Here is a 121047-nt window from a genome sequence, read left to right as displayed (position 1 = left end):
GTGTGTGTGTGTGTGTGTGTTTAAAAAAAGAAATGAAGAGGAAAACCTAGAGAGTAAAATATTTAAGTCTATCAACCAAACATAGTATTTGGGCTTTGTTTAGGTACTGACTCAAAACAAAATTTTTTTAGAAAAACTGAAAAAATGTGAATGGATATTTGATGATATTAAGCGATTGAATGTTACCTGATATTTGACAATGGTAGGAAACTGCTGGGATTTAAAAGATGGACACTGGCATTGTAATTATGTTTGCTACTTGTTTAAGGCTCTCTCTTTTTGAAATGCAGACCAGGTTCCAACCAAGGCATAGGACCAGTTCTGTCTATAACAGAAGAGTATTAATGGCTATTCTACCTAATCACTAAATTTGTTTTGAGACAATAGGTATAGAAAGTTAATGCATAATGTATTATACAAATTAAACATGGCAAAATACCATATTATTTATTAGAATATACAGATTAAAAAGTCAAAATTAATGTTAGGGAAAAAACTAGCTTTGAAAGTATCTGTGGGAGTGGATGATGAAATTACCTACGAGTGAACATAGACAAACTGAAAACTTCCCAGTAAGAGATCATCTTAATGTCAATATTGCCAAGTTCTATTGCCCCTGAATATTTTGTAACATATTGGTCACATTTAGCATTATAAGAGAAATATTAATATCATCATTAGAAGTGTTCTGGGTAACTGGAGCATTCCAGACAAAATTTTTAAATACTTAAACATTGATTTTGCCTGGCATGGTGGCATATGCCTGTATGTAATCCCAGTGGCTTGGGAGGCGGAGACAGGAGGATCAAGAGTTCAAAGCAGCCTCAGCAAAGGTGAGACCCTTTCTCTAAATAAAACACAAAATAGAGTTAGGGATGTGGCTCAGTGGTTGAGTGCCCTGAGTTCAATCCCTGGTAGCAAAAAAAAAAAAAAAAGTCTATTTTCAAGTACTGAAATACTTTAAATGTTTAAAATGGTTTGTGCTACTCAAAGTGATCTAGGAGTGATCTCCTAACACAAGAAAAATCCCATTCCCAGTATATTATCACATTTGAGAGACAATAAATGCCACTCCATGTAAGATTTCCTAACTCACACTCTTTCAAGGGAACCGGAGAGAGGGGTTAACTTTGTATGTAGTCAAATTATGATGCCTGTTCATAATACATATCTATAGCACAACCTGCTAAGAAATGCAAAGGTCTCCTAAAATTAGGCAGCACAGAAGTCAATAAACAACCATGGTGTGCAACGGAGACAGCAAAGCATGGTCTGAGACAGATCATTACCTTTGATAAGGTCTCTTTTACTGGAATAATGGCAAAAGATTAATAAAATCTAAGCAGGAACGTTTTCACTCACTCTGAGCTTAATCCCCTTAATTAAAGGGAATTAAAATAAAATGTTCTGTGGGTCTGACCCACAGAGGAGGAAACCATGCCAGAGGACGCTCAGCTCGGAAGAAGCCTTCTGAGGATTAAATTTATTACAAAGGAAGGGCATAGTTTTCAGTCACTTCATGGGGGCATTCCTTTTTACCCTCCTACATGCATCACAAAGTTTTCTAAACTGAAATTTTAAATTATATCTATGTTTACTTGATACAAGCTGTGCAAGTTTTCACAGCTTCTCTATGTTCACTCGTTACGTAATTTCATCATCCACTCCACAAATACTTTTATGCTGATGACCCAGATTTATTTCCCTAACCCTAATGTGCCCCCTCCAAAAGTTCCAGATGCATACAACTTTCATCTTGGCAGCTCCACTTGAGTGTCTAAAGAGGCATCTCCAACTCAATATGGCAATACAGAATTCTTGATTTTCATTCTCTCTGAAATGTATTTCCTGCTTAGTTTCTCCCATTTCCATAAATGGTATTATTCCCCCAAATGTTCAAATCAAAACTTCAGTCATCCTTGATCCAACTTTCTCTCACCTTCTACATCTACTCCATCAGGAAGTACCTGCTAATAACTTTAAAATACATCCCAAAAGCCATCCACTTCTCTCTCTTTCCCATCTCTTCTGGCCACCATTATTTTAGTCATACTATTTTTAAGTCTCTTTATTCTTTTGCTTTCATTTTTTTCTCTCCTTCAGTTCATTTTCCACATACAAATAAAAGTGGTTTTCCGATTATACATTGTCAGGTCATGTAAAAATTTCCCACTGGCTACCCATTTGCTTAGAATGAAATCCTGACTCTCTGACATGGCCATTCCTCTACTTAATCTCACTCACCCTCTCTCTCCTGTGCTCACTCCACTACACCATACTGGTCATCTTTCTTCTCTTCAAAGTGAAAGTTTACTCCTTTTCATTCAGAGCTGTACTTGCACTGGTCTCCTTTAGTGAATGTTCTCCCCCAAATTCACATTTTTTTCATTATTCACAACTCAGTTCAAAATTCAACTTCTCAAAGCAGCTTTTCTCAACTACCCACTATTACTACCTATTTAAATTTTCTTTTACGTTTTCTTGGTTAAAGTGTGTTTGCCCATTATTAACGGAAGGTAGCTACCATGGGAGCAGAACTTGTCTGTTTTGTTCACAACTGTCACCTGAACATTTAGAACAATAGCTAACACATTACAGAGAATATTTGGATAGATGCCAATGGATACTGTAGATGGGCATGCCTTACTTTATCAAGAGTTTCATATACTGACCAAAGTTAACTCCTACTCTCTTATCAAACAATTGTTGCTTGGTAAGGCACTAAATGATGAGCAGATAAGCTTGGTACTATTCTATGACCCTTTTCTTTTTAATGTGCACCATTCTGTTGAAGGATTTTGCCTGGATTCATGAGAAAAATGAATGAAACAAAACTTCTGTCTCTTGTTTAAAAAAAAAAAAAAAAAAAAACTTGGGCCACAGCAAATATATAATGGTGTTCAATTCTTAAGCTAATCTGATTTTTATCTCATTACTGCTTCTAATTAAAAATTACAAAGAGCATTTTAATAATAAACTAGGAGACATTTTTTTTACTAAACATCCCTTTGAAAAGGAAAATTTTCTTAATCAATTCTTAGTTCACCTTTGTCTTGAAATGGTACATTCTCTGTTCTGTGAAATAAATTTAAAATTAGCCATTCTTCTGTTTTCATGAAAGTTATTTATTAAAGCGAATGATAAATTAATTTTTAAAATGATAGAACTCTTCAATTTCTTTCCCCCCCCCCCATGGTGCTGAGGACTGAACTCTGAGTCTCTCACATGTTAGACAAGCACTCTAGCTAGACTCTAAGCTAGATGCCCAACCCTCTAATTCTACTTATATTTGAAATGTTTGTTTATTCATTCATTCATTCATTCACCTATATATGCATACACACACATACACACACACACATACACACACACAGTGCTGGGAATCAAGACTAGGGCCTCACTCATGCTAGGTAAGCACTCTACCACCGAGCTATATGCCCACTCTGAAAAACTTTTTAAGACAGTCAATCCAAAACAATCTATTATAACTTATCATATTAGACATTTAATTTTAATACTGAAAAATATCTTGGAAGTCAACTTGTCTAATTACTGGCTTTACAGATAAATTTAAATTCACTTAATTTTTATTGTTTCATCCTTTTTTTTGCTTTGGTTTAACTAAAAATCCAGGCAATTAAAATAATGACATGCCACAAATTATTTAAGAAGTCTACCAGTGACTATCAGTTTTCCTTCTAAGATTCATAATTCCATGAGTTTATAAAAGAAAATGAACTTTAGTCAGTCATGTAATATTTTTTCAGTGAAGCAATAACAAAATATTAATTGTTTAGGTTGTTTCTTTGAACTTTTCAACTCTTAACTGTATCCACAATCTTAACAATGCTCTCATTCTAGTTTCTTTAGAAACTAAAGACTTCGGCCTTACAATGTCGGGCTGAACTTAACATGGCACAAACTCTACCCAAGGCAAACAATGAATAACGTATGAACTAACGATGGCACCATTTTCATACACATGGTATGTATGTGAAAATGCCACTTCAGTCCACAGATGGCAAAGTGTTACGTACTAGCTGGTCAACTAATTAGAACCAAAATGTGAGCCTTCTTCCATAAACAAAAAGCAATTCAGAAAACAGAAGGCTCTTAAGTTTCAACTGAGAGAAATGTTTCTCCCCTATTAATGAACCCATGGCAAAAAAAAAAAAAAAAAACATTTATTTCCTGATTATATATTTTCTTTACATCACACCAAACCAAGTCTGATCCTTAGTTCCCCAAAATCTGATATCCAGACACAGAATTGAAAAATGAAGTGAATTCAGTTCATACTGAAAGTTTTAAAGTACATCCTCTTAAACAATTTTGGTTCTAAAAATTAAATTAAAAATATCTGCTTCTGAGAAATATTCCATGTTTGTATAAATATACCAAAATAGATTCTACTGTCATGTATAAGTAAAGTGAACAAATAAAAATCTAAAAATAAAAAATAAACCTGCTTCCTAAGGCTATATCTAAAACAGCCTTAACTTCTTCTCAGGATTGTTTTAGAAAAGTATTAGATGCAAAAATGAATTTCTCCTTCTAACATCCAAAGAATTAGTTTGGAAATAATCCCAAAGGTCACTAGTACATCCTCCCATCCTCTCAGACTCTGTCAAACAGCTGCCCAGTTTTTCCATGTGAACACACCCTGACACAGTCTAGCTGCTATGCTTCAGCACTCACATCAAAACAAAGTTCCTCCAAGGAGCTGCTCCAAGCCAAGGAGAGAACACACCAGGGGAGCTAGAAAGGAGCCATTCCTACTCAATGGGGAACTGTGCTAACAGGCAATCTGCCCTCTCTCAGAGCTGCGCTACACTGTGACTGTTCCTATCCAACCTTCCTTCCTTCCCTCTTCCCATTCACAGATGTCAGACCTGAATTATAGTCTTCTCTCCAAAAAATTCTGCACCCCCTTCTCTTAATCTTTCACAGTGTTCTTCCTCAATCTCCATTCAATGTCCAATTCCATCTTGGAAGCTGCTTATCAGAGAACCTATATAACATAACATTGAATTAAAAAAGCGTCACATACAGATGCACCACATTGTGAATTTCAGAACACCAAAGATAAAGGAAAAAAATCTTTTTTAAGTTTTTGTATGAAAAAATATTGAGTTCAACAAAGGAAAGAGAATAAAATTCTCTTCAGGTTTCTCATCAGCAACAATGGACACTAAAATTTAACATACTGGCATTAACTGCTATGAAAAGAACAATATAAAAATGTCTGACCTAGAATTCTATATCCCAAAAAAAAAAAAAACACCAAAAAAATGGGAGTAGAAGATTAAAATTCTAATAGATATTTTACAAATTTTACATTCCATATATCCTTCCTTTAAAAATTTACTTGACAGTGAATTTCAGCAAAATAAAAGACTGAAAAAGAAACAAAAAAACAAAATTAAAACCAGTAAGACAGAGGGTCTAGGATCCAGATGGAACAGTAGAGCAATCCCAAGAAATCTGTAAAAGAGCAGACTCTGTTCATGGGCCTAGAAAGAAAACAGTCTGTTCTGCAGCAGGAGGACAAAGACCTCCAGAACAAAAGTCCTTAAAATAAAAAACTACACACACACACACACACACACACGAGCTCAACAGAAAAGATATGAAAGAGAAGTTTTTAAAAATCAGAATATGATGTCTGTCATATAAAAAGAACAAATACACAATTTTTATAAATCGGTATATAATAAAGACAAATAACATGAGGAGGAAAAAAAGGAAAGAAAGCACACTTGAAGAGTGAAGGGAGTATTTGCCCCAAGGCCAATTCGTCCAAAGATAAAGCAAACTAAAATGTGTCATTATTTTATGCTATTATTGGCAAATGAGTGAAGAAAGAGAGAGGTAAGAAAAAATTACTGATTTGACCTTGAAGATCAAAAGCATTCTCTTCTGAGTAACCCAAAAATTATGTCACTGGAATTCATAAGCAAAAGAGTAAAAACTAAATACATGATTTGGTATGATAGTGAATAATATTTAAATGATTATATTAACACAAGTGCTATTTAATGATTTTCAAGTTTTAGATCAACGATGGAACAATTACAGAAGAAGTGCTATACTTGTATGCACAATTATAGTTATTAGCAAATTTGAAAGTAAAAATGTATAGCTAATATAAAGTAGTACATTGCCCAGGGTAGAGGAAAAAAGGAAAGTAGAATTAAGGGCAGGGATACTAATAGAAGTTTAAATATATTAAGATTTAAAAATACCAATACAAAAATTATTGCCAAAATCCCAATCTTCCATCTCAAGGAATCAAGTCACAAATTGATAAATCAAGTTAGTAAAAGAGGAATTAAGAGATATAAGCATATTTTCTAAAATTGTAAAATCACCTGAATTAAGTAGGGAAATTTTTACACATTCTTAAATTCTTTAAAACCAATTAAACAAGAGACATAAAGCTGAGGATACTATCTTACTATCATAAGATATTTTCTATTATTTGATTTGTTTCAATTTTTTATATTACTTTAGTAAAAATATTTCAAAGCTAAATGTTTATTTATTGAATAAGCCCAAAGTACATTAAGCTACAAGCCTACAGCAAGCCTTCCTGTCTTCTACTACATTCTTATCCCATATTCTCCCTACCTCCCCTATGATTTTGCTTCCTCAATTTGTTCCAGTTCTCTATTGCCTCCTTCTCCTCCTCTTCTCTCCTTTCCTTCTGTCTTAAGCTATGACAGGCCTCTCCTATTCTAGCACAAACAAAAAAATTCAATTGATTTGAATGTTCAAGATGTCTTTCCTATTTCTTTTCTACTTTTCACTCCCCATCTTCAAAAAGTAGTCTTTATTTCCTCTGAAATCTGGCTTTTTTGTTACAGCAGACCACGTAGGCAGCTATAACAAAATGCTATAAACTGGGTAAGCTAATGAACAGCAGAAATTTATGTCTTGCAGTTCTGGAGGCTAATAAGTCCCAAAGGATAAAGGCTCTGACGAATTTGTTTCCAGAGATGGTTAACTTTCTAACTACCGATAGTGCCTTCTTGCCACATCTTTACACGGTAGGAGGGTCAAGCAAGCTCCCTGTGTTGGTCAGCTTTTCATCACTGTGATCAAAATACCTGACAAGAACAACTTAGAGGAAAAGTTTATTTGAGGTTCATGGTTTCAGAAGTTCAGTTCATGGTCAGTCAACTCCACTGCTCTGGGCCCAAGATGACGGAGAACATCATGATGGAAGGGCATGGCAGAGCAAAGCTGCTCAATTTATGGTAGCCAGGAAGCAGAGAGGGCGCAGGGGGCACTCTTAAGAACTTAGAGACAAGGGGGCTGCGGATATAGCTCAGTTGGTAGAGGGCTTGCTTTGCATGCACTAGGCCCTGGGTTCAATTCCTGGCACTACAACCAAAAAAAAAGTTAAAGATAAAATATCCCTAAGGGTACACCCCTAGTGACCTACTTCCTCCAGCCACACTCCACCTATCTATAGTTACTACCCAGCAATCCATTCAAATTATTAATTTGGTTTATGGAGGATACTTCATATCCAATCTATAATACTCCCATGGGTCTTATTTAATAAAGGAGCAAATCCCATTTATGAGGGTTCCACCCTCTGACCTAATCATCTCCCAAAAATCCCTAGTTCTTAATATTCAGACAGTTAGAGACCACCATAACTCATGGCCTGACAGACATTAAAAGACAGTGTAAGTTTATTCCTATGCTCTCCCACCTTAATTCATAGACTGTTAGCTATTAAAAGTTTTTATGTGCTTTACACAGCTCCCTCTAAACAACCCTATCACGGTCAAAGACCAGGTGTGTCATTTGGGCCAAGATGCTCTTGCCATGACTCTTCAAGGACAAACACATGAAGAATAAAAATTGAGGAGCCATCAAAACAGCACATTCCTAAGGTCCTTGTTATTTGCCATGATTTGTGTTCTCTTCTATTTTCCACCTGTGTGTTCTCTTAACAGCTATAGCAACTCATCGCAAGACAGATGTTTACACAGAATGTGGCATTGATACAAAAAACTAATATCTGACTTCAAGACAACTGACTAACCATGCCTTCCTCAGAGTTAAATCACGCTCATAGCAAAAGGAAAACACACCTGTGAAACGTAACTAGAGCTAATTAACATTCCTAAACCTTAGTCTCTCCCCTGGCAGAGGCCCTTTCATCAGAATAAAACTAGCTTTCTCCCTTTATTGGGAAACCAGTCTGACACTCTCCTGCCAGCGCAGCATCTCCCTTCTCTTAGGAGCAGGCCTATTAAAAGCCTTGCCTGTCTGTTCTCTCACCTGACTTGTTTTGTTTCTACCATCAAAGTCAGCATTCCAGTTTGTGGCACCTAATACCTTGGGCGCTAAGATTCCAACATGAATTTTGGAGGGACACATTTAGACCACAGCAAACAAACATTTCACTTAATATTTTACCCAAGCATTTTACCCTTTTCTCCAAGGTGGAGATGGTAATGGAAGAAGAAAAGAAATACCTCCCAAGACCACAGTTCCAAATAACATCTGGGAAATGCTAGCATGAAGTGTTCCAATTACAAATGCATCACTGCTGTGTTCAAGAATATTTAATTTTCTGTCTTTTGCCACTGAAGAAAAAAGTCAAATCAACAACTAAAAACAACTGTTTGTGTTGTGATACTTATTAGTGGGCTTCATTATCTTTCCTTTCAAAATCACATGAACGTACAAGATTAATAATAAGATACAAGCCTGAAACCCGCTAAAGATACTGAGTCCAAAGATCAAAATGACACATTGCCTCAATACAATTATTCTGTAGCAAATCCAACATCCCCACAGAAAATATAGTAAATATCTTACAAATTAAAAAGAATAGAGAAAAAACAAAACCATAGATGAAAACCAGTGTTTCAACTAAGAAGATCAAAATTCTAAAGTTCACCATTAGACAATGTCCTCGTTATCCTTACAATAGGAACAATTTTTACTTTTTAAAGTATTAGAATTATACTGTAGCTTTGCGTCATTCATGTCCATTTGCAAGAAAGAGGGCACATTTTTAAAAAGATAAATCAGAAAGGCCCACAAAGTTATTGGTGCAAGGAAAAAAAACTAATTTATGGAGCCATATTTATGGAAAAACTAGCTGATTTTTATTATCATCAATGCCAAACAAGACTTCAAATCAATTAAAATGTATTTCATTAAGCATAAAGTTACTTTCACATCTGCTACAATCATAGTAAATACATTTCTTGGCATAAAGACACATTGTTTGGAGTTTAAAATATCCCCAACTGCAAGATTACCTATATAAAATTCCCATTATTGTTTATGTAATAGTGGATTAATCAAATTAAAATAGTTATACTATCTAGAATAAAATAAAATGGAAAGAATTTACTCATAAGATTCATATTTAAATCATCTTTATTTACAAAATACTATCCTGAGAATTATAATTCCATTAAGCTTCAATTTGAGCAAAAGTATAATCACTTAAGTAACAGCAGTTACTTAAACTAAAAATAAGAGATAAGTCAAATTACTTTTGAAGAAAGGTCAAAAATATTGTCAGGTTTCTTGTTGTGGTTCTGGATGTTCAGTAGCAGGTTCATTTGAAGGCGGAATCAACCCTGAAGGGAACTCACTTCTACTTTCAGAATGTGGGGGTGGGGGGAAAAATCCAGCTCTTGGGGGAAGATAATGAGGAAAACCCCTCGGTGAATAGACATTTCTCACTGTTCAAAGAGATTGGTAAAAAACATTTTTAACTTTAAGAACCTGTACTGTAGCCCTATTAAACCACTATAGTTTATAACTTCCAGTACCTATTCTTATATTCAAAATTTGACACCAGAATAATTATTTGATCTAACAGATTTTTACATTGAAAAAAGGTACTTTCTTCAACTACATATGATTAATGATAATATCATTCATTTCAGACACAATTTTTATCCTATCAACATTTTTAAAAATTACTTCAAAATATACAAACTTACTTTAAAAAAATTGTTTCACCAAATTTAATATTCAGATTAGTGATTCTGACTTGACACTATATTAAAACATTTCCAGTTACACCAACATCTTAAAATTCCCCAAAATTCATTTTAATTCATCTAAAACTAAAAATAGAAAAGAAATAAAAGAATGACTACATCAGATAACTAATAAGCTTTGTCTATAATTTGGTAATCATAATTTATTCTGCAGAAAACTATAGTTCTGAATGGTAAAGTATGACCATAAAAGCAAAAATTATTTTTTCTTATATAAGACCATGAAATAATTTCAATAAATTCAACAAATAGGCCAACCATGATAAATACACCTTAGGTGTTATGTGGGACTACTTGAGACTACTACTTATGAAAATGACTTTTTAAAATACTTTAGCCACTAATTTTAATTCTGCCATATAAACTGTAATTATTTTAACTATTGCTCAATATTTTCTATCAATTAATATACAGATAACTTTAGTCTTATTATAAGACCTGCAAAAAGTCAATGGTTTTCTGGACTACTAAAATTCAGAAATAATTCCACATCCTTAAGACAAATCAAGCTTAATCACTTTAATCCCTTCAGCCACAAATCAATAGCTTTGCCCTATTAGTCATTTTTCAGTTGTACTTAAAAACTTTTCAAGCCAGGCGTGGTGGCACATGCCTGTAATCTCAGCAGCTTGGGAGCTTGAGGCAGGAAGATCGAAAGTTCAGAGTTAGCCTTAGCAACGAGGAGGCACTAAGTAACTCAGTGAGATCCTATCCCTAAATAAAATATAAAATAGGGCTGGAGATGTGGCTCAGTGGTTAAGTGTCCCCTAGGTTCAATCCCTGGTACCAAAAAAAAAAAAAAAAAACCCAAAACATTGCAAGCCTAGATTAATCCAGATCTCTACCTCTGTTTTGCCTATACATGAAGTTTCATTATGGTTAACTGATGGTTGGATGCCTTTTCAGTTGGAAAAGTAATGGCACACTCACTGAACACTAAAAAAAAAAAAAAATTGTTCCTCCACTGTACTACTTACTACATGAATAGAAAGAAAAATTAACATATGATTTACCATGCAAAGCACATATTGAACTTAAAAAAAGAAAAAAAAAACCTACTTGGGAATGGAGGGGGTGGTGGGCCAGGTGGAAAATAATCTCGAGATGCTCCATACATGTTTCCTGGAGGAGGTGGAGGTGGAGGAAAAGAAGGTCCTCTTCTCATGAACTGACTCCTTGGATCCACTGGAAACAATGGACCTCTGATTGGAGGAAGAGGTGAAAAAATAAAGCGAGAGCCAGTTGCTTGATTTTCAGCAGGGAGAGATGAATCAGGCACATTGGAATTCTGTAACAAATTGACAGGTAGTCACTAAAACAACAACAACAACAACAAAATTTTCAATAGTCTTTCTGAAAATCTTAGGCTTGGAAGAAAGCACAGTGGCACATGTGTAGAAAACAATCTGACAGTCTTAGAAAGCTACAGAGAAAGATTCAGTTTTCCACTTTAACCCAGCAGTTAGATTTTAGCTACTATACATATTTTATTAACTCAACAGAAAACAACTTCAATCAATAAAGTAATATTCTGGTTAAAGATAAAACACAGATATAGTCCAAGAGTATCAAAATATACAATCTTGTATCAAGCAGATACTAAAACACAAGAAAGTACAAAAAGCTTATATTTTCAAAATAACCAAAACCAATATTGTAAATGTAGTAAACAAAATGTACTGTTATGATTTAGATGTGGTGTCCCCCAAAAGCTCACATGTGAGACAAAGCAAGAAGGTTCAGAAGAGAAATGATTGGGTTGTAGCCTTAACCCCATCAGTGAATTAATCCATGATGGGATTAAATGAGTAGTAACTCGGGGCAGGTGGGCCTGAGGAAGTGGTTCGTTGTGGGTGTGGCTATTGGGTATATATTTTGTATCTTGAGAGTGGAGTCTCTCTTTCTGCTTTCTGATCATGATGTGAGCCATTTCCCTCCACCACACCCTCCCACCATGATGTCCTGCCTCACGATGAACCCCGAGGAATGGAGTCAGCCTTCTGTAGATTAAGACATCTGAAACCATGAGCCCTCATACAAACTTTTCCTCCCCTACAGTTGTTCTGGTCTGGTCTTTTAGTCACAGCAGTGAAAAAGCTGACTAAAATATGTACTTTAAGACACTCAGGTAAAAATTCAAGGAGGGGAATATAAACTCATAGTCAACTAGCAAACTAACTTAAATCTTTGGCCTGCAAGTTGTACTTTATCTCCACAGGTTACAATTCAGAAAAGAAGAAACTTTAATGTTACATTGGAACTTCATTTGCTAAAAGAGAGAAGAAGCTTTAGATTCTATTCTAGTAAATCAAGAAATTAGAAAGTTCTTGCATACGTGGATAAAATTCCATTTTCGGTACTTACATCGAGATCATCTTTGGTATCATTTCTACTGGATTCCATTTCTAAAGACATAGGCCCATCTAGAAATAAAAATTAAACCATGAAAAATACATACATGACTTATCACTGCTTGCCTAGATTATTTTCAGATTACAAAGGGCAATGATATTTTCCCATTCCCCTTGTTGGCAGAGAAACCAGTTTGACACCAGCATTCTGTATTCAGGCACCAAGAACAGCTTGAGAGAGCCATGGAAACTTTGGCAAACTCAGAATTCTGTAACAGTCTGTGGCTGTGATTTCTCCAGCTGGTTCCTAAGCAACCCTGCAGCAGCAGCATCATAAGGAGACATCTGGTAAGTAGCACCCTTCTCCTTTTCTCCTTCCCTCCCTCCCTTTCTTCTTTTTCTTCCTTCCTCAAGTGATATAGTTTAGTCATTTAAATTTAGCTCCTGTTTTTAAATGAATGTTCCTGGACTTTATCATCAAAAACAGTTCAGTCTCTAAGGAATAAATGCAAACTTCTCTCTGGCCACAACTACCTATTTTCTCTAAGATTTCTCATTTGGTCATTCTTTCATCTGTCCTTGGATGTCTCTAAGGCTTCTAGTTCTCTCCTCTAGTTTTCCCTCTTCCCTTCTTTCCCTAATTGAGTAGATTTCAAGGTCAATAACTTCATCCTTGCCCTATTAGTCATTTTTCAGCTGTGCTTCAAAACATTTCAAGCCTAGATTAATCCAGATAGCTGCCTTTGCTCCTCTATTTTGCAATACCTGAACACTAGTACTGCCAGGAGTTTAAAAAAAAAAAAAGTCTTGTGGTCTGGCACCACTCCAATATCTCTACCATACTTTAAGCTGCACACTGCCTGGCCTTCCATATCTTCTAAGTCAGCTTTCTCCTTAGCAATTCAAATCTCCATTCTCTTCAAAATTGTACCACACATTCCTTTAACTTTTGTGATAAATATAAAAACATATTGCAGCTATATTCCTATGATCTTTCCTCCTACTATCATGGAAAAGGATCCTTCTAGATAATAAATGACCCTGATCCAGAGCTGTGATCTTCCCCTTTCTGTTGGCTCCTTCCTATCTTTCTGCTAGATTCTTATCTCTCCTATTTAAAACTAAGAAAGAAAAACAGAATCCTTTTGTAGCTCCCTGTCCTCTTCAAATCAAGAATTGTTCTGTACAGATTGTTCAGAATTTCTCCCATTTTGCCTCATTTTACTGCAATCCATTTGCAACAACTACTGATCCACTGAAATTATTTTCCCCAAGATCTGAAAGTCTATGTGCTAAATTAAAAGACATGATTAGTCCTCATTTTATGTTACAGTAGTTCCCCTCTTATCCAACATTTCACTTTTTGTGGTTTTAGTTATTCACTGTAAACCATAGTATGAAAACATTAAATGGAAAATTCCAGAAAAAAAATTCATTTTTAGATTATCTGCCTTTGAGTACATGAATAATACCACATACTCCAAAAGAAGTACCATTCCACTCTGTCCTGTCCAGGATATGAATCATTCCTTTGTTCAGTGAATCCACTCTGTATATACTGCTGATACACATGAATATATACTGCTGAGCATATGTATATACTGCTGGTACATACTAATGACTTCCATATGTTACTCGGATTCACATATTTTCCCCAGGACCTCAAAGTTTTACCTGTCTCCTTGAATATGAGTGCAGTTACACCACAAGTACTGCAAATTTTATTCAAAGTATAACTTATCATCTTTCTTATCAATCTTGCTCCTTGTTCCTTGTCTTAGAATTCTCAATAGCACATCTCTCTATTTGCCCAGGAGCTACAGCCAGGAACCTGAGCATCAGCCTAGGCTTCTTTTCCCTCAATTCTCACATGCCTTCAATCCTAAAGTCTCCTAATTCTATTTTTTTCATGTCTATTCACATCAGTTTATCACCCCCCAACTAAATTACCACCATCACTCATCTAGATTCCTGTCATTACTCCTAGAAAGTTACCCTGCCTCCAATTTTTATAGTTCCCTCCAATCTAATCTCTATAACACCAAAGAAATTTCTCTAAAATGCAGATCTTATTATAGTGTTGCTCTGTTTAAAATTCTTTAATGCATTTCCACTGTCCTAAGACTAAAACACCCAAATTTCTAAACAGATTTTACAAGGCCTTGCAAAATTTACACTGATGACCTCTTTGGCTACTTGTTTAAATATTCCCTTGACTCATACTCCAAGTTTCAGTCATTTACCTCTAAATCTTTAGCTATGCTAGTCTCTCATCTGATGAATTTATCATTATCATTTTGACCTAGCTAACTGTTCCTTTAATTCTCAGCTAACATGTCACTTTCTCTAAGAAATTTTTCTTGACGATCTCACTCTCAAAATACCAACACCACATCTAGGTTAGTGCCCTATTATGTTCCCAGCACACATGCACTGGTAATTATTGCCACTATACAATATAACTGCTGTAATCCTTTATTAGATGTCAGGGTATAAGGAATTCGGAGCTCATGTTCACCACTGACATTTGGCAACTACCATAATGCCTGTTACATAGTAAGCATTCAATAGATTAGTTCTGCCCATGTAATGATGTTTTGGTCAATGATGGACCACATATACAACGGCGAGGTCATAAGAAAAAGCTGCCTAGTGATGCTGTAGCATCTTAGTTGCATTAAGTACACTCTCTGATGTTTGCAAGACACTGAAATCATCTAACGTACATTTCTTAGAATATATCCCTGTTGTTAAGCAACACATGACTATGCTTAAGTGCACTGATGGCTAGTTCCAGTACCCCCTCTTTTCAGTGAAGTACAGTCATCAAGGCCATAGCTCTAAAGTCAGACAGACATGCATTCAAATCTTGCCTCTGATATTTCCAAAAGATCTTGAGCACCTTTTTGAACCTCAGTTTCTTCATCCATAAAATGAGGATAATATAATATCTGCCTTCATGGGGCTTCATGAAGATTAAATGAGAATTCATTTTCACTCAATAAATATTGGCAGAGTCACTATAGTGCTAGTCAATGTTTCAACCGTATCTCTCACCATTCTCCTTCATGTACTGACATAAACTGACAAACTAATATATAAATACATAAAATGACATATACATATAATAGAGCATAAGTTCATATACTGACAAACTAATAAAATATTTAAATAGAATTTTTTATTTATACAAAACACTTCAAAGTATATTCAGTAAACCCTCATAATAACCTTGACAACAGATTAATAACTCAGTTTTATTATTATTATACATATATATGTGTATATGTGTGTGTATCAGAGCATATAATAGAGTTTCCTTTCCTGAGGAAACTTCTTACCAATAAATTTATTTTAATACTCCACTTTTTAAAAATTGTTTTGCTTTCTTAATGTTAAACACTTTTGATTGCTACACTAGATGCATATATTTCCTAACTTCAATGGGTGGTTGTGAGATAGTTTAAGTAAAAGAGTGCCTGACCAACAATAGATTGCTCAGTAAATATTAATTACATCTACTTATGAAATGTTCTAACAAGGTAACTGATTAAACTATCAATAGAACATGTACCCAAATTGTTTTTCTGGTGGACTTTCTCATATCCATTCACATTTCTTTGCCTAAGTCTCCTGTTTATTAAACAGGATATAGGTAAGTAGACTGGAAAATTTTTGAAATTAGCCATGGAATAAAGTTTATCATCAGAGGTATGTAGAGGAAACCCATTACCATAGTGCTCAAACCAAACATCACAATATATCTAGATATCATGTCTGTGTACAATATAAAAAGAAACAAAACTAGGAAGTTTTAGGAAAGAAATTTCAGTCTTAAGAGCTACCAGATATAAATTTAAATTAGTCTTTCATTCAGTTTCCAGTTCCTTAGTATGCCACTATTTCTTAAACACACAAAGTATTTCTTACCCACTTTATCCAAAGAAGGCATATTAAAACTTCTGAGTTCTGCTGGTCCAGAGAGTCTACCAGAATTAGAATAATATCTATCTTGCCTTTGTAGAGGAAGAGGTGGATCAGAATATGGTTGGCCTACAAAACAGATATTTAAAAATCTTCATTAATATAAACATAATCTACTTTAAATAATTTTACTGAACTCAGACATTTCTCCTGCTTCCAAAAATCTCTAACCCATATTATTGGTAGGCATTACTAATTTTAGAAAAACTGCATAATATAAGCAGTAACTTTGCTTTTATATTAAACATAAATGTAATCTACTACCCTGGATTTTGAACGTTTCAATTACTGTGTATAAAAATGTGAGTTAAATCTATTTGAGTCAATTCCTAAAATAAAACATATATATATATATATATATATATACATACATATACTACATCTGTATATATATTTATATATAATATAAAAAACTATTTGAGTATAAAATATTTGAACAATTAATCTTGATAGAATAAGTGAAAACAGAATTTAGTTAAAATTATATTTATACATAAATTCATTTAACTTCTGTTACTACTATTATTATGATAGATTAAAGTGAATAAACCAACATATCAACAAAGACAGGAGATAGCTACTATCACAGGGAGAAAAAAAAAAGAAAAGGTAAGCATACCAATAAATTTGTTTTAAAGCAATACAAGTGACAAATTGACACTACTGCAGAAAAAGCATCATTCAGAAATCATCAGTGATCAAATTTTCACTAAATTCAACATTGTAGAACTCAGCATCCATCCCAAACTAAAGGAAAAGATCTCTGACTCAACAGATGAATAGAAGGTTCACATTACTGAGATTAAAGACATCTGGATAGACACAAATTTGGACAAAGACTTTTACTTAGATTCATCTACAGCCACCATCCTTTGTCCCTAGGGGTCATTTATGATAACAAAATGATCATTCCTGAGTCCTTATGGAACTCAACATTCTTGAAAAAACAGTCTATCTCATCCTTAAAAGGTGATGGCAATCTCTGCCAGGTATTCTTATGTCCAACTCCAAATACATGGAGAAGGTCAAAGAGGGTGAACTGTGTGACTCACTCCCATCTTATTACAGAGATGAACAAACAGCCCCAAACTGCTTTCCATGATGGTCCCAGGCAGTGGTTCAGAATGTGAACCCCGAATAATCATTATTGTATCTAATAATTATTAGATATGTCACTCCTCTTCTGACTCAGTCACATGGGACTTTACTGAAACATTCCCCTCACACAAAGCTAAGGATACCACCTAGCATCAACCAGAGTCAATGGAGAGAATTGAATTTAATGAGCTCCCAAGAGTCACAGGATGTAACTGAAGACAGAAAAATGCAGATAGTCTTGGAGGTTCATTTACACTCCTTTTTAGAAACTTAGCAAAAAGCTATCTCAGTGGAGTAGAATTAGCCCTGTGAAAGTAAAGGCTAGCACCAACCACAGATCTAAACTGAGTTCTTCCTTTCTACTTTAAGTACAGGATTAATTAAATGGCAGAGTTTGGCAAGAGGATGAAACAGGGAAACCTAAATACCTCTCAATTCTTTCTTAATCAGGTCTCAAGATAATGTATCAATATTTTGCTTCTAAAATACTTGTCACAACATGAGCAACCTCAGAAAAATTTTTTAAATTTTGTTACAAATTTACTCTTTTATAAATCATATGCCCATGTTGCCCTCCACTGGCAAAAATAATCTGTTCCTTAAATCTACCAAGGTCTGTATGTGCTAGATACTAGCAATACAGTGTTGTCTCAATACAGTTTGTGCCCTTCTAATCTAACAGTGATAAATATCAGTAAATATAATGAGATTAATGTCATAATTTAGGGGAATACACACACACACACACACACACACACACACACACATATATAAACAAATGAGCTGGCCTAATGTTGATTGGAGAAATCAGAAATGGTGTTAAAGAGGTAGTAGAACTTCCCTAAAAGAAAAGTTAACAATGAACAAGTAAACAAGGGTATATTGGTCAAACACACACATGGGGCGCGCCCGTGCGCGCACACACACACAATAAAGCTAGGTGGAAGGCATACAATGAACGAAAGACTGAAATATAGAAAGTAAGTACATGATGGTTCATCCTTTTCTTTCTGCTTTTATACCTTTGTTTTCCAAGACTTTGTAAGAGAACAGATGATTAAAAAGAAAGAATGGGAAAAGAAAAAAGATCAGAAAGACTAACGAATGAAGAGTGGGAATAAATACACAGGCATGATGAAACAATTTCACAAACCAAGAATTATACTGGAGAAACAACTATCTCATATACATCATTTATAGCTACTCTTGACAAATGGAGCAAACTACTAAAAATGAAAATATGAATGTGCTTTACCTAGCAATTCCATTTCCTGGTCAAATGCACAGAACAAGTGTACAAAAAGTGCTAACGACCACATTGTTATCAACAGTGAAACCCTGGAAACACTCTACAATACTCATCAATAGATACTGGTTAACTATATTGTAGTTTATTTATATATTCTGAAATATTGTACTGAAATTAAAATAATAAACTTTATATATATTAACATGTAAATAATGTTGATAACAAAGTTGACAAAATAATGGTTTTTTACTATATATGGACTGAAAGTTTATACAGAAGCAGTTGTTGCCTTTAAAGAAAGGAAGGTAACATGCCCAGGAAAGAAAAATGGAATAGACTTCAACCCACTTATTTATGTCTTATACATTTATACTTTTTATGCTTTCTTTTTTTATTTTACTTACATATTTAAACACACACATACATACTTGAAGCAAATATTAATATGTAAATCCTAGAAAACGAAAACAGGACTGTGCAAAAATATCTCTTATGAGGCCTTCAGCAAGTTACCTAACCTTTCTGTACTTTTGTTTCTTCATCTGTAAAATGAAAATAATAAAATAACACTTCTAGAGTGTTAGAATGATTAATAAAAAGCACTGAACACAATATATGGCACAAAATAAACACCCAAAAGTAACTATAATGGTAAATTGAATTCATGGTTATGAGTGATATTCAAGAATACCCTGTAATCATACTACATTTCATTCATGTTTAAGTTCCTCCACTTTCCCAAATGGCTATTTATGTCTTTTTCTTTCTCCAAATCCCTGACAATCCTTTCCTTTCCCATTCCCCTAATCTGATGATCTAGCCATGTCAAGAAAACTGAAGCAAGTAGACACCTCCACTTACCCTCCCAGTCTCTACATTTGTATTCACTTGCTCTGTCTTTCTTCCTTTCACAATGGTTAAGTGACTCAGAATCTATTTGTTTCTCTAATTACAGTCTGGATCCCATGCCTCCTGCTTACTACTCAAGGGTTTCACTTTTCTATCAATACCCTCTCCCATATAACATCCATTTCCTCTATCCTGGATTATTCCTATCAGCAGATAAACATGTAGTAATATTATCATCTGTTAAAAAACAAAACACTTTATGTTCCTGCTACCATCTCATGTCTCTCCTTCATTCAAAGTAAAATTTTTCAGAAAGTTGTCTGCATTTGTTCCCAGATCCTCATCTCTCATCAACCCTCTCTCTTCAGGAACACTAACAAATGATTCACTGTTTAGTGGTTTATACAAATATACATAAAGAAGTACCTATCAACAAAATATTAAGCATTAAAATTCATAGAGGATCACTGTGTAAGAAGTTATGTGATTGAGATATAAACTCCCTAAAAAAGTAGTAGCCCTAAAATTTGTGAACAACTTTAAAATAAATTTCCTCTGAGAGAATAAAAGCATAGATTAAGTAAAAATTTTAGGACACCTCATTAGCTTTATGAAGATTTCATAATCTCATCAAGGAGATAAAGAGGAGTCTAAGTTAAGATAAAATTTAAATCCACAAAATGAATCTTAACTGAAAGATGTTCACAAAGCAGAACAATGATCTCTGCATAAAAACCAGAAAAAATCTACGTCCCTACTTGCAGAACTCTCTGAGGTAGTCTGATCTGCTAGCCTGCCTTTGTTTCTTAACATAAGCATGAAAAGCATTCTCATCAATTAAGCTGTATATGTCTCTTATTTGTTTAGCTCTTCAAGAAAAAGACAAAAAAGCAAGTTTTTAAGCATGCTAGTAAGGAGACCAGACTTAACTTATGATTATATCACCAAAGTATAGTTCCTTAGTCTCTTTTCTACCTCTTACATAAAATATATAACCCAAATCAGTAAAAGGGAAGTACTGACAAAAGTAACAGAAACCACATAAACACTTCCTTCTTCTAAACAATTAAAACTAAGACTATGAAAGTTCAAAAAAGTACAGTGAAGGGGAAATGACATAATTCCCTTTAGTTCATGTCTCCACTCTAGGTAGATTTGCAAAGGATTAAGACTCTTATTCTTCTCTATTACTACACCCTCTTAGGAAAGGAAAAATCAGACTAGTTAGAAGAATATAAGGTGAAATCTTAAAAATGTAATACAAAAATTAACTTTTTAAACATAATTATATAATAAGTGAAAATACATTATAAAAGTATGACCCCTCTGGTAGATTCTATTCATAAGTTCAATTCTTCATTTCTCCCTGCTGCCTTGTCCTGAAGAGGGAGAATATATTTCCTGTCCATTTAATTCTAAATTGTAATGTGACTTGCTTTGGTCAACTCAATGTTAGGTGGTATGACTCAGAGGGAGGCTTTTTTTTTTTTTTTCTTTTTTTAAATTAAGAAAATCATTATTATAGTCCATGGGCCTTTAGGTTGTTTGTTGTTGTTGTTTTGTTTATTTATTATATTTATTATGCCATGAATTCATAGGAAATAGGTTCTAACAGCTCAGGCTCCTTTCCATTTGTTCTCACAAAACGTGCATCTCTGGGTGGCATAGGCTGGTGCTTCAGCAAAACCCAGGTACCTTTCTTCTTGGTTTCCTTCTTTTTTTGATCATTTTTCTTCACACATTTTAGGAAGTTGTCTCAACTCTTAGAGTACTTAATATTTAATATGCTCAATATACACATTAATTCTCTTGGCAAGAATCTTGCCCTTAATCTGCTTGTTCACAATGCCAACAGCATGCTGGGTAACATTGTAGACTCTCCCAGTTTTACCCTGTTAACATTTGTGGGGTATTTCTCTTTGAACAGTACCCATTTTCTTAATGTCTATAATATCACCCTTCTTATAGATTAGCATATATGTGGCCAAAGGAACAACTCTATGTTTTCTAAAAGGTCTAGAGAACATATATCAGGTTCCTCTCTTTTCCTTTGTGTTTGTCATTTTGGCCAATTCCTGGAAGATGGTGGTTCTGGTAGAAAGCAGAGAGAAGCTTTAAAATGCTTGATTCTCATTTTCTACTCTATTCTCAGTCAACACAAGGATGAGAGACTCACAAACAGAACTGAATCTCTGAAGCCAATGCCAGGTCACACCAGCCAAAAGTCAAACAACACCTGTTGGCTAAGATCAGAAGAACCAAAAGAACACAGCACAGGCTAAATGAAGATTGTTGTTTTAAGGCATTCTGGGTAGTTTTATGCAATAGCAGGAGATATCTGATAAAATCCCATTTTCATTACTTAAATGTGAAAATACATATGAACGTGTATATGTGATTATATACACGTAAAAAAAAGATTTGGAAGAAAACACATCCCTCTCTGGGTAAGTGGGATTACAAATGCTTTATAATGTTCTTTTGTTTTTCTCTATCTTGTTTTTGTTACTAAGAAAACAAAAAAACCCAAAGATATTAATTAAAAACAAGGTGAATTCTATTTCTTTATAATGACAGACTACCAATTAGACCAATCTTCCTTTTAAGAACCAGCTACAGGGGCTGGGGCTGGGGCTCAGTGGTAGAGCATTCATGCAGCACGTGTGAGGCACTGGGTTTGATCCTCAGCCACCACATATAAATAAATGAATAAAAAAATAAAGGTATGTCAACATCTAAAAATTTTTTTTAAAAAAAGAACTAGCTATACTAGACAAAACATGCTTTTTAAAATCTTTTTTAAATCTTTTAAAAATATCAAGGACTAACAAAGCAAGGAAGTATTATCAGAACGAGATCTGAAAAAATAAGGAAACTCAGGCCAGCCCAGCAATTTGAGGCTACTTTTCAAGGAGGCATCTGCCAATTCCAAAGGAGATTACTGACTTGAAGTTTATGGCCTGCAAGGGCAGAAGCTGGGATGCTGGTAAATTCATTAGATATAATCCCAAAGGATTTATCATAGAAGGATAAATCAGAAATAAAAACTCTGAAGGATCACAATCTCTAATTGTGATCCTGAATTATTAGTACCTCTTGCTTCCAGACTGAAGCAAACAAAAATTCTCTCTGGAAGGATCATTAGTAAAAAGAATGATTAAGTACCAAGATAATGGGGATGTGGGAATGATTAGAGAGAAATAAAAATATATAGCAAAATAGGTTTAGGCTCAAATATCTGTCAGAATAAATAAAAATTAAAATTAAAACTAACAATATGAAGCTTATAAGAAATACCACTTAAATATAAGAAGGCTGAGAGAAAAAGATACACCACACAAACAAAAGGAGACTGGTATAGTCACATATATTAATGTGTCAAAATAGGTTAATAAAACATGTAATAGAAGATATAAAAGATGTGAGGAACAAATAATATATTTTATCAAACACACAAACACATACACACATTTCTGTGGCCAACCTACAAAGAATACATATTGCTTCTAAGTATGTATGGAATATTTACCAAATCATTCATAAAGCAAGTTTCAACAGGTTTCAAAGGACTTAAATCATATATTTATATACTTGAACCAAACTGAAAATAAACTAGATAATAATAACAAAAGATACCTGAAAAATTCCACTTTTGGAAATTAATGAACACAGTCCCTGGGGCAAAGGAAAATAAAATATGTATACATCCATACATATATACATATATACTTGTAATAAAATATGAAAAGATTTGGAAAGAAGAAATTAAACTACAATTATTCAAGACAATATCATTATTTATGTAGAAAATCTAAAGCAGATTAGGTTACTGGATACAAGAACAATACACAAAATCAATTACTTTTATGTACCAAAACAGAAAATAAAAATTTTTAAGATACCATTATAATTGCATAAAAATATTATGTGACTAGAAATAAAACTAACAGAATGTGCCAGATATTCACATAGAAAATTACAAAGCAGTAGGAGAAAATAAGTGTTGAAATTGATTACAGATCATCAAAGTAAATTCTATATTCACCAGTTTCAATTCCAGTGAATTTTTTAAAAATCGGCCCATAGATGCTAAAATTTTTAGGGAATTGAAGGCTAAGAATAGTCAAAACAATCCTGAAGAGGAAGACCAAGGAGGTAAGGCTTATTTACCAAATATCAACACTCATTCAAAGCTTTAGAAATTAAGCCAGGCACAGTGTTACACGGCTGTAATCCCAGGTATAAGGGACAAAGGGAGGAGAATAGAAAGCCCAAGGCTAAACTGAACAATTTACCTCATGTTTGAGGCCACCCTGTCTCAAAATAAAAAATAAAAAGGGCTGATAATGTAGCTCAGGATAAAGCACCACTGGGCTCAATTGAAAGAAAGAAAAAAAAAAGGGAGAGAGGGAAGGAGGGCAGAATGAAATAAAGACATGTAATCTGGTATAGATATGAGGTCAAAAGAACTTAATAGAAAGCCAGAACCTCACTGACACATATGCACTTAACTTATGACAAAGATGACACTAAAGAACAGTGTTTCGAGAAAGGAGTGTTTTTTAATTAGTGATGTTAATCAACTTGACATTATGAAGCAAAATGAAGTTTGAGCCAGACATGATGGCACATGCCTATAATCCCAACAGCTAAGGAGGCTGAAGCATAAGTTTAAGATCACAAGTTTAAGACAGGCTTCAGCAACCATCTCAAAATTTAAAAAATATAAAGGGCTAGGGGCTATCGATGTAGCTCAGTAGTTAAGTGGTCCTGGGTTCAATCCCTGGTACAAAAAAAAAAAAAAAATTAAGTTTGATACTTTTAGATACTGTTCACATAAAATTTATTCCAGGTAGATTAGAGATCTTATGGTGATAGTACAAATATTTGGTATATACCATAGGATAGTACCTTCATAACCTAGAAAGTAAAGAAAGATATCTTTTTTTCTCTTTGTATTCCTGGGATTTGAACCCAGGACTGCTTTCCCACTGAGCTACGCCCCAGCCATTTTTATGTTGGAGTTGAAACAGGATCTCACTAAATTGCCAAGGATGGCTTCAAACTTGCAATCCTTCTGCCTCAGCCTCCCAAGTAACTGCAATTACTGCACTCAGAAGGATAAGTTTCTTAAACAAACAAACAAACAAAAAAAAGCGACTATATAAGAAAGGACTGGTAAACTGAACCATATTAATATCAAAATTCATCAAAAAACCAGTAAGAAAATAAAAGAGCAAACCAGGGTTGTCCAAGACATCTGTCATATATACGAACTGTGAATGAAAAGAGCTCATTTCCAGAAAACAGAAAAGTCAAATGTGCAAATTAAAAAGTCAACATGCAACTCAAAAAGGTACAAAACAGCACTAGAAGTTTAATTCATCGGTAGAGCACTTGCCTACCACATGTGAGGCCCTGGGTTCAATCTCCAGTACCTCAAAAAAAAACAGTACATGACAACAAAGAAAAAAACTCAATGTCCAATAAACTTATTAAAAAGTAATGCAACCTAATTAATAATCAGGGAATTGCACATTTAAATCATAAAACTATTACTAATCGGGAGAAGTTAAAATTCAAAAGTCACTGTTGGCAGGAGTATAAGCTGATGATACACCAATCCTTAGGAACACTATTTTGTATAATGTCCTAAAGCTTAACCAATAAGCATTATCTTGTGATTCAGCAACTGCTATCCTAGATATATATTGAAATAAATACATACACCAAAAAACATACATACGAATAATTCATTCATAATAATTCTAAACTGAAAATAACCTAAATGTCCTTTTTTTTGTACCAGGGATTGAACCCAGGGGTGCTTAATCACTGAGTCACATCCCTGGTCCTAGATTTTTATTTATTTATTTATTTATTTTATTTAGAAACAAGGTCTCGCTAAGTCACTTAAGCCTCACTAAATTGATGAAGATGGTTTTGAACTTGTGATCCTCTTGCCTGAGGCTCCAGAGTTGCTGGGATTAAAAGCATGTGCCACCATGTCTGGCAAATGACAATTAAATATTAATAAATTGGTACATATTCACCTAGAAAATATTATACACCAAGGAAAATAAACAAATTGTAGGCATATGCAATAATATGAATGAATCTCAAAAAAAATAATTTCATATCAAAGAAGTCAGAAACAAAAGAAAATATACCATGTAGTTTCACTGATAGGTTCAAAAACAGACCACAACTATTTACAGTGTTATAAATAAAAATAATGGTTACTTTGGGGAGGGTAATGTTTGGAAGGAAGTAGTTAAAATTGACAAGGATAGCTTCTACAGGACACATAATGTACTGTTTTTCAATTTAGGTGCTGGTTACAAAAATACATTCACTTTCTAATAATTCACTGACCTGTATATTTACATTTCCCTATAGGAAAATTAAGCAATATAATATTTTATGAACAAGACTGAAAAAGTATCTCTAAATTAATCCTGTATTATACTGTAAAACAACATACTATACAACAAAGAATATACAAATCTCTTTAAAAGGTTTCATACACATATTCATTCTAGAGCTGTACTATCCAACAGAGCAACTATTAGTCACTTATCACATGTGGTTTTCAAATTTTATTTTGCATTAATTAAAATTCAATAAAATTAAAAATTCCGTTTCTCAGGTTGCATTAGAAACATTTTAAGTGCTCACTAGCCACAAGTGTCTAGTGATTACTGTATTGGATGGTGCAAATAACTTTCTACTGGGCTGGGAATGCAGCTAGGTAGTAAAGCACTAGCCTTGCATGTGCCAGGCCCTGGGTTCTCCAGCAACACACACACAAAAATGAAAGAACTTTTCATCACTGTTGAAAGGTCTACTGGACAGCCATTCTAGAATAAGAACTATTTTAGTATTATACTCATTTTATTATATTAACTCATTGCTCAATTACATAACCACACCTTATTTTTTTAAATATTTTTCTTTTACTCTCTAACCCAATATCTTGACATAAAATGTTCAGTGGGAATTCTTATAAAAACAAAACTAACTATAGCACATAGATCCCAGCACTGTATTTAGAAGTTAATATTTAAATTCTTCCACATAGGAAAGCTAATTACTCACTGTGTGATGTGTGTATATGTATGTTTTACTGTTTTACTGGGGATCCGACCCAGGATCATTTGTACGCTAGGTAAGCACTCTATAACTGAGCTACACTCCCAAACCTTTTTACTTTTTATTTTGTGACAGGTCTCACTAAGTTGTCCAGAACTGGCCTCAAACTTGTGATCCTCTTGACTCAACCTCCCCCAAATTGAGATTACAGGTGTGTGCCACTATTCCAACACCACTGTATCTTTCTATCCAAAACCATGACAATAATTTTCAAACTAACTTCTAACAACCTGAGCTGTAGTTAGAAGTAGTCATCTATATGTTAGTGACATTACCTAGTTAATAAATGATGGTACCTTGATTTCATTTTAAAAATCAAAGACAAATGAGCCAACACATACAAATTGAAAATTTTTATGAAAATCATTTTTTTTTTTCCCTTTTTGGTACAGGGATTGAACCCAATGGTGCTTGACCACTGAGCCACATCCCCACCCCTTTTTTTATATTTTACTTAGAGACAGGGTCTCACTAAGTTGCTGAGGCTGGCTTTCAACTTGCAATCCTTTTGCCTTAGTGTCCTGAGTGGCTGGGATTACAGGGATTCACTACACCTGAAAATCATTCTTTGAGGTTAACCCTAGCAAAGAAAATATATATAAACAATTTAAACTATTGTCTCACCAGGCCACTTTAATCTTATATAATACTCATTTGCTAAATATGAAAACAACTTCATGTTTTTCTTATGGCCTGAAGCACTGATCAAGTCACACTAGTAAATTTTTATTATAGTTTAGTATTTACAATGGACTGGTTATTTTCAGTAATATTTGTTAAAATTTTAATTAAGTACTAGATGATATGGGAATAGTACTAACTTATTTATATCATTACTAAGAACATTCTTCTGCTTAAAATTTTAAATAACATTTCAAATTAAATTCATAAGACAAAAAGTAAACTAAAAAGTGGTGTGAGTACTAGTTATATAGGCACTCTACTTGTAAAAAAAAAAAAAAAAAATCAAGTCATATACCTAAGAAAACTTATGCTTTCCTATGGCATATTATATCCAATAAGGTTTTTTTTAATTTTAAAATAAAGATTCAGAGAAAGCAGAAGTAACATGTTCTGGATACCCTTTCCCCAGGTTCTTCCAATTCTTATATGTTTAATAACTGTAGTGTAAGAGGAAAATGACCTTGGTACTATGTATGTAGATAGTTTTATGCTACTTAAGTCACATGTAGACTTGTGTAATTACCACCACATTTGATTGACAAAACTATTTGTCTACATGTATGTTTATGTATAGTCATGTGTTTGTATACAAACAGGCACTTACAAAATAAAGTGAATGGCATAATTGCACAGAAGTGACAAAAGAATCTGAATACCTATGTTTATGAACATATATATATATATAATTTTAAATTTAAAAGCTATAAAACTAAATACTGAGAAGAAGGACATGATGAGATGATAAGGAGAATTTTTCACTTTTCTAATTTTACATCTCTGCATTGCTTAGATTTTCTAAAATAAGAATGCATTACTTTTTTTGGTACCAGGGATTGAACCCAGGGGTACTTATCCACTAAGACACATTCCCAGCCCTTTTTTTTTTTTTTTATTTTGAAATAGGGTTTCACTACATTGTTGAGGCTGGCCACAAATTTGCAATCCTCCTGCCTCCGTCTCCTGAGTTGCTAGTATTACAGGGATGTGCCACCACACAGGGCTAGAATGTATTACTTTTTTATAAGTAACAGAAACAATAAAGACATTCCATTTGGGGGCAAAGCAGCTTTCTGTAATGTAAACAATGATCTCCTATTATTCTATTTAGAAATTTTTTATTGTTTTTTTTTTTTCTAAAATGTATCATGGTTCTTGCTAAAACAGAAAACACATAGTCCTCTCCTTATTCCTATTGGCTCTACCACATACTAGCTGCCTTTCAAACATAACAATAACCATTGCTTTTACATACCTGGTGGAGGGATCATCATCCTACGGTCCTGTTCCCATGGAGGTGAGAGGGACCCAGTGTCAGAAGGTGCTCTATGAGGATCAGTTAACCTATCATAGCTTGATTCTCCCCTTTCATTGCTAATCTGATGGTCCAGAGGATTCTCTGGGCCTCTTGAGCCTAATTAAAGAAAAAAAGCATACATATCTGTTTTACCTTAAAAAGTGGCACAAGATCTACTGTCAAATAATATCAAGTTACTTTAAAAGGTGAATACAAATTCTAAATAAGTTTCCATAAGATTCATTTAAACTATAATTCTATCCTACCAACATTATTTCTAAGACAAGAGAAAAATAAATCTTTGTCATGTGGATAAACAAACATTTGCCTATAAAATTCATTTTTAAATATAATCATCATCATTTTATCCTTAAAATCAGTATTTAAATACAAATACTAAGTTTCAAAAATAAGGATGTAGGAAATAAATTTGAAATATCTCTATACTATATTTAAAAAGATTATAAAGTAAGATTTTTGTTGCTTAAACTACTGTTAATAGTCAAAATGAGCAAGATTCTTTTCAGTCATCTTAATGGTGATATGCTTATTTTAATAATTTTGCCACTATTCAAAGTATTTTTTAGAACAACTCTTTTGGAAACATACTATAGTCAGATTAACTTAAGAGTCAGGTGAAAAGCAAAATTTCAATATTGTAACATGACTTTCTACTTTTGCCTAAAAATGGTTTTAACCAGTCTGATTAAAAGCTTTACAACAACCAGATAAATTTGGCCATAAATGGTTTTTAAGTAAATTCTAAAAATCAAATTCCCAGTTATTAAAAAAAAGAACTCACAAGCTCTGATGGTAAGTCTACAACAAGTTCCAGCACTGATGGAATAAATTCTTTAATAAACAAGATAATATTCACTTAGATAAGAAATTCAGCACACTGATATTTTTATAAAAGGGGAAATAATTTTAGAGTTCCCATCCCATGATCACAGAAGAGTACCTTAATTAAAATTCCACATTTGATTAAAATGAAAAAGACATTCAATTAAAAAATGAATACCTTGTTTATCTCTCATTAAGGGGGCAACTAGGTCTTCTCAAAATTATATTTTCAAGAACATAAAAGTTTATTCTTTTCAAGAAACAGCTTTTAAAAGTTTATTTTCAATAGAAATCTAACTAAAATGCTTCTCCCATTTCAGTGATTCTTTTTTTTTTTAATGCTTTTTAGTTGTAGACAGACACAATATCCTTCTTTATTATTTTTATGTGGTGCAAACCCAGTGTCTAGTACAGGTAAGGCAAGCGCTCTACCACTAAGCTACAGTCCTAGCCCTTTAGTGACTCCCTTAAGAGCAAAAATCAAAATTAATTTGACCTTTTCTTACTAATTTGTAAAAAAAAAAAAAAAAAAAAAAAAAACAGTAGAAACATCATGTTTTAACATATAGTGAATTTTTTTTAAAAAAATTTCCATCTACTCTCTTTTATAGGCTCAGAACAACTGACTTTGACAGGAGGGCAAATATCATTTTTCTCATTTTTCTATTAAATTCCCCAAATCTCCCCTCCTAGTTTGTTGATTCTTCTAAATTCGTTCATTGGAAGTCTACAAAAGCAGAAAATGTTTTCAAGAGTTAGCTGAGTTCATTATCTAGAGTTTAAGCACAAAAGTTTAAAACAAATATTCAACAACAAATTCTATTACTATATATAACTACAATGCACTAATAAAAAAATATGAGGGGGGAAGAAAAAATATTCAGACTTTCTCCTTATTGCTTACTACCAGAGAACTACAACTGACCACCAGGTAAAAATTACACACCTGAAAATGTGAGAGGTTAATAAAGGTTTTTTTTGCTTTTTTTTTTTTTTGTTTTTTGGGGGTTTTTTTGGTGTTTTTTTTTTTTTTATTAAAACCAAAAGCTATATACAATTTACTCCAAAAATAAATTATTTTCCTTATACTCAATCTTATTTAAATATATATCTCATCCAAACTTTCAAATGTGAAAAGATAACAGAAGGGAGGATGCTCTCCTTCCTTCCTTGGTGGGTCACAGAAACTTTCATTCCAAAGCCACTCTTTTAAGACCTGCTGATAACTTACCAAGAACTTCTGTAGCTTTTTAAACAAATAGTAAAACACCTTTGCAAATAATGTAAACACATTGTATCCTGAAAGCAATTATATAAGAGAGGAAAGTAAAAACAGGACAGGAAAAATCAAAGGTAAATTTTTTTCTCACTTCAAATATGCAACTGACTACAAGCAATCCTTGACTTAAGTAATTTCAACTTCCAGTAATTTGCATTTGCAATTTAGCCAATTACACCTATTTCTAGGGTATTATTTTCAGACTTCTAGCTGCTACCCATTTGCAGTGTGTGAAGTTAATCAGCATTTTTTAATGAAAAAGAATAAAATCAAATATAAAATATCACAAATCATCAAAATGTAATGGTAAGTACAATCTCATGTAACAGGTTTCAATTATATTTATGTTTGTGCATAGTATGACATGATATAAAATGTATTTTTAATGTAAGTCAAAATTTTTGTAAATGGGATAGGGGAACACTGACTTAGGATACTAAATTATAGCAGACCTGTGAATTTCAAAATTATATCCTTTCTTGGAATGTTCAATGCAGAGCCCCTTGGGGATATATGTATCCTTCCTTTTCCCTAGGAATTTCCAGTTCAACACAAACAAAGGCTCTTTCCGATGTGAACCCAAGCTGCGAGCCCAATCTGTAGGGAACTGGAAGGAACAAAGGAACAGCTCTAAGTGGAGCAAAGAGACTATAAAAATAGGAATAGGCAAAGGGAGACTATCTCACAACCAAAAAGGAGAAAAATGATTTTCTCATATTCTTTGAAGGCAATTCCTAAGGAAGAGTTCCAAATATATTTAGAATAATGGCAGCTTCAACAGGGAAGTACACAGAGTTCCTGAGACTGTTTAGATGAGTAGTATCAATCTGAACTTTGATACACTGGATTTAGTCCAGTGTTTTTATATGTAGTCTCATTATATCAAGTTCCTACCTCAGATTCAGTCTGTTAAAATCACTCATAAAAAGGGTGGGGATGCTTCACTAGTGATGAATGCCATCAGCTTTCATAAAACAAAGATGTGGGACTTAAAACCTAAGACTTGCAATTTTAAAATAAATAAGGCTCTATATATTTGAATTTGGGCAAAAATCAAGGGAAAAACTTTAAAACAACGTGACAAAGTGGAGAAAATATGGTGAGAGAGTAAAAGAGGAATCTCTATGCATACAAGTTTTTAGGGCCTTTTAAAGGCGACACTGATGAGGTTAATGCAGAAAGATCAATGGTTACACTTGGGCACGAGGTAGCCACAGAAATTCTCAAAAACAGGTAAGGGGTGAGGGGGGTGGCAACAAAGTAGATCATCTGGGTTGGTTTCAACAAATGATTTAGGTCTCCTTAAAGGTTTCCTTCAAAACTCTGCTAAAAGAACACTACTGAATTCCTTCACTTTGAGGGAAAAAAGGGTTCTTCCAATTCCTGATTTTCTATAATAAAAATATAATGGTAAAAATATAATGGTAATAAAGTTAAAAAAAAAAAAACCTTAAAAATTCTACATTCTAAAAATGTTTCACCAAAATATAAATTCATGCTAGGTTATACTGTTATTACATTTATGTATTCTTTTAAAAGTTTTATATTATGAAGTATAAAATACAGTTAAAAATATGATTTTAAAAGGTATGCATCAAGTCATTGATCAAAATGTAATCTTGTACAGGTTGAGTACCCTTTATCAGAAATAGCTGAGACCAAAAGTGTTCCTGATTTTGAAGTTTTTAAAATTTTGGAGTACCTACAGGTACTTTAGTGATTGAGCACTTAAAATCTGAAAGTAGAAATGTTCCAAAATCCAAAAATTTTTGAGCATTATGCCTAAAAAGTTCTGGATTTCACAGCACTTTGGATTTCACAACCTGTGCAACATTATTTCTTAAAATATATAAAAATTAGATGTTGTAGCGATCCTTTCCCCAAAAAAAGGAACCACAGTAAGTGCAAGGAATGCCTGTATTTTCCAAATGTTTATTTTACAAGATCATTTTAAAAGTAAGTTGAGATGAAAAAATAAAGGAAGGAAGAAATCTAGAGTAGTAAAAATGTTTAAAGAAGATACCTCTTCCTCCTCCCCCTGGAAGCAAAGGTGAGAGTCTGAGTGGACCCTCCAACAAAGTTGGAGGAGAGAGAAAAGCTCTCGTTTCAGACGAAGGTCGACCCAATGGTGAAGCACCATATGGGGAATGCTCTGGAATAATTAAAACAGCATATTTAAATTCATAGCTTCAGTTAGCTACACTATAAAATTAGAATGCCATTTCAACAATTACCACCAGGTTCTCCTCTTGCCAACTTAAGTTTAATCTATTGCCTTTGGTTTTGCTAAAACAGGACTGAATTAAATATTAAGTTTTATTTTATTTTGTTTTCTTTTTGTGGTGCTGGGGATGGAGCCCAGGGTCTTTTGCATGCTAGATAGAAGAGCTACCACTAAGCTCCATCCCCAATCCTGGATTCTGGTACTTTTAAAGTTCATCCACCAAACAGACATTTTAGTCAATAAAAACATTATCCTATAAGTGATTAACTAATACACTTAAATAACCGTACAGGTTAAGTAAAGGATACTGGTGATACTTTGGAGTTATAGGAGGATTTGGGAGACATTAAGTTTTTTGGTTTGGTTTATTTTTACACTTAGCAATAATCCTGCCTTGGATAACCCTCATTGGGTACAATACTACCACTGTGCAAGGCAGTTGTTTTGATATTAATAGCAGTATGTTTCCAGATATTTCAGCAGCAGGTGAGGGTTACAACATGGTAGTGTTCAGTTTAAATTAGGGCCACACAGGCAATGATAGGTCATGAAATGTTTGAGGAAAGCTCAGATTCTGAAATGTAGAAAAATGTATAAAACACTCTGAAGCATCAGAAATTATTTTTGATTACTGACCAGTAAAAAAAAATCAGTTTATATATACTGTTCATCAAGTAGGTCACTTTCTCACCAATCCATATAATCAAGAGCCCTATCATTTTACAAACAACCACTCTCAAGAAGTAATGGTTATGCTTCCAAAGGTCAAAAATCAACATCAAAAAAGAAACAAATATCACCAAAATAACATTTAAGCAGGGTAAATCTTATAAAGTGCAGCTGTTATAATACTCAAATCAGTTACAAAAAAAAAAAAATCAAAGCATTATTTACCCTCCCTGAGACTTCCATTTTGAGTTTAGACAAAAATTTCTTCTGTAAAGTTCCCCACAACTGTCACTACTTGAAATTTGTAATAATCTGATATTTTTTAAATAGACTTTCACTTTAATGAAAGTTGACTTTCCAAAGTGATTTTTATAATTTTCCAAAGGTTATTAAAACGAGATTCTACCTATAAAGACTGGTTTATTTTCACTCTAACAGGAGCTTATTAAACCAAAATTATTTTGAAAATTTAAATGATTGGAATAGTTTGTGATCACTGAGGATGCTAACTCATGGACAAAAATGGACAAAAATATTAAATACATCTTAAAAGACTGGGGAGTAATTAAAACAATCAAAACTAAGATTAAGTTTTCCCCACCTTTTAAACTGATACTTTTAAATAATTAAAAAACAACCATTTTAATTCTAATTTTTATAATTCAAGAAAATTTCCAAATACAGTTAATACTGTTAACAGTGACTATGCTATTCTACTGAAGTACTTCTTATTCATTCATTCTCCCAAAAAACAGTTAACTAGGACCTTATTAATACCAGCTCTCAGTCTTTCAAGGAGTTCACAGTACTAAATACATGTTATCTTACAAAATTCTACTGAGAAAGGGAGGTAGCAATAATTTTCACTATTACTAGCAAAATAAAACCCAGAAGTGTGGTTTGTGAGAGAACATAAAATAGAATCTGATTCCAAAATCTAAAATATTTCAAAATAATAGTATTAATTTATATTAATATAAATTCTATATGCAACATATATGTAATCTGTATATATTATGTATTTTAAATGAGGGGTTAAAAAAAAAACTACCTCTGCCAAATGCCGTATTTGGAACATCAAGTGCATAAGGATCTTTTTCTAAAAGTTCAAATTTAAACTCTGTTTCAGTTAATCTGTAAATAAAGAACAAACATCTCTAAGTTAAGATGGCCAAGAGAAGTACCCACATTTCAAAATAATGCCACTAACAAATAAAGTTACTCTATCTACATATCTGCATAGAGGAATACATCCTCAAAAATTATTCTGACCAAAACACCTTTCTCAACCTCTCAATACTTATTTTAGGGTAACCAGTTTCTTGTTGTCTAAGAATAGTGATGCTTTGTTGATGTTTAGTATTGTTCTGTTTTTTCCTCGAAACCAGACTGCAATGAGTACTATAAACAGAATCCAAATTTTTTAAAAGGAAAACCCCTCCAAGGTCAACAAGTTCAAGGCTATCATTTTAACTAAGAAAACTGAGGGTGGGACTTTAAATGATTTGAGTTTAAATGTTGAAAGTACAGCATTACTGGATCTGAGTTATGTATGCTTTCTATTGTAATGTGATCCATGATTCCAATATAACATAAAACTGGAAATTCCATTAACTCGTCCTATTTTATCCCTCAACTTCTTAATCTTAAAAATGTAATATTTTAAAGGAATCTTATTCTAGCTTTTGACCATTAGACCTGAAATAAAAAACTTGTTTGGCTTTAATTTCTGAGAGTTGAAAATATAAGAAGACTGAAACTAATGTTCAACAATGTCAATAGTATAGTGTGGCAAGAAAGTAGAACTCTCAGAAGACTGATATCACCCTCAATGAAAAGCATTTTACTCTTTCCTTCTGCTGCACACTCATTCTCCCCTTCATTTTATTATTGTATAACAACGCCACCTAATACAATGAAACCAGGAGACAAGACAACACTTACTTTCTCTACTTAGCTACATAGAAATGCTGATACTATCAACATTACAGTATGTCAGAGATTCACCCTTTTTCCTTCCTTCCCTTTTTACCTCCCTCCACATATATGCTGGTTTACAAAAAAAAAAAAAAAAAAAAAAAAAAAATATATATATATATATATATATATATATGTTATACTTAGAATCTATGAACAGTTTCCTGCAAGTGCCACTTCAATGACCTTACTAAAACAAGCATTTCAAACAATAATAAACAAACAACAACAACAAAAACCAGTCACATTTAGTAAAACTAATAGATATTCCACAATATGGATATGCTGAATCCATTGCAAATTTTCTTGCTTATCATGATAAAAGTATTACTCAATTAATAAAATAACTAACAACAAAAGTAATAACTAATTTTAAGTTTTCATAGTAGTCCCACCAAGATACTTACTTTTGTCTGTTGTGAGCATTTTCTTTCCTTAAATCATTGAGGTTTCTTTCAGCAGTTCGAGCTGCCAACTGAAAGAAATTAATACATTTTAAAAATACATTTAGGGGCTGGGGTTGTGGTTCAGGGGTAGAGCACTTGCCTAGCATGTGTGGGACACTGGGTTTAATCCTCATTACCATATAGAAGTAAATAAATAAAATAAAGGAATTATGTCCATATACAGCTAAAAATTTTAAAAAATTAAAAAATACATTTATACAAACTTCAAATGAAAGAATAGTATAAATATCATAATAATGAAATAGAAATATCACAATCTCTTAAGTATCCATTTCAATAAACTCGAGGTAAAACATTTTAAATTTAGGGAATTACTTAAAAAGAGAATATGTTTCATGTAAGCGGAAGACATGAGCCTAAGGCTGGAGTTTAACTGTATACTTGCTAATAAGTGTAACTACCTATACATGAAATCATAGATTAGCATTATTTGATGATACAAATATCTAAATTACAGGACAAGAACCATGTAAAAACACAAGCTTAGGGCAGTGGCAATGGAGACACAGGGTCCCCAGGCAGAGCAGCACTGTCTATTAAACTCACTTTAACTAGCCAAAAATTAAATGCCGTATATTTACAAAAAGCATAGCTTAAATATAGTTTAGTACCATCAGAAAAGATTCCACATGTACATAAAAGATTCCAACAAGTACCTAATCAAATTTGTTGTAACAAATAACAATGTTACACCAATGACAATTTTAGTTAGTAAAATGAAGAACAAAAATTACTTCTAAATGTTTTCTAGACAATATAATATACCTTTTTTTTTTTTTGGCAATACTGGGGATTAAACCCAGGGGTACACTCTTATCATTAAGCTACATCCTCAGCTTTATTTATTTATTTTAGAGATAGGGTCTTACTAAATTGCCTAATTTTTATAGTATATCTTTAATGTTGATTGCTTCTATACTAAGAGTTTTTGTGTCTTGTAATTAAAATATATTAATTAAGAGCCAGGCATGGTGGTACATGCCTATAATCCAAGTAACTTGGAGGCTAAGGCAGAAGGATAGAAAGTTTGAGGCCCACCTGGGCAACTTAGTGAGACACTTTCTGACAATTAAAAATAAAAATAGCTGGGAATGTACAGCAATGGTAGAGTGCTCTTGGGCACAATCTCTACTACTGAAAAAAATAAATAAAGACAGCAAATGATTACAGACTTTTGAAAAGCTTATAGCTTCAAAGGTTAGGTAAAAGTGTTTCATGAATTATTAGACTACAATCTAAAACCCTATATTTAAATACTGAATAATTATAATATATAAAGCTTTCTTTTAGGTACAGGTATCTTAGAAAAAGAAACAGTCCCTGACTTATGGAGTTTAACTCTTATGATATAAACAAATACAAATGACTACAGTAAATAATAGGCTACATGACAAAGGACATACAAAAACAAAGAACTACTTGAGATCAAAGGAAAACCAGATTAAATTTAACAGAATGAAGCAAAGAAACGCTTACTGGAGAAAGTAACATCTGAAATGATAATCATAAAAAAGTAGGAAAAAAAAAAAACTAAAGGTTCATCAAATGAGAAAAGTTTTTACAAATTATGAACATATACCACTGACGTATTAAGAAAGCAATTTACGAATAGTAAGATATAATAGGATATCTCTTTTAACATATATACATACTTTTATGTTTCAATGAATTAAAAAAGAATGGCTAAAAGAAAGCAATATTGATGATTACTTCCTTGTACCTCTCAATATGGTCTGAACTTTTTAACATAATTTTACCATTGGTGAAATTCATAGAAAGTGTTTTTTTAAAATACTATCTTTATTTTCACTTAATTTAAATAAGTAATATATCATCTGAAAGGAATCTGACAAAAGAGCCTTATGGAAATTTAAAACTTACCCAATTATCATGTGCTTTTTTCTCATGGGAAATAATCTGAAAAAGAAAGTCATTAAAATACTGACACTTTTTTCTTAAGTAAAAACCATTCACATCCTCCACTATGATTTAGTGCACAACTCAAAATACTCTAGCATCTCAGAAGAGTAAGGAAGCAACATTTTTAAAACAAATTTTTACATAAACACGACCTAATCTATCATACTTTAAAAAATGTATATGTATTGATGTATGATAATTATACATAATAGTGGAATTTGTTATGTCATATTTATACATGCTTATAACATAATTTGCCCAATCTCCTTCCCCAGTATCTTTCCTTTTCCTTCCCTCCTTTCTACCCCATTCACTTGCTCTATTCCACTGATCTCCCTTCTATAATTGTCATTATTATTATTAATTAGTGCATTATTATTATATATATCATTATGTATGCATATATATATGCACAGGATTAATTATGGAATATTTGTACATGGACAGAGCATAATTTCATATATCTATCATACTTTTAAAACAAAAACTGAATGCAAAAACAAAGTTTTTGTATGGTAAACATCTACTTTATGTAATAATCAACTGCAAGAGTTTCCAATTAACAGACAACTAGTCTCACTGAATGTGAGAGTCCAATGCTGATATATACTTATTTATGCAACATTCCCAAAGAAGCAGGAAACTTTAAATAAGGTTTTTTATCTTAGAATCTCTGGTTCCCTAGAAATGTTCTACAGCTATACACAATACCTCAAGGGAAGTATACAACTGGCAAAGTAATTATATTTCTACATCAATTCAAACAAATCAGAATTTTTTTTTTCTAAGTGAGATCCATTTTTCTTTTGTCATTGCCAAACATTCCCCAAGTCTTACTCACCAGAAATTAACATAGCTTCTTCATTTCTCCTCCCTGTCAACCCTCATCTATTGAAAGGGTTTTAAGGATGCAATTGCCAATAAAACTGTAGTGTAGACATTCCATTTCCTTCACTTGTTTCAAAACTATCTATTCTGGCAGTATCTAATTCAGGTTTCAATGCTCCCTTGTGAAACTATCAGTAATGTGAAGAGAGAGCCTACAAAGTGGGAGAATATCTTTGCCAACCATACTTCAGATAGAGCGCTAATTTCCAGAATCTATAAAGAACTCAAAAAACTCTACACCAAGAATAAAAATAATCCAATCAACAAATGGGCTAAGGAAATGAACGGACTTCAAAGAACAAGATCTACAAGCAATCAACAGATATATGAAAAAATGTTCAACATCTCTAGTATTAAGAGAAATGCAAATCAAAACTACCCTAAGATTCCATCTCGCCCCAATTAGAATGGCGATTATCAAGAATACAAGCAACAACAGGTGTTGGCGAGGATGTGGGGAGAAAGGTACACTCATACATTGCTGGTGGGGTTGCAAATTAGTGCAGCCACTCTGGAAAGCAGTATGGAGATTCCTCAGAAAGCTTGGAATGGAAACACCATTTGACCCAGCTATCCCACTCCTTGGCCTATACCCAAAGGACTTAAAATCAGCATACTACAGAGATATAGCCACATCAATGTTCATAGCTGCTCAATTCACAATAGCCAGACTGTGGAACCAACCTAGATGTCCTTCAATTGATGAATGAATAAAGAAACTGTGGCATATAGATACAATGGAATATTACTCAACCATAAAGAATGATAAAATTATGGCATTTGCAGGCAAATGGATGAAATTGGAGAATATCATGCTAAGTGAGACAAGCCAATCTCAAAAAAACCACAGGAGGAATGATCTCGCTGATAAGCAGATGATGACATATAATAGGGGGTGGGAGGGGTTAGCGATAGGGTTAGGGTTAGGTTTAGGGTTAGGGTTAAGGAGGGGGGCAAGAATGGAGGAAGGAAGGACTGTATAGAGGGAAAAGAGGGGTAGAAGGGGTGGGGGGGAAGGAAAAAAAATAACAGAATGAATCAAACAACATTACCCTGTGTAAATTTGTGATTATACAAATGGTATGCCTTGGCTCCATGTACAAACAGAGAAACAACATGTATCCCATTTGTTTACAATAAGAAAAATAAATAAATAAAATAAAAAAGAGCTGGGGATATAAAAAAAAAAAAAGAAAGCAATTAGAGAGTTGGTGAAAAAATAAATAAATAAATAAAAGAAACACCAAATTAAAAAAAAAAAATGTTCCCTTGTTTGAAAGTGGTCTTCCCAAAAGCCCACGTTAAAGCTATTCAGAGGAGCACAGACAACAGAGTTAAAGGGTGGTAACAGCCTTCAGAATTTGAAAAGGTAGTATTCATCCATATCAAGTTTAATTTTTTAAGTGGCACATGCCACAAAATAGGCAAGAATGTATAAGACCAACACTTATGCAAAAGGGGAAAAAGAATCCAGAAACACGACAATGCTGCTCTAACCAAAGCTCCAGAGAAAGCCACCCTCAAAGGGGAAGAGTCCATTAACCATTACCAGGTAAGCATGAGGTATAGAAAAAGAACTTTACTTTCCAGCTCCAGATTAATATCTACATCTGGTGTCAAAGTGTCAGAATATAAAGAGGATAGTTCATATATAAAAGAGGGTAGAAGGGCTGGGGAGATAGCTCAGTCAGTAAAGTGCTTGCCTTGCAAGCACAAGGCCATGGGTTCCATTCCCAACACCACAAAAAAAAAAAAAAAAAAAAAAGAGGGTAGAAGGACAATATTCTCAGAAAATTCAGAGACAGGTTGGCTAAAGGGATGGATAAGGACTTAGCAGGATATAGACTAACAGGTGAGGTAAAGTCCAGGGCAGAAGGAATGCACACCATGATTTCCAATCTTAATGGCATTACCAGGAGCAGTAGGTTACTGTGTCAGGGGCAATGTGACATTTCTCAATCCTTAGAATCAATAGAGCAAAAGCAAGCTTCAGGAGGGCATCATCGCAACAGATGAGAGACCTCAGGCACCAGAAAGTTTGGAGCAGTATTTATTGCTTCTTCTACTTTTTTCCTTCTAGTCATTTTAATGTTTGGGCCGCATTACTCCTAAGGTTGCTTTCACGCCTGTGGGTCTAGTCAGTCACTGCTACTTGGTACAAATTATTTCCCAGTATAACCAGTGGAGGGAGATTCTAGCTTTTTCATGCTAAGTCCTTTTCTTACTTTCAATCCTAAAACCATATTGAGGACACACAACAGCCTCCATAAAGTTTTGCTTCCCAAGAGGACAGGGTAACCTATTACATAAGTGACAACAGTTCTAGCTTCTACAACAATATCACAAATACAAAGTGATAAACCAGTTATGGTTTAAAAAAATTAGTTTGGAATTGTTTTATAAGCTAGATGATGGAATGGCTACTAAATCAATGGAGTATCCAAGAACATTCAAACCCCAGGAAGGAAAAGACAACCGAACAGGTTTCTTAATCTTGTATAGGGCAAGAGGGGTATATACTTGGCCTTAAGAGGGAGCTCTCTGAGCAAGAGAAGAGAAAAACAAGACTCCAGTGAAGAATAGTAGGAAAACCTACTAAAAGGGGAAAGAGGGAGAATGAAAGTGAATAAGTAGAGAAGACAGTGAAATTTACACAGGAGAAAGGAGCTGAGAAAGTCACAGCCTTACACAAACAGTTGAAAGCATCTTCACTCAGCCCCACGACTCAGGCCTCCCCACACAGGTCCCTGTGACAAGAGCATTACATTCACTCTCCTAGAAGCACTTTCACTGACAGCTTATTTCCTTGCTTGTTTATGATTTGTCTTTGGGGGCTTTCCTTTCTGGAACTGTGCTGGCACTGGTTCCTCTCTGATTCCTTACAGGAGGTCGACACTACCTGTTCCTCTAAGACACTACTCGAAGACTCAGCTCGGTTTCAGGAAGCTCAATGCCAGGCTGCTGCCGCCTTCTAAGAGACCTTCTGCTCCTGTGCTGCCGCCTCCGCTTTTCTTCTGACATAGAAGACACTTGCATTTTCCAGCCATAAAGTTTCCCAATGTGCAAGAGCCCAGGTGAGCTTTAAGGCCAGATACACTACTGCAGACAGCTTCACAACCCTGGTTAGGACACTGAATACAATGATACTTCTTGATATCTGTCTTCCATTTGTGTAGTACTTCCTGGCTGAAGGTAGGTAGCCCAGGGCGCGTATATTTTAACTTCTGATCATCAGGTACCAGATTCTGAAGCACCTTCCTCTTAGGCCACTCTTTGGCCAGTTCAGCAGAAGCAAGTCCCTGCAAGTGGTACACAGCTACCTTGGCAGAATGCCTCTGAACTCGCCCTCCACTTTTTGACTCCAGGCTCATCTCCTTTAAGCACTCTGGTTGTCCTGACTCTGGAAAGACGGAGACAGGTCCATGCTCTGACCTCAGGTGATACTCAAGTCCAGCCTTTGATCTATATGGTTTTCCACAGTGATGACACTTCAGGATCATCTTTTCCAGCTCTGTAGCCACAATTGCCACATTTCCTAACATGGTATAGATATCCCATAATGCTGGTGAAGGTACTGGAGCAACTCTTACACATGCACCTGAGCTTTCCCAGTATCTTTAGGACTGTTTGAAGCCATTCCCTCTCACTTGGTTCATCTATTTCATCTCCAGCCTTCAAAATGGGCAAACTCTTATGATTTGCCATGATGTAATACTTCATCCCTGCCAGTGAATGAGGTTGTTTCCCACAATGATGTTTTAATTATACAAACACAAACACATTCACAGAGACATACACTGGTACACATACATACATACATACCTGTCCCTGATAAGAATGAATGGTTCTCTCCAATTCTTCTTCAAGATCTTTAGCTCGCTTTCTGTAAGAAGCAAATAATTATTCTACTACAGTATCAATAAATGAGAGCACAAACTCTCCACTAAAAAATATTAAAACACCCAGACTGCTGTATTTCATATAAAATAACTCCAGAGTTCCACGTTAAGAAATAATCACCTTCAAGAGATTCTAAAGTATATTTTTTCCTGATATAATTTTAACCTTAATTAAGCTTTAAGGGTACTACTATTTGGGTTTCTCTAAAGTAAAGGTCACGCAAAGATTTATACAGTTCATTTTTTTTTTTTTTATTTTTAAGAACCATTATCCTGGGAGATTAATTCAGATGTCCGTAATCTTCATAGAACTCTAGTAAATTAACAACCTTTGCATGTTAGAATGCTACTTGTTGTCTTTATAAAACTAACAAGGTAATTCCTTCATTTGGATAAAACCCAAACTTACTCTTCTTAAGGGAAAATGAAGTATCACAACTATTTGGGATACTGTTATACCTTCCCTCATTTTTCCTCTACATTTTCTATTATTTCCTTGGATCCAGTGGAGTGAACCAAGTTAAAAACTAGATGTTTAGTCTTACAAACTTATTCAGTATACTACTTGTGATTTTTTTTTTGAGCACGCTTGCTGAATTCATTAATATTGCATATATTGTTCCCCATTTGAACCAAAGAAGAAAGATCTTGAACTAATGTCTAGCCATAAATTTCTTCAATTAACATAAAACAGGTTTTATCCATATTCAAATGCCAGATTTTAAAATCACATACCCTGAAAAGAAAATATTTCTCCTTTCTTTAATATTTTTTGTATAAATGAATAATAGCAAGAAATCTGAATAAAAAGTAATGAAGTAAAATTATGTCATTTATTTTTGGTCACTTTAGTATTTTTTCTAATACTGAATTTTTAGATACCCTTCCCACCTCAAAGAGTATTTAATACCTATAGGTCTCCAGCTCTTCAGCTGCATGGCTGATCTTTTCATCCACTTTGGAAAGTTTCTCCTCTTTCTCTAACCGGTAGTTTTCCTCTACTGTTAATTTCCTTCAAATAAAATGTTTTATTTCTTTTAATACATGTCATATAATAATCAATTACATATTTTTTATTCTATCAAAACTGGTGCTTCCCATTAAACAATTTCCATAATACCATTACAGCGAACATCATACCCAAGGGAAAAAAGTGCCTGTGTAAATATTTCTGGTGTGAAATTAAATCATATAAACTGAGAACTGTGAAGTATTGTGTCTTATACAGTACTACTAACATAATAGTCTCAGGAGTTTTTACATTAATTTATCACAAACATAAGATTACCCAAGGTAAATATTAAAACTCTTATGACTATGTATCAGGTATTCTGACTTCATAAATAATAAATACATTTGTTAGGTACTAACTAATAAACTGTATTTTAGTAACTTACTAATATGATGGTTAAAATACATAGTAGGTTTATGGACCAAGTCAATAATAATAAGAATAATAATAATAGTAGTAGTAGTAGTAGTAGTAATACTAGTCCTACTTAGGACTCTTAGTTCTTTTAGTAGTAGTATAATAGGTAACTTTTGAGTCATTAATATGAACTAGAAACTTCTTAAGCCTTTGTTAATCATTACCACAGCTCTACAAGGGTACTATTGCTATTTCTATTTTACATAAATGAAAATGAAGCACAGAAACTAAATACAATCATGCATTGCTTAACAGTAGGGATACATACTAAGAAATGCATCATTAGGTAATTTCATCACTATGTTTACATCGGAATGTACTTGTATAAATTAAGTCTAAAAATCAGAAGGTGACAAAAATCTTATGAGACCACTTACCATATATGTGGTTCAACCACAATGTCATTATATGGCATGTCACTTTAACAGGATCAGGGCTCAGAGCTCACAAGTGACTCTTTATACTACATTATCCATATTATTTTACATAGTATCACTAATAACATTGATCTCTTAAGAAATATTTATCAAGTCAGGTGCAGTGGTGCATGCCTGAAATTCCAAAAACTTGGGAGGCTGAGGCAGGAGGATCACAAGTTCAAGGCCAGTCTCAGCAATCTAGCAAGGTCCTAAGCAACTTAGTGAAACTGTCTCAAAATAAGAAATAAAAAAGGGCTGGCGTATAGCTCAGTGATAAGTAACACGCCCCCGGGCTTAATCCACAACTCACACACACAAAAAAAGTAATATTATCTTCTCCCTTGTGAACTTATGGAAATACTACAGGGTACAAGTAAATGTTTGATATTCTACATACTAAATACCTATTGTTTAGAAAGTATTCCCCTAAGTCACTAGGCAAATGACACTGCCATTTACTAAAAAAAGGAACACTTGGGAGCAACTTGTGTAAGAGAAAGGTGTATTTTACATACATCAGAGAAGGAATTAATGGATAGTTCAATCAAGAGTATCCAATCAGATTCCCCAGCCTGGCCTGCCAGTATTAGAGATTTTAAGGCAATAATGTGTTGACTATTTACTATAAGTTAAAGAGGATTTTGTGAACTAGCTTGGGAATTCCAACATCATTTATATTTTCTTCCTTGAACATCAAATAATTTTCTTAAAAATAAACCCATTAAATATAATACAATCATAAATTGAGAAATTTCAATAATTATAGATCTTGAATATATTACATAATACGTTTAAAGCTATTACACTTGTCCTTCAATGGAGTTTGCAAAATAATTTTATTACCTGTGAAGTTTCATTTCATTTTCTTGATATAGTTCAGTCATTACTTTAAGTTTCTGCTGAAGCTTCTGATTCTCACTTTCAAACTGTGTATTTTCTGACTGCAAAGATGCTTGTTCAGTCTGAAGATTTTTAATATGTTCTAAATAAAATTTTGAAATGTTATAATTAAAGGAGTATATATTTTGAGTTGTACAACAACATTTTAGAAAAATAAAATTACGAAAGTAATAAACTAAACTCTCTTAAACTCTTCATCAACAATAGAAAATCTGTAAGGTATTCTGTATATGTGAATTCTTTTTAATACTTTAAGGAGCTATATACATTGTTTTTCAATTTTTTAATTATTATTGTTTATTTATAAGATTCTCAAAACATTCAACATTCTAATTCTAGCAATCAATTTTTTTTTAATTTTTACCATATATATTTATTTAGCCTCATAAGCAAAGATATTCACAGAATGAAGGTGAAAGGATGGGAAAAAACATATTTCTCACATGGATCACATAAACAAGCAGGGCTTTCTATCCTCATATCAGATAAAGTGAACTTTAAGCCAAAGTTGATCAGAAGGGACAAAGAAGGACATTTCATACTTCTTAAGGGAATTATATATCAACAAGACATAACAATCATAAATATTCATGCCCCAAACAATGGAGCATCTACATACATCAAACAAACCCATCTCAATCTCAAGAATTAAATAGACCACAACACAATAATATTGGATAATATTAAAATGCCTCTGTCTCTACTGAATAGATCCTCCAAATAAAAACTAAAGAAAGAAGCTATAGAAGTAAAAAATACAATTGATAATTTAGACTTAGTAGAATATTTCATCCATCAATGACTGAATACACTTTCTTCTCAGCAACACATGGATTCTTCTCTAATATAGACCATGTTATGCAAGCTATCACAAATGTTGGCATACAATTGTAATATTAACAATATTTTTAACGTCTATAGGGTTATTTTAATAACTTTCCACTCTTACTAATTTTTGTGTCCCTGCCTTTTTTTATTACACTTGTTGATTTTTATCAAATTATAGTCATATTATTTCTTCCCTATTTCATATATTTCTGCTCCTACTCTTATTTTTTCCTTCATACTACATAATTTGAAAATAATTTGTTAGTTTCTTTTTGATATAAGTACTTTAGGTTATAAATGTTCATCTGAGAATTGTTTCATGCCAGAGGTTCTGATATTTTAGCTTTTATTATCACTTAGTTCAAAGCACTTTTTTTTTTTTTTCAAAGCACTTTTTAATTACTTTTCTTGTACTTTCTTCCTTGACCTCTGAGATACTTATAAGTGTGACATTTAATTTTGAAATAGTTGCCATGGGGGTACAGTTCTATATATCTTAGTGTGATTGATTCCTAATGTAATAAATCACGCAGGAAACACAGTCTGCATGATTTCAAATTTTAAAAAAGTAATGGAAATACTTTTTATATTGATTATATTTGTTATATAAATGTCAAAATTGATGAAACGGGGGATAGGGCTTGGGGATAGGAATGGTGATAGAATGAATCAGGCATTATTACCCTATGTGCATATATGATTATATGACCTGTTTAACTCTACATCATGTACAATCAGACAAATGAGAAGTTACACTCCATTTATGTATGTCAAAATGCATTCTACTATCATGTATAACTAATTAGAACAAATTTAAGAAATATGAAAAAAAAGAACAACAATAAATGTTGGCGAGGATATGGGGGAAAAAAAGTACACTCATACATTGCTGTAGGGACTGCAAATTGGTGCAATCACTATAGAAAGCAGTATGGCGACTCCTCAGAAAACATGGAATGGAACCATCATTTGACCCAGTTATCTCATTCCTCAGCATATAACCAAGGGACTTAAAAAATCGGTATACTATAGTGATGCAATCACATCAATGTTTATAGAAGCTCAATTCATAAGAGCTAAGCTATGGAATCAATTTAGGTTTCCTTCAACAGATGAATGGATAAAGAAAATGTGGTATATATGCACAACGGAATATTAGTCGGCCATGAAAAAGAATGAAACAGTGGCATTTGCTAGTAAATGGATGGAACTGGAGACTATCACGCAAGTGCAATGAGCCAATTCCAAAAAACCAAATGCCCAATGTTTTCTCTGGAAGGTTGGTTTTGTTTATTATTTCCAAAATCCCACAGTGCTGGGGACTTGAACCCGGGCCTCCAGCATGAGAGGCAGGAACTCTACAAGGTGGGCTATATGGCCTGCACTCCAATGTTTTCTCTGATATGTAGATGATAACATATAACAAGGGGAGGAGAAGGGAAGAATAGAAGTTCACTGGATTAGACAAAGAGGAATGAAGGGAAGGAAGGGAGAAGGGATGGGAAACAAAAGACAGTAGAATGAATCAAACATAACTTTCCTATGTTCATGTATGAATACATGACCAGTGTTAACACCACATCATGTACAATCATAAGAATGGGAAGTTATAGTCCATGTATGTATATAATATATCAAAATACAATTCCACTGTCATGTATAACTAAAAACAAAAACAAAAAAATTTTTTAAGAAATTATATGAAGAGATAGGGTAACTGGTAAGTAAATTCCTTGCTAATGGCACTTTCTATTAAAATACAAAACTATATACCTATTAAAACAGCTTCCCTGAAAGTAGAGTTCCTATCATTTCCATATGTAAATCTTCTATGGCTGGTTTACATGTATCAACACCTTATGTAACATAAAACTAATGTTTTTCAAAGTTCAATAATAATCCAACTACCACAATCACGTGAGGAGGGCTATGGTAATGATTTCAGTATCCAGAGTTTGGGATTTTAGAATAGTATTTTATTATGAATACAGTTCATCTATTACAGAATTTTTTGAAAATACAGATAAGTGAAAAACAGAAAATAAATATGAACCCAAAATCCCATATTCAGGATTAACCACTGCTTACATTTTAATGTCCTTCCAGTCTTTTTTTTTTTTTTTTTTTTTTTCCCTTTTGGTACCAGGAATTAAACCCAAGGGAACTTAACCTCTGAGCCACATCCCCAACCCTTATTTTAGACTGTTATTTAGAGACAGGGTCTTGCTAAATTGCTTAGAGCCTCACTAAGTTGCTGAGGCTGACTTTGAAGTTGCAATCCTCCTGCCTCAGCCTCCCAAGCCATTGGGATTACAGGTATGCACCAACGTGCCCAGTCTTCTGGTTTTTTTTTTTTGTTTTTGTTTTTTTTTAATATGACACATATGGAAATTAAAAAAAATTTTTTTTACAAAATGAGATGCTAACTTAAAATTTTTTTGAACACAACTGAAAGAACTTATATAAACATTATCAGCATACAAATAGAAAGGTTTTCTCTTTTTGTTTTTGCTTTTGACACAGTATCTCTTTGTTTTGTCAGGCTAGCCTTGACTCACGATTCTCCTGCCTCATTCTTCCGAGCAGCTGGAATTACAGGCAAATCCACTGTGCCCAGCTCAATGAAAAGAAAAACTTCATTTCTACAGGTCTAACATCACTCCTATATGTGCTAACGAACTATGTTAAATATATAGTAAAGACATAAACCATATTGCTACTAGTATCAACACTCAATTTTGCAATTAAAAGTTTTAACCAAAGTTTCAATTCCCTATTTATCAACATCTAAAACTATAACAAACATACAAATAATACTGTAACTCATGGTTTTATATGTTTTTAAAAACTTTGATTATTTTTTTTTTTTGTGGTTGTTCCAAATTGTTTTTTTTTTTTTTTTTATTGTAAACAAATGGGATATATGTTGTTTCTCTATCTGTACATGGCGTAAAGGCATACCATTTGTGTAATCATAAATTTACATAGGGTAATGTTGTTTGATTCATTCTGCCATTTTTTCCCTTCCCCCCCTCCCCTCCCACCCTTCCCCTCCATCTATACAGTCCTTCCTTCCTCCATTCCTGCCCCCCTCCCTAAACCCAACTCCAACCCCAACACTAACCCTTCCCACCCCCCATTATGTGTCATCATCCACTTATTAGCGATAAAACTTTCATTATTTTAATTTCACATAAATGTAAAAGAAACTGGGAAGGTTTAACCAACAACAACAGATAACAGGACTAATTTTTCATAAATAGCCAAAAAAAGCAAAAGTAAAAACAATGAAACTGAATATTTTTAAAACTGATTCAATGAATTTATTCTCTATAAGAAAATGTATTTATTTAGAAAAACTGTTAAGGTATATAGGTTACTTACCTGTAAGGTCTTCCTTTGTTTTATCTACTTCAGATAATTGAGTATAAATTTGATTTCTTTCTCCTTCTAAGGTTTTTAAAGAAGCATTTAACTTTAAAGAATAGGAAAAAAGAGGCAATATCAGTTATACAACACACACATACACATGCACACCTCAATATGCCACCCACAACCCTTTTGCAGCTATTTTATCAAGTTGATGAAATTATCACTTAGAATACAGACATTAACAATGCAGCTTCCATATTAGAAAGCTAGCAAAACCATGAATAGTTCAGCCTCAGGACAGGGATACAGAAAAGCAGTGAATGCTTTTCACTGGATTCTTAAAGAGAGGTCACTTTTATTTTATTTACTTTTAAAACAAATTTTGATTAAAGCAACATTCAAACTACACTTCCAAGACTTTACATTCATCATCAAAAATCAGGATAATACTACTAAGGCAGAAAAAAGAAGGAATAAACCAGAAGAAAATGAATCTAGCATTTACTTCTCAAAATAAGATATAGAGCTATAGGGATAAGAAAATAGTAAGACCAGAAGAAAAGAATGCACCAAAGGAAGTATGAGATAAAATATATTCCTTCTTTGAAGAAATAAGTACAGAACTTGAAAACTTTCATTTTAACAAATTCTAAAAATTAACTATGAATTTCAAAAGTTAATCCAAAAACAAAAAAAGCAATTGATAAACTTTTGATCATTTCTTAAATATACTTACATAGGAACAATAAAACAAACTTTTAAAATAGTCACTAAGGACACATGAGTTTAATCTATGTTCTCTCTCTTCTACAATATTCTTTATATTTACATAATAATGCAAACCTTAGCCGCATAAACCAGCTTCTTCAAAGCTCCTTTTGGCTGATTATCTACAGTGAGAAACAAAAGCATGATTATTTGGGAAAACAGCATGATACTACAATAGACATCCAAATGATTATGTTAATTCACGTAACTAGAGCCCTGAAATACCTCTTCTTGCAACAATAAAGAATTTAGTAAAAGGCAGAACTACCTTGGACCTGTTCCCAGGGAGCTTAATAATAAAAACACTGGAAGTACCATATCATTTTAAAATGTTGTCAGCATTAACTCCAAGAGCAGAGTTATAATAAGTATTGAGCATTCACCTTAGTATAGATCAGAGACTCCCCAACTACTCTTGGAATCCTACAACACCCAAAATATGAGAACTATAACCCAAAGGAAAAAAAAAAAAACATTAAATAAGTATGAGTTCTATTAGCAAAATAATTGTTTCTTACATGATAAAGTACAAGTAAAAAAAACATGTATAGAACTTTACTAGAGTCCCCCTTTATCTGTGGTTGTATTTTCTGTGACTTTTGTGGTTATGTAAACAATCAGAAATATTAAATGGAAACTTCCACAAATAAACAATTCACAATTCACAAAGTTTTAAACTGCATGCCATCCTGAGTAATATGAAATCTCATGCTGTCCTTCTGTTTTCCGCCTGAGATGCAAATCATCTCTTTGTGTAGAGTATCCAAGCTGTATTTACTACCTGCTCATTAGTTACTTAGGAGTCATCTTAATTTCTGGATAACCCATTGCAGTATCACAACTGAGGGAAACCACCTTAACATAACTTTTACTATGTGAATTACATGAACTTTCATAATTATTCTATTTTATTATTACTATTATAAGTCTGTTACTATGCCTAATTTATAAATTTAAAATTATGTCAAAGACATGTAGGTATAAGAGAAAACACAGTAAATATAGGTTTTAGTACTAACTTTTCTCAGGCATCGACGAGGGGCTTAGAAAATTATTTTCTGTAGATAAGGGAGGATTATTGTATATATTCACTCATAAATGTAATTTAGGAAATGTAATTTTCTCCCAAAATATTAATAGCATCATGAAAGAAAACTTTTCTTTAATCACATTTTCCTCAACAAATTAATTATGCAGTAGGTCAGAGGAGAGAGAAGAGAAAGAGCATATAAGTTAGAACTACCAGTAACGGATGCCAAGAACTATGGAGCATGCCTATAATCTTAGTGACTTGGGAAGCTGAGGCAGAAGAATCACAAGTCAAAGCCAGCCTTAACAACTTAGCAAGGCCCTAAGAAACTTAGCAAGACCCTGTCTCCAAATAAAACACAAAAAAGGTCTGGGGATGTGGCTCAGTGCTTAAGCATCCGTGGGTTCAATCCCTAATACCAGAAAAAAAAAAAAAAAAGAACTGCAAGTAGAGGGAACCACGTAAAGGGTACATGAAGTCACTGTGTACTATATTCACAACTTTTTATGGATCCATGATTATTTCAAAATAAAAAGTAGTTGGTTTTGTCCAAGGAATTGGTTTGAGAATGCAGTGAGTGGATAGTAAAGGTAAAGATAAAAAAACAATTTGAGAAGGCCAAGACTGAAGTACTATAATCATCTGATGAGAACAAAACAAAAAAAATGTATCATAAATTTTTTTATATAACACTCAGTTTTTAAACTAGTCACCCATCTGTGTGATTAACTTAGAGTACTGAGAAAAACGATGAAACGTTTGATGCAATTATGAAAATTACTGTAATGACAATGTATATAATACATAAAGAGAGCAGAGAGGAAGGAGGCTGAGAGTCTGTTTGTGGGGCTGAAGAAGTATTTACTGAATTAATAAAAGTTAAATCACATGGAATGATGAGAGAAGGACAGAGTGTTTCAGACAAACAGAATATGTCAAAGTACAAGTGTGCAAAGAACAAAGTGCACATGAGGAACAAAAAGGAAATAGAAGAGCTAGTCACCATTTTGGCAAAAGAGGATGAGTCATGACTTAATACCTAAGTGAGCACCAATTTCTGATTCACTCTTCATTTCCAATTCCAAGTTACCATCATCTGTTAGGTCTTCTCCAAGCACAGCAGTCCAATCTTTCATCTTTAGCAAGCGTTCAGTCAGAGACTTGACATTTAGCAATGGAAAAAAATAAAAGAGAGAAGTAATGCCTTATGCTAATAGCTTTACAACTTATGAATGTACATTAGTAGTTTAAAAATCAATACATATAAATAAATAACAGCACATGAACTCTTATTTTCTACCTGTTATTGATATGTAAATAGTATTTAAAATTATAGCATTCACTGACTATTAAACTCTGTAAAATTAAAACCAAATTTAGTTATTCCTAATCAAATACATCATTTGATAATGGCTCATTCTTGCTAAATAAATGACTACAGAGAGTGAATCATCTTATGACATTTTTCACATGCCATAAATAAGAGTGGCCATTAATGCAGGAGTAAATTTTGTGTGTTATCAAATCTGCAAGTTAGACACATAATATACAAAAAGATAATAGATTTCTACTTGATTTATTCAAGTAAACAACCAGTTGAGGAGTTCAAATGAAATATTAAAAAGATACAAAGGAGAATTTAAATGGGAACATTCAAAGTTTTCTAAGAGTACTTTTTAAAATTTTCTTGAACAAAGGAAGATTTTCTAACACTATAGATAATCAGGTGACTATGCCAAGTATTTCTCTGGAAAGGCCCACCTAAAAATCTACTCTGCTCTAAAATTTTCACCCAATAATCTCTTTTATAAGCTCTTTAAGTAGAATAAGTTTAGGGGAAAATATTAGTAGTCATTCCTCGGTATCCACATGGAATTGGTTCCAGGACACACTCACCCACTACAGATACCAAAATCCATGCGCACTTAAGTTCCTTATATAAAATGGCAAAGGATTTACATATAACCTATGCGCATCTGCCTGTATACTTTTTTTTTTTTGCAGGGGTTGGGGGGCAGGGGAAATTAACTAAGAATTAAACCTAGAGGTGTTTTCTTATCACTGAGCTATATCTCCAGCCCTTTTTATTTTTATTTTTGTCTCATTAAATTGTTTAGGGCCTCACTAAATTGCTGAGTCTGATCCTCAACTTGCAGTCCTCCTGCCTCAACCTCCCAAGCCTCTGTGATTACCAGGTGTGCAGCATCACACCCAGCTGTCTGTATACTTTCAGTCATCTCTATATTATTTATAACACATAATACAATGCAAGTGCTATATAAATAGTTGTTATACTGTACAGTTTTGGGAATAATGACAAAAGTCTGCATATGTTCAGTACAGATACCATTTTTTTAATGTTTTTAATCTACGATTGTTTCAATCTACAAATGTGACACCTAAAGATACAGGAGGCCAACTGTATGCCAAACTCGATCTAAAACTCCTAAAGCTAAAATCTTAAAAAAATTCTTAGTAGTAGCGTAAATATCATAAATGTGTACATTTCAATATGACAACATTCATTTTACTATGCAGATTATAAAATGTCAGTTTTACATCTCATTTCTCAATGCTCACACTTGAGGATTTGTTTGTAGTTCGAAAGCACAAAATTTAAAAGAATACGCAGAGAAAAGAGGTTAGCAATAGGGAAGACAGGACATAGGAAAAAGTCAACAAAGTAATATCAATTACTTTATTCCTAATTAGAGTCAAATTTAAATTAAACCTACTTTTTAAAAAGTCTTCATCTCTGTCAAAGTACAAAACACCAGTTAATCTAAGTATTAAAGGTACATAATAAACATATAAAATTTTAACTAATCTGCCCAATTTCTTAAACTCTTTCTAACATCTTCTTACCAATAGAAGCAGATGGAAGCTTAAAAAGGTAAAAACCATTATTCTTTTTCATTATGAAATACCTATTCTAAAACACTGCAGAGACAAAGAAAAAAAAAGGACATACAGAATGTTGATATATATGTTACAAAGATCTTCAAGAAGCATTTTAAAATCTGGTCAACTACATAATAAAAAGTGGCTAAAGACAAAAGTTTTCAAATTTCAGAGTTAGTATAAAAGCCTAGACAACACAGTCACTAAAAATCAACAGAACCATTTACCTTAATGTGATTTTCTTTTTCATTTAGAACTTGTTCTGCATGTACTTTAGAGTCTTCAAATGTTATTTTCTGTTTATTAAGGTCACTCACTTGCTCCTTCCATACTTCAGTTTCTTGTAAAAGCTGAAATTGAAAAAATAACAAAGGAATGCAACTTCGTCTCATCATGCTTATGCGTAGATGCACTTATTTATATATTGGGGTATATCATTTAAAAATATTAAGAAAGAAGTGCTGCTATTTAAAAAAGAAAGAGACATGGTTCCTATTTTCAAAAAACTTTCAAAATAGGAGTAGGGTAAAATAAGAGACACTTAAACATTCAACTGATTTACAAAATAAATCCATATCAAATAAAAGGCTTTCTGACACATACATATCCATTGTATCTGGTCTCCCCTGACCCTTTCCTTGTAGCACTGGGAACTGAACCCAGGGCCTTGCATATACTAGGCAAGTGCTCTACCACTGAGTTACTTGCCCAGCCCTGGTCATTTCTTACTATTCTCTATATGTCATATAACACATCATATCTTACTTGCATTAAAATTTATTTCTTTAAAACCACTGTGCTGTTTTGTACTGAAGATAACTCACCCATACCATAAATCCATAACAGATCCAATTCTGGATAAACAATATTCTACTGTATCTATTTTTATAGTAAAGAGATTTTCTGAATCTGACATAAAAAGTTATGATTACATAATAATTTAGACTTGACTACATAAAGCTTAAAAACTTGAGAAATCAAAATGTAACACAAGAAGATGACTGAACAAATAATTCACAAAAGAAATGGCATATATGTATATATATGAAAGAAAAGTACAAATTTATTTAATGTCTTTAATATTCTAACAGTAAGTATCAGAGTTCTCTGCAAAACCACAGTTTTTGTTCATATATTTCTACCACAAAAAACTAATCCTTTAATGCATGTATAACAGAGTAAGATGATAGTGACCACCAAAAACAAATGAGAATTGAATATAAAAACTTGATTTGGTGACTAAGTGGCATCTAATAATTTACTAGAGTACAGAGATTAGAAAAGGAGTGAGTTAGAACAGTGAGTGATAGAGAACAGGTGGAGTCAAGAACTTTGGTGATTAAAAGGAGATGGATGAAAACAGTCGTAAAGACTAAGACAATCTAGGTGAAATCTTTTTTCAAAGTAGAAAAGGCCACTTTTGACTATAGCATGACAAATCAAACACAAGATTTACTGCTAATTTGTCCTGAAATCTACTAAAATGAAAGAAAACAAATTTTTTTTTAAAAAAAGCATGGACTAACAAAAAAAGAGAGAGTAGAAGATGAAGCCAAAGATAACTGTAGAAGTAGAAAGAGGAAAGAGACAGAAGGGTATTAAAAAATTCAGTAGAAAAGAAAGTGGTGAATCTAAGTCAAAAGTTGGGAAAGTCCAAAAGCAAGCTGATATAATACAACCTAGAAAAGTCCATGATTTGAAGGCACAAATACTAGGGAATAAGCAGGAATGAAAAAAAGAGAACTACCCAAATATCTGTATAAAAACCAGTTAGAAAGCCTCTCATGTTCTCCCAGTACATACAGATAGAACATTCTTACCCTCATTTTTCCATTCATTCTCAATTCTATCTGCTTCACACATAAACACATAGTCAAGAACAGTTATTCTTTTGAAATATGGAGCCTGAAATTCTGGGACACTTGGCCCAGGTGAAAGTGGGAAAAACAAATTAAAAATACAGAAGAAAGCTGACTTATTAAACAGTGAGATACCAGTATTCCTTACCTCACTGACCAACAAGAACTGGCAAAGAGGCTTACACCACCTAAGTGGGAACTGAGGACTCATCCCTGTGGAAATGGTCTTCAGATACCAACAACTAGAAACACCCCAACCAGATCACCTAACAGAAAAGCCCCTAGATGACAAATGTGGTACTTCCAATTAGATTTGGAAGGCATATCAAACACAAAAACAGCCATAAATCTCCAAATATTTGAAAAGAGAATCTTTTTAGATAAGATATAGGCCAAAGCAGAAAATAAAGGAACTCAAAGGTAACAAGGCACCTCAGGAAAGTGAAAAATAGGTCAAAAAAACCTTCAATATCATTAGCAAGATAAGATTTTTAAAACTGCGAAATCAAACCAAAAAAGAATTCTTACAAGTGAAAAAGATTAGAGAAAAAAATGAACAAAAGTTCCATAGAGATAAAAAAAGAAGACATTTACAAGTAATTATTAGAGAAACTATGCCCCAAAATATGGAATAATTTAGTACATTTCCCAGAACTGAATCAAGAGGAGTTTCCATACCAAACCATAATGAAAGTGTCCAACACAATGTACAAAATGACACACACTAAGGCACATGGTCATGTAATTTCAGAGAACTGGAAACAAAGAAAAGATACTAAAATCTTTCAGGGAAGAAAAGATTAGGTAACAAACAAGGTTCCATAATCTATACAGCATTTGTCTTCTCAAAAGCAACAATGGAAAGTAAAGTTAATGGAATAATAATGACAAGATTGGGGGTGGGGTGGGGATTCCAAGCTAGATGGTATCAAAATATCAGTAAGTAAGAGAGAAACACAAGACATTTTCAGGCATGCAAGATCTAAAAACATTACCTCCTATACCACTTTTTCAGGAAGCTAATCAAAATAATTAACTATAAAAGAACAAGTCTTATATGAAAAAGAGAAGATCCAGCACAGAAGAAAAACAGGTGGAATCCTCAGAATGGAAGTGAAATGAAATTTCAGGACAACCAAAACCTAACAGATCTACAGAACAAATTCTTACTAGACCATGAGTATAAAAGGCCCCAGGACAAACTGCTTCTAGAAAAAAAGTCAAATAAACAGGTTAACCAACGTATCTGAAAGTCTGATAAGAAATTCACATCTCTAGAAGACAGTGTACAGATGGATTATGGATAGGTTTATTACAGGAAACAAAACAATTATTAACCACAGGAATATAAAATTTTGGGCAAAACTGTAATATATAATAAGGGTATGCCAGACTGAGTATTTAGAGAATCACAATAATCCCTGAAATTTTTCTCACTGAAAAACTTTACTGGGAAAACAAAAGGGGAGGAAATACATGTCGGTGTGTGGGACTATCTCTTGTATGTGTCAGAAGACAAGAATAAAAGCTAAATCCTCATTTAATCTGCCACCAGAACTCCTTCCATATTTAGGTCCCAAACTGATAACTTCAGTAATCCTGACTGGTATTCTCTGCATCCTGCCCTGCAGTTTGGCTTTAGTGTGGGTGCTAAATGCTATTTTCTGTGATTACCAAAGTGCTAAATACCCCAGTTTACTTTCATTCCTGGAGAAAGAAGGTAACTGAAGTATACATTTTAATATTCTATGAAAAGAGACACCAAAGTAAGGAGACTATCTTGTTCTTATGCTCTCCAAAAAAATCCCACTCTTGCTCCTAGCATGAGTCAGTAGTATGTATGTCCAGAACATTTATGATTAAATATTCTTAAGCTGAAGATTCTTTACAGAGTGTACAAACCTGTTTCTGACTTTCCTGAAGTTGGGACTTTTCATTCAAAGCCTCTTTTATTGCTATCTTAAGTCGTTCTTCATTCATTTGAAATATTCTGAAGGTTGTTTTAGCCTAAGTAAAACGAAAATTTAGTTTCTAACAATTAATTTAACACAACAGTTTATCTTTATACATTTCTCTCTAGAACATGGAATTTGAACAAGGGCAAAAACATGCCAATGCAGCATAGTACAGCAGGAAAAAGGCTGAAGTAGAATCAAGGTCTAGTCCTGGTTCTGCCACTAATTTCCCATATGACATGAACAAATGATTTAACAATCTATAACTATGTACTACGCAGCAAATTTTTTGAACTATTTATTCTGTGTCTCCCCTACTATAATTTAAACCTCCTGGAGGCTTTTGTATCTACAATGTGCTATACATGTTCAACAGAACTCAGTACACACCAATAGCTTAATAAATACAGTGAAAAATGAACTTCTCTGAAGTACCTCATGTAAAAACTTAAATATCTAAGACTCTCCCATATCTCAAATCCTAGTATAGTATCTTAATTCTTAGTAATAAAAACAAAAATAAAATTACAGTGATTTTCAACAGCAACAAGTGTTAGACTAATTCAACTTACTTCAGCTACTTGTGATTTGAGGGATTTTGATTCATCTTCTAGGGACTGTATCCTTTTAGATATATCTGCCATCTGTAAAGACAGTATCAGTCAATAAATATTTACTAAATCCCTTTAGTTTCCAAGATTTCATATATATTAGATATACTGTTAATATACTGTTTTTGTTTTATAAGTGAGGGCTCAAATTTAGAAGTTCCTCAGTTTATTTACCATATGCTAAAAGGGATTTTATGTTAGTTACATAACAAAAGTATCTCAACTCAGCTCCGATATTTCATAACACTTATACAGGCTCAAGATAAGTCACCAACATTACATCATCTTATTAAATAATCTCACACACATCAAGAGTTTCCTTAAGCCATATTTTAAATAGAAAGTCAAAATGTTCTTAAAATATCTTTTAAGTAATAAAAATATCTACCATGTATGTGATGATTCAACTTGAATTATGTATGAGTTACTTCCAGAATGCATATAGAAAATTTCTATTAGAACATGCAAGAACTTTGCAATAACATCTAGAAAGTGAAAAAAGCAGATCTGGAAATTTTTGCTCTTTACTTCTGTATTCTTTGCACTCTTTACAGTACATGTAATATTTCAACCAATATTGTATTAATTTTTAAAACTCAGTAACTTTCTTTTTCTTATATTCTCCTCAAATACAAAAGCCTTACCAAATCATCCTGTTCAGAATGTTTAGATTTCTCTTCTTCTAGTTCTTTTTCTAAAAAGAGTATTTCATCCTCAAGTTTAGATTTGGACCTATCCAGCTTTTCATATGTTGCCTAAAACAGAAAATCAACTTTATAAGACAGACTTGTGAATTTCTGGTTCGGGTAAATCAGACCAGTATAAAGAAACATATGTACATATTACATGTTACTTATATGATATTAAAATAACAACAATTCTAGCAGTGGTCAGCAAACAACTTCTATAAAGGGAGAGTAAATATTTCAGGTTTATAGGGGATGCAGTCTGTCATAATTATTCAACTATGTCACTGTCAGAAGAAACAAAAACAATACTCTAAATGAACAAACACAGCTATGTTTCAATAAAACTTCATTTACAAAAACAGGTAGAAAATCCTAGCAGTTTGCCAACTTCTGCTCTAAAGCATGTTAAAGAAAAATATGAAAAACAGATCCAATTTACTATAAAAACATAATAACATAAAAATAAACTCCAACAGTTAGAGAAATAGATCAGTGGTAGAATACTTGCCTAGTATGAACGAAGCCCTAATCCCCAGAACCACAAACAAAAGAAGTAAAAATTTAAAAATAAACTCCAAAACCAATCACGATTGCTCAATGGTAATATTCCCCATTGAATTATGATATATATTCTGTAACCTCTTTGATTTAAAGTGATTAGCCATTGGATCATTTCAATTGGATTTTGAATGCTATAATAAACATACCTCTGATATTTGTGATCCTTCATCAAACTTGTTCAAAAAAATAACAAACCAAAAGATATTGTTGTTAAAAACCTTGTTTTATATATTTCCCCAAATTTGACAATTTCATTACAGGAAATCTGACTTGAATCAAACTTACTTTATTGGTTTGATTTTTATCTACAGATTCAATCATTAAACATTCTACAGATTGTATCACATTATAGTTTGTACTCAATTATGATGGCTATTCCTGAAAATATACTTATTTTAAAAATTACTAAATTAGAAAAAAATCTCTAAAATTTGTTCCTTTCAGCTAAAAACTCAACAAATTTTACACCTAGATTATATAAATTCATGCCTTGACAACAAATGGTATATTTTATTTTATTCACAATATAACCAAGCTTGAGTAAATGTCTTTGCTACCCATTTTTTGTTCCTTTGTTAACATGCCAAAAGTCTTCTAAAATTCTTTTTATTTCTCAAAATAATAAGTTACTACTGGGACAGAATTTGAAACAGGGTCAACAAATAAAATACAATTTCGGCATTTCTTGGATATCAAAAGATAACAACTGAAGAGCAAGAACTCTGTTTTATTGGGAACTCAATTTATAACTTCCTTTTGCCTCTACAAGGAAATTCTGATGACATATAACTTTCTAATGATAACAGACATCAGTGACTGAGAACTGCCAACTGAACTGAACACGTATGCCATAGGTACAAGGTCTACTGTTTTCTATTTTAATATCAGCAGAAGCAGGCTTCTACTACTATCACTTGTCACTACTGCACTTAATACAACACTTCATCTGTAAACAGTATTAAGGCTTTCCCATCACTTGCCTGAATCTTAGTTTAGCTTAATTCCCATACTTTCGTTCTTTTCAATTAGCTGAATCACACCTGGCTCAGGAAAGTCAACCATTTAAATCTCTTCAAAACTTGTTATTCAGTGAGATCATGTTGATAAGTTTGAAACTGGCCACAGTGGGAGTATTTATAGTATAAAACTCAGCAAATGCTCTTTGGAGAGCGGTTGTTAAACATTCACTAGTAGTCTACTACTTACAATGACCAAATTCTAGATACCTTATGCTATCCTGGATGAAGTAAAGGCAATTTACATAATGCATTATTTCTCGCTAGTCCTAAATTTGTGAAAATGAATCCTATTTCTCCTTTTGGAGCAAACTGAGTCAAAAAAGGAATGGTAACCTTAATGTGTTTCTTACCAATGAAGAATAAAGAACTTCTATACAGTTCTAGATTCTAGTAAAGTGACTATACCTCACTCAAAACAAGTTAAGAATCAAGAGCTCAAAATTTTTAAAATATTGTATGCTACCTACCTCTATTTCTTTATTCTTTAAGCTTTAGCATCGAGAGATGTTCATTCACATTTCTTTGAAATACTTAGTTTTGAGAAGATCTATTATTTTTAAAGTTCAGGTTATTTAGTAAGAACCCTTTACCCCAATGTTTTAAATTTCTTTTTCTTTTTCTTTTTTACCTCCAAACTTTGTGCTTCTGTTGACTCCTTCTCAAAACTGGCATCCTTTAAAGATGACTCTAAGCCTTCATACTGAAACAAGGCAACACATAAGTAAAAACTACAAATATTATTCCAGATTTTATCTAGACAGATGCCTAAGAAGCAGAGAGCATCTATTTCCTCATGTATGTTAAATCCACTTGAATTTACTCAGCTTTTAAGTTCTTCAAATCTGACCACTGTAACAAAGCCAGGGCAGATAACATATCACAATCCATTCACTTGGACACTATATGGCAGAAATTCACCTTTAAGACTAGGAAAGAAGGGTTTAGGATGTAGCTGAGTAGAACACTTGCCTAGCTTGCAAGAGATCCTGGGTTCAATCCCCAGCTCCACAAAAAAAAAAAAAAAAAAAATTTATTTTAAAGACTAGGAAAATTGTCCAAAGTCTGCTTCTCAAAGAACACAGGGTGTAACTCATATGAGCATTCTTTACTTAAAAGGAGATGAAAAGTCTAATGGCAAAGTTGTACTGAAGATTATTCAAAGATTTATTCAAAAAGTACATTTTTGTATAAGATGTCTATTACTCCCTCTAACAAGTATACTTCTTTTTTAAGTCTTTTCAATAAAGAGAAACTTATAGTAACTATCAGAAATTTTCAATTTTAATTCATATCATATGACAAATCAAGTAGGGAATGCAAAATCTTTAGAATATAAGAGAACTGTCATCAATAAATGAAAAGTAAGGAAATAAAATATACAATGTTATAAAATCTGACAAAGTGCACTTATCCACTGTTTTTTAAAAAGTGATTAAACGGAAAGTAGGCTATTTTAAATCAGTCTTTCTGCAAAGAATAACTGGACAAAAATGAAACACAGGATCTGTCTGATGGCCTCAAAGAGCAAAACAATAAATATTTACGAGAAAATACAGAATTCCCAGAAAGACAAATCTAGCATTTGACAATTCTTTTTCCCCAAAAAGTAAAGGCTGTTATGGTGGGAAACTGAGCAAAGATTTCAGTAGAATCAGAAGCTGAGAAGATAAAATGTGGAGTTCAGGACCTGCTGAGTAGGATGAGCCATAGCACTCACGTTTTAGGATAGGACCCTGTCCTTGGATGAATAATAACCTCTCTGAAGATGTCTATGTACTAATCCTCAATATTTCCAAGTACAGTTAAGGATCTTGAGATAGGAGAGTATTCAGTATTATTCTGATGGGTCCAATATATCCAAGGTAAGAGGCAAGGGGGTTTATCACTGGTAGATCATATGCTTAATTTATTAACACGCAGAAGACCCTGGGTTCAATCCCCAGCACCAAAAACAAAGGGGGGAAGGAGAACTAAAATTAAGAGAGAAGATGATGTATAGATAAAAGCAGAGATCAGGGTGATGCAGCTATGAGTCTAAGGAATCACTATAGCCTCTAGAATCTAGAAGAAGGAAGGAACAAATTCTCTCTGGGAGCCTGCATAAGAAAACAGACTCGCTGAACCTTTATTTGACCCACAACACAGGTTTTAACCTCCAACACAGGTTCTAACCTCCAGAATTAGAACAAATTTGCGTTGCTCTACATCACTAAGTTTGTGGTAATTTGTTACAGTAGTATTAGGAAACTAACACTAACCAAAATTGGTCATCTTTTTTTTTTTTTTTTTTTCAATTTGTACCGGGGATTTAACCCAGGGGCCCTTCAAACTACCAAGTCACATCCCAAGCCCTTTCTTAATATTTCTTTTAGAGACAGAGTCTCCCTGAGTTTAGAGCCTTGCTAAGTTGCTGAGGTTAGTGAACCTCTGATCTTTCTGCCTCAGCCTCTCAAGTCGCTTGGGATTACAGGCGTGCACCGCTGCACCCAGCTAAAACTGGCTCTCTTACAAAAGTCTAAACCAGAAACAGACTAACTGAACTGAAATACAACTTCTACATATCTCAATCTGTTATTAAAGTAATCTGATCTCCCAATTAAGAGAAGTCCAGGACCAGACTGCTTTGTGGCAGAATTCAACCAAACTTTCAAAAAAGAATTGAGACTAATACTTCCACTCTTCTCAAACACAGAGCTGGAGGGAATATTTCCTAACACATTTTAAGAGGTATCACTTTGATACCTAAGCAAAATAAAGATACTATAAGAAAAGAAAACTGCATGTCAATATCTCTGATAAACATTAATGCAAATAACAAAACACCAAAATATTACAAAAAATAAATAAGCATTAATGCAAAAATCCTCAATAAAATATTAGCAAATGCAATTGAACAACTCATCAAAAACTTACACACTATTCAGGAAGCTAAGACAGGAGGATCACAAGTTCAAGGATAGCTTGGGCAATTTAGGAGACCCTATCTCAAAATTTTAAAAAAGGGCTGAAGGGCTGGGGTGTTGCTCAGTATAGAGCATGCTATTCCCAGTACTACAAAAAGAAAAAAAATTATGCATCATGATCTTATGGAATTTATCCCCAGCATGAAGGCTAATTTAATATGCAAAAATCAAAGTGATGCATCACCTTAACATATTGAAAGACAATTACATAATCATACCAGTTGACACAGAAAAGCATTTGACAAAGTACAATATCCTTTCTTGAAAAAACTCTTAATTTTAGTTATAGAAGGAAAGTTCCTTAACATAATAAAGGTCATTTATGAAAAAACCCAAAGCTAATATAATTAGAAGAAACTAAAAACTTTTCCTCTAAGATCCTGGGTACAAGGCAAGGACTCATTCTCATCACTTTCAGTCAACATAGAACTAGAAGTCCTATCAAAAACAGTTGAATAAAAAAAAGATATGAACGTAAAAGTTACCTAAATTAGATAGGAAGACATAGAATTGTCTCCATTTACAGATGATGTGATTGTACCTATAGAAAATTCCAGACTCCACCAAAAAACTACAGTTTCTAATAAATGAATTCAGTAAAGGGGCAGACTATAAAGTCAACATACAAAACCTCACACTATACATAAACATCAATTCAAAATGGATCAGACTTAAAAACATAAGATTTAAGTCTTGGCTAGGTTGTGGCTCAGTGGTAGAGCGCTTGCCTAGCACGTGTGAAGCACTGGGTTGGATTCTCAGCACTACGTATAAATAATGAATAAAATAAGGTCCGTCAACATCTAAAAAAAAAAAGTTAAAAAAAAAGAATTAAGTCTATAAAACTTCTAAAAGGAAGTAAGTATGTCTTGTGATCCTATATTAAGCCGTCATTTCCTGTACCTGATACCAAAAGAACAGAAAAAGAAAAGATAAACTGGGTGGGCTTCATCAAATTTTAAAATTTTTGTGCTTCATAGTATACCAACATTAAAAAAATGAGGAAACAACCCACAGGAGAGAAAATATTTGTTAATCATACATCTGATAAGCTTTGCATCCAGAATACATAAAGATAGAACTTAATAGACAACCCAATTAAAAACTGGGCTAAGAAGCAAATAAACTTTTCTCCAGGAAAGATATACAAATGGCCAATTAACCACAGTAAGATGCTTTATTAGCCATCAAGAAAATGCATCATTAGCCATCAGGGAAATGCAAATCAAAACCACGATGAGAAACTACGTTAATACCCAATAGAACTGTTATTTTAAAAAAAAATACAGTAAGTTTTGGGAAGGATATACAGAAGTCAGAAGACTCACAAACTGTTGATGGGAAAGTAAAGTGGTGTAGCCATTGTAAAAAACTGGTAATTCTTTTGTATGTTCACACAAAAACTTGTATATGAATATAATAAGCATTTACTACTTATAACACCAAAAGTGGAAATAACCCAAAATGTTCATCAACTGACAAAAGGATATATAAATTGTGCTATGAAAATTTGACAAAAAATAAGTTAATTCTGATACAGGTTATGAATGAAAAATCTCCTTTGGAATTCAACTTCTAAGTTGAATTGTTGCATCTGTATTTAACATCACTCTAAGAGAAAATCACAGAGAACCATATTTATACAATTGCATTTATGTGAAATGTCCAGAATAGGGCAATCTATAGAAATAGAAAGACATTATCTTATGTCTTTGGGGTGGTACATACTGGGTGAAGGGTGATAGCTAAAGTGTCCATGGCTTCTTTTGGGCATAATAAAAATGTTGGAAAGTTGATCGCTACGATGAATAAACAACTCTGAGAATATACTAAAAGTTATGAATTTATACACTTTAAATCGGTGGATTTTAGGGGCTGAGGAGATAGCTCAGTCAGTAGAGTGCTTGCCTTGCAAACACAAAGCCCTGGGTTCGATCCCCAGCACCAAAAAAAAAAAAAAAAAAAATCGGTGGATTTTATAGTATGTAATTGTAACCCAATAAAGCTGTTGGAAAAAAAAAACATACTTGGGAATAAATATAAGAAAAGATGTTCAAGACGATAAATTAAAAAGGTGTAAAACAGGACTGGGGTTGTGGCTCAGTGGTAGAGTGCTTGCCTCACATGCATAAGGCACTGGGTTCAATCCCCAGCACCACATAAATAATAAAGACACTGTGTCCATCCACAACTTAAAGGAAAAAAAAATTTTTTAAAGGTGTAAAACAATTTTTTTTTGTGGGGTGTGGGGGGACTAGGAGTTGAACTCAGGGGTGCTTAATCACTGAGGTACATCCCCAGTCCTTTTTATTTTTTATTTTGAGGCAGGGTCTTGCTAAATTGTTTAAGGCCTTGCTAAGTTGCTGAGGATGGCCTAGAACTTGCAATTCTCCTAACTCATCCTCTCAAGCTGCTAGAATCACAGGCATATGCCACCATGTCCAGCTGAGAGAATTTTTAAAAGACATAATAAACAGAAAAATATACCACTGGGATAAGAATTCAACATTATAAAAATGTCAGTTCTTTCTAAATTGATCTATATACCCAACAGAATCCCAAACTATTGACAGGTTGTGTGCATGCTTCTATGTGTATGTGCATGCGTGTGTGTGTGTGTGGTGTGTGTGTGTGTGTGTGTGTGTGTGAATGATTTAAAATGTATATGGAAAGACTAAGTATCATGGGAACCAAGACAATTCTGAAGAACAAACTTGGAGGTTTACATTATCTGATAACAAGACTTATAAAACTAGAGTAAACAAAAAAATGGTACTGTATTGGTAAAAAAATGTTTTAAAAGACCAACAGAACACAAGATACTACAGAAACAATCTCACATATATTCAGTCACTTGATTTAAGATGACACTATAGAATAGGGAGGTCTTTTCAATAAAAGTGAATAATTAACTTGATATCCATATAAAAATTTAATACTGACATATTCTTCCAATTATCCCATCATGGATTCAATTCCAAATGGATCGAAAACTGTAATGAACCAAATTGTGTCTCCCACAAATTCCTATGTTGAAACTTGAATCCACATTACTCCAAATATGACTACATCTGGAGACAGAGCCTTTAAAATTGTGATTAAGTTAAAATGAAGCTGTTGGGGAACCCTTCCAAACTCATTCTATGAGGCTAATATCACCCCAATAACAAAACCAGACCAAGACACATCAAAGAAAGAAAACTTCAGACCAACATCCCTGATGAACGTAGATGCAAAAATTCTCAGTAAAATTCTGGCAAATCACATACAAAAACATATTAAAAATACAATTCACCACAATCTAGTAGGGTTCATCCCAGGAATCCAAGATTAGTTCAACACAGGGAAACCAATAAATGTAATCTGTTCACATCAACATACTTAAAAACAAGAATCATATGATCATCAATAGATGCAGAAAAAGCATTTCACAAAATACAGCACTCCTTCATGTTCAAAACACTAGAAAAACTAGGGATAGTAGTAAAATACCTCAACATCATAAAAGCTATATATGCTAAACCCAAGGCCAACGTCATTCTAAATGGAGAATGAAAGCATGTCCTCTAAAAACTGGAACAAGACAAGGATGCCCTCTTTCACCACATCTATTCAACATCATCCTTGAAACTCTATCCAGAGCAATTAGACAGGAGAAAGAAATTAATGGGATTAAAAAAAAAAAAAAAGAAAAGAAATTAAAGGAATACGAATAGGAAAAGAAGAACTCAAACTATCACTATTTACTGATGACATGATTCTATCTTGAGAGGATCAAAAAATTCCACCAGAAAACTTCTAAAACTCATAAATGAATTCAGCAAAGTAGCAGGATATAAAATCAATACCCATAAATCAAACATGATCCTATACATCAGTAATGAATCCACTGAAATAGAAATTAAGAAAACTACCCCATTCACAATAGCCTCAAAAAAAAAAAAAAATACTTGGGAATCAATTTAACAGAAGAGGTGAAAGACCTCTATAATGAAAACTACAGAACATTAAAGAAAGAAACTGAAGACCTTAGAAGATGGAAAGACCTCCCATTCTCGTGAATAGGCAGAATTAATATTGTCAAAATGGCCATACCACCAAAAGCATTATATAGATTTAATACAATTCCAACTAAAATCCCTATGACATTCTTCACAGAACTAGAAAAAGCAATCGTGAAATTCATTTGGAAAAATAAAAAACCCAGAAGAGCCAAAACAATCCTTAACAAGAAAAGTGAAGCAGGAGGCAACACATTACCAGATCTTAAACTATACTACAGAGCTATAGTAACAAAAACAGCATGGTATTGGCACCAAAACAGACATGAAGACCAAGGGTATGAAACAGAAGACACAGAGACAAACCCATATAAATACAGTTATCTCATACTAGACAAAGGTGCCAAAAACATTCACTGGAGAAAAGATTGCCTATTAAACAAATGGTGATGGGAAAATTGGAAATTCACATGTAACAAAATGAAGTTAAACCCCTATCTTTCATCCTGTATGAAACTCAGCTCAAAAGTGGATCAAAGACTTAGGCAATAGAACAGAGCACCTGTGCCTAACAGAAGAAAAAGTAGGCCCAAATCTTCACTGTGTCATCCTAGGAACTGACTTCCTTATAAAGACTCCCAAAGTGCAAGAACTAAAATCAAGAATCAATAAATGGGATGGATTCAAACTGAAAAGCTTCTCAGCAAAGGAAATAATCAATAACATGAAGAGAGAGACTACAGAATGGGAGAAAATCTTTACCATATGCACCTCAGATAGAGCACTAATCTCTAGGATATATGAAGAACTCAAAAACTGAACACCAAAAAAAACGAATAATCCAATCAATAAATGGGCTAAGGAACTGAACAAACTCTTCACAGAAGAAATACAATCAATCAACAAATATATGAAAAAATGTTCAACATCTTTAGCAATTAGAGAAATGCAAATGAAAACTAAGATTTCAGGGCTGGGGATGTAGTTCAGTTGGTAGAGTGCTTGCCTTGGATGCACAAGGCCTTGGGTTCAATCCCCAGCACCACAAAAAAAAAAAAAACAAAACTAAGATTTCATGTCACCCCAATCAGACTACCAATTATTAAGAATACAAAAAACAATAAATGTTGGCAAGAATGTGGGGAAAAAGGTACACTTATAATTGCTGTGAGGAATGCAAATTGGTACAACCATTATGGAAAGTGGTATAGTGATTCCTCAGAAAACTTGGAATGAAACCACCATTTGACTCAGTTATCCCATTTCTTGGTTTATACTCAAAGGTCTTAAAATCAGCAGATTACAGTGATGCATCCACATCAACGTTTATAGCACCTCAATTCCCAATAGCTAAACTATGGAACCAATCTGGGTGCCCTTCAACAGATGAATGAACAAAAAAAATGTGATGTATATACATGTATGTACACACATATACAATGGAATATTACTCAGCCTTAAAGAAGAATGAAATTATGGCAGTTGCAGGTAAATGAACAGAACTGGAGAATATCATGCTAAGCAAAATAAGCCAATCCCAAAAAACCAAAAGCCAAATGTTTTCTCTGATATGTGGATGCTAATTCACAATGGGTAGGGAGGTGGAAGGGAAGAATAAGAGTTACTTTAAATTAGGTAGAGGGGATTAATGGGAGGGGAGGGGGTATGGGGATAAAAAGGTTAGTAGAATGAATCAGACATTATAACCTTGTGTACATACATGTCAACGGGTGGGATTCTACATCACGTATAATCAGAAGAATGAGAAATTATACTCCATTATATATGATATATCCAAATGCATTCTACTGTCATGTATAACTAATTAAAACAAATGAAAAAAATTAACAACAAAATATTTTAATTTAGAGCGCAGATCAAGTGATTATTTAAGCCTTTTGTCCATTTTTCTTTTGGGTTTCTATGTTTTTCATATTGATTTGTACAAAGAGTTTATATATTTTAGATGCTAGTTCCCTAATGGTTTAATTTGTTATAAATGTTTTCTCCCACACTGGATTTTCATTCTGTGATATGTTTTTGTAAATGTAATTTCTTAATTTTAAAGAAGTAAAATTGACCAATCTTTTCTTAAAAAAAAAAAAAAAATGAAGCTGTTGGAATGTGTCCTCATGCAATAAGAATAATACCCTTATAAGAAAAGACCATTTGGATACAGAGATGCCAGAAATGTGTGTGTGCCCATTCCATGTAAAGACATAGCAAGAAGGCAACCATCTGTGAGCCAGAGAGAGGCCACAAATGAAACTAAATGAGTCTGTGCCTTAAATTTTGGACATAATATCTATGGATCTGTGAGAAATAAATTTCTGTATTTAAACCACTAAGTCTGTGATACTTTATGATGGTAGCCCTAGCAAACTAATACAAAGACAAAATAAAAAAGGAAAACAATTAATTTTCTAAAAGATAACACCAAAGAATATCTTTGCACCCAAGAAAAATTTCTTTCATCAGGAAACAAAATGCAGTTATCATAAATAAATAATTGACAAATTGGTTTATACTAATTAAGAACTTCTGCTTTCCCAAGGTAGCATTTGAAATAAAGTAAGCCAGAGTGGAAGAAGATATTTGCAGTACATATATTTAACAAAGGACCTGTATCTAAGATACAGAAAAACTCCTACATAATAAAAAGAATAAAGACAACCATACCTTTAAAAACATGAAAAAGACTTGAAAAGACAACTTCACAAAAGAACACCAAAATAACCAATATATACAAAACAAGGTACTCCGCCTCACTAGGCAGAGAAATACAAACTGAATCTACAATAAGAAAACATCATACACCTAACATGATGGCCAGAATTAAGAAGATGGGTTAAGCACTGAAGTTAAGAAACAAGAGAACTCTCATACTCTGCAAATTAAGCATTACTAATCTTAAATTTACATAGAAGTAGTTACATTGAAAAATAGCAAGTTCCATGAGTGGCACACGCCTGTAATCCCAGTGACTTAGGAGTCTGAGGCAGGTGGATTGCAAGTTCAAAGCCAGCAACTTAGCAAGAACCTGTCTCAAAAGAAAAAGGACTGAGGATGTTGTTCAATAGTAAGGTACCACTGAGTTCAGCCCCCAGTACCAAAAAAGAAAATTAGTTCCATGACTCTAATATGAATGTTATTTTCAAAAATGTCTTACCTCTTTTTGAACAAGGCTAACTTTTTCAAGTAGTTCACATTTTTCTTCAATTAGTTCAGAAAGTCTTAGAGCAAGCTTTTTTTCTCTTCCTTTAAAAAAAAAAAAAAAGAAGAAGAAAGAAAAGGAAAGAAAGGTCAATAATGTTATGAATGAATTATTTATTATAAGTTTTTAAATTATACTCAACAAATGATGAGATCTAAAATAGAAAAAATAGCTTACCCACATAAAGCCGGCTTCTAACCTGAAACAAATTTTTAACAAAAATCACATTAAAACAAACATACATTCAACTAAATCTAATTTATTTAATTTCTACTCCCAACTTAAAAACAACTGCTTTCTTACTACCTTACTATAAACATGAGTTAGCCAAGAGTTCTACCTCCAATGAGGAAAATGATACATATTAAAGTCCCCCTAATGAAAAGTCACATTGTGTATTATCATATTAAAGGCTTTGAAACACCTTCACTATAAAGATACCTGTTTCATTTCACTTAACTCATAATTCCATAAACATATGTGGCCCTAAAACAAACTATTTCAAAAAACCCCTTTAACATGCCCCCTAATGTTAATATCCAAAATAAAATGGTCTAAGAAAAGTTACCATAGGGTTATAGATCTGGATTGACTCTAAAGAAACCACAAACCAAATCTTTTTCTTTTTTCAGCTTTTTCTCTCTCAAATAATGAGAAAGGAGCACTCTTAGGGTTGAGGTAACATAACCAAGTAGAAAAAGCAAAATGGAAATTAGGCCACCTACAGAGCATGTATAGATGTGAAATGAAAACAGCCCATTTAAAAGACAAGGTATAGTGAATGGATACAGATAAAGAAGAAAGTAGGGAATGAAATAACAAATTGAAGAACCTTCTCAAAAGATGACAGAATCAGGACAGGGAATGGAGTTGTAGCTCAGTGGTAGAGCGCTCACCTAGCACATGGGAGGCACTAGGTTTGATCCTCAGCACCACATAAAAAATAAATAAGTAAATAAAAACTAAAGGTATTGCATCCACCTACAACTTTAAAAAAAAGTAGCAGAATCCCATAAAAAAAAGGAAAAATCAAAGTTCAGAGATATGAAGTCAGGCTGGGTGCAATGGCAAACACCTGCAATCCTAGTGGCTCAGGATTCACAACCAGCCTCAAACACTCTGTGAGGCCGTAAGTAACTTAGTGAAACACTGTCTCAAAATAAAAAATAGAAAGGGCTAGCGATGTAGCTCAGTGGTAATTGTCCCTGGGTTAAATTCCCAGTACCAAAAAAAAAAAAAAAAAAAAACTCACATTAAAAAACATCTTGAAAGAAGTGTTCAAATATGGTAAGAATTAAATCTAGAAGACCCAGCAAAAGAAATGTTCTTCAAGACCATTCTTCATCTGTCTTGAAGATGGAGAAGAGGTGAAGGAAAAGTTAAGAACAAATAGAAAAGAGAGAGAAAAAAATACAGCTTATTAATCCAGGAAAATATGTAGATGATATCAACATGATAAAGATTGGAAAGTAAAAGAGGACACAGGGGATGTAAGAATGTGCTAAGGTTCTTAACTTAAAGGCAGAAAGACCTACTTATCAAGTGAAAAGAATTTAAAAGAACATACAAAAAGTAGAACAAATTAATATATTAAGCTGGAAGAAACTCCAAATTCATGAATAATCAATACTCATAATATGTGTACACAGACTATACTTGATAGTGAAAAAAAGAATTGCTAGATTAGATTTTAAAAATAAGGGGGTTGGGGAGATAGCTCAGTTGGTAGAGTGCTTGCATTGCAAGCACAAGTCCCTGGGTTCGATTCCCAGCATCCCAAAAATAAATAAATAAATAAAAACAAAATACACATTAAATAGAGACCATGGAAAGGCTGAAAAATATGAGGATGGGAAAAGACATCAACTATCACTCAAAGTTAGTATGGCTCTCTTAACATTGGATATAAGAAGTCTTAAGACAAAAGTATCATTAGCATGATAGAAGGTCACTAGACACTGACAGGTTTCAATTTACCAAAAAGATACAGCAATTCTAAACATGTATATACCTAATAAAATATTCTCAAAATCTACAAAGCAAGAATGAATAGAAAAACCAGAAAGTGATAAATCCATCGTAACAGTGGAATGCGGTCTACTTCTCTTCATTTTTGGTTGATGTAGGAAACAAAGAAAAACAAAAATATAATTCATGAACAATACAATTAGCCAATTAGCTATCTTTTTTCAAATATTCTTTTAGTTGCAGGGGGATACAATACCTTTATTTTATTTATTTATTTTTATGTGGTACTAAGGATCGAATCCAATGCCTCACATGTGCTAGTGCTCTACCACTGAGCTACAATACCCGTTCCAATTAGCAATCTTAATCTAATGTGTGGAAACAATGATACACATGTATCTACTTTCAACAATAATCAATGGAATAGAGTGCAGTGAAGATTCCCATATATATGAATTCTAATATATGAAATGGAAGGTGAGTGGGGATAAGAAGGACTATTCAATATATGGGGGGTGGGGCATAGTTATTCATAGAGTAAAAATCTTATACTGAATTCCAAACCTGAAAACTTTAAAAATGAGAATTACTGTACATCAGAAAAAAATTAAAAGAAAATGAAAAGATACTTCATACTGGGACATTTGCAATACACATAATAAAGATAGTATCAAGAATATATAATGAGGGCTGGGAATGTGGCTCAGTGGTTGAGTCTGCCTGGCATGCCAGAAGCCCTGGGTTCAATCCCTAGACCACAAATAAATAAACAAAGATATACAAGAGCACTTCCTGCTTTGTGTAGGCACATGTGAGTAAATAACAAAAATTTTTTTTTTTAAAGAAAACATAATGAAATAAGAAAATAACAAACTACTCAATAAAGATCTTAGCAAAAGACATAAAAGATTTCCAAGAAAAACAAATACATAAAGCTAACAAATTTATTGGGAGAGAGTTCATGAGGAAATTCAAATCAAGACCATGGTAAGATCCATTTTATATCTACCCCAGTGATAAAAATCAAGAATGTTGGAGAGAACATGGATCAAATGGATCTATAGGATCTCTTATATAGGACTGGTGGAAGTATAAAGCAGTACAGATAATGTAAAAAAGAATTTGACATTACCTTTTAAAAGTAAAACTTTCATATGCCTTATAATCTAATAATCTCATACTTAGGTATACTTCCAAGAAAACTCTTACAATAAGAAACCTAAATCAATAACAAACACAGCAGTACTGTTTATAATAGAAAAAGGCTGGAAATAACCCAAATGTCCAAGGGGCCGTTAAAAGTACAGATAAAACTATAGTATATTTTTTAAAATTTTTTTTAGTTGTAGATGGACACAATACCTTTATTTTATTTATTTATTTTTATGTGGTGCTGACAATCGAATCCAGCGCCTCACACATGCTAGGCAAGTGCTCTAGCACTGAGCCACAACCCTAGTCCCTATATTATATTTTTATAATGTGATATTCTACAGAAATTAAATAGAAAATAATGATGAATCTTTTTTTTTTTTTTTTGGGGGGGTGGTACTGGGGATTGAACCCAGGGGCATTTTACCCCTGAACTACATCCCCAGCCCTTTATGTTTAGAAACAGGGTCTCACGAAATTGTTAAGACAGGCCTTGAACTTGCAATCCTCCTGCCTCAGCCTCTGGAGTTGCTGGGATTACAGGCGTGCATCATTGCATGCAGCAAAGCATGATGAATCTTATCAACATAAGATTGAAAAAAAAAGCTCAAAAGATGACATATGGCATGATATCAAGTAAAATTATATACTATACTTTTTAAAAAATATAATATGATATCCCCAAAATTTTTAAAGGTGGGTGACATGAGGGAGGATTACCTAAATGTAAGTGACAATGTTTTTTATTCCAAGTCAGGTGATATTTTCACAGATATTAGAGAAGGGAGGAATAAAAAATGAAGACATAAATAAAATTAGGGGTTTAATATTAGTGAGTAATACTTATATGAAGAAATTCTTTAAAATTTTTATACAAAAAAATTCCTCTGAATACAGTTTCTAGTAGTCATTCATATAACATGTGTTACCACCAAACTATAACCTGTTCATTTAAAATAACAAATATGTTTCTCATATTACTAGTTCAGACTCCAGCCAGAATGAACATTCTCTTAGTATACACTGGTTACTTACAGATTGAAAACTTCTCCACAAAAACAAGAGAATAGCTAAAACTCCAATAGCTGCACAAATCACCAACTCCCAAGTAAAGCCATAAGGATTAGAGCCTGGTCTCATATCTTCAGGCAATGCTGCTACAACCTTCAAGACAAAAAAAAAAAAAAAATTAAGTTCATAAACCTGCATTTTCAACAATAAGTATTGATTACAAATACAGATATAAGTACATGTGTTCAACTCTATTAATATCGTTTTCACAAAATGGGCTGCCAGACTAACACCAAACAGAAGGTATCCAAGGACATTTTTCTGGCAACTTTCAACCATTATCACCAAGTGATGAAAAGCATCACAGTGAGATGCAAAGATTTTCAAACTGGAGTTCAACAGAAATGCCTCAGACCTTTCAAGGATGAGAAGCAGCAAAGAAAGAAGCTGAGTGACCTGGATTCAGATGTTCTTTCCCTCATTTCAACCAATTTAGATTTTATCTATTGAAAACACTGGATTCCACATAAGATTTCCCTGGGGGGTGGGGGAGGACGGTGTAGAGGGGATTAAAAAAGGATCCACAGCATTAAAAAAAAAAGTTTGAAAACAACTGAGCTTCAGCTTGAGGTTATGAATGTGAATATCTCTATAGGTCCCTTCTCTTATCTGTAACTGGAATAATGTAGTTTTGAGCACAAATAGGTACTCAAAACTATTATTTCTCCTCCAAAGACCATCCCATGGCATTTCTACATTACTTCTCTCCCCAGCAGGTCTTCAGCACAATATAGCTTAAAGCTGTTGCAGCTGCTTTTCTATATTTCATTTTTCCTTGGGTCAGATCATAACTCACCCTTATCCAGTGGAGTTTTCTGTTTTTTGTTAGTAGACCCCAGATATTATATGATCCCAAGTAAATGAGAAAGACAGGAATTTGGAAAAAAGAAAAACATCCTTTCAAGAACAACCTGAAATATGATAGATTTGATTCTTTCCAGGCTTCCACCCAAAACCTCTATAACTAATCTTCCCTTTTTTGGCCCTTCTAGAAAAACACTCTTTAATAGCTCTTCTCCTCTCCCAAATCATTTTTGAATTTGAATCTTTAAGCACTCCTTCCAACTTGCTATAATCCATATCAAATAAATGTTATTATACTTCAAAAAATATCCCTTTACCCTGATCTCTATTTTTGCCTCTCCCTACATTACCTCAATTACCAGTTCAAGAAAATGTGGCATCACATAATCAATCATAAAAATACTTAGTTCTGCCTCTAGGAAAAAGAGACATTCAATACACAACATTGGGAAGAAAAGAACTTCTCTTCGTGGTTTACCTACTCTCCAAATATCTTATTTTCAGATAACTTATTCAATACGTAGGATAAGCACAACCTCACAAATCTTTCAGCCAAGCACCAGGATACACACTTCTAATCCCAGTCACTCCAGAGGCTAAAACAGGAGATCACAAATTCAAGGCCAACTTGAGCAATTCAGGGAAACCCTGTCTCAAAGTAAATTTTAAAACAGGCTCTGTGGTAGAGTACCCTGGGTTCAATTCCTAGTACTGAAAAACAGAAATCTAATAATCAATATGATTTCTTTACACTATAACATTTTAAAGGGCAATTTCAAAAGCACCTCTCAGGTCAAACATGGAATTTTCTTTAGTACTCTGATGTTTCTTAATTTCAATAGCATTTTATAAGCTATTCTATTCTAAAATAAGATAGTAAATTATAGGCTAAATCTTTAAGCTGTTTTTATCTGGTAGACTTTGGAAAACTTGAGAAACAATCTAAATAGTCATCTCAGATTCATTGCTCTTGTCTTAATCATTGTGGCTTTCTTATAGGGAATTTTTCACACTTAAATTTTAACTACAACACAACATCCTAACTCACAAAAATACAGAAGGAATAATGATATTGATCAAGCATGAAAAAATATAACACATGTGATCTGGTAAACTGTTCATAAATATCAGGTATGATGGGTAACCCTCCATGAGTAACCCTCCATAAAATATGAGTGTTTACCCAAAGAAAACAAAAATATTCCATTCTCAAACATAAATTCTAAGGGAATTCAAGACAAATTATCTTTAAAAAATCAGTTAATCATATTAATAAAATATGCTTAGATTAAATTAAAATTATTTTTATTCTAACTTCAAATAAACAATACATATTAATAAAATGTAATAGAATACCAATGTACTTGAGAATTCTTGATTATGATTACAGTGCAAAGCTCCAAAAAGATACAACTCTCAAAGATATAAAACTCAAAAATAATTCTCCTTTTACATATTAGTCATGCTAAAATAATGAAGTTTTTTCTTCTTGTAATTAATTATAAACCACAGAAGAGTTTCAAAGAGGAACTAGTTAATTCATTATTCACAAGCAAGTCTGGAGAAAAAATTTTAATTTAAAAAATTTAATTTTCTTAGTTTTTTCTTTATTTTACATAAATGTAAAATGGTTATCGTTGTCTTAAAATCTCCCTTTAAAAAGGAATCAAATTGGGGCTGGGGAGATAGCTCAGTCGGTAGAGTGCTTACCTTGTAAGCACAAGGCCCTGGGTTCGATCCCCAGTACCCAAAAAAAAAAAAAAGGAATCAAATTACTTTAGTTCTAATTGGCCTAAAAAAACAACACTAAAACAGTAAGAATTCAGTCTGAACAAGGTAAAATAGTTCTGCAAAATGAATAATTAACTCCTGAGGAGTTATTAATAGTCAGTTATCCATTTATTAATTTTATATTTATTGACCAGTTAAGTTCCAGCACTTTTTTTTTTTTTTTTTTTTGATACCAAGAATTGAACTCAAGTGCACTTGACACTGAGCCATATCCCCAGCTCTATTCTGTATTTTAGAGACAGGGTCTCACTGAGTTGCTTAGGGCCTCACAAGTTGCTGAGGCTAGCTTTGAACTCACAATTCTCCTTCCTCAGTCTCCTGAGCCACTGGGATTACAGGCATGCGCCAACATGCCCGGCATTCCGACACTTTTTTAAAAAAGCATATTTTCCTTTTAATCTTACCGTTTTCATGTCTTAATTACCACGATCATGATAACTTACAAATCTGTGACTCCAACTCTGAGTTTTATGATACTGGTTTATTGAGCAAATCTACTTGGATGTCTTGTAGAGAGGTTACTATGGAGAAGGACAATATGCTATAGTCTATGTTCTATTGAAAAAGGGAAACTTCCTTCAAATGGTTATGGTATTCCTTGACGTAAGGAAGGAGGCAGTCATTTCCAAAATCAACAATCTAGATTAAAAAGGATGTAGGAAGACCTCTAAAAGGAAACTGGTATTTGATCATAAACTAGTAAAATCCTACCTCAATTTCTGTCATCCTCTCTTGGTATCAGACTTTAAGGGAAAGATGAATGCTAAAATGGTACCTAGCACAATGGTTTGTGTGTATATATATATATAAATTACCAGGTCCTAAAGTGCAATAAAGCCCAGGAGCTCTAATGAATAAGTCATATCATGTAAACTGGATTTTCCATATCTTATCCTCTGTGGCTTCTAATTCTTTAGTATACAGACATTAAGTAACAGTTTGTTTACTTAAATGTTTGGGTTTTTTTCAACTATGTTATGAAGAACTAGTGCTAAATAAAAGGCAGAACAGGGTTTCAAATTTGGAAAAATATTTTGGTAACTCCTTTTAAAAGACAACCACATAGGGCAATAATTATATGTTGATAGGCACACAATATATAAGGATACAAATGGTTATGATAATAGCATAAAGGAGGAAAATAGAGCTATAGAGGAGAAACATTTTGAAGTAGGTTGCATTAATCCAAATTGACTCTTATAATTCAGCAAATGAGAAAACTGTAGGCAGTTGGGTTCTCTGTCTCATGAATTCGAGAAATGAAATCCATGGACACAAGAGTTAAGAGCAAAGTAACAGGATTTATTAGAATAACAGAAAGATATAAGGGGAGGGATCTCTTTCCCCACAAGAGAGGAATGTTAATGGGTCTGTTGTCTAGGGGTTTTTTAAAACCATATGTGATGGCCCAGCACAGGTGATTGGTAGGGTGAGGGAAGCCAATCAGAAGTGAATAATTTCGATCCCTTATTTAAATCATTAACAGGACAGGTCTCACCTAGTGGTTTTTGACATGTCTATTAGAAAAAGGAAGCATTTCAGGTAGGGGTCTGCTTATGGTTAGCCACTACTAGGGATAACGAAGGAAGGACTGTTGTGGTTGCAGCTGTGAGGAACAGAAGCAGGTACCCTAGGTCAGAAGAAGGCACTAGCAGGGAGAAGCGAATTACAGGATGTCTTTCAGACTCAGTATCTTTCAGGTTAGCATGATGTTCCCCTCCCTTACTGCTTTATCCTGCCTATACAAGGGAGATCTATCTATCTGCCTCAAAATGGCAGAAATATCAGTAATTACAATAAATGTAACTGAACTAAAAACTCCAATTAAATGGCAAAGATTGTCAGAAAGAAAAAAATTATCCAAAAATATGCTTTCTATAAAAGATGCACTTTTGATTAAAAGATATATGATATATGAGTTAAGTAAAAGAATTTCAGTAATGAAAAGAAGTAGACAGTAGATCAGCAAGAAAACAGCAAACTGGAATAGCACTATAAACCAACCAGATCTAACACAATAAGCATACTCCACCCAACAATACCAGAAATCACATTCTTCTCAAATGTACAGGTAACTTTCTTTTCTTCAGAAAAGACACAAGTCAAGTTATAAAAAAAAAAGTCTCAAGTTTTTTTAAGTATCTTTTTTTTTTAGTTGTCAATGGATCTTTTTTTTTTTTTTTTTTTTTAATGCAGTGTTGAGAATTGAACCCAGAACATCATGCATCTAGGCAAACACTTTACCACTGAGCTACAACCCCAGCCTTCAATAAGTTTTAAGACACTGAAATCATGCAAAGTACCTTCTCTGGCCATAATGAATTAAAATTATAAAAAAATAAATAAATAAAAATAAAAAATAAAATAAAATGGAAAAATAAAAAATAAAATTATAAATCAGAAACAGAGGATACTTGGTAAATTCAAACATATGTGAAAATTAAAATGGGTTAAAGAAGAAATAACAAGGGAAAATTAGAAAATACTTTGAGATGAATAAAAACAAAAATGCTACATAGCAAAACTTATAAGATGCATTTAAAGCAGTATCTAAGAAAGAAATGTATAGCTATAAAAGCCTATATTAAAAAAAGAAATCTCAATAGCCTAACCTTCAAATTTAAGAAACTAAAAAAAAGAAGAGCCTAAGGATGTGGTTTTAATGTTAGAGCATCTATGTAACGAGCAAGAGTAAAATAAATACAAAGCAAGCAAGAGGAAAGGAATAATAAAATGCTACAATAGAAAATTTTTTAAATATTGAACGAAAAATCAAGAGAAAAATCAATGAACCCAAATATTATTTTTTTTAAAAAGCAAAAACTGACAAAATGGACAAACTGTTAAGTAAGTTAAGCAAGAGGTAAAAAGCATGGGGGGGGGGTTCAAATTAAAGAAGGGAACAGATAAGATTACAGAATTATTTTTTAAAAAGGTTATAACAGAATATTAACAACTATATGCCTATGTATTAGATAACTTAGATAAAATGGATAAATTCATAAAAACAATCAAAACTAACTCAGAACCAGGCACAATGGCACATGCCTGTAATAAGCTGAGGCCATAGGATCCCAAGTTCAGGGCCAACCCAGGTAAGAGCAATCCTGAGCTCAATTCCTAATACAGGGGGCGAAACTAACTCAGAAAGAAATAGAAAATCTGATTAAATAGATTGTTTAAAAAAAAAAAATTAAAAAAAAAAAACTTCCAACAAAGGAGAGACTGGAACCAGATGGTTTCACAATTGAATTTTACCAAAAGTTTAAAGAAAAATAAACATTGATTGATCATTCTCAAACTCATTCCAAAAATGGAAAAGGAGGGATCACTTCCTAACTTACTCCATGAGGTCAATATTGAAAGTGATATAAAAGCCAGAAATAAATCACAAGAAAACACCCCCCCCAATATAACTTATTACTACAGATGCAAAGATATTCAACAAAATACTAGCAAATCTAATACGGCACATATAAAAAAGGATTATACACCATGACCAAGTAGGATTTTATCCCAGGAATTCAAAATTGGCTTAAAATACAAATATAAATCAGTGTCATATGCCACAGTAATAGAATGAAGAAAAAAACACGTGATCATCTCCAAAGACTCTGAAAAAACATTTGACAAAATCAAACTCCCATTCATGATCAAAACACTCAACAAACTAGGAATGAAGAGAGCTTCCACAACCTGAAGAGGGTAATCTCTTCAGGTTGTATTACTGTATTATTAATTGTATTGTATTACTGGAGGTTCTGGGCAGGTTAATTTGGCAAGAGAAAGAAATAAAAGGCATCCAGATTGGAAAGGAAGAAAAAATTCTCTCTGAAGATTATAAAATCTTTTTTTAAATATTTTTTTAGTTCTTGATGGACCTTTATTTATTTATTTTATGTGGTGCTGAGGATTGAACCCAGTGCCCCACACATGCAAGGCAAGCACTCTAGCACTGAGCCACAAACCCAGCCCCAAAGATGATAAAATCTTAATATAGAAAATTCTACGGAACCTACAAAAAAAAAACTACTCAGGCTGATAAAGAAGCTCAGTGAAATTACAGGAAACAAAATCAATATAGAAAAATCAGTCTCATTTCTATCCAACAGCAATAAGCAACCTGAACGTGAAAATTTTAAAAAGCACTTCCAATTTCAGTAGCATCCAAAATAAGATATTAGAACTAAAATTAACAAAAGAAGCTAATATTGAAAACTACAAAACAGTGTCGAAAAAAATTAAATCTAAATAAAGGAAAGATACCCTCTGTCTGTGCACTAGAAGACTTAATAATGTCAAGAAAGCAATACTTACCAAATTTGATTTACAGATTCAAAGCAATCCCTTTTAAAATTCCAACATCCTTTTTTGCAGAAATAGATGAGCTGATCATAAAATTCATTTAGAAATGCAAGGGAACCCAAACATCCAAAATAATACTCACAAAGAAAAATAAAGTTGGCAGACTCATACTTCGCTACTTCAAAATGTACTAAAAAGCTACAATAATTAAGACAATGTCAGAAAAAATTTAAAAGACACTATGATAATGACATAACTATGTAACACATAGACCAAAGGAACAGAAATTAGAGTACAGAAATAAACCCTTAAATTCACAGTCAATTATTTTCAACAACAGTATCAAAACAAATCAATGTGAAACAAGCAGTCCTTTTAACAAACCATACTAGGATAAATCAATATCCATATTCCAAGGAATGAATTTGGACTCAGACTTTACACTACTACAAAAATTAATTCAAATTATTACAAAAATTAATTCAGGTATTAATATTTGTGACCTTGTTTTACGCAACGGTTTCTTAGACATGACACAAAAAACACAAGCAACCAAGGAAAAAATAAACAAGTTGAACTTAATTAAAACTTAAAACTTGAGGGCTGTGGTTGTGGCTCAGTGGTAGAGCACTTGCCTTGCACGTGTGAGGCACTGGATTCAACTCTCAGCACCACATATAAATAAATGAATAAAATAAAGGTAGCTCAACAATTAATATATACATATATATTTTTAAAAAGTTTAACTTCAGTGCTTCAAAGAACACCATATCAAGAGAACACACAGAGTAAGAAAATATTTGCAAATCATGTATCTGAGAAGGGACTAGTACCTAAATATATAAAGAACTCTTATGACTTAATAACACAAATCATTTGTTTAAATAGACTAAAAGATGAACAGATATTTCTCTGAAGAAAATATATACAAATAGCCAATAAGCACATATAAAGATGTTCAACGTCTTTATTTATTAGGGAATGCAAACCAAAGACACAAGATACCACTGTATACTCCCCAGGATGGCTATTTAAACACACACACACACAAGCACACACACACACAAATGTTAGGGGATGGAAAATTGAACTCTCATAAACTGCTCATGGGGATGTAAAAAGATGCAGCCTCTGTGGAATACAGTTTAACAGTTCCTCAAAAAGTTAAATGTGCCAAGCGCAGTTGCACATGCCTATAATCCCAGGAACTCAGGAAGCTGAGGCAGGAGGATCACAAGTTCAAGGCCAGCCTCAGCAACTTAGTGAGACCCTAAGCAACTTAGTGAGACTCTGTCTCAAAATAAAAAATAAAAAGGATGTAGGTCAGTGGTAAACTGCCCCTGGGTTAAATCCCCAGAGTACCTACCCCCTAACCGCCAAAAAAAAGTTTTAAAAAAACTAGAAAGAAAATTAAATCAAAGCAATGTTATGCCTTCCTAGCACCCAGGCCAGTGTGATAAGAGTTCCATCATTTAGCAAAAAAGAAAAAGAAAAGAAAAGAAAAAAATCACATTGGTAGCCAGGTATGGTGGCACACGCCTGCTGTAATCCTAGCAACTCAGGAGGCTGAGGCAGGAGGACTGTGAGTTCAAAGCCAGTCTCAGCAACTTAGGGAGGTCCTGAACAACTTAGCAAGACCCTGTCTCAAAATAAAACATAAAAAGGGCGGGGATGTGGCTTGGTGGTTAAGTGCCCCTGGGTTCAATCCCTGGTACAAAAAAAAAAAAGAAAAAAAAATCATATGGGTGAAGATGATCATCAGAGAAGAAAATTCTACAAAACCTGACAGCCCCTCTCCTTCTCTTTCTCCATTGGGGTCTTGTTAAAACAAACAAACAAAAAAAAAAAGTATTGATTATTGGTTGTTCTTAAGTGAAGAAAGGGAAATACGTACAATCTGAAAGTATCTCTCCTCCACAACATCTTTATAAACCCCATCTCAGTAAATGACTTAAACTGCCATAGCCAAAAACCTAGGAGTCATTCTAGATTTCTGCTTTTACCATCTAATCAATCTAATCAGTAAGGTCATAGTCATTTTAGCTCTTAGCTTCTAAATATCTCTCCATCCATTCTCTTATCTCTACCATTGTCACTTCACCCTTAAATCCTGTTTTGAGTTTTGTTCCACTGACATCTAACCTACATGCTACTTATCGAGAAGCTCTATATAAAGTCGAAACACTGAAAAGCCTTCAACAGCTCTCGAGCACCTTACAGTAGCACTTGGAACCTACTTGTTTCCAGTAAGCATCATTGCCCATCACACCTTGAGCCCACTTTATGCTCCAAGTAATAAGGGTCCTTCTTCTCTGCACACACCTGACTGTTTTATGACCCCTCTCCTTTAACTATTTGCTCAGCCTGGAAACTTTACTAGCCACTTAAGAAAACGTTCTCTATTCCACCACTCACTTGGTACGTACGCTTCAGTAAGCACTTCATCAGCTTCTACTCTGGACTAATTTTTTGTCTTCTCTCCTTTAACATACAGCATGCTGCTAAAGACCAGAACTATGTATTAGCCCATTTAGAAGCTCCATAGAACTGACCTTTGCATTCAGATATGTGCACTAGATATACTATAGTTGAATAAATGAACAAAAAGCATAGCAACAATACTTTTAATTCACATAACAAGAAAACAATCATAACTGCAACAATATTTAAAAAGTATTTTTAAAAACAATGCAGTTTTTTAAGACAGAACGACATAAATGTTCCTAAACATGACAACAAAAACACCTGCAGACACTTGAGAAAAATCTCTGCAACCTGATTACAAAGTGAACCCGAAAAAAGTAAAATCTGAACAGTGGGAATTTACTATGCCTAGACCTTTTACGTTAAGAAGACACAGACAAGCAAGGAACAATCTCGCTTATGGCAAAACATCTCAAACGGGCATTGTATATTGAAAGAAAACGCAGAATTAGAATCGCAACTCCCGTTCAAGATAACGAGAAGTTTCATCACTCAATATAAAACTCATTTCAGAGGATCGGTCCCCAAGGTTATTACGGTTGGAAGAATCACGTGTCAAAGACCCCTGCTCAAAACAAATAACAAAACGGAACAGCTAATTCATTTGGGGAATCGGGGAAAACGTTTACTGCCCCTATGCAAGTCCGGCAGCGTGGATGCTTTCGTCACCTTCCTGATTTCCAGGTCCCCTGATACTACACAAAAAAACCGTCCAAGCAGCTTGACCTGGCCAGTGCCTCCAGCCAGGCCGCAGGCGGCGGCAGGTGAGGACAGGCTTCAGAACCCCTGACCAGCGCGGCTTCGACCCCAAAGCCAAAGTCAGCGGCTGTGCTCCCCGGCGGCCCCGCTTTGCCTGGGCCACGTAACCCCGATCGCGCCCACTCACCCTGCGTACTTCTTGCAGGACCAGCCCCAAGTACGGCTGAGGGGCAGCCCTGGGCCCCTCCATCTCGCCAAGGCTGCTTTGGCTGTTGCCGCCGCAACCACGGCCTGCCCAGCCACGCCAAACAGGCGGCGGACACTCAGCGTTCGGTCCGGAACCCGAACCTGCACCCGGCAACGGAGCAGACCACTTCGAGCCGGCTGCGGGGGGCGCCGCGGGCCCGGGCTCCCGCAGGCCTCCCGTGTTCACACTGCCTGCGGGAACAGCCTCGGCCCCTTCGCTACGCCGTGCATGCTGAAGCAGCGCAGGTTCAAGCCCGTCCCGCTCGAGCCCGCCACGCGTCCTCTCCATAGCACCCACCCCTCGGATTGGTTTCGGCCAGGCCGCTGAGGAGAGGCGGGGAGGCGCGCACCACGGTAAACTACCCCTGCTTCCGTGCGCGAGGTTGGTAGACGTGTCCTGTTTGTTCGCTCTTAAAGGGGCCGGCGCTCTACCTGGCGAGGCCAAGGGCTCTGCAAGTCAAGGGCTAGGGAATGGAAAAGGGGATTCGGTCTCAGGCCTTGCACTGGGGTGTGGCCCGCACAGGCTCCAAGACCAGGGCTGTGCCAGGGCGTCGGCCTCGGTTGCCGTGGCGGTGGCGGCGAGGCTTCTCTCAGAGACTTTTAACACAGACCGGCCGGTGAGCACCGGACGGCCCCTCGGCCCAGGGCCCAGGGCCGGCCCCCGCCGCAGCCCCCAGCCCCAGCCCCAGCCCCCAGCGCTCTCCTCCGCTCCGCCCGAGCCTGCCATCTGTCCCCCACCACAGGTCCTGACGGCGTAGTACCCCGCGGGATCCCGCTGGCCCAAGGAAACCCGCCGCCTCCTGCATTCCTGTCAGAAAATGGCCTGCAGTACACGCGCCGGGGTGTCTTGCCAACGGTGTCTGGACTTCGGACTGCGGCTAGGAAAGCGTCTCGGGTCAGCTGTGGCCTGATCTGAGTTTAACCTCTCCTACCCAAGAAAACACCAGTAGGCTCCCCTTTGCCCTGTGGAGGGTGTCAGGGGTCTGTCACTTCCCTCAGTGACCTCGGCGCTGGCTAGACGGATCTGGCTTCAACTCCATTAGCTCCTAGTTACCCAAGTGCTAAATCAACCCGTGTGGACGTTGGCCCATGGCGTGCTGTTTTCCTCTGAGTACAGGAGCTAAAAGTAGCAACTTGCCCTCTAAATTTAGGACCCTATTTTTAGGGACGTTGAATAAAGTGCCCAGAGATGGATCTGTCTGTAGAAGACGATTTAGGTAACAGGTGTAAAGGACAACCCATCCCAACACATAGGACCCTCTTAGGAGTGTAATCATTCTCATTAAATTCCACCTTCTAACTCAAGTCTTCAGGGAAGCAACTGAAAAAGGAGCAGATACTTATACCCGAACAAATCACCCCAAAGAACATAATAGATTGACAAAATCTTAGATCCTTAGTAAATTTCCAAGTGTAAGTTCTTGTAGCAACAGAACTGCAATACCATAAAATAAAATAAAATAAATGTCAAAGTTAACTGATTTTCAAGACCCAAAATGGGGCCTAGTTTTTAAGAATTCAAATTGCTGTCTCTCTCTCTCTTTTGCCACATCAGCCTGGTGAGTTTCAGGAACTTCCAATATCAGAGAGTAGCAGAAATTGCTTAATAATTATTTTTCAGGAATTACAAACCCTTCATACGTGTTGGATATAGTGTGTATTGAAATTAAATTATGTGAGTAGCTTGTCAGAGCAGAAGCATCATAAAAATTTTATCTTTAGAATTTCAAAGATTCTTAGAACACTGTTCTAAAACTCTTAGAACAATGTATTTCTCAATTAGAACATTGCATTACTTCATAAAAATTCTTTAATGAGTCTGCACATTTCCAACTTTAAGGACTTGTAAATAATAATAATAATCCCTTTGCCCTCCCTAAATTAGTCTGTGCCCATTTCCAATTTTCAAATTAACCATTCCAAATAGGAAAAACAGATTAGGGACAAAAGAGAAAGTGAAATACTAAAAAAAGAAGAAGAAAATATAATCTTATCCCATAGCAAAAACATTGTAAATTTTAGCAAACTCAATGCAGGATTCGAAACCCAGTTTCTTTTCTGTATGCTTAACTTACCTCTTCCTCCAGATCTTTCAATTCCATTCCTTAAATGGCTCATGTTAAGATAACCTTTGATGTAAATAAAGGTCTTCTAAGCACCTCATATCCTGGAGAAAGATTTCAGATTCTAATATGTCCTGCACTCTTCTGTTTCCACACTGACTGATCCTGTTTTGACACTTGTGTGCTAAAGGGGTGCTACAGGTGGAGTTGTGACTACCAACCTATAATCCAATTTCATGGACCTCACAACATACACTTTTTTTCTTTTAATATCACACATACTGCTACCCTCTTAAAATCTACAGTTTGAAAGAAAATCCCTAATTTTACTAACAACTAAATTGAGTATTTTATTCTGTAGCCTATTCATGTAGAGTATATATTTTCTATCATGTTAAAAATATTCAAAAATTGTGCTCCATAAGAAGCTATGGGCTTATATAGGACCTACATTAAAGGAAATGGGCAACAAATATTTATGTGTGCAACAGCTGCTGGGAAATATCCAAAACCACTGGAAACATACTAACCAGTAAACTTCCTCCACAACCTAGAAACCCATTTCCCTGATGAGGGGCCCCGACAATGCTCTAAGCACTAGTTGCTCCCACTTAATTAAACAGACAGTAGACAGTATCACAGGACATAAGATCTAGGCCTTTGGAAGAAAATCAAACAAAACTGTTGATCCACCTTGGGATTCTCTGTATTAATGATGTAAGATTGTTCTCAGAAGAGTAAATCAGGATCTACCTGTTGAACAAGAGCTGACTAATTTCCATTGTTTATTCTAACTACAAATGAAGATTGCTCTTTAGGAGTATATAAATGTTAGAACTCTAATAGTTTCCTGAATTATAAAATAAATGTAAAAAGTAGTGTTTATGGCTATTACCTGAATGATACAAAGAAAGCATGTTCTGTACAAAATCTACCTGAAATTACCAGCAAATTGAAACAATTGCCTAAAACATTTAGGTAAGAATAAAAGAACCCTTTCACTTAAATTTAACTGGAAAATAACTCAAATTTTCCATTTATTGCATCTATTCAAGTCTATATTATGGTTGCTTAATAGATGCATTCAGATTGTTAGATTCTAGATTTGGCAGGAACTCTTCAGAAGATTTAGTGTAAAGATTATGAACTTAAAGCCATATGGAAGTCAAACAGTTGAAATAAATGTAGGAAGAGTACATATCTACATAAGTAAGCAGTACTGCTTGAACTTTGTTGCTGTATAAGAATGGTAGATTTAACTGGGCAAAGTGGTGCATGCCTGTAATCCCAGCAGCTCAGGAGGTCGAGGCTGGATGATTGCAAGTTCAAAGCCAGCCTTAGCTACATCGAGGCACTAAACAACTCAGTGAGACCCTGTCTCTAAATAACATACAAAACAGGGCTGGGGATGTGGCTCAGTGGTTGAGTGACCCTGAGTTCAATCCCAGGTACACCTGCAAAGAAAATGGGCGAATTTCTGTTGGTCTTCAGCTTTTTCAAGAAAACCCAAAGAGTCTGATTTTTTAAATGAACTCACCTATTAGCAGTTGACAACTAATCTTAATTTTCTTAAACAATACATAAGCCAATTTTAACCAGCAACCTGTGATCCTAGTCTCTGCTTCTAATATTAGAGTTTTAAGACTCCTTCCCCCAGAATGACTTTCCAAGATCACAAGATAATTAAACAAATTTAAATTCAATATTTTTATGTCTAAAGAATTTCAACCAAAATGATTCAAGTAACATATATTTGACTGTAGTTATCAAGTCCACAAAAGAAGCATACTTTGAATAGACCATAATAAAAAGCACTTTTACAGAGAGGCAACTATCATGTCCTCATTAATATATTATTTTTTCAATTCCATAAATTCACTGGTATAATTTGTGATAGAGAGGGTTAAGAGATGGGAAATCAGGATACACCAATAAGTGTGTTAATTAATTAATTCTATTTTGAGTTTAAGGTTTTATTATGACTTTTTTTTTTTTTTTTTTTTGTCTAGGAATTGAACCCAGGTGAGCTTTACCACTGAGTTATATCCCTGTCCCTGTTTCTAAATTTTTTATTTTGAGGCAGGGTCTCTATAGGTGCTGAAGTTGGCTTCAAACTTGCAATCCTCCTGCCACAGCCTCCTGAGTTGCTGAGTTGCACCACCACATCCATCTTATTAAGACTATCTTTATAATTATCATTATTATTGATTTTTCTTTTCTCCTAATATGAAGATTTCTGACTAAAATTGTTAATCAATACCTTCAAGACCAAATCATACAGAGCAAATTAATTGTTTCTCTGAAGTTATTTATTATATAATGTCCACTCTCTGGAACTTAGAAGAAATATTAAATGAGAAGAGAACTCTGAAAGCAATGTGTATCATTAAGTCCAGTCTTCACAAAGATTCATCACATTTATTGGCACCACCATCAATCTGCCTGGTCACCCTATCTAGAAACCTAGTTACAGTTAGCCTCACTTTCCCTTTAATTCTCCTTGATTCATTCAATCAGTCATTAAATCCAATGAATCCTACCTAAAAAATATCTATCCATACTACCCTTCCAATCATTTCAGCAACCACCATCAGATAAAAGGCCAAGGTTTAAAAATGTGGCTAATGAGCCAAATACAATTCACAAAATATTTAGTCTGATCTCGATAGTATTTTATTTGAGCAAATATTTGCCAGCATTACAAATTGGGATTAAAAAAATGAAAAATGGGGATGGAATTGAATTGCTGTTATAACATGTAAAGTTATTCTTGAGCTGGTCATGGTAGTTCATGCCTGTAATCTCAGCTATTCAGGAGGGTGAGGCAAGAAAATACAAAGTTCAAGGATAAACTGGGCAACTTAGCAAAACCCTGTCTCAGAAAATAAAAAAGCTTGGGGACACAGCTCAATGATAAAGAACCCCTGGTTTGTTAAAAAAAAAAAAAAAAAAAAAAAAAAAAAACTCTTGATTTTATCCCTATATAAATTTTCAGTCTCACCCTATGCTCAGTCAGACTGAACTGTTTATAGTTCTCAAAAATGCCATGCTCAATTTGTGGTGCACACCATAATCCCAGCTACTCAGGAGGCTGAGGCAGAAGGATCATAAGCTGGCATTCAATCTTGGCATTTAGTAAGACCCTGTCTCAAAAATAAAAAATGAAAAGGGCTGAGGATGTAACTAGGTGGTAAGGCATTCCTGAGCCCAGTCCCCAGAGAACTGGAGGGGGATGGGGAGTGGGAGGGAGTTATGTTCTCTCTCACTTCTGAACTTTTAAAAATACTCCTTCTCAACTTAGAATACCCATACTTTCAAATTTGGCTAACTACTCTTTATTCAAGAGCAGCTCAAATGATCTCCTCTGGTCACGTTCCTAGTCTCCTCCCCACCTTCTCTACCTACTACTACCTATCAAATCTAGATAGACGGATAGATAGATAGATAGATAGATAGATAGATAGATAGATAGATAGACAGTACTCTATGACTATTATAGCACTATATTACAATTATCCTTTTCCTTATCTGTGTCCTCGAATGAGCTCTTTGAACACAACCACTGTTCAATTTCTTCTTATAATGAGAAAATAAAAATGCTTCAATTATATATATATATATATAGTAGCAGAGGATGAGAAAAGGAACTAAAATTTATAAAAGTACTATGTGCAAATACTACAGCTGAGTACTTTTTCAATACTAAGATTTGTAATAAAAAAATGAACAGAGAGGCTGAGTTTGTGACTAAGTGGTAATGTGCCCATCTAGCACATGTGAAGCACTGGGTTCAATCCTTAGCACCACATAAAAATAAAAAATAAAAGCATTGTGTTCATCTACAACTAAAAAATAAAAAAGTGAACAGAATTTGGAATAATTACAGGTTGGTGAAATTTTAAAATATTAGTTGCTTTTGTACTCTCATGTTACACCACTCGGAGGTCACAACTATCATTTGGATAATAATTATGTGCTGAAAATTATTTTTAGTTAGTATTATTTCTGATTTAACTCATTTAGTGTAATTTTCCCTAATTTGAAAAAAAGAAAGAGGAAAAATATGGTCAAGATCAGCAAAGCTTGGGGCTGGGGTTGTGACTCAGTGGTAGAGCGCTCACCTAGCACGTGTGAGGCACTCGGTTCTATCCTCAGTACCACATGAAAATAAATAAATCAAATAAAGGTATTGTGTCCATCTACAACTAAAAATTTTTTAAAAAGATCAGCAAAGCTTAAGAAATGTTTTTTAAAAATCCTTAACAGCATCTTTGCAACAAAACCTTCAAGTAAAAAGATTCTTACATGGAAAAACAGACATTATATAAAGTTTGTATAAGAAAGATTCACTCAAACATATTTCAAAGCTACTCCTATATTTAGTAAAATAGATAAAATTATTTTGAAAGATTTAAAAGGCCAACTTACCCTTTCTGTAAAAATTGTGACCAGTGAAAATGCAGAATTCATGAACTCATAAACATCAATTTGAAATAAGTATTTCAGAATCTGAAACTCAGTAGCATCTTCTGTTGATTTATAAATAAAAATGTTAATATTTGACATACAACTGCTGATCCTAATTTCTTTCTTAACTGAGAAATTAGAAAACAATAACCTGTTTCTTACCATTTGGAGGAATGTAATTTTGAGAAGACAAAGAGTTATCAGTTGAAACCATCTGGCTGTTTAGCAGGGTATTTTCCACAGATCTGTCTATTTCCACCTGAGCAGACTCTTCAAAGTCTACTAATGGTTTTGATTTTTCATCATTTTCAGAAAATGAGGTTTCAAAAAGTACTTCTTCATGAATTCTCATAGGTACCTCTATTTGAGAGATCATATCTGCAAACAAATACAAAGAAATGTCTTTTTAGAAATAACTATGTTGTTGGGGGCTTCCCTTTTATTTTCTAGGAGGTCATCTTTGAACCATTGTGATCATGTGACAATTCATTTGATAAATAATGCACTAAAACAAATTGTTGCCTGTATTAGTGCCTGTTGCTGCTGTGACAAATTATCATAAACTTGGTGGCTTAAATAATACAAATTTATTCTCTCCGAGTACCAAAGGTCAGAAGTCTTAAAACTAAGGTATTGGCAGGGCTGCATTCTTCCAGAGGGTCCAAAGGAGAATCCTTTTTCTTGCCTTTTCTGCCTTCTAGAAGCCTCCAACATTCCTTGGTTCATGGCACCATTCTTCATTTTCAAAATCAGCAGAATGCATCTTCTAATCGCTATCTCTCTTATTTTGACCCTCCTGCCTTCTTCTTAAAAGAAACCTTGTGGGGCTGGGGAGATAGCTCAGTCGGTAGAGTGCTTGCCTTGCAAGCACAAGGCCCTGGGTTCGATCCCCAGCACCAAAAAAAAAGAAAAAAAAGAAAAAAAGAAACCTTGTGATCATTTGGGGCCCATAAAATATAATCTCTCCATCCCAGGATCCTTAAGCACATCTCCAAAAGTCCTTTTTTCCATATAAAGTAACATATTCACAGGGCCTGGAGGTTAAGACTTGGACATATTTGAGGGGACTTTATTCAGTCTACCACATAGTCTTTCCTTTATTCCTTGTCCATAGAAGAATTACAAGAACTGTATGCAATTCTGTCCTTTAAATCCCTTTACATCGCCTTTTATCCTAAAAACTATGTTTAAAAAAAACACCTAAAACTAACAACTGTCAACAAGCACTGTTGTACTATATAAGCTTATGACTAAGAATAAGATAATAAATAGTCCCTTAGGATTTCATTCCTGTTAGAGACATTTATCATCCAAGAAGTTGTGATATCTAGATGCCATTGCAAAAAATACATATTTCTGCCTTTCAAGAAAATCAGTGAGATAGATTTTTCTTATTTTAGCTGTTAAAGGACCAGAGAATCAAAATGACCAAAATTATTTATAGTATCTACAGGCTATTTTATGTTGATACTTGACTTTTGGTTTTTTGTTTGTTTGTTACTTGGGATTTGACCCAGGGGCCCTTTACCACTGAACCTTATTCAATCCTTTTTATTTATTTATTTATTTATTTATTTATTTATTTATTTTTGGCGGTGCTGGGGACCGAACCCAGGGCCTCATGCTTGCAAGGCAAGCACTTTACCAACTGAGCTATCTCCCCAGCCCCCTTTTTATTTTTTTGAGACAAGTTCTCACTAAATTGCTTAGGGCCTCAATAAAGTGATGAGGCTGGCCTCAAATTTGTGATCTTCCTACGTTAGCCTCCCAAGTTGCTGGGATTACAGGCATGTGTCATCACACTCAACTAATAACAGCTTTTTAAATCCTATGATCAAATATATCTCCTGCTTTTTTTTTTTTTTTAACAGGAACCAGGTAAATATAACACGGATAAAAATTCCATGTTATCCAACTGATAAAATAATTATTACTTAAGGGAAAATATTGCAGTTAAACAATGCTTATACAGGTTTAAACAAAATGATCTTGACTTTTATGCTTTTATGCTACAAAATACATCTTTTAAAAATATTTTTTATTTGTCCATTGACCTTTATTTTTATTTATTTATATGAGAATGGAACCCCAGTGCCTCACACATGCTAGGCAAGCACTTTACCACTGAGCTACAACCCCAACCCACAAATTACATCTTTAAAAGACCTATAATGTACCTGAATTCAACTTTAGAATAGTTATTCATATCTCTCAACCTCTGTTTTAAAAGGATTACCTTTCCCAAAATCAATTTTAGAATTTCAAATTTGACCCATCTCTAGATCAAAAGTTGCCATATTTGTAACATTGCATCATATAATTATGCCTATACAGGTCAAAATAGCCATCAGTTTATTTTTTTTAAATCAGTTTGACCTGATGCTGGTGGTGCACACCTGTAATCCCAGCTATTTGGGAGGCTGAGCAGAAGGATGACAAATTTGAGATAAGCCTGGGCAATTTAGTGAGCTCCTGTCTCAAAATGAAATCTAAAGAGATGGGGATATAACATGGTGGTAAAACGTTCCTGGTTTCAATCCCCACTCTGCAAAATTAAATTTAAAAAAGAAAGAAAAGTTAATCAGTTAAATTTTCAAATGTACTTTAATATGATCACTTGATTGAACTGAGTAAAATGAAATAAGTTTTTTTTTTTTCTCAGTTCTATCCTGAAGTATGTATTCAAGTGATCTGTGAAATCTACTTCTCAGTTACTTTAACTTTTTAAGACAAGGATAAAAAATTATCAGTGTAGACCTGAAAAGCAACCTTAAATAGTAAGTGAATATTCAATGTCTAATTCTGCTTTTTGAGTTAACAAATCTTAATGTAACACTTTGATACTGTCACTCATTTAGCATTGTTTAAAAGACAAAAGTCCCCACAGGCAGGTTGGTGCATGCCTGTAATCCCAGCAGCTCAAGAAGCTAAAATAGGAGGATGGTAAATTCAAAGCCCAGCCTCAGCAAAAGCCAGGCACTGAGTAACTCAGCAAAACCCTGTCTCTAAAAATACAAAATAGCTCTGGGGATGTGGCTCAGTAGTCTAGTGCCCCTGCATTCAATGCCCAGTACAAAAAAAAAAAAAAAAAAGGTTCCATATGAACAAACACATATCAGTCATTTAATAATACCACCTGTGGAAGTTAGTAGTAAAAAGAACAATCACAGGGCTGGAATTGTTGCTTGGTGGTAGAGCACTTGCCTTGCATGTATGAGGCACTGGGTTCAATTCTTAGCACTGCATACAAATAAATATATAATAAAATTACATCAACAACTAATCAAAATATTTTTTAAAAAAAGAAAAATCAAGCTAATATTTGTTTGTTTTATAGTTTTGACTTTGTTGTTGTTTTGTGGTGCTAGGTATTGAACCCAGGGTCTTCAGAGAACTCCGGACTGTATCACTGAACCACATTCCCAACACTTCCTTTTTTTCTCTTTTCCTTCCTTCCTTCCTTCCTCCCTCCCTCCCTCTCTCTCTTCCTCTCTTTCTTTCTTTCTTTCTTTCTTTCTTCCTTTCTTTCTTCCTTTCTTTTCTTCTTTTCAATAATATTTACTTTGAGACAGGAGCTTGCTAAATTGCTGAGGCTGGCCTTGAATTTGCAATCCTCCTGCCTCTGCCTCTGGAACAACTAGGACTACAGACATGCACCGCCATGCCTGGCTCAAACCCAGGGCTTTTTGTTTTGCTTTGTTGAGTGGGCATCTTGCTCTGTTGTTCAGGCTGGTCTCAAACTCCTGGACTCACGGCACCCTCTTCCCTCAGCCTGGAAAATGCTAGAACTGTAGCCACTCAAGTCAGGAGTCTGAATACACTGAGATTGTTGTAAATACAGGAATCAAAATAGTGATCTTTAAAGTCTTTAGGAAGCTGGGTGCAGTAGCTGTTCACCTGTAATCCCAGGAACTCAGAAGGCTGAGGCAGGAGGATTGCAAGTTGATCTCGTCAACTTAATGAGGCCCTAAGGACTTAGTGAGACCACATCTCAAAATAAAACATTAACACCCAGAATAGCCAAAGCAATCCTGGGCAGGAAGAGTGATGCAGGAGGTATCACAATATCAGACCTTAAACTCTACTGTAAAGCAATAGTAACAAAAACGGCACAATATTGGCACCAAAATAGACAAGTAGATCAATGGTACAAGATAGAAGACATGGAGACATACCCACATAAGTACAGTTATCTCATACTAGACAAAGGTGCCAAAAACTTACAATGGAGAAAAGATAGCCTCTTCAACAAATGGTGCTGGCAAAACTGGAAATCCATATGTAGTAAAATGAAATTAAACCCCTATCTCTCACCCTGTACAAAACTCAACTCAAAATGGATCAAGGATCTAGGAATTAGACCCGAGACCCTTCACCAAATAGAAAAAGAGTAGGCCTGAATCTCCATCACGTTGGCTTAGGATCAGACTTCCTTAACAAAACCCCCATAGTGCAAGAAATAAATGCAAGAATCAATAAATGAAAAAAAAAAAAAAAAGAATCAATAAATGGGATAGATTCAAACTAAAAAGCTTTTTCTCAGAAAAGGAAACAATCAATAATGTGAAAAGAGAGCCTACAGAGTGGGAGAAATTCTTTTCTACACACACATCAGACAGAGCACTAATATCCAAAGTTTATAAAGAACTTAAAAAACTTTACACCCAAAATACAAAAGAAACCAATCAATAAATGGACTAATAAACTGGGCAGACACTTTACAGAAAATATACAGGTGATCAACAAATATATGAAAAGGTGCTCATCATCCCTAGTAATTAGAGAAATACAAATTAACACTACCCTAAGATTTCATCTAACTCCAATTAGAATGTTATTATCAAGAACACAAGCAATAATAAGTGTTGGCATGGATGTGGGGAAAAAGGCACACTCATACGTTGCTGATGGAGTTGCAAATTGGTGCAGCCACTCTGGAAAGCAGTGTAGAGATTCCTCAGAAAACTTGGAATGGACCCACCATTTGACCCTGTTTATCCCACTCCTTGGTTTATACCCAGAGGACTTAAAATCAGCATACTACAGTGATGCAGCCACATCAGTGTTCATAGCAGCCCAATTCACAATAGCTAGATTGTGGAACCAACCTAGATGCCCTTCAATTGATGAATGGATAAACTGTGGTATATATACACGATGGAATATTACTCAGCCATAAAGAAGAATAAAATTATGCTAAGTGAAACAGGCCAAGCCCAAGAAACCAAAGGCTGAATGTTTTCTCTGATAAGTGGATATAATGAGGGAGGTGGCAGGGGGAAGAGAAGAATGAAGGAACTTTGGATGGTGTAGAGGAAAATGGGGTTGGGAGGAGGTGGTGGATGGAAAGATAGCAGAATGAAACAGACAGTATTACCCTATGTATATTTATGATTACAGGAATGGTGTGAATCTACATTGTATACAACCATAGAAATGAAAAGTTGTAACCCATTTATGTAGGATATATCAAAATGCAGTCTGTAAAAATAAAAATTTTAATAAAAAAATTTTAATTAAAAAATAAATAAATGAAACATTAATAAAGGCTGTGGATGTGGCTCATTGGTTAAGTGCCCCTTGAGTTCAATCCCCAGTACAAAACAAAAAAAGACATTAGGGAAAAAGGACTAATTATATTCAAATTTATATGAGTCTATATTGATTTTTTCAAAATATTATTTTAAACTTCACTTGAAATAAATACATATTAAGAAAAATGGATAATTCCTAGAGCATTTTCAAATTTAAATTTTGAGATATAATTTTTTCATGACAAACTAAGACTTTAAGATTTACATTAGATATAGACATGTAATTTCCTTATAATTATTGACACCATTTTAAGTCAAATAAAATAATATTTTTTTATATTTAACTGTTCCTTGAAAACTCCTTTAAATCAACTCAGTTGGAGTCCCTTTGTAAAGTAGGCATTAATGTTGTAATATAAACAACTTCCCTGATTTCTTTCATAAATATCTATACCAGCATATTGGTATTTCTGTAAATATTATCTCAAGTCTCTACCTTTCAAAAACATTGATTTAGGATCTGATTCTGTTTTCTTATGCAGTTTTTTCCAATTAAATCAAGTTTCATTTGTTATTCCCTAAAGAGTTTTTGAAATGATCTGAAAAGACTGGCTGTTTAGCAATTTTCCCAATATCCAGAAAATAGGGCCTGTGGTTTTATCTAAATCCCTCCTTTAGGATTCTTTTTTAAAATTTTTTATTAGAGCCCAGGTTGCTTTTCATTGACTTAAAATGTAATGTTTTGGTATAACCCACTTTGTTTATATATTACACTCTATCTGAAACTTTTCATGAAACATTTCTGAATATTTTCATGAAAATCCCTCAAAAGTAATCATAATCACATGAACAACCTATTCTCATTTGACTATTCATCTATTACGTTTTTTCATGCTTAGAAACTCTCTCAGTATCATTCTATATGATAAATAAAACTTGAAAAAACGAGGGGGCAGGGGGGAGATAGCTCAGTTGGTAGAGTGCTTGCCTTGTAAGCACAAGGCCCTGGGTTCGATCCCCAGCACCCAAAAAAAAAAAAAAAAAAAAAAAAAAAAAACTTAAACGATTTTGAGGATGCCCTGAAATCATATGGTTATGCTCTAAAATATGTTTATACATCAACCTTTGAATCTTCTGTATTTCTGGACCTGATATTGTTTTGTTTTCTTGTAGTCTCTCTTCTTTCCAATGACGCTGATCTGCTTTTTCACACATTTTCCTTTAAAATATGTCAAGTTTGGTACAAGAGAATTTCCTTTTCAATCACCTTTGACCACCTAGGTCTCTGATGTTTTTAGTCATGTGCCTTTCTATCTTGGAAAAAAAAGTTTAGAATCTCCCTGTATGCTGGTTGAGGATAACAAAGAACAGAGGTAAAATTGGGGGGAATACGAAGGCATAACATATGATTCTGGAAATTCAGGAAAATCAACTGGTTCTAATGGAAATGTGTTTCTTCTTGAATTTGCAACATTGTTGGCCTCTTCTGAAATGTTTAATCATTTCTATATCACTGGTCAATATTTGCTGAGTATCTAATCATTACAGAGATATCAGAATGGAGATGTGGAGAAGTCATGTAACACGATTCTTAACTCAAAATAAAATCCACATTTCTAATCCTAAGAGTTACTAGATACCAGAACATCTAGATCTGGAAGTGTCCTCTGATATTCATTCTCTTTTCTTGCCCTCTGGTAAACTTCAAGAATTGAGAGACTTGAGAGAGAAAGTTGAAAACATTTTACCTTATTTTTGCTTAAAATTCCTTACTAACTGTACACTTACAGAAAACTCTATTATCATATGCTTCTTAGAGAAAAATAAAACAAAGCATTACTATTGATCTAGAATAAAATATAATTTAAGAATCAAGGCCCAGCACAGTGGCGCACACCTGTAATCCCAACAACCAGTGGGTTGAGGCCGGAGGATCACAAATTCAAAGCCAGCCTTTGCAAATTAGTGAGATCCTAAGCAACTTAGCAAGACCCTGTCTCAAAATAAAAAATAAAAAAAGGGGTAGGGATGTGGCTCAGTAGTTGAGTGCCCCTGGGTTCAATCCCTGATACTTAAAAAAAAAAAAAAAAAAAAAATCAAGACTATTCTGAATTACTAAAGTTTCCCTTAGCTTAGATTTCTAAGAAAACCATTCAAATATAGTTGTACTAGGAAGGCATAAAAAGTGAGTAAAAACAAGCAAAAATTCTCATTTACCAGAACAAGAAGTCAAAAGACTTTGTCTAAAATAGATTAATAAAAGCAGAATAATATAAAGATTTTCTTTAGAAAACTAGAGAAAAGTACTAAAAGTATTTGACTTTTAAAACATAAATAAATTATTTTCTCTGGGACTGAGGTGGGAGTGGAATAGAAGGAATAGAAATTGCTTAGCACTATTTAAAATTTTAAACCTATTTGCATATTTCCATTTGATAATAATTAAAAGTTTCTATAAAATATCTTAGGATCTTCTTAGAACATCAATATATCTCCAATTGTTATTTTTCCATTGGGATTTTGCTTTTTAATATAATCTAAGTTCCAGAATAAACCAGAAATTTATAAAAGGATGGTTGGTACTGCCAGGCACAGGGGCACACAACTATAATCCCAGGGACAGGAGGACTGCAAGTTCAAAGTCAGCCTTAACAAAAAGGAGGCACTAAGCAACTCAGTGAGACCCTGTCTCTAAATAAAACCAAAATAAGGCTGTGAATGTGGCTTAGTGCCCCTGAGTTCAACCCTTGGTGCAAAAAAAAAGGAAGAGAGTGGTTAGTGCTAATTATTGAATATTTGAAAAACATGGATTCTTGGACTTTTTTAAATCCAATTTGTACTTAAAAATAAATTGTTAACAAATTATAAGTATTTTCATACCAACCTGATTGACTGTATCTGTTTTTCAACATAATAAGATCTTTCATATTATCTATGGGATTATTTTCACCAGAAAATTCTTCTCTTTCATTATTTTCAACCATATTACTTTGATCCAGTATCTGTTTTGGAAATGGCAGTTCTGTTTCCTTAGGAATGTTCTGGAAGCTCCAAGGGTTATCAAAAGTGTAGAATAGCTTTTGCAAATATGGTATGGTATCATAATCATCTGTTTTCTCTAAGACTCTTTCCTTGTCCATTTGATCTTCTGTTTCCATAGCTTTTATCATTCTTATTTCCTGTTCATTATCATGGTCAAATTTACTTGCTAGAGAATGTTCATGTTTATCTACCTCACCATCTTCTTCAGTTTTTCCATCATCTAATACAATGCTATCTTCACTGGCATATGCAAAACCTAGCATACCAAAACCAAAATCAAACCAATTTGGTTTGAGAACTGTGCTGTCATTGGTTATCGTGTCTTCTTTTTCTGTTAATATTTCTGTGCATGGAACTATGGCTTCTTCATCAGAAGATATGAAATTGGGAACATCTTGTAGTGGTGGATTGCTTTCTTTGGACAGTAATTCAAGGCCTGTATCCTCCTCTCCAAAACCTAAATAACTTGTAAATCCACCACCAAACCAGCCCGTTGCTTGGGGTGTGAGTGCATGCTTTGACTCTAATGCTAATTCAGACTGTTCCTCTGGCACTGAATCAAATTCTGATTCAGGTTCTGTTCGGGGCTCACCATTAGTTAATTCCTCTAGGCTATTCTCATCTTCCACTGTTATTTTTCTACTTTGAAATGAGCTTTGTTGCACAGGTTCAGTAACTGACTCGAGAACCTTTTCTTCATCATGTTCCTTTCCCAGTCCAAACCATCCTTGTACTTCAGGCACAGTTAAGGGTGGTGAGACATGATCCACTTCTGGAATGTGATCCTGTTCCACACTTGCAGTTTCGGCTTCTTCCCAGTTAATTCTAATATCTTCAGGAGCCTCTGATGCTGGAAATTGGCCTTCAAACAAAGTACTTTCAGAAATTGCATAAAATCCAGATTGTATCTGGAAATCACTCTCATATACACTATATTTTTGCTCTTCTTCATATGGATACATATTTTCACCACTGTGACTGTTAAACTCACTATCTTCATTTTCATATATGTAACTTACTCCAAGGAGACAAAGGAAGTCGGATTCCTAAAAGAAAAAAAAATTGCATTTGACATAGTGTACTAAAGCTCCTCAATTCTCCCTGTACCATTTAAAACAGATGACTATGATTTTCCCAAGACCAAGCAATAGAGCAAAACTGCAGAGCAAAAACTAAAATCAGATCTTCTATTCTCAAACACTTGCATCACAACTGACTTCTAGAGGTTAATAATATGAACCTAAATGAAAATCCTTTTTTTCTTTTTTCTTTCTTTTCTTTTTTTATAATGAAAATCCTTTTACATCACGACTTCTTTGTTATTAAATAGTTGAGAAGGCAAGAGAATTAATGCTTCAAGTATATTCTGCAAATAAGCTCTGAAGAAAAGGCATGCATACCCACAAAATCTTGCACATCTGAAGAGTATGCTGAGAGGACACAAGCGTCTTGAGTGGTGATGTGAGAGAGGGTGCTATCGTTTGAATGTGTCCACCAAAAAGCATGTAGTGCAAATTAAATCCTCAATGCAACAGTTAGGAGATGGGACCAAAGGAGAAGTTATTAGGCCACAAGGGCAGAGAGAATGGATAAATGCTGCTATGGTAGGAGTGTATTCACTATCCCAGGAGTGACTTCCTTCTCTGAAGGATGAACTCAGCCCCCTCTTGCTCTCTCTTGTCCTCTCTCATCCTCTCACCTTCTACCATGGAATAATACAGAAAGAAAGTCCTCACCAGATGTGGGCCTCTTGGTATTTGACTTCCTCCTAGTCTTTAGAACTATGAAAAATAAATTTCTTTCCTTTATAAGTTTCCCAGTCTCTGGTATTCTGTTATAACAGCAATCACAGACAAGACAGTAGGGAAATTCACTACATTACAGTCACAGCTTAGATAGACCCTTGATGCTAAAGTCTGAAGCCCTGGTTAAAAGTTGTGCTAAAATATTCAGATGTCCTTATTCAGCTATTGCATATAGCCAACGAGAGTGGGTATCTACTTGCTTATCCCTAAGAATAACAAAATCATAAAGAAAAAAATTAAGAAGTCACTTTTTAAAAACCTGAAATTTAGAAATAGTGGTGTGGGTTCCTCTTTGGATATTGCCATTATAAAATTAGAATAAAGTTCAGATTTTTGAGGAATAAACTTTAGAATTGCAATTAGATAATATATATTTGACACTACAAAATAGAAGGTGATTAAGAACAGATACTGGATCTTGTCATCTGTTAGTTCTGTGACCTTGGATGAATTATATGACCTTTTAATGCTTCCTTCTCCTGATCTGTAAGATGCCTACAATGACAGTCCCTACATTATAGGAATATTGTATTAAATGAGTCTAGTATTTAAAATAGTAACTGTCTCCAGTTAGCCTCACCCAGTCCAAAGTTAAACTACTCCAGACAAAGTTACCTCTACTCCAGTAGAATAAGGGTAGATGGCCCAACCCCCTTAGCTAGATTCAGGATAACTCACAAGGACCTTTCTAACCTCAGTGCTCCTTATGGAATTCAAGGCTACCTTTGTTTTAACCGCATGGTATTTTAGCTTCTGTCAGCACAATCCTATTTTCCCTTTTGTTTCCTTACAGGTACTGTTCCCAAGAGTACGCCTCAGTAAACTTCTTAGATACAAAGATTTGCCTCAGTGTCTGTTTCCTAGGGAATTTGACACAAGAATCTGGGTGAGCTGGGCATGTTAGTGGGTAACCCCAGCTATTCAGGAGGCTGAGACAGGAGGATCAGGAGTTCAAGAGCAGCCTGGGCACAGTGAGGCCACAAGCTTGAAAAAAAAAAAAAAAGAATTCAGGTCTTTGTACTCTTATTATGCTACCATGCTAGACATTAAGATTCTATAGTAAGCAATAAAAGAAATCAAAGAAATTGTAAATTGCAATTAGTGCCATGGGGGAAATATACAGAAAGCCACATTAAGAAGCAATAATTCAACAGAGATCCTGGTCCACCCAGGGAATAGAAGCACCTGCCCAAGTAGAGCTCGTCCAAATGTAGAGCTTTTGACCAGTGAAACTTTGAGGCTACACACGACTTGGATCCCACAACCACACCAAACACACTCGACCTCCAGGACCCCTGCCTGACCAACCACACCCCGCCTCCAGGACCTCCAGCTGACCCCGTCCACACCCTGAGCTGCAGCTCCCCATTTGCCAACACATTTGGAAACCAGAGCAGCCATCATGGATAGTCCTAGAAGCCTTAGCTCTGATCTCTAGGTGGGGCAAATCCCATCCTGAGACGCCTGCTGGAGGCTTGAAGCTTATTGTCAGGTACCTCTCATGCATCAGGCAACTGAAGACTGGGAGGTTTGAATACTATATGACTGTTATGGTGTAGATTTTCTTTTTCTCCTTACTGAAAAATTTTAAGTTTTTATTTCTTTACTTTTCTTGCTCTCTTTTCCTTTTGTTTACCTGTTCCCTCAGAGTCTTTTTCTTTTGATTATACTCTCACCCTATTATCTAGAACTTCTGTATATTCTTTTCTTATCCCATTAACAGCTACATCCTACATCTCACTGCATCCTCTTTGTCCTCCATTAGAAACTGCAGACCGTATTGCAAATCTGTTTGTTTTACTCAAGATAATATTTGAAATCATTCTGTTTATTATGACAATTTTGTTATTGTCCTCATAGGGGCTATTTGGTCTAGGATTGCATTCTGTCTGAATTGGACACTGTTAAAATTGATCTCCCCTTAAAGAAAAGGTTTAGGAAATCTATAGGGCCACTATAAGCCTATAGTGGGGAATCTGCAATACCCCAGACCTGCACGGCTAGAGGGGAAGATACATGAACAACATGAAAAAACAAGGGAAGAAGAAGATCCAAACAAATCTAGGTTCTATATTAATAGAATCCAATGACAGTATGTTAGAAGAAATGTCAGAAAAGGACTTCAGATTATATATGATTAAGATGATTTGCGAAGCAAAGGATGAGATAAGAGAGCAAATGCAGGCAATGAATGATCATACCAATAAGCAGTTGAAAGAGCAACTGCAGGAAGCAAAAGATCATTTCAACAAAGAGACAGAGATTCTGAAAAGAAACTGAACAGAAATCCTTGAAATGAAGGAAACAATAAACCAAATAAAAAACTCAATGGAAAGCATCACCAAAAGACTAGACCACTTGGAAGACAGAACCTCAGACAATGAAGACAAAATATTTAATCTTGAAAATAAAGTTGCCCAAACAGAGAAGATAGTAAGAAATCATGAACAGAATCTCCAAGAACTATGGGACATCATGAAATGACGAAATTTAAGAATTATTGGGATTGAGGAAGGCACAGAGATACAAACCAAAGGAATGAACAGCCTATTCAATGAAATAATATCAGAAAATTTCCCAAGCCTGAAGAATGAAATGGAAAATGAAATACAAGAGGTTTGCAGAACACCAAATGCACAAAATCATAACAGATCCACACCAAGGCACATTATAATGAAAATGCCTAACATTCAAAATAAAGATAGGATTTTGAAGGCCGTGAGAGAAAAGCACCAGATTACATATAGGGAGAAACCAATACGGATAGCAGCAGACTTCTCAATCCAGACTCTAAAAGCTAGAAGGGCCTGGAATGACATATTTTAAGCTCTGAAAGAACATGGTTGCCAACCAAGAATCCTATACCCAGCAAAACTTACCATCAGATTTGAAGATGAAATAAAATCTTTCCATGATAAACAAAAGTTAAAAGAATTTACAAATAGAAAGCCTGCACTATAGAATATTCTCAACAAAATATTCCATGAGGAGCAAATGAAAAACAACAATGTAGGTCAGCAAAGGGAGGAACAACCTTAGAGAAAAACCACTCAGAGGAGAAACCAAGCCAACTTAAAAACAAAAAATAAGCCCAAATGACTGGGTATACAAATCATATCTCACTAATAACCCTGTACGTTAATGGCCTAAACTCATCAATCAAAAGACATAGACTGGCAGAATGAATTAAAAAGAAAGACCCAATAATATGCTGCCTGCAAGAGACTCATCTCATAGAAAAAGACATCCACAGACTGAAGGTGAAAGGATGGGGAAAATAACCTACCACACACATGGACTCAGTAAAAAAGCAGGGGTTTCCATCCTTATATCAGATCAAGTGGACTTCAAGCCAAAGTTAGTCAGAAGGGATCAAGAAAGACATTTCATACTGCTTAAGGGAACCATAAATCAGGAAGACGTAACGATAGTAAATATTTATGCCCCAATCAATAGTGCATCCCTGTACATCAAACAAATCCTTCTCAATTTCATGAAGCAAATAGACCACAACACAATAATTCTAAGTAACTTTAACACACCGCTGTCACCACTGGATAGATCTTCCAAACAAAAATTAAACAAAGAAACCATAGAACTCAATAACACAATCAATAACCTAGACTTAATAGACATATATAGAATATTCCATCCATCAATGAGTGGATTCACTTTCTTCTCAGCAGCACATGGAACCTTCTTGAAAACAGACCATATGTTATGCCACAAAGCGGCCATTAGTAAATGCAAAAAAATATAAATACTGCCTTGTGTTCTATCATATCATAATGGAATGAAATGAGAAATCAATGACAAAATAAAAAACAGAAACTACTCCAACACCTGGAGACTAAATAATATGCTATTGAATGAAACATGGATAACAGAAAACATCAGGGAGGAGATAAAAAAAATTCTTATAGGTCAATGGGAACAATGATACAACATATCAAAATCTCTGGGACACTATGAAAGCGGTACTAAGAGGAAAATTCATTGCATGGAGTGCATTCCAGAAAAGAATGAAAAGTCAACAACTAAATGACCTAACATTACAGCTCAAAGCCCTAGAAAAAGAACAGAATAACAGCAAAAGTAGTAGAAGGCAGGAAATAATTAAAATCTGAGCTGAAATCAATGAAATTGAAACAAAAGAAACAATTCAAAAAATTGACAAAACAAAAAGTTGGTTCTTTGAAAAAGTAAACAAAATAGACAAACCCTTAGCCACACTAACAAAGAGGAGAGAGAAAACACAAGTTACTAAAATTCGTGGTGAAAAAGGAAATATCATGACAGACACCACTGAGATACAGAACACAATGAGAAACTACTTTGAAAATCTGTATTACAACAAAATAAAACTACCAAAGACATTGAAATTTCTAGAGACATATGCTCCTCCCAAGCTGAACCAGGAGGACATACACAATTTAAACAGATCAATATCAAGCAATGAAATAGAAGAAGCCATTAGAAACCAACCATCCAAGAAAAGCCAAGGACCAGACAGATTCTCAACTGAGTTCTATAAGACCTTCAAAGAAGAACACATTCCAATACTTCTCAAAGTATTCCAGAAAATAGAAAAGGAGGGTATCCTACCAAACTCATTCTATGAAGCTAATATCACCCTCATACCCAAACCAGGCAAAGACCCATCAAGGAGAGAAAATTTTAGACCAATATCCTTGATGAACATAGATGCAAAGATCCTTAACAAAATATTGGCAAACCATATCCAGAAACATATTAGGAAAATTGTGCACCATGATCAAGTAGGGTTCATCCCCAGAATGCAAGGATGGTTTAACATCCATAAATCAATAAACATAATCCATCATGTCAATAGACTTAAGGATAAGAATCATATGGTTATTTCAATTGACACAGAAAAAGCGTTTGACAAAATACAACACCCCTTCATGCTTAAAACACTAGAAAAAATAGGGATAGTAGGAACATACCTGAACATTGTAAAGGCTATTTATGCTAAGCCCATGGTCAACATCATTCTTAATGGAGAAAAACTGAAACCATTCCCTTTAAAAACGGGAACAAGACAGGGATGTCCTCTTTCACCACTTCTATTCAACATTGTCCTCGAAACTCTAGCCAAAGCAATTAGACAGACTAAAGAAATTAAAGGGATACAAATAGGAAAAGAGGAACTCAAACTATCCCTATTGCTGATGACATGATTCTACATTTAGAGGATCCAAAAAACTCCTCCAGAAAACTTCTAGATCTCATCAATGAATTCAGCAAAATAGCAGGCTATAAAACCAACACGCATAAATCTAAAGCATTTTTATACACAAGCGATGAAACATCTGAAAGGGAAATGAGGAAAACAACTCCATTCGCAATGGCCTAAAAAAAATAAAATACTTGGGAATCAATCTAACCAAAGAGGTAAAAGAGCTCTACAATGAAAACTACAAAACATTGAAGAAAGAAATTGAGGAAGACCTTAGAAGATGGAAAGATCTCCCATGTTCTTGGATAGGCAGAATTAATATTGTCAAAATGGCCATACTACCAAAAGTGCTATACAGATTCAATGCAATTCCAATTAAAATCCCAAGGATGTACCTTACAGAAATAGAGCAAGCAATCATGAAATTCATCTGGAAGAATAAGAAACCCAGAATAGCTAAAGCAATCCTTAGCAGGAATTGTTAAGCAGGGGGTATCACAATAGCAGACCTTCAACTATACTACAAAGCAATAGTATCAAAAACGGCATGGTATTGGTACCAAAATAGATAGGTAGATCAATGGTACAGAATGGAGGGCATGGAAACAAACCTATATAAACACAATTTTCTCATACTAGACAAAGGTGCCAAAAATAAGTAATGGAGAAAAGATAGCGTCTTCAACAAATGGTGCTGGGAAAACTGGAAATCCATATGCAGCAGAATGAAACTAAACCCTATCTCTCACCCTGCACAAAACTCAACTCAAAATGGATCAAGGACCTCGGAATCAGACCAGAGACCCTTCATCTTATAGAGGAAAAAGCGGGTCCAAATCTTCAACATGTCAGCTTAGAATCAGACTTCCTTAACAGGCTCCCATAGCACAAGAAATAAAAGCAAGAATCAATAACTGGGATAGATTCAAACTAAAAAGCTTTCTCAGCAAAGGAAACTATCAGCAATGTGAAGAGAGAGCCTACAGAGTGGGAAAATATCTTTGCCAACCATACCTCAGATAAAGCGCTAATTTCCAGAATATATAAAGAACTCAAAAAACTCTACACCAGAATACAAATAATCCAATCAACAAATGGGCTAAGGAAATGAACAGACTTCACAGAAGATCTACAAGAAATCAACAGATATATGAAAAAATGTTCAACATCTCTAGTATTAAGAGAAATGCAAATCAAAACTACCCTAAGATTCCATCTCAACCCAATTAGAATGGCGATTATCAAGAATACAAGCAATAATAGGTGTTGGCGAAGATATGGGGAAAAAGGTACACTCATACATTGCTGGTGGGGTTGCAAATTAGTGCAGCCACTCTGGAAAGCAGTGTGGAGATTCCTCAGAAAGCTTGGAATGGAAACACCATTTGACCCAGCTTATCCCACTCCTTGGCCTATACCCAAAGGACTTAAAATCAGCATACTACAGAGATACAGCCACATCAATGTTCATAGCTGCTCAATTCACCATAGCCAGATTGTGGAACCAACCTAGATGTCCTTCAATTGATGAATGGATAAAGAAAATGTGGTATATATATACAATGGAATATTACTCAGCTATAAAGAATAATAAAATTATGGTATTTGCAGGCAAATGAATGAAATTGGAGAATATCATGCTAAGTGAGATAAGTCAATCTCAAGAAACCAAAGGATGAATGATCTCATTGATAAGCAGATGATGACACATAATGGGGAGTTGGAGGGGACAAGAATGGAGGAAGGAGAGACTGTATAGAGGGAGAAGATGGGTGGCAGGGTGGGTGGGAGGAAAAAATAACAGAATGAATCAAACACTATTACCCTCTGTAAATGTATGTTTACACAAATGGTATGCCTTTACTTCATGTACAAACAGAAACAACATGTATCCCATTTGTTTACAATAAAAATAAACTGAAAAAGAAGAAGCAATAATTCCTGTAATCCAGTGGAATTGGGGAGGCAGAAGCAGGAGGATCAGGGGTTCAAAGTGGGTCTCAGCAACTTAGGGAGACTCTGTCTCTAATAAATATAAAAAGGTGGGGATGTAACTCAGTGGTTAAGTGCCCCTGGGTTCATCCCCAGTACAAAGAAGTAAAGAAAAGAAAAAAAGTTTAAAAGAAGCAATAATTCCTTAAAATCATCATGGAAAGACTTCCAAAGCACTGGTATTTTGTTGTTGTTGTTTCGTTGTTGTTTGTTTATCTTTCGGAAACTCAGCATACTCCCCCCACCCCCTGTGAGATATAGGAAGAACTATACATAATTACTATATGTATTTTGGTGATTTTGAACAAATGTACATACTAGAGTTATTTTATCATCACCATAATCCAGGTATATAAACATGTCTATCACCCTAAAAGTTTTCTGGGAGGCACTAAAGTTTAAACTGTGATCTAAGGATAAGAAGGACTACCCATGTGAAGAATTTGGGAAACGCATTCAAAAAAAGGAAAAGAAAAAAACCTACTTGGGTCCCTGAGCTGCTTGTGCTCTTAGAACAATCCAAAGGCCTGTTAGACCAGGAGCATGGTGAATGAGAGGAATGGCCGGTAGCAGGAAGCAGCAAGAGAGAGTACAGGGGGTGGCGACAGATCATGTGGACCTTGAGCCCAGGTAAGAAGTCTGGGCATTATCCAGGTCCAGTGAAAAGCCATGAAAGGGTTTTAACACAAGGAATGACATGATCTCATTTTTTGTTTGTTTGGTTTTGTTTTTATAAAATCCATTGGAGAATGGGTTGGAAGAAAGCAAAAGAAGAGGCAAGAAAAGTTAGAATGCTACGGTAGTATTCCAATCAAGTGAGGATGGTGCTTTGGTGCTATGGGAGAGTAGAAATTAGGAGAAGACAGTGTGCTGTGGATACTTACAGAGATAGAACTGACAGGACCAATTATTATACAGTAAATGGACAATTAATCCCAGAGTTTGTGTTGGGAAAAAGCCAGACAACAGGCAGTTGGTTTAACTAGACAGGTTTACATCACACTGACCTTATTTGCAGTAAATTGGCTTAACTTGGAATCTGAATTAAATGGCTAAATCACATTCATATATTAAAAACGCACTTTCTGAGTCCCTTTATTATTATCAAGTTCAACATTACTAAGCTCATTAAAAACTCCAACAGCAAAAGAGGTACACATTTGAGACCTAGAGAATATGGTGAGAAATAAACTCTGGTCCTAGTAGCACAACAGTGTTAAGTAAATATTTCTAATATTTATACGGAACTTACTAAGTGCTATTCTATGTACTTTATACATACTCATGTACTCCTCAATAAATTTGAGGAAGCACTATGTTATACTCATTACTCTCCGTGCAGATGAAAGAGTTGAGGCAGGGAGGGCCACATAACTAGTAAATGTCCGAGTCAGGCTTTAAACTCAATCCATCTCTAGAATTCATGCCTTTAACCACACACTATATCACCTATGAATTGTTTAAAAAGCAGAATCTTAACCCATCATCAATTTTGTCTTAATTTTATTCATTGTCAAACTCTTCCTAGGGTAAGTTCACAGACCAACTATTTTATGCATTCACCATATGAGGTACACAATCAATGAACACTTGTACTGAGGGAAACTGTTTTGGCCAAGAACTTTAAGTTCAGTGAATAGCTGAGAATGAGTTTACTCACTTTAGTTGATAATTCAACCTCTTCAGTTATAAACACCTCTTCAATCTGGACTGCATCACTGGAAAAAAACCAAGTCCTTTCCTTTCTATCAAAATGAAGAACAAAGATTATCGAGGAAGAGTGATCAAAGCCAATAATAACTATTGAGTCTGATTTTACCACGTCTTTGACTTTCATCTAAGTCAAATCACAAAACATTAATTGGCTAGCAAGTAACATCTAAAAAAAAGTGAGTGAAACCATATTTTTTTATTATTCAAAAGAATAGAATAAGTTAAAGACCATTGAGCCCAAACTATAAAATGCTACTGTTTCAAACAAATACTGTCCCATATATCATATTCTCCTTCTCTCTCTCTCCTTTCTCTTCTTCTGTTCTATTTAATGACCTTATTTGCCAGGTCAACCACAGATTAACACTAGTAGATCTGGAATATCAAAAGGCAAGGCAGTGGCAGCAACAGCCAAGGTAGACAGAGCTGTGACATAGTCAGCATTTTCAAGATGTCATGCTCAGGTAAGAACCACAAATAGATTCATGAAAACAGTAAAGGTCCAGGAGTTATCAAGATAAGATTTGTCCAATTCAGCTTCCCTGGGGCTGAGTTGGTAGTAGGGATTCTCTTAACCCAGTTCAAGCAACATGCAGTTGCCCTGGAGAAAGACTTCACGCAACCACTTTCAGTTCATTTCTTATTCCTGCAAAGGTTTAAAGAACATATTTTCTTTGGTCACGTGATCTAGCACCATTACATTTCAATTGTGATTCTTCCAGGTCTTCAATTGTTGGAAACTGTCAGCCTGGGGATTCACAACATGGTTCTTCAAACAGTGCTCTGCTTGGGTTAAATTTGCACCAAACTAAGGGTACCTCAAACTTAATTCCAGTTTATTTACACGTTAATAGTTTCACTGCTTTTGTGTGGAACTACTGTTTTCACACTTAGTAAACAAGAAAGTATGCTTTATTTACCTCTTATGACACTACTGTGTCATTTTTTTCTTATACCTGCATTATATGCCTCCAATGCATTCAAGACAGACTGGCATTTTTAAGGTACCCTAAGCAGAGGTTCAGAGGCCAAGAAAACAAGTCTGGCCAGCAACAGTCAGAAGTTCAGTCACATGGCCTCTGATGGGAAAAACAGGATTTCAGATCAGTTATGCTCCTTCAAAAGGTGACACAAGTGCTGACAAAGAAGAAATCTGATGCATACGCAACATGGAAATGATGTATGTATCAGACTGGTCATGCTCATTCAGCTTGAGGCTAAAATCATTTATCATAGCATGTGTTTACTATAAAGCATAATGATACAATCAAAGATACTAACCCTTTCCAGTTGAAAACATTAATCATGATTTTTCTATGTTATATCTTCAGAGAGATGGTTCAGGCTTCTAGGAATTTCAGTGTCCAGGAGTTTGAGCCAAATAAAGAAACTATTTCCTTGGTCCTGTGATCCAGCACCATTACAATAAAAGGGTCTCCCAGTTGTTATTTTATTTTCATGAAAAATGTATAAACTTTGCTTCCCTAGGCTACGAACCTTTCTGATGATCTTTTCAATAACAACTTGGCCCTTTATTGTTAGAAGAACAAGTCAATCTGATTCAAACTAAAACTTCCAGTCTCTCCCAAACAGCTGGAATTGCCTACCCATGCCGTAATCTACATTAGCATCCCTAAATTCTCCCCAAATAAATATAAAAGCTAAATTTAAAAATATGCATGCTATTAAAAAATAATTTTAACATTCTCTTGAATTCCTTCTCAATCAGATTATCTTCCCAAAAGCCTCTTTTATAGAAATATTGAACCACCACTCAACATGACCGTTTTTTGTTTGTTTAAATATGTTAATGGGCTTTAATGCTTATATATACTTTGAAATCCTAGAGTTCCTTTAAAGACCAAAAAGTAGGTATCCTTGTCCAAGTTAGTTATTTATTCTGTATTCAGTTCTTAAGACTAGATACTACACTTCCTGCCCACAAATCTTCTCTTTCTCCTGCAAGTTTAACATAAACAGATATTTCTTCTCCCTTAGTGAAATTCAGGTATAGGCAGTCAGGTCCTGTGTAATCTCTCATGGCTACCACTCTGCTTATTAAAGCTACGTAAACATAAAAAGAAAAACATACACTTTAAATTAAAATGTTATTTTTCCTCCTTTCATTTTGTCCTCCTCTAATCCATTGTATATATTTCCAAATGCTAATTCTTTTATGTCATTTATGGTCTCAAAAACCTACATACACTTCCCACTGTACACAGTCTCATATCCAAGTGTTTTGGCTTGGTATTGCCTCTTCTCTGAACTTCATCATTATCTATTACCTTACTATGTTATATCACTGTTTACTATTTCATTTGATATGTCTCGTCATCATTAAGTAGAATGAATATTCCTGGAGGGCAAGAAATTTATTTTACATTTCACAGCAACCACTAACCCCAGACCCAGCACATAGTAGGCACTCGGTAACTTAATCATAACTACATACGCTAGATTACACAAAGCAATAGGTATATATTAACTATTATAATGATACTAACATGTAAATTTTAAAACATTTAAAGTCATACAATTAAAGTTAAAATAACCCTATATGTTACTAAATATTGGAGTGTACTTTTTTCATGTTCTGTCAGAACCCCAGCATACTAAAGTGTGGTCATAGTATAGCATAAAGAGGGGAGGGGGGGTTTATCTAATATACTTCTTTGCATATTAAATTATTTACCCAAAAGGTTGAAAAAAGTGTTTACTCATTAAAATGTACTTATAAATTATTCATGTTCACATTACTAATATTTTGCACTTAAAAAAATAGGTAGGCTGCAAATTGGAAATAATTCACATATTGGAAAGGCAGAACTTATAGCAACTAAATTATATGATAATCCATTTATTTTAAACCGTAATGCAATAACAACAACAAAAAGTTCTCAAAAAAAAAACAGAAATTAATTTCTCCTCACAGTAAATCAAGAAAGTTTAATGGTATTAGTGGTATAAAAATTAGATTATATTCTAACATGACTTTAGTACTTTTATATAATAAATACAGAAATGATTAATATTTGATAAAGTTTGGACAGACTTCATTGTGACATTTTGAAATAAAAAGATTTTAGAAAACTCATGAGAATCAGAAAGTCCTGACTGTGAATAGTAACTAAATAGTAGAAGCTTTATAAATAAAAGAACTATCAAATGATCTTATATTTGTTTTATTCAAATCAATCATATTTCTCTCTAAAAAAGGACTAATTTTTGTTTGAGGAATGGATATACTTTTATATCAATATGATATTTGTCCTTTGTATGTTTTATATTAAATATTATCAAAAAATGCTTTGCCTCCAAAATTTCTTTTTTATACTGAGCTATACTTTATAATTCAATATTTCCTAATGATATTAAGGTTCATTTTATCACTTATGTCCACAAAAAAAATTTATGTGATTTCAGAGCCTCAATCTAAGAGAAGAATGAGAAGAAAAATAAGAAAAACAAACTTACTTTCACATTCCAGGTCACCACACTTTTTGAGTTCTGCCAGCAGTTTTGTACCCTCCAGACACTTGGTCAGGGAAATAACCAAAAGAAGGATTCTGTGAACACCAAGTTCCGCCATGCTAACACAAGAAAAGAATTCCACATAAGATCTACACCAGTTATTTAGGTTGTAGACATGCTAGCCAAAACAGGAGATACCCTACTGTCTTCATTAAACAGCAAAGATCTTTTGGTTTTTAGTCTCCTGATAGCTGTATTTTTCTATCTGGTTGTAGGCTTAACTTGAACAAACGCTCTGTTCTCAATCTGTGGTAGCCAGATAATACATAAGGCTTAATAATTAACAGAGAATTGTAGTTGGACTAATGTCTCATAAAGGCAGCCCATGTAAAACTGCCTCACTTAAAGTTACCTTGCATTAAACAGGAAAGTTCTTAAGCAGACATTCACAAAAACATAGTTAATCTCCATTACAGTTTGAAGGTAATTAGTCAACAAATACAAGTCAAGTATTTGCTCCAAGAAAATCCCAGCTTCAGCTGAGAAAGTATGTAGTTGTAAGTAGAAACAGCAATATAATGAAAAGTATCTGAAAAAATTTTCCATTTTAATATTTCAAAAAACTCTTCTGTGTTACTATGAAATTAGCTTACTGATTTAAGAATAATACTTAAAATGTAGTACTATTCACTACGTTCCATGGACCATCTTAAGTATGTAGATCTATGATCTGATTTAACCGCAGACCAACTCTCTGGAGGAGGCAATATTATCATCCCCATATTTGCATATGAGGGAATTTGGCACAAAGAGAAGGTCTAAGTCCCAATGTCCTCTAGTACATAAAGAAGAAATTTAAACTTAGGTACTGTGATGCTTCACACTGGTAACCACTGTTGTTTTACCATCAAGAATCAAGTTATCTGCTGTGGAAAGATGTCTACTTAGTCTGTAACAATACCACTGCAGAAATAGCAAAAAGAGTACTATTTTGTGTATTTAAAATTATATGCAGGGCTGGAATGTAGCTCAGTGATAGAGCATTTGCCTAGCATGCATGAGAGAGAATGAGATAAAATGACTGAAAAAGGCTCTCTCAAATTGTAGGAGTACAATTTTAGGTGGCGTACTCTCTAGTTTTCTGTATTGTGTGACTTTTTTCTAAAATCAGTGAACACATATCATTTAAAAATAATAATAAATTTGTGAAATCAAGTCATTTGAGTATTGTTGTGTTTAAAAAGGATCAAAGTCCTATACTGGGAATATTTGTGTAATATACTGCCTAACTCTGCAGGTTCTCAGAACAGCACCTGGCACTTGTATGACACCACACTCCCCTCTAGTGCCTGACACAAATAAGACAAATACCCAGCACCTGAGCAATCTAAAGTGAAGGACTTTTCCTTTCAAAGTCCTAAAAAAGAAGCGTATGTACTTGTTTGTTTTATTTTCAAAACAAATGACAGTAGGAAGCCTGATCTGTCAGAGCTAAGATTTTTACATCCTCTGAAAGAACTAAAAGTAGATGCCTGTGGATTATTTGACTGGCACAGAGCACTACACAATTACACACATTCACACACCAAAAAAAGTGGATTTTTTTTTAATACCTTTGAAAATCTACATACAATGATGTCAAAGACATCTAAAGAAGAATCAAGGTTTTCAGCTTCAAAATTTGGCACAAGTTTATTTCCATAATTTATATTACCAAGTCTAATATTAAATCAAAGTTAGTTAGTATTTAAAGTAGTCTAATTATTTTCATTATATATTCAATATTTAAAGCATGTATGACTAAATTTAGGACTAATTAACCATGTTCTAAATTAAGAACCATAAGAACCCTTTAGAATTTAAATTCATCTATTGATTGGCTAAAACAAATTGAGAGAGAAAAATTCTTGCCTATGATACCAGCCCAGAGAGATTTGCTCCTACTAGAAATGCTCCCCACACTCTTCTATTTAATGCACATGATCTCATTTTGTGTTCAGATCATTATTTAAACTAATTTAACAAGATATTTGAAAATGTGGTAGAACAATGTTGATTAACAGTCTCTAAAAGAACAGGTAATGATGGTACATGAAGAGGACAAGAACATTTAGTTTAAATTAAAAAAGAATGCTATTTCACTATAAATAACAGTCTTGCTAACTTAGCCATATATTACCTAATTTATGCATTTTACAGCTTAAATGTATCAATACTCAAATATAAAGCTAACCCTGAGAAAAGTGTTTTGGTAACAGAACTCAGCTAAGAATACTGAAAGGGAGATAGCCTTCTACACAATGAAACAGGAGGTAAGAGCAACATACTGCATAAAGCAAAAGCATGAATCATCAGAACTACTCACAGTATCTTAGAGATAAAATCCCAGAGCAAGTCTTCCTATGGGGAATATAAAAATGATCATGAGTGTTTCACTTCTACTGCTTGATGATGTTATTTCTGATGCTATTTAGTGCCTTCTTCTTAGTATCTCAGATTTCCTAAAGTGGGAAGATAGTTCCTTCAACCATCTGCCCAGTACTCTGGCAATTTATAAGACAGAGTAATCAGAAAGTACTTGAGATAAGCTGGGGAGGGATTACTAGGAATAGGGTTTGAGAACATTCCTTTAGAAACAGTCCTCATGGCAAGTAGATGTGCACTGAGAGATAAGGCCCAGGAGATACTCAAATTCAAATTGGTGTGGAAGACATGAAAAGTGACCCCCCAAACCTCTCAAGCTGGGACTTTCTTCTCAGCTTGGGGAGTACAGTTATAGACCAATTCCAGTTGGCAGCTATGTCAAGGTCGGTCTCAGTTGCAGTGACTTCCCTTACCCCAAATCGCTCCTCCTTGGGCGGTCTAGTAAATCTATTTGAGTAAACCAGGGAGTGAAAGGCAGGTTCATTTCAGCCTAATGTGGGACAACCTTCCGGACATTTCTCATACAGAGCTTCCTGTTGGGTTGACTGAGATTTTGTAGGGCCTACATTGCAGTTTGACTTCCCCCTTTACCCTTTCCTCCCCAATGATCCCTTGAACCCCAAATTCCCTCTCAGCATCTGCTTCTAGAGTGCCAACCCCAGAAGCTGTGATCCACAGGCACGAAACAGGAGCAGACAGAATGTGCATTTGTCTTATCACTTATCCTAGTCATTCTATGTCTCTTATGTTTGTTGTTTTTGTGTTGCTGAAACCCATGTTGCAATTCCACATAACTTTCTTCATTCGGTCTGTATCAATCAGAATTCTACCAGGAAACAAATGAACATTCAGTTTTTTTTAGTGTTTGTTTGTTTCTTTTTTTGTGGTACTAGGGATTGAACCCAGGGCCATGTGCTTACAAAGCAAGCACTCTACCAACCTAGCTATCTCCCCAGTCCTGAACATTCAGTTTTGAGGGATGGCACATGTCTGTGATGTGGAGGAGAATTTAATGAAGGAACCTTTATAGAGGGTGTGGGCAGGGTTAAGAGAATTGACAGGGATGTAACATCCCCAGGCATGAAGGAATGGTGCGCCCTGCCGAGGAGAGGGCTGCCCAACAGGAACTTAAAGCCTTTAGTAAAGGAACTCAGTAAAGAGAACCTCATTCTGCTCCCACCTTCTGATGGTGCCTCCCATTGACCAAGGCCCAGCCAGATACCAGGGAACAAGAGAACCCTCTGAAGTAGTTCTTAAGGTCTGTGTTCCAGGACACAGTAGAGTGACCAAAGACTGAACGGTAGATTAGGAGGAACGAAAAAGAATACCTCACATATTGTCATTTTTTCCTTTACTGTGGGTTTAACTATTTGTTTTCAGTGTTGGGAATGGTCTCGTATATATTAGACAAGTGATCTACCACGGAGATAAACTCCTAGTCCTACTATGTGTTTAGATTAATAGAATGAAAAAAAAAAATAAAGAAAGAAAAAAAGGGGGCCGGGGAGATAGCTCAGTTGGTAGAGTACTCAGTTCACAAGCACAAGGCCCTGGGTTCGATCCCCAGCACCGCAAAAAAAAAAAAAAAAAAAAAAAAAAAAAAAAAAGATTAATAGAATGTAACATCTTTTACAACCAAAATGATATGTGTGTGCCCATCAGGGAACTGAATTGATCAATTCATCAGTAGGTAGAAAGGAAGTTAATGTTTATTGAGAATCAGCTTGAACTGGTGAACTAACTATTTCCTCAAAGAAACCTCACATTCCAGGAAAGAGCGGGTTAAATGCCACAGTGTGTCAGTCACTCTCTGAGGGACTGGAGATACAGGAGTGAACGGGACAAAGTTCTTGCTCTCATGGACCTTGCATGCTAATGAAGAGTACAAGAACAGGTAAACAAATAAACAAGATTATCACTACCTTATCTGGTAGTGATAAGGTCCTGTAGAGAAAAAATGTCTGCTTAGATAAGGTAGTAAAGGAAGGCCTCTCTGGAGAGTGAGGAGAAGGGGAGATGAACATTCTGTGTACAGAACAGAATTAATAAGAAGGAGACCAACCTTCACAGTCTGAAGTTTTCATTACCACAGATTAAAGAGAAAACAAAGGAAGCATTCAGATGTACTCCAACATGTCAGAAACAAGGCCTTCAGGCTGATGGAAACTGATAGATACAGTCAGCCTGTAGGTTCTACATCTGTGGATTCAACCTACCATGAATCAAAAATATGTGGGAAAAAAAATGCATTTGTATGGAACATGTACAGACCTTTTTTTTTAAATCATTATTCCCTAAACAATACAATATAACAACTCTACACAGCTCTTACATTTTATTAGGATTATAAGTAATTTTAACATGTTTTAAGGTATATGGGAGGCCGGGACGGTGACACATGCCTGTAATCTCAGCTACTCTGGAGACTGAAGCAGGAGGATTGCAAGTCCAAAGCCAGCCTCCACAGCTTAGAGAGGCTGTAAGTAACCTAGTGAGACCCTGTCTCAAAATAAAAAGTAAAAGGGGCTGGGAATGTGGGCTCAATGGTTAGTGCTCTTGGGTTTAATCTCCAGTACTAATAAAATAAAATAAAATAAAAATTAAATTAAATTAAAAAAATATATGGGAGGATGTACATAGATTATATGCAAATATTATGCCATTTTATATAACATTTTTATGAAATACACCTGCAGAGGGTCCTGGAACAAATCCCAGAGATCCTGAGTGATGACTACATGTTCAAAAAACCATAAAGGCAGATGGAAAGCAATAGGAAAGAAAATAGAAGACACAGACAGGAATCAAATCACGTGGGGGCTTTTGGCTGTGGAAGTGTAGAGCGCTTATTCTCAGCACAGTGAAAAGCTGTAGGAATTTTCAAGGAAAGGAATGATGATCGTATAACTTTTTACTTTTTGCTTTGCTAACTCATACTTATTCTTCAGACTCAGGCTAAATCACTTAAATTATCACTCAATAACTTTTTACTGAATGAATGAAAGAACATAAGCATGAACTGATTTTCAAGAGTAAATCATACCTCATGACTAAATTGAAATCCATCAGCTATGTGACTCAACTTCTTTCATTTCAAAAAATAAATGCAGGGGCTGGGGAGATGGCTCCAGTCGTAGAGTGCTTGCCTTGTAAGCACAAGGCCCTGGGTTCGAATAAATAAATAAATGCAAGTAATCTTGTGATTAAGTTTTCTCTTTGGTAAAAAAAAAAAATGGCCAAAAAGAATCAGATCAAATTTTTCCATATCTTTCTTCATCATTGGATTGACATAGCAGCAGCATAAAATGTTAAATATCCAGAAAGTAAACCTGTGAAAAGCCTTTGGATCCCAAATACTGCAGGGGATGGTTGATGAGTTGCTATATATGAGTAGGTTAATGAGTAACAGATAGTCGGGATG

General features: G+C 34.3%; 1 protein-coding gene and 2 pseudogenes across 1 annotated transcript; all 3 read right to left on the bottom strand.

Annotated features, from left to right (window-relative positions):
• Positions 1 to 9397: 9397 nt before the first annotated feature.
• On the bottom strand, positions 9398 to 115488 carry Mia2 (MIA SH3 domain ER export factor 2). Its single transcript, XM_047538624.1, is given in 31 exon segments — positions 9398 to 9722; positions 11106 to 11334; positions 12411 to 12469; positions 16328 to 16450; positions 28666 to 28824; positions 32853 to 32981; positions 34774 to 34856; positions 36107 to 36174; positions 38048 to 38083; positions 42797 to 42857; positions 43784 to 43885; positions 45565 to 45703; positions 49834 to 49924; positions 50665 to 50711; positions 52659 to 52779; positions 54748 to 54870; positions 58282 to 58386; positions 58907 to 58978; positions 59590 to 59700; positions 60342 to 60368; positions 61843 to 61914; positions 71348 to 71436; positions 71570 to 71591; positions 75548 to 75676; positions 92404 to 92504; positions 92605 to 92820; positions 100861 to 102064; positions 111676 to 111745; positions 111747 to 111760; positions 113659 to 113792; positions 115206 to 115488. Coding segments are annotated over 31 exon segments (4218 nt in total). The 5' UTR covers positions 115321 to 115488; the 3' UTR covers positions 9398 to 9555.
• On the bottom strand, positions 21024 to 21640 carry LOC124976025 (60S ribosomal protein L21-like; annotated as a pseudogene).
• Positions 41773 to 42724, bottom strand: LOC124976026 (zinc finger protein 512-like; annotated as a pseudogene).
• Positions 115489 to 121047: the final 5559 nt, after the last annotated feature.

Source organism: Sciurus carolinensis, chromosome 2, assembly GCF_902686445.1.
Source record: "Sciurus carolinensis chromosome 2, mSciCar1.2, whole genome shotgun sequence".
NCBI lineage: Eukaryota > Metazoa > Chordata > Mammalia > Rodentia > Sciuridae > Sciurus > Sciurus carolinensis.
The sequence above is the reverse complement of the archived record's forward strand: the minus strand, read 5'-3'. Positions and strand labels throughout refer to the sequence as shown.